The sequence below is a fragment of the Podarcis vaucheri genome (genome assembly GCF_965113315.1).
Source record: "Podarcis vaucheri genome assembly, chromosome: 4".
NCBI lineage: Eukaryota > Metazoa > Chordata > Lepidosauria > Squamata > Lacertidae > Podarcis > Podarcis vaucheri.
The window spans coordinates 87,772,922-87,917,100 of record NC_138762.1 but is presented as its reverse complement, the minus strand read 5'-3'; the positions used below and the strand labels follow the sequence as shown (position 1 = coordinate 87,917,100).

Below are 144,179 nucleotides of genomic sequence, written 5' to 3'. Positions count from 1 at the left end.
AGATAAGCACGAGAGCCAAGACAAGGCAACATCAACAACAGCTACAGCAACATAAGAAAAGAGGCTCGATCTCAGGTATAACCCCTACAGTGACAACAGGACAAGAAAAAGGCACAGCAGTCTCCATGGATGCAGTGTCGCAAGCCCTTCTTAAGATAAACCAATCTCTGGAGAATCTAACAAAGCAGACGGCAGAAAATACCAAGAAATTGACAGAGAATTCACAGAAATTGACAGATTTAACAACAAGACTTGACCTGAATACAGAATCTATAAACAGGCTTACGCAAGAAAATTCTGCCACACGCCAAATTGCGGAGGAAGCTAGAACTATTGCTGAAGAGACCCAAGAAAAATTAGAACCGATTGCCAGGAAGGTCTATGACCACGACGCAACTCTGGCATTGTGGGAACTACAAAGAAAAGAAAGGAATTTGAAATTACGATCAATTCCAGAGGACGAAGGAGACAATCTTACGGACTTCTTAACGAAAGAGTTTGCTGACGCCTGGGAAGACCTAGAGGAAGACGAATTTAAAATCACAACAGCATTTAGACTGGGCAAAAGACAGAACAGAAAGGCACCGAGAGACTGTTTGATTACCTTGAGATCGAAGGAGGAAAGAGACAAAATTTTAAGACTGCATTTTGAAAAGGCCTTACAAATCGGGAACTCACCGATACAGATCTTTAAAGATATTCCTAAACATATTTTGGACTTGAGAGCTTCTTATAAGGATTTGGTCTACCTGTTGAAGAAGAACACCATTCTCTTCAGGTGGGAATTTCCACAGGGATTGTCTTTTGACTACAGGGGGAAGAAGGTGAAAATAAAGACGATACAGGATAAAGACAGGTTCCTGCAAAGAAATCAAGAAGATTTACAGAAAGGAACTGTAGACCCAATTGCTGAGCAAAAGAGTGTAATAGACATCTTGAACCTCTCGTTTGGACAGAACCTTCCACCACCAACAGAGGAGGAACAACAATTGGGAGCTGTTGGAGGAATACCAGAAAAATAACAAGATGGCCCTGCAATTCCTTAGTTGGAATTGTAATGGGATGAACATGCCTTTGAAGAGACGACAAGTATTCCATATTTTGTACAGAGAACAACTGGACTTGATTTGCTTACAGGAAACTCATATAACTAGAGCTCACAGGAGACTGCTTATGAATAAAAGATTGGGACAAGAATTTATTTCGTCGGACAAAGTGAAAAAAAGAGGAGTTGTGATTTATGTAAAAGAGAAGTGGGCCCCAAAAATGATGTTCAAAGATGAACAAGGAAGATATTTAGCGGTGGAGATACAGGTACAAGGAGAAAAATTTCTGATAATTGGGATCTATGCACCAAATGAAGGCAAAGCAGAATTCTTCAAAAAACTTCATGAAACTTTGATGGACTATTTGGAATATAATATGATAATCATGGGAGATATGAATGGTGTAGTTTCTACAAACATGGACAAGACACAAAGACTGACACTTACTAAAGAAGGGAGACTCCCGAAGACTTTCTTCGAAATGACTGAAAATATGGACTTAATAGACATTTGGAGAACAAGGAACCCTCTTGAAAAAGAGGGAACCTTTTTCTCCCAAGCAAAGATGACCTGGACCAGAATCGACCAAATATGGGTCACTAGTGGAATGGCTCCGAAGATTAAGAAGGTAGAAATCTGCCCAAAAACCTGCTCCGACCATAACGCCGTGAAGATGGAAATGAAATTTACAACAACTGGTCAGTTTAGATGGAGAATGAATGACACCCTGTTTCGAGATAGAGAGATCCTCACGAAGGCCCAAAAAACTCTAAAGGACTATTTTGAAATTAATCTAAAGGGCGATGTGGAAAAAAGAGTGATCTGGGACGCAAGTAAAGCTGTGATGCGAGGATTTTTGATTCAACAAAATTCAATAAAGAAGAGAAAGCAGAATGAGAAAAAGGAAAAATTTTTGGAAAAGATAAAAGGAGAGAAAAAATTAAGATTAAAACCAAAGTCCCAGGAGATTTTGAGGGAGATTAAGTTATATCAAACACAATATATGGAATTGATGAACCAAGAGATAGAGTGGAAAATAAAGCAAATGAAACAAAAGACATTTGAGTCGGCAGACAAATGTGGTAAACTTTTGGCATGGCAACTAAAGAAAAGACAGAAATTAAATACAGTTACAAGTTTAGAAGTGGATGGAAAGATTAAATCTAAACCCAACGAGATAAGAAATTGTTTTGTGAGCTATTTCAAAAAACTTTATTCTCAAGGATTACAAAATGAAGAGGACATAGATAAATTCCTTAATAAATTTGGATTACAGAAAATCTCTCATCAAAGCAAGATGGATCTAAACCAGAGAATTACAGAACAAGAGATAGAGGGTGCCATTCAGGACATGCAATTGGGCAAATCTCCAGGGCCAGACGGACTGACTTCCAGATATTACAAATCTTTAAAGGAATGGCTGATACAACCGTTAAAGGACGTCTGCAACGAGATCTTAGAGGGAAAAAGGGCACCCGAATCGTGGAAAGAAGCATATATTTCACTCATACCAAAGACAGAGACTGAAAAGACTCAACTGAAGAACTACCGCCCAATTTCGTTACTCAATGTGGATTACAAAATTTTTGCAGACATTTTAGCAAAAAGATTTAAAAGAGTACTGATGGAGAAGATTCACAGAGACCAAGCAGGCTTTCTCCCAAAGAGACACCTCTCAGACAATGTTAGGAATATAATAGACATTTTGGAAAAGTTAGAGGTGAACATAAATACTAAAGCAGTCTTGATATTTGTGGATGCGGAGAAAGCCTTTGACAACATTTTGTGGAGTTTTATGAAAAAGAATCTTCATGGGATGGGGGTAGGACAAGGATTTGAGAATGGTATGGGTGCAATATACTCCGAACAAAAAGCTAAGTTGATTGTAAACTTAAGATAGAAAAAGGAACACGACAGGGGTGCCCAATTTCCCCATTGCTTTTTATTTCGGTCCTGGAGGTGTTGCTGAACATGATTAGAGAGGACCAGCAAGTTAAAGGTGTAAAGGTCGGAGTCAAACATTATAAGTTGAGAGCGTTTGCAGATGACCTTGTATTGACCTTGCAAGAGCCAAACACTAGTACAAAAAGAGTGTTGGAAATAATCCAACAATTTGGACAGGTAGCTGGATTTAAATTGAATAAACAAAAAACTAAAGTCTTAGGGAAAAACCTAACAGACATGGAGAAGAATAAGTTTCAAGAAGAGACAGGTTTGATGGTGGTTAAGAAGGTGAAATATCTAGGGGTTAATTTAACATCTAAAAACTTGAATTTGTATAAGGACAACTATGAAAAATGTTGGTCAGAAATTAAAAAGGATCTAGAAATATGGTCAAATTTGAGATTGTCAATGTTAGGCCGAATTGCAGTGATTAAGATGAATGTATTGCCTAGAATGTTATTTTTATTTCAAACTTTGCAGATTATTGACAAGATGGACTGTTTCAAGAGGTGGCAGAAAGACATTGCGAAATTTGTCTGGCAGGGCAAAAAGCCCAGAATAAAATATAAAATATTAACAGATGCAAAAGAAAGAGGGGGATTTGCCCTGCCGGACTTAAAATTGTACTATGAAGCAGCAGCATTCTGCTGGCTGAAAGAGTGGATGCTCCTCGAGAATACAGATACCTTGGATTTAGAAGGTTTCAATAATGCATTTGGTTGGCATGCATATCTATGGTATGACAAAATCAAAGTGCATAGTGCCTTTAAAAATCATATTGTAAGGAAAGCGTTGTTTAATGTTTGGATGAGATATAAAGATCTGTTGGAAAACAAAACCCCTAGATGGTTGTCACCCTTAGAGGCTAAGGCCCACAAGAAAGTCAATATGGAGGTCGGATGGCCAAAGTATTGTGAGATTTTAGAACAGGATGGAGAGAAATTGAAATTAAAGAGCCATGAAAAACTAAAACCCAAAGTACAAGATTGGCTCCACTATTATCAAATAATGGAGGTTTTTAAACAAGACAGGAAAACTGGCTTCCAGGTGGAAAAATCAAAACTTGAGACAGAATTGTTAGAACCCAATACTAAGAATTTGTCAAGAATGTATAACCTGCTGTTGAAATGGAATACACAAGATGAAACAGTTAAATCAGCTATGATTAAGTGGGCACAGGACATTGGTCATAATATTATGTCTGCTGACTGGGAAAGGTTGTGGAACACCGGTATTAAATTTACGGCATGTAATGCTTTAAAGGAAAATGTGATGAAAATGATCTATAGGTGGTACATGACCCCAGTTAAGCTAGCAAAAATTTACCATTTGCCTGATAACAAATGTTGGAAATGTAAGGAAACTGAAGGTACTTTTTATCATCTTTGGTGGACATGCCCGAAGATTAAGGCTTTCTGGGAAATGATATATAATGAAATGAAAAAGGTATTTAAATATACCTTCCTTAAGAAACCAGAGGCCTTTCTCTTGGACATTGTCGGCCAATTGGTGCCAAAAAAGGATAGAACTTTTTTCATGTATGCAACAACAGCAGCAAGAATACTGATCGCAAAGTATTGGAAGACACAAGACTTACCCACCTTGGAAGAATGGCAGATGAAAGTGATTGACTATATGACATTGGCGGAAATGACGAGCAGAATTCGTGACCAGGGAAAGGAGACCGCGGAAGAAGACTGGAAGAAATTTAAGATTTATCTTAAGGACTATTATAAACTTGATGAAGCTTAGAATGTCGAGATTTTACAGAGAGAAAGGGTTGCAGTAATATAAGATTAGATTAAGAAAGGACTATGATGAATTAGGACGGGAAAAAACATTTACAAGTTGCTATAAAAATTTGGACATGAGGATGCAGAAAGGGGAGGTATGGGGAAGTCCGAGGAAAGAAGTTTATGAAAGGACATTATGAAATTATATTTGTTTGTTTGTCTGTTTTCTTTATGTTTGTTTGTTATAAAAACTTTTGTAAAACCAATAAAAATTTTATTAAAAAAAAAATTTTTTTTTTGAAAAAATCCCTAAGCCCCGGGGTCACAATTTCAGAAAAAATCTGACTTTTGGCCATTCACTCAAAAATGGTGCCAAACTGTTGCAAATGCTCCGATGAGAGGTTTGGCAGTCGAAACAGAAGGCTTTTTATCACAGGACAAGAAATCAGCCTTCGACAACTTCACCGGCAAAAAATTTTTTTTTGAAAAAATCCCTAAGCCCCGGGGTCACCATTTCATCCAAAATCTGACTTTTGGCAATTCACTCAAAAATGGTGCCAAACGGTAGCAAATGCTCCCCTGAGAGGTTTGGCAATCGAAACAGAAGTCTTTTTATCACAGGACAACTTAACCAGCAAAATTTTTTTTTGAAAAAATCCCTAAGCCCCGGGGTTACAATTTTATTAAAAATCTGACCTTTGGCCCTTCACTCAAAAATGGTGCCAAACTGTTGAAGGTGCTCCCCTGAGAGGTTTGGCAATCGAAACAGAAATCTTTTTATCACAGGACAAGAAATGAGCCCTCGACAACTTAACTGGTAGAAATTTTTTTTTTGAAAAAATCCATAAGACCCGGGGATCACAATTTCATAAAATCTGACTTTTGACCATTCACTCAAAAATGGTGCCAACCTGTTGCAAATGCTCCCCTGAGAGGTTTGGCGATCGAAACAGAAGGCTTTTTATCACAGGACAAGAAATCAGCCCTCAACAACTTCACCGGCAAAAAATTTTTTTTTGAAAAAATCCCTAAGCCCCAGGGTCACAATTTCAGAAAAAAACTGACTTTTGGCAATTCACTCATAAATGGTGCCAACCGGTTGCAAATGCTCCCCTGAGAGGTTTGGCAATCGAAACAGAAATCTTTTTATCACAGGACAAGAAATCAGCCCTCGACAACTTAACTGGTAGAAAAAGATTTTTTTGAAAAAATCCCTAACCCCCGGGGTCACAATTTCATTAAAAATCTGACTTTTGGCAATTCACTCAAAAATGGTGCCAAACGGTTGCAAATGCTCCCCTGAGAGGTTTGGCAATCGAAACAGAAGTCTTTTTATCACAGGACAACTTAACCAGCAAAATTTTTTTTTGAAAAAATCCCTAAGCCCCGGGGTTACAATTTTATTAAAAATCTGACCTTTGGCCCTTCACTCAAAAATGGTGCCAAACTGTTGAAGGTGCTCCCCTGAGAGGTTTGGCAATCGAAACAGAAATCTTTTTATCACAGGACAAGAAATCAGCCCTCGACAACTTAACGGGTAGAAATTTTTTTTTTGAAAAAATCCATAAGACCCGGGGGTCACAATTTCAGAAAAAATCTGACTTTTGACCATTCACTCAAAAATGGTGCCAACCTGTTGCAAATGCTCCCCTGAGAGGTTTGGCGATCGAAACAGAAGGCTTTTTATCACAGGACAAGAAATCAGCCCTCAACAACTTCACCGGCAAAAAATTTTTTTTTGAAAAAATCCCTAAGCCCCAGGGTCACAATTTCAGAAAAAAACTGACTTTTGGCAATTCACTCATAAATGGTGCCAACCGGTTGCAAATGCTCCCCTGAGAGGTTTGGCAATCGAAACAGAAATCTTTTTATCACAGGACAAGAAATCAGCCCTCGACAACTTAACTGGTAGAAAAAGATTTTTTTGAAAAAATCCCTAACCCCCGGGGTCACAATTTCATTAAAAATCTGACTTTTGGCAATTCACTCAAAAATGGTGCCAAACGGTTGCAAATGCTCCCCTGAGAGGTTTGGCAATCGAAACAGAAGTCTTTTTATCACAGGACAACTTAACCAGCAAAATTTTTTTTTGAAAAAATCCCTAAGCCCCGGGGTTACAATTTTATTAAAAATCTGACCTTTGGCCCTTCACTCAAAAATGGTGCCAAACTGTTGAAGGTGCTCCCCTGAGAGGTTTGGCAATCGAAACAGAAATCTTTTTATCACAGGACAAGAAATCAGCCCTCGACAACTTAACGGGTAGAAATTTTTTTTTTGAAAAAATCCATAAGACCCGGGGGTCACAATTTCAGAAAAAATCTGACTTTTGACCATTCACTCAAAAATGGTGCCAACCTGTTGCAAATGCTCCCCTGAGAGGTTTGGCGATCGAAACAGAAGGCTTTTTATCACAGGACAAGAAATCAGCCCTCGACAACTTCACCGGCAAAAAATTTTTTTTGAAAAAATCCCTAAGCCCCGGGGTCACAATTTCAGAAAAATCTGACTTTTGGCAATTCACTCATAAATGGTGCCAACCGGTTGCAAATGATCCCCTGAGAGGTTTGGCAATCGAAACAGAAGTCTTTATATCACAGGACAAGTTAACCGGCAAAAAATTTTTTTAGAAAAAATCCCAAAGCCCCGGGGTCACAATTTTATCAAAAATCTGACCTTTGGCCATTCACTCAAAAATGGTGCCAAACTGTTGAAAATGTTCCCCTTAGAGGTTTGGCGATCGAAACAGAAGTCTTTTTATCACACAACAATAAATCATCCCTCGACAACTTCACCGGCAGAAAAAGATATTTTTGAAAAAATCCCTAAGCCCCGGGGTCACAATTTCGTCAAAAATCTGACTTTTGGCCATTCACTCAAAAATGGTGCCAAACTGTTGCAAATGCTCCCCTGAGAGGTTTGGCAATCGAAACAGAAGTCTTTTTATCACAGGACAAGAAATCAGCCCTCGACAACTTAACTGGTAGAAAAAGATTTTTTTGAAAAAATCCCTAAGCCCCGGGGTCACAATTTCAGAAAAAATCTGACTTTTGGCCATTCACTCAAAAAAGGGGTGCCAAACGGTTGCAAATGCTCCCCTGAGAGGTTTGGCAATCGAAAAAGAAGTCTTTTTGTCACACGACAAGAAATCAGCCCTCGACAACTTCACCGACAGAAACAGATTTCTTTGAAAAAATTCCTAACCCCCGGGGGTCAAAATTTCATTAAAAATCTGACTTTTGGCAATTTACTTATAAATGGTGCCAAACTGTTGCAAATGCTCCCCTGAGAGGTTTGGCAATCGAAACAGAAGTCTTTTTATCACAGGACAAGAAATCAGCCTTCGACAACTTCACCGGCAAAATATTTTTTTTTGAAAAAAATCCCTAAGCCCCGGGGTCACCATTTCATCCAAAATCTGACTTTTGGCCATTCACACAAAAATGGTGCCAAACGGTTGCAAATGCTACCCTGAGAGGTTTGGCAATCGAAACAGAAGTCTTTTTATCACAGGACAACTTAACCAGCAAAATTTTTTTTTGAAAAAATCCCTAAGCCCCGGGGTTACAATTTTATTAAAAATCTGACCTTTGGCCCTTCACTCAAAAATGGTGCCAAACTGTTGAAGGTGCTCCCCTGAGAGGTTTGGCAATCGAAACAGAAATCTTTTTATCACAGGACAAGAAATGAGCCCTCGACAACTTAACTGGTAGAAATTTTTTTTTTGAAAAAATCCATAAGACCCGGGGGTCACAATTTCAGAAAAAATCTGACTTTTGACCATTCACTCAAAAATGGTGCCAACCTGTTGCAAATGCTCCCCTGAGAGGTTTGGCGATCGAAACAGAAGGCTTTTTATCACAGGACAAGAAATCAGTCCTCAACAACTTCACCGGCAAAAAATTTTTTTTAAAAAAAATCCATAAGACCCGGGGGTCACAATTTCAGAAAAAAACTGACTTTTGGCAATTCACTCATAAATGGTGCCAACCGGTTGCAAATGCTCCCCTGAGAGGTTTGGCAATCGAAACAGAAATCTTTTTATCACAGGACAAGAAATCAGCCCTCGACAACTTAACTGGTAGAAAAAGATTTTTTTGAAAAAATCCCTAACCCCCGGGGTCACAATTTCATTAAAAATCTGACTTTTGGCAATTCACTCAAAAATGGTGCCAACCGGTTGCAAATGCTCTCCTGAGAGGTTTGGCAATCGAAACAGAAGTATTTTTGTCACAGGACAACTTAACCGGGAAATTTTTTTTTTGAAAAAATCCCTAAGCCCCGGGGTCACAATTTCAGAAAAAATCTGACTTTTGGCCATTCACTCAAAAATGGTGCCAAACTGTTGCAAATGCTCCGCTGAGAGGTTTGGGGGTCGAAACAGAAGGCTTTTTATCACAGGACAAGAAATCAGCCCTCGACAACTTTACTGGCAGAAAAAGATTTTTTTGAAAAAATCCCTAAATTTCAGAAAAAAATCTGACTTTTGGCAATTCACTCATATATGGTGCCAAACGGTTGCAAATGCTCCCCTGAGAGGTTCGGCTATCGAAACCCAAGTCTTTTTATCACAGGACAACTTAACCGGAAAAAAAAATTTTTTTGAAAAAATCCCTAACCCCCGGGGTCACAATTTCATTAAAAATCTGTCTTTTGGCAATTCACTCAAAAATGGTGCCAAACTGTTGCAAATGCTCCCTTGAGAGGATTGGCAATCGAAAAAGAAGTCTTTTTGTCACACGACAAGAAATCAGCCCTCGACAAATTCACCCGCAGAAACAGATTTTTTTGAAAAAATCCCTAAGCCCCGGGGTCTCAATTTCAGAAAAAATCTGACTTTTAGCAATTCACTCAAAAATGGTGCCAAACGGTTGCAAATGCACCCCTGAGAGGTTGGGCAATTGAAACAGAAGTCTTTTTATCACATGACAAGAAATCAGCCCTCGACAACTTAACTGGTAGAAAATTTTTTTTTGAAAAAATCCCTAACCCCCGGGATCACAATTACAAAAAAAATCTAACTTTCGGCAATTCACTCAAAAATGCTGCCAAACGGTTGCAAATGCTCCCCTGAGAGGTTTGGCGTTCGAAACAGAAGGCTTTTTATCACAGGACAAGAAATCAGCCCTCGACAACTTTACCTGCCGAAAAAGGTTTTTTGGAAAAAATCCCTAACCCCCGGGGTCACAATTTCATCAAAAATCTGACGTTCTCCAATTCACTCAAATATGGTGCCAAACCTTTGAAAATTCTCACCTGGGAGGTTTGGCGGTCGAAGCAGAAGGCTTTTTATCACAGGGTAAGAAATCAGCCCTTGACAACTTAACTGGCAGAAAAAGATTTTTTTGAGAAAACCCCTAATTTCATAATTTTCATAATTTCACAATTTCATAAAAAATCCGACTTTCGGCAATTTGATCAAAAATGTTGCCAAAAGTTTCCAAATGCTCCCCTGAAAGGTTTGGAGGTCGAGACAGAAGGCTTTTTATCACAGGACAAGAAATCAGCCCTCGACAACTTCACCGGCAAAACTTTTTTTTTGAAAAAATCCCTAAGCCCCGGAGTCACAATTTCAGAAAAAAACTGAATTTTGGCAATTCACTCATAAATGGTGTCAAACGGTTGCAAATGCTTCCCTGAGAGATTTGGCAATCGAAACAGAAGTCTTTTTATCACAGGACAAGAAATCAGCCCTCGACAACTTAACTGGCAGAAAAAGATTTTTTTGAAAAAATCCCTAACCCCCAGGGGTCACAATTTCATTAAAAATCTGACTTTTGGCAATTCACTCAAAAATCATGCCAAACTGTTGCAAATGCTCCCCTGAGAGGTTTGGCGGTCGAAACAAAAGGCTTTTTATCACAGGACAAGAAATCAGCTCTCGACAACATCACCGGCAAAATAATTTTTTTTGAAAAAAAATCCCTAAGCCCCAGGGTCACAATTTCATTAAAAATCTGACTTTTGGCAATTCACTCATAAATGGTGCCAAACAATTTCAAATGCTCCCTGAGAGGTTTGGCAATCGAAACAGAAGTCTTTTTATCACAAGACTAGAAATCAGCCCTTGACAACTTCACTGGCAGAAGAAGATTTTTTTGAAAAAATCCCTAACCCCCGGGATCACAATTTCAGAAAAAATCTGACTTTTGACCATTCACTCAAAAATGGTGCCAAACGGTTGCAAATGCTCCCCTGAGAGGTTTGGCAATCGAAACAGAAGTCTTTTTATCACAGGACAAGAAATCAGCCCTCGACAACTTCACCGGCAAAAAATTTTTTTTTGAAAAAATCCCTCAGCCCCGGGGTCACAATTTCAGAAAAAAACTGACATTCTCCAATTCCCTGAAAAATGGTGCCAAACAGTTGCAAATGCTCCCCTGAGAGGTTTGGCGTTTGAAACAGAAGGCTTTTTATCACAGGACAAGAAATCAGCCCTCGACAACTTTACCTGCCGAAAAAGGTTTTTTGGAAAAAATCCCTAACCCCCGGGGTCACAATTTCATCAAAAATCTGACGTTCTCCAATTCACTCAAATATGGTGCCAAACCTTTGAAAATTCTCACCTGGGAGGTTTGGCGTTCGAAGCAGAAGGCTTTTTATCACAGGGTAAGAAATCAGCCCTCGACAACTTAACTGGCAGAAAAAGATTTTTTTGAGAAAACCCCTAATTTCATAATTTTCATAATTTCACAATTTCATAAAAAATCTGACTTTCGGCAATTCAATCAAAAATGTTGCCAAACGTTTCCAAATGCTCCCCTGAAAGGTTTGGCGGACGAGACAGAAGGCTTTTTATCACAGGACAAGAAATCAGCCCTCGACAACTTAACCGGCAGAAAAAGATTTTTTTGAAAAAAATCCCTAACCCCCTGGGTCACAATTTCAGAAAAAAATCTGACTTTTGGTAATTCACTCAAAAAGGGTGCCAAACGGTTTCAAATGCTCCCCTGAGAGGTTTGGCAATTGAGACAGAAGTCTTTTTATCACAGGACAAGAAATCAGCCCTCGACAACTTAACTGGCAGAAAAAGATTTTTTTGAAAAAATTCCTAAGCCCCGGGATCACAATTTCAGAAAAAATCTGACTTTTGGCCATTCATTCAAAAATGGTGCCAAACGTTTCCAAATGCTCCCCTGAAGGTTTTGGCGGTCGAAACAGAAGGCTTTTTATTACAGGAAAAGAAATCAGCCCTCGACAACTTAACCAGTAGAAAAATATTTTTTTGAAAAAATCCCTCAGCCCCGGGGTCACAATTTCATCAAAAATCTGACTTTCGGCAATTCACTCAAAAATGCTGCCAAACGGTTGCAAATGCTGCTTTGAAAGGTTTGGCAGTCAAAAGAGAAGGCTATTTATCACAGGAGAAAAGAACAGCCCTCTACAACTTTACCAGCGGAAAAATATTTCTTTCAAAAAATCCCTAAGCCCCGGGGTCACAATTTCAGAAAAAATCTGACTTTTGGCAATTCACTCATAAATGGTGCCAAACGATTGCAAATGCTCCCCTGAGAGGTTTGGCAATCGAAACAGAAGTCTTTTTATCACAGGACAAGAAATCAGCCCTCGACAACTTAACTGGTAGAAAAAATTTTTTTGAAAAAATCCCTAACCCCCGGGGTCACAATTACAAAAAAAATCTAACTTTCGGCAATTCACTCAAAAATGCTGCCAAACGGTTGCAAATGCTCCCCTGAGAGGTTTGGCGTTCGAAACAGAAGGCTTTTTATCACAGGACAAGAAATCAGCCCTCGACAACTTTACCTGCCGAAAAAGGTTTTTTGGAAAAAATCCCTAACCCACGGGGTCACAATTTCATCAAAAATCTGACGTTCTCGAATTCACTCAAATATGGTGCCAAACCTTTGAAAATTCTCACCTGGGAGGTTTGGCGGTCGAAGCAGAAGGCTTTTTATCACAGGGTAAGAAATCAGCCCTCAACAACTTAACTGGCAGAAAAAGATTTTTTTGAGAAAACCCCTAATTTCATAATTTTCATAATTTCACAATTTCATAAAAAATCTGACTTTCGGCAATTCGATCAAAAATGTTGCCAAAAGTTTCCAAATGCTCCCCTGAAAGGTTTGGCGGTCGAGACAGAAGGCTTTTTATCACAGGACAAGAAATCAGCCCTCAACAACTTCACCGGCAAAACTTTTTTTTTGAAAAAATCCCTAAGCCCCGGAGTCACAATTTCAGAAAAAAACTGAATTTTGGCAATTCACTCATAAATGGTGTCAAACGGTTGCAAATGCTTCCCTGAGAGATTTGGCAATCGAAACAGAAGTCTTTTTATCACAGGACAAGAAATCAGCCCTCGACAACTTAACTGGCAGAAAAAGATTTTTTTGAAAAAATCCCTAACCCCCAGGGGTCACAATTTCATTAAAAATCTGACTTTTGGCAATTCACTCAAAAATCGTGCCAAACTGTTGCAAATGCTCCCCTGAGAGGTTTGGCGGTCGAAACAAAAGGCTTTTTATCACAGGACAAGAAATCAGCTCTCGACAACATCACCGGCAAAATAATTTTTTTTGAAAAAAAATCCCTAAGCCCCGGGGTCACAATTTCATTAAAAATCTCACTTTTGGCAATTCACTCATAAATGGTGCCAAACAATTTCAAATGCTCCCTGAGAGGTTTGGCAATCGAAACAGAAGTCTTTTTATCACAGGACTAGAAATCAGCCCTTGACAACTTCACTGGCAGAAGAAGATTTTTTTGAAAAAATCCCTAACCCCCGGGATCACAATTTCAGAAAAAATCTGACTTTTGGCTATTCACTCAAAAATGGTGCCAAACGGTTGCAAATGCTCCCCTGAGAGGTTTGGCAATCGAAACAGAAGTCTTTTTATCACAGGACAAGAAATCAGCCCTCGACAACTTCACCGGCAAAAAAAAATTTTTTGAAAAAATCCCTCAGCCCCGGGGTCACAATTTCAGAAAAAAACTGACATTCTCCAATTCCCTGAAAAATGGTGCCAAACAGTTGCAAATGCTCCCCTGAGAGGTTTGGCGTTTGAAACAGAAGGCTTTTTATCACAGGACAAGAAATCAGCCCTCGACAACTTTACCTGCCGAAAAAGGTTTTTTGGAAAAAATCCCTAACCCCCGGGGTCACAATTTCATCAAAAATCTGACGTTCTCCAATTCACTCAAATATGGTGCCAAACCTTTGAAAATTCTCACCTGGGAGGTTTGGCGGTCGAAGCAGAAGGCTTTTTATCACAGGGTAAGAAATCAGCCCTCGACAACTTAACCGGCAGAAAAAGATTTTTTTGAAAAAATCCTAAATCCCCGGGGTCACAATTTCATCAAAAGTCTGACTTTCGGCAATTCACTCAAAAATGGTGCCGAACGGTTGCAAATGCTCCCCTGAGAGGTTTTGCGGTCGAAACAGAAGGCCTTTTATCACAGCACAAGAAATCGGCCCTCGACAACTTAATCTGCAGAAAAAGATTTTTTTGAAGAAATCCCTAAGCCACAATTTCATCAAAAATCTGATTTTCGGCAATTCATTCAAAAGTGGTGCCAAACGTTTGCAAATGCTCCCCTGCGAGGTTTTGCGGTCGAAACAGAAGGCTTTTTGTCACAGGAAAAGAAATCAGCCCTCGAGAACTTTACCGGCAGAAAAGGATTTTTTTGAAAAAAATCCCTAACCCCCGGGGTCACAATTTCAGAAAAAAATCTGACTTTCGGCCATTCACTCAAAAATGGTGCCAAACTGTTGCAAATGCTCCCCTGAGAGGTTTGGCGGTCGAAACAAAAGGCTTTTTATCACAGGACAAGAAATCAGCCCTCAACAACTTCACCGGCAGAAACAGATTTTTTTGAAAAAATTCCTAACCCCCGGGATCACAATTTCAGAAAAAATCTGACTTTTGGTAATTCACTCAAAAAGGGTGCCAAACGGTTTCAAATGCTCCCCTGAGAGGTTTGGCAATTGAGACAGAGGTCTTTTTATCACAGGACAAGAAATCAGCCCTCGACAACTTAACTGGCAGAAAAAGATTTTTTTGAAAAAATCCCTAAGCCCCGGGATCACAATTTCAGAAAAAATCTGACTTTTGGCCATTCATTCAAAAATGGTGCCAAACGTTTCCAAATGCTCCCCTGAAGGTTTTGGCGGTCGAAACAGAAGGCTTTTTATTACAGGACAAGAAATCAGCCCTCGACAACTTAACCGGCAGAAAAAGATTTTTGGGAAAACAATCCTAAGCCCCGGAGTCACAATTTCATAAAAAATCTGATTTTCAGCAATTCAAAAATGGTGCCAAAAGATTTTTTTGAAAAAATCCCTAATTTCACAATTTCATCAAAAATATGATTTTCAGCAATTCACTCAAAAATGGTGCCAAACGGTTGCAAATGCTGCTTTAAAAGGTTTGGCAGTCAAAAGAGAAGGCTATTTATCACAGGGGAAAAGAACAGCCCTCTACAACTTTACCAGCGGAAAAATATTTCTTTCAAAAAATCCCTAAGCCCCGGGGTCACAATTTCAGAAAAAATCTGACATTCTCCAATTCCCTGAAAAATGGTGCCAAACAGTTGCAAATGCTCCCCTGAGAGGTTTGGCGTTCGAAACAGAAGGCTTTTTATCACAGGAAAAGAAATCAGCCCTCGACAACTTAACCAGTAGAAAAATATTTTTTTGAAAAAATCCCTCAGCCCCGGGGTCACAATTTCATAAAAAATCTGACTTTCGGCAATTCACTCAAAAATGCTGCCAAACGGTTGCAAATGCTGCTTTGAAAGGTTTGGCAGTCAAAAGAGAAAGCTATTTATCACAGGGGAAAAGAACAGCCCTCTACAACTTTACCAGCGGAAAAATATTTCTTTCAAAAAATCCCTAAGCCCCGGGGTCACAATTTCAGAAAAAATCTGACATTCTCCAATTCCCTGAAAAATGGTGCCAAACAGTTGCAAATGCTCCCCTGAGAGGTTTGGCAATCGAAACAGAAGGCTTTTTATCACAGGACAAGAAATCAGCCCTCGACAACTTAACCAGTAGAAAAATATTTTTTTGAAAAAATCCCTCAGCCCCGGGGTCACAATTTCATCAAAAATCTGACGTTCGGCAATTCACTCAAAAATGCTGCCAAACGGTTGCAAATGCTCCCCTGAGAGGTTTGGCGTTCCAAAGAGAAGTCTTTTTATCACAGGACAAGAAATCAGCCCTCGACAACTTTACCTGCCGAAAAAGGTTTTTTGGAAAAAATCCCTCAGCCCCGGGGTCACAATTTCATCAAAAATCTGACCTTCTCCAATTCACTCAAATATGGTGCCAAAGCTTTGAAACTTCTCACCTGGGAGGTTTGGCGGTCGAAGCAGAAGGCTTTTTATCACAGGGTAAGAAATCAGCCCTCGACAACTTAACTGGCAGAAAAAGATTTTTTTGAGAAAACCCCTAATTTCATAATTTTCATAAGTTCACAATTTCATTAAAAATCTGACTTTCGGCAATTCAATCAAAAATGTTGCCAAACGTTTCCAAATGCTCCCCTGAAAGGTTTGGCGGTCGAGACAGAAGGCTTTTTATCACAGGACAAGAAATCAGCCCTCGACAACTTAACCGGTAGAAAAATATTTTTTTGAAAAAATCCTAAATCCCCGGAGTCACAATTTCATCAAAAGTCTGACTTTCGGCAATTCACTCAAAAATGGTGCCGAACGGTTGCAAATGCTCCCCTGAGAGGTTTTGCGGTTGAAACAGAAGGCCTTTTATCACAGCACAAGAAATCAGCCCTCGACAACTTAACTGGCAGAAAAAGATTTTTTTGAAAAAATCCCTAAGCCCCGGGGTCACAATTTCATCAAAAATCTGATTTTCGGCAATTCATTCAAAAGTGGTGCCAAACGTTTGCAAATGCTCCCCTGCGAGGTTTTGCGGTCGAAACAGAAGGCTTTTTGTCACAGGAAAAAAATCAGCCCCCAATAAGGTTAACCGGCAGGAAAAGATTTTTAAAGACAATTCTCTAAGCCGGGCCCGTGGTCACAATTTCATCAAAAATCTGACTTTCGGCAATTCACTCAAAAATGGTGCCAAACGTTTCCAAATGCTCCCCTGAGAGGTTTGGCGTTCGAAACAGAAGGCTTTTTATCACAGGACAAGAAATCAGCCCTCGAGAACTTTACCGGCAGAAAAAGATTTTTTTGAAAAAAATCCCTAACCCCCGGGGTCACAATTTCAGAAAAAATCTGACTTTTGGTAATTCACTCAAAAATGGTGCCAAACGGTTTCAAATGCTCCCCTGAGAGGTTTGGCAATCGAGACAGAAGTCTTTTTATCACAGGACAAGAAATCAGCCCTCGACAACCTAACTGGCAGAAAGGGATCCAAATTACTCACCAAGGGGAAAGATTTAATGTAGTATCGATATATGCCCCTAATACCAATAAATCTGAGTTTTTTAAAAAACTGGAGCAAATATTACTAGAATTAGAAAATTACAAATTAATTTTACTAGGGGACCTAAATGGAGTCCCGGAACCTAATACTGATAGAAGTGAAAAGAGAAGGAAAGGGAAGCAGGGGAAACTCCCCAAAACCTTTGACGATCTCCAAGAAAATTTAGATCTAATAGATATCTGGAGATATAAAAACCCTACAGGGAAACAGTTCACTCATTTCTCCGGAGTACACCAGAGCTGGGGTAGAATAGACCAGATCTGGGTCTCCAGGGAGCTTTCGCTGAGAGCGGGGAGGTGTATAATAGAACCCAGAACATTATCGGACCATAATTCAATTTTTCTGGAAATAAAGGGCACTCCATCAGGCCCGTATAGATGGAGGATGAACGATTATTTACTGGAACAGGATGAGATCACTGATAAGGCAAAGAACGTGCTGAAAGAGTATTTTGACCATAACCTGCATAAAGAAACTAAAATTAATGTGGTCTGGGATGCTAGTAAAGCAGTCCTTAGAGGCTTTCTGATCCAACAGAACAAATATAGGAAGAATCTGAGAGAAGTAAAGAAGGAAGAGTTAGTTAAGCAATTAAAAGAAGTAGAGGATAAATTAATAACAAACCCTGGGGATGAGAGGTATAACCAGATCTACAAATTATTACAAACCCAATATTCAACTCTGCTGAATCAAGAAGTAGAGTGGGGAATAAAGACGATGAAACAAAGGTATTTTGAATCAGCAAATAAAACTGGTAAGCTGTTAGCGTGGCAACTGAGGAAAAAGAAAAAGCAAAAGGTGATTAATAAAATTAAATTTGAAGATCAAATAATAGAGGACCCCAGTGAGATTAAGGGAAAGTTCCTTCAATACTATGAAAACCTGTATAAAAAGGAAGAGGCAGAAGACACAAACGAGATAGGAAGGTATTTAGAAAGGAATGGGAAAGAAGATCTGTCAGATGAGGAAAAGATAGTGTTAAACGAACCAGTAACTATGGATGAGGTCAGGGATGTAATCAAGAAAATGAAACCTGGGAAAGCCCCTGGCCCAGATGGCCTCTCCCAAAAATATTATAAAACCCTAGAGGAACATTTGACCCCGGTACTCCGTAGTGTAATCAATAACATCCTACAAGGAGGGGAAATACCCGACTCGTGGAGAGAGGCACATATTACATTAATACCCAAAGCAGGCTCGGATACACTTAACATATCAAACTACAGACCAATATCGTTGCTCAACAATGACTACAAGATTTTTGCAGGAATAATGGCAAATAGATTAAAGAAATATCTGAATAGAGCAGTTCATAAAGACCAAGCCGGATTCCTGCCTGGCAGGCAGATAAAGGAGAATGTGAGGCATGTAGTTAATATAATTGAATATCTGGATCTCAGGATTGATATCCCTGCTGCCCTAATCTTTATAGATGCCGAAAAGGCCTTCGATAATGTATCTTGGCAATTCCTCATCCGATGTATGGAGAGGGTAGGAATAAGAGGGCCATTCTTAGAAGGTATTAGAGCAATCTACTCAAATCAAAGAGCGAAACTTATTATTAATGGTAATTTAACAACCTCATTTAAGATTACAAAAGGTACAAGGCAGGGGTGTCCATTATCACCCCTGTTATTCATTATGGTCCTGGAGGTTATACTGAATAAGATCAGAGGAACTTCGGAAATAAGAGGGATTAAGTTAGGCAAAAAAGAATACAAAGTCAAGGCTTATGCTGACGATCTAGTAATATCAATAGAAGAACCTCTAGAGAAGATAAAGATAGTCATTGATATAATGGAGGAATTTGGGAGGCTATCTGGGTTCAAATTGAACAAAATAAAAACAAAAATGCTGGTAAAGAACCTAGACGAGCAATCAAAAAACAAAATTGAATCAGAATCTGGGATAAAGATATCAAAGAAGGTTAAGTATTTGGGTATTTGGCTTTCAACGAAAAATATAAATTTGGTGGAGGACAACTATAATAGAACGTGGAGAGAATGCAAAAGAGATCTAGACAGCTGGAGTAGATTACACCTCTCATGGGAGGGGAGAATGGCTGCCATCAAGATGAATATCCTCCCCAAATTGATATTCCTATTTCAAAACAACTATGTTCAAGAACTGGCAGAGGACCCTTTCCAGATTTATCTGGCAGGGTAAAAGGGCCAGAATTAAATACAAGTTGCTCACTGACAAAAGAGACAGAGGTGGATTTGCGCTCCCGAATTTACAACTATATTATGAGGCCTTGTGTTTATGCTGGGTGAAGGAATGGATAGTGCTGGATAACACCGACTTGCTGGACTTGGAGGGCTTTAATGCGAGGTTTGGGTGGCATGCCTACCTATGGCAAGATAAGGGAAGAGTGCACAAAGGTTTCTCTAATCATGTTATAAGAGGTGCACTGTTGGAAGTGTGGAATAGATGTAAGAACTTGGTTGAAAAAGATACCCCATTATGGCTGTCACCAATAGATATTCTAGTAATTAAAAAAGTGAATATGGAAGGTAGAAGATGGACGTATGCCGAACTCTTGAAAAGATCGGAGAAAGGATGGGAAATTAGACCTTACGAAGAGCTAAAAGATAAACTAGCGGGATGGATACAATTCCACCAAATTAACTCTTTATGGAATGAACATAAAAAAGCTGGAATGAGTAAAAACAAATCCAAATTCCAGTTAGAAATAATAGAAGGGAAGTCTAAGCTCCTAACTAAAATGTATAACCAACTACTAGACTGGGATACTATGGATGAGGAAGTCAAAGAGGTTATGATCAAGTGGGCCATAGACGTAGGACACCCCCTAGAATATGAAAAATGGAAAAAATTATGGACTAAGGATATGAAATTCTCAGCATGTGTCGGCCTCCAAGAAAACATGGAAAAGATGATGTACCGCTGGTACATCACACCAACAAAATTAGCTAAAATGTACAAAACCGGAGATAAGACCTGTTGGAAATGCAAAAAGAAAGAGGGAGATTTCTTCCATATGTGGTGGTCCTGTGATGAAGTAAAGAAGTTCTGGGGATCCGTTTATGACGAACTTAAAAAGATGCTAAAGTATACCTTCCCAAAAAAACCCGAGGCATTCCTCTTGGGTATGGTGGATAGTGAAATCAATAAGGATGACCAAACTCTATTCCAGTATGCAACAGTAGCCGCTAGGGTACTGTTAGCGCAGAATTGGAAAAAACCCAGCACCCCAACAATTACGGATTGGCAAACCAAACTAATTGAATACATTGACTTAGCAATAATGACGCAGAAGATTAGGCATCAGAAAAATACCAAATTTATTAATGACTGGAACAAATTTTTTTCATACATGGAGAAGACATTGGGAAACACCAAAATCACAGTAGGTATAATATAAAAACTGCGAGGTAGAACACGACGATTAGCAAAAGACACTGCTGTATATATTGCTGAGATAGCGGTCACGTCGTGGTGGTGGGAAGTCAAAGAACATAAAGATTGTATACTGATTTTTGTATTATTCTATTGCTCTTGTTTTTTCCGTGATTTGTTTTATTGTTAATAATGTATATGGTTGTTTTTTTAGATGTTGGATTATAATAAAAAAAAAAATTTAAAAGTCAAAAAACAAAAAACAAAAAAAACCCTAACTGGCAGAAAAATATTTTTTTGAAAAAATCCCTAGGCCCCGGGGTCACAATTTCATCAAAAATCTGACTTTTGGCCATTCATTCAAAAATGGTGCCAAACGTTTCCAAATGCTCCCCTGAAAGGTTTGGCGGTCGAAACAAAAGGCTTTTTATTACAGGACAAGAAATCAGCCCTCGAGAACTTAACCGGCAGAAAAAGATTTTTGGGAAAACAATCCTAAGCCCCGGAGTCACAATTTCATAAAAAATCTGACTTCCGGCAATTCAAAAATGGTGCCAAAACATTTTTTTGAAAAAATCCCTAATTTCACAATTTCATCAAAAATATGATTTTCGGCAATTCACTCAAAAATGCTGCCAAACGGTTGCAAATGCTGCTTTGAAAGGTTTGGCAGTCGAAAGAGAAGGCTATTTACCACAGGGGAAAAGAACAGCCCTCTACAACTTTACCAGCGGAAAAATATTTCTTTCAAAAAATCCCTAAGCCCCGGGGTCACAATTTCAGAAAAAAACTGACATTCTCCAATTCCCTGAAAAATGGTGCCAAACAGTTGCAAATGCTCCCCTGAGAGGTTTGGCGTTCGAAACAGAAGGCTTTTTATCACAGGACAAGAAATCAGCCCTCGACAACTTTACCTGCCGAAAAAGGTTTTTTGGAAAAAAATCCCTAACCCCCGGGGTTACAATTTCATAAAAAATCTGACGTTCTCCAATTCACTCAAATATGGTGCCAAACCTTTGAAAATTCTCACCTGGGAGGTTTGGCGGTCGAAGCAGAAGGCTTTTTATCACAGGGTAAGAAATCAGCCCTCGACAACTTAACTGGCAGAAAAAGATTTTTTTGAGAAAACCCCTAATTTCATAATTTTCATAATTTCACAATTTCATAAAAAATCTGACTTTCGGCAATTCAATCAAAAATGTTGCCAAACGTTTCCAAATGCTCCCCTGAAAGGTTTGGCGGTCGAGACAGAAGGCTTTTTATCACAGGACAACAAATCAGCCCTCGACAACTTAACCGGTAGAAAAATATTTTTTTGAAAAAATCCTAAACTCCCGGGGTCACAATTTCATCAAAAGTCTGACTTTCGGCAATTCACTCAAAAATGGTGCCAAACGGTTGCAAATGCTCTCCTGAGAGGTTTTGCGGTCGAAACAGAAGGCCTTTTAACACAGCACAAGAAATCGGCCCTCGACAAGTTAATCTGCAGAAAAAGATTTTTTTGAAAAAATCCCTAAGCCCCGGGGTCACAATTTCATCAAAAGTCTGACTTTCGGCAATTCACTCAAAAATGGTGCCAAACGGTTGCAAATGCTCCCCTGCGAGGTTTTGCGGTCGAAACAGAAGGCTTTTTATCACAGGTCAAGAAATCAGCCCTCGATAACTTAACCGGCAGAAAAAGATTTTTTTGAAAAAATCCCTAAACCCCGGGGTCACAATTTCATCAAAAATTTGATTTTCGGCAATTCATTCAAAAATGGTGCCAAACGGTTGCAAATGCTCCCCTGAGAGGTTTGGCAGTCGAAACAGAAGGCTTTTTATCACAGGAAAAGAAATCAGCCCTCGACAAGTTAACCGGTAGAAAAAGATTTTTTAAAAAAAATCTCTAAGCTGGGCCCATGGTCACAATTTCATGGTCAAATTTTTTTTTTTCAAAAGAATCCTTAAACCCCGGGGTCACAATTTCATCAAAAATCTTCGGCAATTCACTCCAAAATGGTGCCAAACAGTTGCAAATTCTCCCCGGAATTGTTTTTCGGAGGATACAGAAGGGTTTTTATCACAGGACAAACAATTAGCCCTCGACATCTTAACTTGCGGGAAATCATTTTTTTGAAAAAATCCCTAAGCCACTGGGTCAGAATCTCAGCAAAAATCGGATGTTCTGCAATTCACTCAAAAACCATTGCAAAATCTCCCTTGAAAGTTTTTTCTGCAAGTTAAGATGTTGAGGGCTAATTGTTTGTCCGATGATAAAAACCCTTCTGTTTCAGAGGAGCATTTGCAACAGTTTGGCACTATTTGACCAGTTTGACCAAAATGCCTGTAGCAGCAAGATCTATTTCGGGACAGTTAATAAGGGTTGGGGGAAGTTCATTCTCTCTGAGTGAAGAAGCCCCCCAGGGTGGCTCAGACCACCCAATCAGATGGCCGGGGTATATCATTCAATGTATCCCAGTGAAAACCACTGCTGTAAAGGTTTCGACATGTCTTCAAACTGGGTCAACCCAGCAGTGGAGCAAGTCGATCGGGCGCCTGGCGCAGTGCATATGCCCTGAACCCAGCAGCCGGGCCAGCCACCTGTGGGGGCAGGGCCAGCCGGGACAGGATGTTCCAAGGGGCCTCCAAGGAGTCTGCCTGCCTACTCCCCCTCAGCCGCCGTACAGCTGAGGGGGAGGCAGAGGGCAGACCATGTGTGCACCTAAGGCACCGTGTTTCTCGCAGGAGAGACGTCTGGCTCTGGTGTGTTGCAGGCCCCGCGGTGAGTGCTGCCCAGCATTTTGTCATCGTCCCCCCCCCAGTGATGAAACCCAGGGCGGACCTCCACACAGTCACAAAAACGAAACAAAAAAGAGCCGCAAAAACAAACACGCAAAATCAATAACAAAAACAGACACTCAAAATGGAAGTGTGGCACTCAAACTGGAAGCATAACACTCACAACAGAGCATGTTTGGCTTCCGAAAAAAGTTCACAAACCGGAACACTTACTTCTGGGTTTGCAGTGAGTTCCAAGTTGTTTAAGCACCAAGGCATTTGAAAACCAAGGTACCACTGCATTGAGCAGGATGGATTCAGGATTGTTCTGACTCCCTATAAGGCAGCTTTCAAAGTTCCTAATTCTATTGACCGAGAATATACCCTTTCTTGGCTAACTTTTCACTGGGTTATGCAGCTGAACACGATGATATGTTCCCTGAAGTTTCCGCATTACTTTATGAAGTGCAAGATAAGCAACCCAAATTCTTCCCTGTTAAATTAAATTAATATTCTGCTGGGCATTGAACTTTTCCACGAATATTTCCAGAAAGTTTCTGAAGCTTCAAAGAAAAAAAGTTCATGGCTTTGCAGAACATCTACATTCCTAATTCTTGACCACAGCTTCTGTTGGATGACTTAATGAGGAAAAATAGTTTCTTAAGGTTTTTTTAAAGCATTTTTACTAGTCAAAGACTGACCTTTCAACCCAGATTATTACCCTCATGATTTATAACACAGCCAGTGTTATATGTTTGAGCAATGCTTTTGCCCAAGAGAAATAGGTGCCAGAACTCACCATTAAGTCACCGTAAGTAGCTGGGCGACTCAAGGCAACCCTGAACAGATGGCAGTTTGACAACAGTTGCATTCAGCGACGACGGAGGTGCCAAAAACCATGGCAGGCTGTCTCCCTAGATGGTTTTGGGGTTGCCCCTGGTTCTGATGCAGGTCAAATAAATGTTCCCCCGCCTCCCTCGTTCCTGTATCAAGTTGTCCACCCGTCTTGCCATGTAGCATCACACACGCCCATCATGTTGGGCACCCCTCTCTCACCTCCACAGCATGGGTTGCCATTATTTTGTTGGCCCAGAAGTGGAAACAAGAAGAAGTGCCTACGATTGAAGAATGGAGAATGACATTAATGGATTACGCAGAACTGGACAAGTTAACAGGGAGAATCCAGAACCGACGAGACCAGAGATTCACTGAGGACTGGAACAAATTTACAGAATATATTAAAAATATATGTGATAAACAGATAACAGCTTTGAGAAGCTTTGAGAAAATGTTTGGTAGAAATATTGCTTAAATAATAATGATAAGGCAAATAATGATATGGTGCAATATTAAATTGAGAAATGTGAAAAAAAGGGAGAATGCGGAGAATTGTCAGGCATGTTGATGGAAGTCCAAAAAGAAGACGTTGGTGAGAATTGGATGTTTAATTTTGTATAAATTTATAATGGAAATTTAATAAAAAATATTTTAAAAGTGTGGGGGGGGTGCCATTGACAGAGGCAGGAAAGCAGGGAAGGCATTGACATCATAAAATGCAGTACAGTGGAATCTTGGTTCTCAAACCTCTCCATTCCCGAATGTTTTGGCTCCCGAACATCAAAAACCTGAAAGGAAGTGCTCTTGTTTCCTAACATTCCTCAGAACCTGAACATCAAATGCGGCTTCCGATCTGCAAAAGCTGTCAGCCAATCAGAAGCCACGCCTCAGAATTCAAATGTTTCAGAGTCGAATGTCCTTTCGGAATGGATTATATTCGACTTTTGAGGTTGCACTGGAGTATAAAACTGTAAAGGGATCCCTGACAGTTAAGTCCAGTCACAAACAACTCTGGGGTTGCGGCGCTCATCTCGCTTTACAGGCTGAGGGAGTCGGCGTTTGTCTGCTTCCACAAAGAGGTTTATTCCGGGTCATGTGGCCAGCATGACTAAGCCGCTTCTGGCAAAACCAGAGCAGCACACCGGAAACACCATTTACCTTCAGAATGCAGCAGTCTGATCGGTCCACAGGAGCCACCAAATCCAACTCTGGGTGGAAGTGAATCCACAACCTGATTGGCCTACAAGAGAATCCCAGAATTAGCCAATCACATGGGGCCCATTGTGTAAAGAATGTATATAAAGCAGACATTTCAGGGGAACTGCCATTCCTCACTACTCTGAGCTGAATAAAGAGCATGAAATCCACACTCGACTCCGAGTATATTTCACTTCCTGTCAGAGCGGTGCCTATCTATCTGCTTGCACTTTTTGGGCGTGTTTTTGAACTGCTAGGTTGGCAGGAGCTGGGACCGATCAACGGGAGCTTACTCTGTCGCATGAATTCAAACCACTGACCTTCTGATTGGCAAGCCCAAGAGGCACAGTGGTTTAAACCACAGCGCCACCCGCGTCCCTACACTCTATACTGGACTATACTCAAGTGAGATGGCCACAACAGGAGCTACAGTTTAATCAATGAAATGTAGAAGCACGTAGATCATGAAAAAGCACAAAATATCATATAACAATTATGCAACTGCAAATGAAGAAGAAGAGTTTGGATTTGATATCCCGCCTTTCACTCCCCTTCAGGAGTCTCAAAGCGGCTAACATTCTCCTTTCCCTTCCTCCCCCACAACAAACACTCTGTGAGGTGAGTGGGGCTGAGAGACTTCACAGAAGTGTGACTGGCCCAAGGTCACCCAGCAGCTGCATGTGGAGGAGCGGAGACGCGAACCCGGTTCCCCAAATTACGTGACTACCGCTCTTAACCACTACACCACACTGAACCTTATTTACAGCTACATTATATCAGTAAGTGTGAACTTCCTTTACCTTCAAATGGCTGTCGTAATTCCTCACGTGCTTATTTCAAGCCAAAATATTTTTTCTTCTGATGATACAATATCAGAAGCTTGTGGCTGCATACTTATTTAAAACACTTTGATGATCTTAGGAACTAGTTGACTGATATAACACAAGATTCATCTCCTTGCTCTACATTTGCTGCTTCCATTTGCACAAGGACCATTTTACATTTAAACAACATCTCAGCCACCTCTCATTTAACCTCCCACCAACACAATCCAATTGACATGGAATTGTTCTTTGTAGTTCCTTTGTAGACATTTGACATTCTTGCTGAATGCTCTCAGGCTAGTCTATTAAAAATAATATGTACTTCCAGAAGGCATTTTCTTGATTTCCATCAGATCTAGGCAGGTGGGCGCTCTGGCCCCATGCATCTCAGGACCATTAATTACTACTTATTTCTTTACACCACCACTGGGATAATGTTTCAGTGGAAGAATGATGCATCAGGCTAATCACTGCGCACCATTCTGGTTTTGTTCTGCATTACAATACCCCTAGATGCCTTCTAATTTAGAATTCATTTATTTGTCCTGCAGAGAAGATTTTTATTATCCAAAATCAAACCGATTGAATGAATGGCCCAGGCTAAAAGGCTATGCTAATTTGACCTTTCCATCTCAAAGCTTCTACATTGTATATAAGGCACCCTGGACATGTATACTTTATGCTAAACACTTTAGCAATAGGAGTGATTTAACTCTTGAGTGGGTGGTGCTGTGGGTTAAACCACAGAGCCTAGGATTTGCCGATCAGAAGGTCGGTGGTTCGAATCCCCATGACGGGGTGAGCTCCTGTTGCTCGGTCCCAGCTCCTGCCAACCTAGCAGTTCGAAAGCATATCAAAGTGCAAGTAGATAAATAGGTACTGCTCCAGTGGGAAGGTAAACGGCATTTCTGTACACTGCTCTGGTTCGCCAGAAGCGTCTTAGTCATGCTGGCCACATGACCCGGAAGCTGTCTGCGGACAAATGCCGGCTCCCTCGGCCCATAGAGTGAGATGAGCGCGCAACCCAGAGTTGGTCACGACTGAACCTAATGGTCAGGGGTCTCTTTACCTTTACCTAGCTATTGAGATGCTAAGTCAAAGAAGTAACATTGGCAGAAGAGACATGGAAAGACAGTGGTTACTCAGAAGTGATTGGAAAGAGACCTTATTCGCACATGGCTTCTTATTTTGAAAATTGCTTAGTATTAAATACATATAATTAGCGGATAATAATTTAAACTGTAAAAATGGTGGGATATTAAGGGTCTTCTGCAGATCCGTTTTATTCAGCCTTGAAATCTTTGGGTGTGCGTATGAAAAATCAGCAAATCTTCACACTACAACTTGTGCTGTGATCTGAAGGGTGAGGTCTTAAAACTCCATAATAGAAAAAAAAGTTCTGAAATGAAGCATATCAAAGTTACAAATACTGATACTGGACAGAGGAATGTAGCCTTATTAATTTTTGTAGGAATATAGCCTTGCATTAGCAGTGGCTAAATGTAAGTTGTGATTAATAAACTCAAGGAGACATTGCTCTGGGTTAGAAATAGCCACAACTTTACTGATTACAGATATAGGTGGATTATTATTATTATTATTATTATTATTATTATTATTATTATTATTATTATTATTTTGCTTAAGGCATCTGTCCCAGCACCGCCAAACAATTTTTTTAAAAAAAAAAAAAAGGTAAGGGAACTCAGTTCCTCCAAGTTCCTGCTAAAAAAACCCCACCCTGCCAATGAATATAATGGTTGTGAATAACTTTCAATTTCTCTCCTCATGGTGCAAACAGGTTCCAAACACACATGTTTTTCACTTGATCATTATACCATCAAAACAGGAACTTGAATGTGTGAAAAGACTAGAACTATAACAGAGCAAATATCACACAGGCCCCTTTCGATGCCCCTCCCTTCATTTTGTTGTTGTTTAGTTGTTTAGTCGTGTCTTACTCTTCGTGACCCCATGGACCAGAGCATGCCAGGCACTCCTGTCTTCCACTGCCTCCCGCAGTTTGGTCAAACTCATGCTGGTAGCTTCAAGAACACCATCTCGTCCTCTGTCGTCCCCTTCTCCTTGTGCCCTCCATCTTTCCCAACATCAGGGTCTTTTCCAGGGAGTCTTCTCTTCTCATGAGGTGGCCAAAGTATTGGAGCCTCAGCTTCAGGACCTGTCCTTCCAGTGAGCACTCAGGGCTGATTTCCTTCAGAATGGATAGGTTTGATCTTCTTGCAGTCCATAGGACTATCAAGAGTCTCCTCCAGCACCATAATTCAAAAGCATCACTTCTTCGGCGATCAGCCTTCTTTATGGTCCAGCTCTCACTTCCATACGTCACTACTGGGAAAACCATAGCTTTAACTATACGGACCCTTCATTTTAAACACCTCAAATAAGGAGAAATGAAGTAGATGCACGTATATTGTCCAAAGAGTTTTCAGAGCTATATACGTTGCATGAGAAAATAAGGATGCTGATGCCATGGTGCAAGAATCCTCTTTGTCTTGGAAATCAGGGATTTAGCCACATTAGTGTTTTAGATGCATTATAACACTGTGACACCAGATGGCATTGTAGAGTTCGATCCTTCGCAATGTGATTTCCCATTATATGCTTCTAGATCCAGCCCAGGTGTTCAAAGAGCCAGTCACAAGCCCTTGCCTGGTATATAACTTCAAGGCCAGCGGAACTGCAACAATCTGGTCAGTTGGCTGCCATGCCACCTTCCATCCTATTCTGGAGCTGCCCCCAGTTCTCAGGCTGTTTTTCATTGGTTGCTGGTGGCTGCAGAGGGGACAGGAAATTGGCAGAAAGGAAAAAGGAAAAGCCAATGTTTCTGCTGGATCAAAATCGCTTCCATGAGCACAAGGGCATGAGATGGATTTCATTCTTAGAATACAATTAACACAATGAGATTGTCAGAAAATAGCTAATGTCAGCTTATTAAAACCAAATTTGTAAAGATTTCCCCTCCAAACCGAAAGTAACAAATACTGATTTTATTCAGGCAATTGTCTCTTCAGAAATACGTTTGAGTCTCAGGGGATGGAAACTATTTGCCCCATTACTTACCTAAAAGACAGCTATGGGAACTATATTTCTATAAATTTATCTTCCTTTTCTATCCTCTCACAAGCCTGCTTTGCTGCATCAACTTCTAAGGCAGGCACAACATATGAAACAAAATGTGAAAAGGACTATGAATTGAAAGTGGAGAGGCTATACAGTACTTTTATTTATTTGTTTGCTTGTTTGCTACACAAGAAAAGCTTTAATAAAAATTATTTTTTAAAAAAAACAACTTCTAAAGCTTCTGTTTGGCAAAGAGCACTGGTGGGAAAGTTGGAAGCTTGGAAGAGGATGAGAAAAGGAGGCTAAATTACTTCTTATATCCAATTCAAAATTTTAGTAACTTCAAGGCATGTTATGAATAGCATTTTTCAGGAGGTGACATCCATGTTTGTGAGTCATTGAAAATGGAAAAGGAGCTCTAACACAGCATTTGGCTGTATTAACGGTAATTGCACCACATCAGAAACTTCACCCAAGACTCCGATTGAAAAAAATCATCTAGAAACTGGCAACTCTTAGCTTACAGTGGTACCTCGCAAGACGAATGCCTCGCAAGACGAAAAACACGCAAGACGAAAGAGTTTTCCGTTTTTTGAGTCGTTCCACAAGACGAATTTCCCTATGGGCTTGCTTCGCAAGACAAAACGTCTTGCGAGTTCTTGTGAGTTTGTTTCCTTTTTCTTAAAGCCGCTAAGCCGTTAATAGCCGCTAAGCTGCTAATAGCCGCTAAGCCGCTAATAGCCGTGCTTCGCAAGACGAAAAAAATGCAAGACAAAGAGACTCGCAGAACGGATTAATTTCGTCTTGCGAGGCACCACTGTACTTTAATCTAGGTCCTCTAACATATCAGTCTTCAACCTTATCCAACCCAGGAACCACCTTTAACCCAAACCTGCATTTGTGGACCCATTTCTTAATATTTTGCCATATATTTCTTTCTTGGTAGTGCTGCTGTTGAGACTCTTCTTCTTCTTCTTTGGTGATCACTCATAGCCTAGTAAGATTGTCTTCCATAAACATGGTTTTAACAGTGAGCCCGTAAGTGACTGTGGAGCCCAATTCTGGATCCACACGTCCTTCCATAGTGGGGACATTGGTTTCTGGGTGGGAGCTGATCACAGTGAGGGTTTGCAAAGCGTGCCTTCCTCTTAGCACGTTTCTCCCTTTCGTCTTGATTTCATGTGCCTTCACAGTCCATGACATCTTTGGACCAACTGGAGCACTTGCAGGTTGCGGCGCTCATCTCGCTTTGTTGCCCGAGGGAGCCGGTGTACCGCTTCTGGGTCATGTGGTCAGCATGACTAAGCCGCTTCTGGCAAACCAGAGCAGCGCATGGAAACGCCGTTTACCTTCCTGCCGGAGCGGTACCTATTTATCTACTTGCACTTTGACGTGCTTTAGAACTGCTAGATTGGCAGGAGCAGGGACCGAGCAACCGGAGCTCACCCTGTCGTGGGGATTCGAACCGCCGACCTTCTGATCGACAAGTCCTAGGCTCTGTGGTTTAACCCACAGCAATCACCTTAGTTCAGGCTGCAACTTGGTAGTGGGCTCCAACACCACCTCCAGTTCACCATTCACCACCCTTCCTATAGTGTTTGTGTCCAGAGATAATTGTGTCTCCTGATGGCATACTATATAAGCACCTATATAATGCATCTCTCTCTAAATATCTTTGGCAAGAGGCTTTGGCTTCTTTCACCCGGCATCATGTTTCTTTTGATGCCTCGTTCTGACCCTCCCAACAGTAGAAGCAAGAGTAGAAAGCAGCTTGTGTAAATGATACCTTTTTTTTTAATTAAAACAACAACAACAAGGTATCTGGGAAATTATGAACTGGTAAGTTTAGTGTTATGTACTGATGTTTTCACCCTGGGCCAGCAGGGGGATACTATAGATAGTTTTCACTCAGGTCCACATATGCAAATAAGGGATTGAAAGTGACATTCGGTGTTTGGATAGTTACAGAAAGTTGTTACTGTGGCTTTGTAGTTGAGCTCTATATAAACAGGTTGGCTGAACCCTTCAGTTCAGTTCAGTTCTGGCCTGTGAATAAACAAGAGCTGTTTGAAGAATCACTGTGTCGTCTGATATGTTCACCCACAACTTAACATTTAGTGTCTGTTCTGAGAAAACCAGTGGAAAACAAGTATGGCTGCATATACTTTGCCAATCATTCCTCTAAAGGAAGGGATGAGAAAGTGTTTTCACTTTGTTTAGGGTCATTATGAAACTTGTTTCCCATGCACAGAAGAGCTGGCCATATTCATTTCAAGAGATATCAGGAAAGAGTTTAATTACATCTAACAGCAATATTTACACTTATGCGATTCTTCAGATCAGATTCTATGAAGGCATAACATTGGATATGGTTACTTTGGCCAAACGAAGGAGTGCCAGAGCAGTGACGTCCACATCTAATGTGCAAATGGACTTTAACTTAAGTTGTTTATTCTTGCTTTCCTAAGTTATCTCTAAACAAGGTAAGTTCATCTAAGTTCATGGTTCTGTTCTTTGTATTTTTTGGCAAGGTCTGCTCTGTGCAATCTAATGCATGCGGTAATTTATATCCAGAGCACGTTGAACTCTTATTATTCAGCATTAAGCTAAAATAATTTCCTGAAATATCCAAGTACGCCAAGTGCGGCTGATTTCCTTATCTTGTGTTTAAATTGGCATCACTTAAGAAGACATAAAGGACTGTGCAAACCTGCTCCTTGCCTCTCCTTCCTCTACAGTTCCACTTTAATTTCCTTTATTCGGCATATGGTCTGAAAAGCAGTGGAATGAACTAATCTCATTCCGGTGCTCACTGATCTCCCAGCCCTTGGGCAATGGGCAATTTCAATATCTTTAGGAGCAATGCCAAGAGGAAATTTCCTAAGCTCTTCGTTCAGTGCTTGTGCAGTAAAGTGGACATGAAGGAAATGTGGGGAGGAGGGCACCTTTAAAAGAAGCCAAGTGTCTTCCTTCTGTAACCTGTCATGTGAAGCTCTCTTGCTATGGAATACCGGGAGTATAAAATATATGGGAGGAGCACAGAGAGAAGAAGACGCCTTCATTTGCCCCAGCTGTGACAAAACATGTCTCTCCCATATCGGTCTCTACAGCCCAGTGGCGTAGTGTGGGGGGTGCCAGGGGTGCCGGCCGCACCGGGCGCAACATCTGGGGGGGCGCGCTCGCTGCCTCCGGAGTCGCCGAAGAGCCTCGGGCGCAGGCTGTAGCAGAGCCGCATGTCTCGCGGAACCGACGAGCTGTGCGCGAGTCCGGGCTGAAGGCGCCCGGCAGGCAGCGGCTCTCAGCGCTCGCCACGGAGGACGCGCCAGGCAGCCCCTCCTCACAGCCCCGCCTCCGCCGGTGCTGCTGCAGCTGCTGGGCCGTTGCATTTTCCTCGCCTCTCTGCCCCCCTCCTCCTCCGGGCAAGCGGCGTCGTTTGGGCGCCAGCGCCAGCGGCAACTCGCAGGTTAGGGGGTAGGGGGGGCGCAAGTTACTTGTCTTGCCCCGGGTTAGGGGGCGCAAATTACTTGCGTTGCCCCGGGTGCTGACAACTCACGCTACGCCGCTGCTACAGCCACAACAAGCGCTGCAACCTTCTGACAGTTTGACTTCACCACTAAAGGCGCACTCCTCCATTGTTTCCCTTGACGGACGGATGCCAGCAGTATTATTATTATTATTAAAGATTTTCTTGTTTTACAGAAGTATGTGTAATGTCTCTCGTATTTTTCCCATGTAACATTTTTACAAATCAGTTTCATTTGTTGAGACATTAGGAAGAAAAAGGGGTGGGAGGGGGGGAAGATGGGTGAGGTCGGGTGGCGATGTTTCTATTTTGCTGAATGTATGTAGGGTTTGGTGTCAGCGTTACTCGTGCTGGTTCTCTGCTGTTCACTTGTGTTCCTTTGGTGGTGAGAGAGGTTGGAGTTGGCCTAGGGTGTGGTTGTTTGTTTGTGATTGGCTGTGGTGATCAATATGGCTAACCTGATCCAAAACACCCACCCACCCCACTCACACACAAAACAAGGATGCCAGCAGTATTCTACCATGTGTTGCAGACAGGCAGATAGCTGGCATGTAATTTCTATTATTATTCCAATTATACCTCACTTTTCTTCCATGGAACTCAAGATCGCATGCATGACCTCATTGTTTCATCCTCATAGCAACCCTGTGAGGTAGGTTAGGCTGAGAGACAGTGGCAGACGCCAGGTCATCCACTGGGTTTCATGTCTGAGCGGATTTTTGAACCTACTTCTCTCTCACAGATCCTCGTCTAACGTTCTAACCCCTACAGAACACTGACTCTCCATGAGACGGAGTCCCCCAGTAAGGGATACAGTGGTACCTTGGGTTACATATGCTTCAGGTTACATACACTTCAGGTTACAGACTCCGCTAACCCAGAAATAGTGCTTCAGGTTAAGAACTTTGCTTCAGGATGCAAACAGAAATCGTGCTCCGGCGGCACGGCAGCAGCAGGAGGCCCCATTAGCTAAAGCGGTGCTTTAAGGTTAAGAACAGTTTCAGGTTAAGAACGGATCTCTGGAACGAATTAAGTACTTAACCCGAGGTACCACTGTATTTGGATAGTGTGTGTGTGTGTGTGTGTGTGTGTGTGTGTGTGTGTGTGTGTGTTAAAGGCACACTCTTCCTCAAAAAAACCCACGAAAACAAATGACCCAAATGATATGTCACCAGGAAAAGAAAACAGCACACAGCTCTTGCTGCTCATTCTCCAGGCCATGGGTAGGCAACCTAAGACCCAGGGCCCGGATCCAGCCCAATCACCTTCTAAATCTGGCCCACGGACGGTCCAGGAATCAGCGTGTTTTTACATGAGTAGAATGTGTCCTTTTGTTTAAAATGCATCTCTGAGTTATTTGTGGGGCATAGGAATTCGTTCATCCCCCCAAAAAAAATATAGTCCACCCCCCCCACAAGGTCTGATGGACAGTGGACCGGCCCCTTGCTGAAAAAGTTTGCTGACCCCTGCTCTAGGCTTTCCAGGTTGGCATTTCAGAAGTCCCATTTCTGTGGTCTCTAGGTGACATATACTCGGAGTCGAGAGTGGATTTCATGCTCTTTATTCAGCTCATAGTGGTGAGGAGGAAAGGAAGTTCCCCCACAATATCTGCTTTATATACATTATTTACACACTGGGCTGCACGTGATTGGCTAATTCCGGGATTCTCCTGTAGGCCAATCAGGTTGTGGATTCACTTCCACCTGGAGCTGGATTGGGTGGCTGCTGCGGACCAATCATACTGCTGCATTGTTCTCGGAGCAATCAGACTGCTGCATTCTAATCCTATTGTTCTAGGACCAGTCAGACTGCTGCATTTTGGATCCTATTCAACTCAGTACATAACACTAGGAATAAAAAATATTGATTGGCCCACGCCCTGATTCCCAGCGGTTTCCTCCTCACTAAAAGGTAGAAGTCTACTGTCACGGTAAATTTGTTAGTTCATTCAGATATTTTGAATGAACACCATGCGCTCAGGGTCAGTGGAAGCTGAGTGTGTGCTCCTACCCCTTGGAAAGAGACAACCCTGTTACTGGTACAAGCCTGAACCTTACTCTCATGGGGCAGAACTTCTGAGAAATATTATGTTATGTTTTTTATTCCAAATGATCTGATTTCTTAAAAACAAACCTATTACATTGTATTGTCTATTGCCTCTGGATCTGATACATCTAAGTCTCTTTAGTGCATCACAAAAGACTTCCAGCAATGCTTATTTAGAAGAAAATCTCACTGTATCCAGTGAAGTTTAATTATTCACCATAAGTCATAGCTGTCAACTTTTCCCTTTTCTTGCAAGGAATCCTATTCAGAATAAGGGAATTTCCCTTTTAAAAAGGGAAATGTTGACAGCTATGCCATAAGTAGGTTTAGGATTGCAGCCTTAAGGGTCTATACTACTGATATATGGTCATTTTGATTTCATTGGAGAAACTGAGGCAAGAAAAACTACTCAGTTTTATTTACTAACTGCAATCTTTGTGACTTTTACATTTTATCAGGAAGTCTGAGGGCCTGGTCAAATTCCCTTCTGCCTCTTCTTGAACTGTTTGCACCCAACGTAGTGCAAATTAGTGCATTCATTAATCCAAAATGAAAACGTTTATTTTCTCTCAGCAACACATTCTAAAAACATTTGTGAGGAAGAAAATATTTTGGGTACCTCTGACAGATAGTAAGCAAGCTCTGTGCTCACAATAAAAGCTTTGATATAGTTCTGGAGCTTTCACGTTTTGAGATATTCCTAGAGTGTCTGGGAGGAGGTTTTTGAAATTTTTGCCATTTTCAAATCTGACCATGGTTGGGGCACTCAGTCCTTGAAATGTTTCATCGCCCTCTGCCCCAAGTAATGAAATCAAACCAGTTTGAAACCTAAAAGTACTGGCCTGCTTTTGATATTTAGGACTTGGTAGCAGAGTGATATAAGTTAAAATAAACCTGCTCCTTTTCCCTTATGGGGTACCTAAGAGCCCATATAGAGTCCATGTAGGTTCTCTATCGGTAGATGAAAATAACAGAGGCCAACCAGAGAATAGCTAGTAAGCCTGATCCTCACACACAGGAGAGAGGAGGAGGACCCAGAGCCATACATATAAGTCCATATATAAACATTTTAATTTGCCCACCCTGGAGTCCAAGGTGGAGCCCCCCTGATACATCATACCTACATCACAGAAAAAGCGGTCTACAACAGAAATCTGAGTGCGTTGTTTATCTCCTGTCTGGCAAGTTACCTGATTGCATTATCTGGGTTTTGGCTACTCTTTTGTTATTATAACTACTTAATTCCTGAATCTAGGTCACAGGTCACAGGCTCACACCCTGTTCATATCTTGAATGTGCCCTTAAGACAGGATTTGTGAGGATAGGATTTATGAGGAAAGAGACAATGAGGAGGTTTCCCACTTTGACCTTGTAGAGAAATATATGAGGTCAGTTTGTTCAGGACCTAATCTGTGGGGTTTCAGACATGTGGTTTATATATACAGTTATGAACATTTAAATTTTTTATATATGACCTTAAAATTCTTATAACACAGAGGATATAAGCCATTGTACCTGCTCATCTCATTGCTAAACTGCCACAATCTTCAGCAATGACTGTGCAACCAAAGCAGATGCTTAAAAGGTCACTGAGATTATATTGCAAGATATAAATGATTGCTTGGTTTATTGGGCATCAGCCTTAGAAGGACTTCATGCACTAATGCATATCCAGCACAAGTGACTGTTTATTCCAGTTAGTAACAAACATCTATGTATTTTGCAACAGTCTGACATCATCCTATGAGTTGCTGGAAGCTGTTGCTGAACATCTGCATGAGACACAGTTCCCATAACTTCGGCCGCCAATGCTATCTGAATAAATTAGAATAACTTTCCAGTTTTTAGTTTGAGAGTACAGTTTGCATTCGTCTAAATAAGAATATATTGAAGAACAAAAGCATGGACCTGGAGACAGCCTATTGATTTGAGGGGTACAAACTGAGTGGAGTGGAGGTTTTAGAACAGGGTTTCCTCAACTTGGGTCTCCAGTTGCTTTTGGACTACAATTCCCATCATCCCTGGCCACTGGTCCTGCTCACTAGGGATGATGGGAGTTGTAGTCCAAAAACAGCTGGAGACCAAAGTTAGGGGAACCTGTGGCCATCTATATATCAATGGACTCCAATTTCCATCAGCCCCAGAAAGCATGGCAAGCGGTCAGGGGTGATGGGATAATAGGAGTTGGAGTCCGTCAACATCTGGCAGGTCATGGCTTCGTCATCCTTCCTTTAGAATCACACAGTGTTGGTTTCTTTCATGTGAGGCCAAGGAAACTGCAGCTCTTGGATAATTGATAGACAGATCAATCTAGTAGTGGTTCTGGGTAAAAGGTAAAGGGACCCCTGACCATTAGGTCCAGTCATGGCCAACTCTGAGGTTGCGGCGCTCATCTCACTTTATTGGCCGAGGGAGCCAGCGTACAGCTTCCGGGTCATGTGGCCAGCATGACTAAGCCGCTTCTGGCAAACCAGAGCAGCGCACGGAAACGCCTTTTACCTTCCCACTGGAGCGGTACCTATTTATCTACTTGCACTTTGAAGTGCTTTCGAACTGCTAGGTTGGCAGGAGCAGGGACCGAGCAATGGGAGCTCACCCCGTCTCAGGGATTTGAACTGCCAACCTTCTGATCGGCAAGTCCTACAGTGGTTCTGGGTAGTGGCATGCTATTATTAATACTAGGAAATATTTAAAGCACTACTTTTTAAAAACAAAAAACACCTTATCCACATTTCAATGTGTAAACCATACCTACACAATCAAGCATTTCAATAGATGTTGATAACCCTGTTTTCTTACAAGACTGCTTGCACCAAGCCACCAAGCTTTTATTTAGGATGCAGTTCTTGATTTGATACAGCATCTCTTTCTGTCCCTCAAAGCCACTTCAGGAGAGCAAATATTTTGACATGAAGAGTAGAAAAGATAAGCATGAGTATGTCCTGGGGTTTTGAGGACAAAGAAACTTGCAATATCAGCATTTTAAATGTAAGGTGTTGTTTGGCCATTAGGAAGCTGAATTCCCCAACCACATGATGGGTGTGTTTTCATGTGTTGAAGCTGCAAAAGATCACCACATATATACAGTCTAGTGAGAAGCATTCCACCAACTGATATCAAGAGAAAGTTAAAAATCAGTGAAAATATTACTGCATGCCACTGCACATAGTAATGTGTGTTAGGTCCAAGTTTAGAAGAAATACTATTCCACCACAAAAAACAAGTATGTTTGGAATACTGTCTCTGTTTTTATGTAGTAAGGAAAGAATCTGGTCACCTTATTCCTATAAAAGCAACCACACTGTTTATTACAAGTTCCTCATACACAGTTAATACACTAGTGATTTGAAGCAAAAGGGGGAAACATTTCATGATAACCTTCTGCCTTTGACATAGCGCTGTTTCCCCCGGTCGTGACAATGGAGCAGAGGCCTCTCCTATATCTTTGGGGCATTTATTGGCTGGCCAGCTGTATTGTTTTCTAATAATAGCCAGAGAGATTTATCTGAGGAAGAAGGACTGAACCCACACTTACCCGTGGTTAGAGCCTGAGAACCATGACCTGAAGTTATATATAACTCTAACCATACGTCATAGATAACTACTTTGATGACAAGTTTAGAACACACAATGCATTGGTAAAGTTGGGGCCAAGACGTTAGATTGCTGAAAATTAAGGCTATCTCGTGGCTTTTCTTGATAAGGAAACCTAAAATAGTTATTTTCTTGAATTGCCTTTACAGTGGTACCTCGCAAGACGAATGCCTCGGAAGACGAAAAACTCGCAAGACGAAAGAATTTTTCGTTTTTTGAGTTGCTTCGCAAGACAAATTTCCCTTTGGGCTTGCTTCGCAAGACTTCGCAAGCCCAAAAAATTCGCAAGACGAAAATTCGCAAGACGAAAAAAGTCGCAGAATGAATTAATTTCGTCTTGCGAGGCACCACTGTAATGTGTTTTTAGAACAAGGTAATTTTAAGTTAATTGTCCTAATATTGAGGACTTTGCAGTAGCCAGCTAAAATATATTGTTGCAGTTGGACAAAAGAGCAACTTGAAAGCCTTTTTTTGAAATAGTAGCTCATTAAATACCATATAAAATTAATGTTAACTTGTATATCTGTCTGTCTGTCTACCTTGGGCAGGCATAGGCAAACTCAGCCCTCCAGATGTTTTGGGACTACAACTCCCATCATCCCTTAACACTGGTCCTGTTAGCTAGGGATGATGGGAGTTGTAGTCCCAAAACATCTGGATGGCCAAGTTTTCCTATACCTGACCTTGGGGGTCTTAAATTTCCTTAAAATGTATGGTGTCAGGGTGCTGTCAGAGGCTCCTGGCTGGTTGCCCAGGAAAGTATAAAGACAAGGAAAAGTTTATTACAGTCCTTTTTTATTTCAAACTGCATAGAGAGAGGGGCCATAGAACCCAGCCTCTTGGATAATAGCATTGTCCCAAGTGAATCTCCACACACACCCCTTCTCTCCCACTTCCTCATTCGTCATCATCATCATTACCTCCTCTACAGGTGCTGCTAAGTGCCCTCTGTCTTCAAGCTCTTTGCTCTCCTACTTTTAAGGCTTGCCGGGTTCTAGAAGATGGTCTTCTGGAATGCTTTCTAGTAACAACGTGTCAGCCAGATGCTGCTCCAGCTCTGCCTGTTCCTCCTCTCCCATTATTTCCCAACATTCCTCCTCATCTGCCTCTGAGCTGTGACCTCCCGCAAACCACTGTTGTAAATCTGTACAGTCTTCCTCTTCCTCCTCCCTGGAAGGTCATGGTGGGGAGGTGGTCTTCACCACTCCTCTTCCTCTGTCCAGCCCCTGATAAAATGTAGCCTGCCTCTCAGTTCCCTGTTTCAGTAGACATTGTGTCTCATCGGTCATAGGAGCATCACAAGGGCAGCCAAGGCCTTGTATCCATCAATGGGTGGATCAGATTCCTTCTTTCCCTGCCCGACTGCTAGCAACCATGAGTGGAAACTGGTCCCGTCTACGTAACCAGTTGTGAGCAGTCCCACAGTGTATTGCCATCAACTCTGGATTTTCATAACAGTTCTGACTGTAAAAGGAATAAATAAAAGCATGTTGTTGTCGTTGTTTAGTCGTTTAGTCGTGTCCGACTCTTCGTGACCCCATGAACCAGAGCACGCCAGGCACTCCTGTCTTCCACTGCCTCCCGCAGTTTGGTCAAACTCATGCTGGTAGCTTCGAGAACACTGTCCAACCATCTCCTCTGTCATCCCCTTCTCCTTGTGCCCTCCATCTTTCCCAGCATCAGGGTCTTTTCCAGGGAGTCTTCTCTTCTCATGAGGTGGCCAAAGTATTGGAGCCTCAGCTTCACGATCTGTCCTTCCAGTGAGCACTCAGAGCTGATTTTCTTCAGAATGGATAGGTTTGATCTTCTTGCAGTCCATGGGACTCTCAAGAGTCTCCTCCAGCACCATAATTCAAAAGCATCAATTCTTCGGCGATCAGCCTTCTTTATGGTCCAGCTCTCACTTCCATACATCACTACTGGGAAAACCATAGCTTTAACTATATGGGCCTTTGTTGGCAAGGTGATGTCTCTGCTTTTTAAGATGCTGTCTAGGTTTGTCATTGCTTTTCTCCCAAGAAGCAGGCATCTTTCATAAACTATAAATTAAAAAGAGATACATCTCACTGTACAGTGGTGCCTCGCAAGACGAAAATAATTCGTTCCGCGAGTCTTTTCGTCTTGCGATGTTTTTCATCTTGCAAAGCACGGTCCATCGCAACTACGCCTCTTCAAGCGGCTTTAAGAAAAAAACGCAATACGTTTTCGTCTTGCGAAGCAAGCCCATAGGGAAATTCGTCTAGCGAAGCAACGCAAAACCGAAAAACCCTTTCGTCTAGCGAGTTTTTTGTCTTGCGAGGCATTCGTCTTGCGGGGCACCACTGTAGTGGGGGAAACTGTAATCAGTTGAACTGCCTGCCTGCTCAGTCTGATGGTCAGATGTTAAGGGTTGAGGGACAATTTCAAGGCCCCTGCCTTCCCCTTGTTATGGTTATTTATCTTGGAGCAAGGCTCGGACCAGACACTCCTTCAAATAGAGGGCTCCTCCAAAAAGAGAACTGTAAAACAAGGGGCCAGCCATACTAGATAAATAAGATTTTCCGTGAGGCTTCACTGACCTGCAATAGTCACCATGTCCTTCCTTTCGGCTAGCAGAACAAAAACAAATTATGCAAATCAGGAAAGATGTAGAGCAAATCATTCAAATTCAGAGGAACCGTGCCCATAAGCTGAAGTTTCATAAGAAGATATAGATCATGTGATTTACAGATCACTGAATTTCCCTTTCTCTGGAAGTCAGCCTGCATTGCTTTAGTGAAGAATTTTACTCTCTCTCTCTCTCTCTCTCTCTCTCTCTCTCTCTTTCCATTGGAGAGTACATACAGCCTTGGCTATGAATCCCAGCACTTAACAGAAAAAAGCAATGATTTTAAAAGACAGAAATGGTAACATGGAAGAATTCCTGGGCAGCATTCTAGGGCACTGGGGACCCTCTTACAACAGTTATATGCCAATACTGCTGCGAAAAATTGATTGTACTTCTCTCTTTAGAATGAGTCTGCGGCTGTTTCCATTGCCTCTTTCAAGCTTTTCCTCATTCTGTAAATGGTTATTATAAGAACTCAGATTAATGCACCTGCCTTTTAAATTGTTCTCAATATAAACAAAGCGGACTGTAAAGGGTACAATGTTTTCCAGCATAAAGACTCCATTTGCCATTTGCTGACATAACAGGAAAACTTTATGGGCTATATTCCTTTTTTTATGTGTCTGATCTAATGGTTCATTTGTTTATATTAGATGTTGGGGGGGTTTCCCTTCAGAGAACCATAAATGTGAATTTAAAACATATAATAGCTTATCTCAAAGAGATTTCGAAATAAATGACACACCCTTAGCTGGCCACTGGAAGATACACAAATTATGCCAAGGTGGAAGAAAGGAAAAGGAAACCAAATTTTCAGAAACTTCTCTGCTTAGTACAGTGGTACCTCGAGTTAAGTACTTAATTCGTTCCGGAGGTCCGTTCTTAAGCTGAAACTGTTCTTAACCTGAAGCACCACTTTAGCTAATGGGGCCTCCTGCTGCTGCCACACCGCCGGAGCACGATTTCTGTTCTCATCCTGAAGCAAAGTTTTTAACCCGAGGTAATATTTCTGGGTTAGCGAAGTCTGTAACCTGAAGCGTATGTAACCCGAGGTACCACTGTATTTTTTTGGGGGGGGGATGAATGAATTCCTATGCCCCAGAAATAACCCAGAGATGCATTTTAAATAAAAGGACACATAATAAATTAATTTTTGCCTGTGTGTTCGCAAAGAGTACTCTGACTTCAGATAAATGTCTCAGATGGTTTTTGGATTCTTGCATGGAAAATTGACATCACAGTGGGAAACACTTGTTTGGCCTGGGACACCTGCAGCCTGCCCATAATGACTGTTCAAAACATCACATTGTTTCTTCAAGGATGCAGAGTTGGTGGGAATCAAAACACAGTATGCTTCATTACAAGTAAACTCAAGCGTGCCACAATCTTAGCAGATCCTTTTGGATCAGTGCCGGGCTTGGAATCCCAAATGAGCCAGGGAATCGGTGGTTTTCCTCAAACAAGTCAGCTCTCCAAAGAAAGCATAACAGACAGCCTCTTTTAAAGTTTTCTTGGCAGGGGGAATACACCAAGCAAATTGCTTCTGATTACCAACCTATCTGTGCATCTGAACCCAAATGGGATACTAAACACCAGTGAATTTCGTCCCAATTGCAGATGCCACATTAAAGTGAGCTGAACGCCTCAACAGAGCCTCTTTCATGCAATGTTTTTCTGCGGGATAACTATGTTAACAGTTTCCTTTCTGGACATGTGACATGGTATGTTTGCCGCTTATGATGGAAGGCACCAATGATTATTTATTTATTTATTTATTTATTTATTTATTTATTTATTATGTTGCAGTCCATATATAAAATCTTTACATAATGATACATATACATTATATTCGTAAATTCACGTTTTCACATTTCATTATGTACCAACATTTATCCATTTCTTGTTTCTTGCTCAGTGTCTTCCCTCCACCCGTGCGTGACTTCCTTGTTATTATTTTATAACTTTATTATTGAGATTGTATTCTTGTATCTTAATTATTAAACATTCAGTCTTATATATCTGCTTAGCTGAACTTAACTTTGTGAAATCAGTCTATACATATCAATAAATTCTTGTCGGAGCATGTTTTGGTCATGTGTTCTTCTACACGTTTCCATTCCTGTTTGAGATTTTGATTAGATTGCATTCTAATTGGTGCCATCATTTTTGCTAATTCAGTCATTTCAAAAAATTCATATTGCCAATCTTTCAATGTTGGTGCTTCTTCTGATTTCCAATTTTTTGCAATCAATAACCTTGAGGCGGCTGTTGCATATAAAAAGATTCTCTTCATGTCTTTGGACACCAATGATTATGTGATTGACACCAGTGGGTGTTTTTCCCCATTGATAATGGCAGCTTGGGAGGGTAATTTAAGTTGAGTTGACCCTATCTTACCCCATGGAGGCATGTTTTTAGAGCAGTGTGTTTTTTTCAGCTGGAACACGTTCCGGCACCTCTCAGGTGGGATACATTGTGGGCTCCTCCCACCTGCTTCTCACTTTTACGTACTTCTGAGAAGCCCCAAACGAACATTTCAAGTCAAAACTGGATGATGGCCAGTGTGTGTGAGTCTACACTTTTTTAAATATCTAGGACTCCTCCTAGCCCAGGGGTCTGCAACCTTTAAGACAAAAAGAGCCACTTGGACCCATTTCCGAAGGAAAAAAAAACTGGGAGCCGCAAAACCATTGCGACATTTAAAGCATCCGCGCCGCTGCCCTCCGATCTGACAGCGGGCGGGAAGGTGACGTCGGGACGGTGCGTGACTAACGCACGCACCGCCCCCATGCGGCGTCACAGCCAGTACAGCGCCCGCCACAGTGGGGAGTGTCGGGGCACACAATGCGCCTCTTCCCCTCGCTAGTATCCACCCCGGAGCCCCGGCAAAGGTGTAAAAGAGCCACATGCGGCTCCGGAGCCGCGGGTTGCAGACCCCTGTCCTAGCCTGTCCTAGCTGCAGGGCCAATTCATATTTCCTTTTCTTCAGTCTATCTCCTGTGTAACAGATGTGGGCTTAAAGCTTTCCAGCCAAGCCTCTACCATTGCGCGCGCGCACACACACACACACAAACTTGCACGAGGCCCCTTCTGAGCTGCCCTAGCCATCCGCCTGAATCTAAGAGAATGAGGGAGGTACATTTTATTGATCTGCACCAGTCCCAGGTGCACCAGCATCTGTTCAGGGCTGTCTTGAGTCACCCCACAACTTACTGTGACAACTTCATGGTACATTCCGACACCTATTTTTCTTGAGGGGAAAAAACACTGTTTAAACCTGTCTTACCCCATGGAGGGGGACACGGGTGGTGCTGTGGGTTAAACCACAGAGCCTAGGACTTGCCGATCAGAAGGTCGGCGGTTCAAATCCCTGCGACGGGGTGAGCTCCCGTTGCTCGGTCCCTGCTCCTGCCAACCTAGCAGTTCGAAAGCATGTCAAAGTGCAAGTAGATAAATAGGTACCACTCCGGCGGGAAGGTAAACGGCTTCTGGTTTGCCAGAAGCGGCTTAGTCATGCTGGCCACATGACCCAGAAGCTGTACGCCGGCTCCCTCAGCCAATAAAGCAAGATGAGTACTGCAACCCCAGAGTCGGTCACGAGTGGACCTAATGGTCAGGGGTCCCTTTACCTTTACCCCTTGGAGGCAAGTCTTCAGAACAAGGGAGACACTCCCCCACCAAGTTCAGTCTGTCCTCAGCCAGCCCCCATCCACTTACTTCCTTGCAACCAGTCCATGGAGAGTGCCACTGACTGTCAGCCTCCTCCTTGTCATCTTAGTGTTGCCCTTATAGAGACCTCTGTCTGAAATCTTGAATGCTGCTGCCACTCAACGTACACTGAGCTAGATGGACTGACATAAGGTTGCCTCCTATCGTCCTATGATGGATTGACAGCCAAAGATACTGGTAATAAGGCAGCATGCTCTGTCTTCCAGCACCTTGCCAGTGTGGTACACCTCATATTATGGAACAAAGCTAGCAAGTATTATAAGGTAATGAACATTATATTGTGATTTAATACAAGAGAGGTCTATCTTGGTTAACCTTGGTAGCCTGTTCTGCCTCACTTCCTCTCCGTAGCAGGCTACATCCTTTAATCCCTCACGTCTTTCATTCCATCTCATAAAATAACTTTCCCCTCACAGCTGCCATTCTCCAGCCCCAAACACTTGCCGCCTGAGGTGGTTGGCTGCCTCACTTTGCCTAGTGATAGGGCTGGCGCTGGAATCAGGTATACTTCCTGGTGAGAATTTGAGGTCAGCGCTGCCTTTTCCTCTTTGTCAGTGTAAGAATTAGTCACTTAAAAAAAAGAATAGAAATTAAAATGGTAGCTGAACATTCAGGAAGATGGCTTGGAAGGACTGGTTAGGGCCACAACCAATGATGTCAATAAACATTTATCGACAACCTAGAGATTGATTCTGTCCCCACTCCTTTCCTTAAGACTGGAAGGAGGGAAAGTAGGCAAGGGGTGGAGGGAAAAAATTGCTTGATTTATCTTCACTGTTCAAATCACTAAGCTTCAAACTCTTAGAGAGAGCAGAAAACACTTCCTGTATTTTAGGAGACATGCTGTGTTTCAAAATTCAATGTCTTTCATGCTGTCATAGCAATTTGTTGCAAATTAATGGTCATCACAGGAGACTTCCCCTTCCAAAATTAAACAGTTACTCACTACAAATCATACAAATGTGTTACTTTGATCCCAAACACACAAGTTATTCTCATGCTCCCCACCCCCAGAGTTGGTCCTCCATGTTTTTCAACTTGAATATATATCTTGATTTTACCAGCAACCATGTTACCAACCGTACCAACAGGATAATTAACTCAGTTTAGAGCCATAAACATGTTCCCTGAATTTTACATAGCTATGGTATGTCATATGGCCATGACACCACACAACTGTCTTTTTGCTAGGCCCCTGGACAACCATTTTTAAGTGGGGAGAAGACAATGAAATCATAGCTGAAGCTGGCTTTCAGATCTTGCACTAACCATGGTTTCTCATTACACCCAAACCCATTGTCTTACAAAAGTACCACGCAAAAGTGATTAGAAAACAAAACCAACATAAGTCAGGCAAAACAAGCCACAGTTCCTTTGTCAGGCTTACCCTGGTTTGTTTAGCAAGTTAAGGGTAAAGCAAACCATAGATAAACATTAAGGGCAAGCACAGCCACAGTGAAGTTTATTTGGGTCTCAGCTTTCAAGAAGCATTTCACTACTGCCGTTTTTTCTTAGGAATGCAGGTTTCAGGCTATTCATACCTCTTTCTCACCAGTTGTCTGAGGATGCTATTTGATAGCCCTTTGCTAGATTCTCAACACACGGGAGAGAGAAAGCCTGATGAAAGTTTGTTTACCTTTTCTCACCACAGGCTAAGGGGAAGGTTTTAAAGGAAGCAGCTGTACAAGCTTAGATAATAACATAGCATGGCCCATCTCTCTCTATGAAGTGCTTTAATCCTCTGTATTTACTCAGCAAGGAAAACAGTACTTTCTACAATGGAGTTTCGTTCCTCACCTTTGACAGAGGAAATGAACTACCTCAACTGCAGAACGTTTCCCCTGCTATTGGCTTCATTTCAGTTGTGTCCCTTCTCTAAGTCCCTGGGAAAGTCAGCAACAGCTGACCAACCTAGTGACTTCAAGGGATTTTGTCCCACAGTCTTTTGTGTGTCTTCTGCTTAAGGGAAGCTTTTTGGACTCACAGCTGTCCATGGAGGCACAGGTCAAATCTGTGTCCAGGGCAGCTGTTTACCAGCTCCATCTGGTACGTTGGCTGAGACCCTATCTGCCTGCGGACTGTCTCACCAGAGTGGTGCATGCTCTGGTTATCTCCCGCTTGGACTACTGCAATGCACTCTACGTGGGGCTACCTTTGAAGGTGACTCGGAAACTACAACTAATCCAGAATGTGGCAGCTAGACTGGTGACTGGGGGCGGCCGCCGAGACCATATAACACCAGTCTTGAAAGACCTACATTGGCTCCCAGTACGTTTCCGAGCACAATTCAAAGTGTTGGTGCTGACCTTTAAAGCCCTAAACGGCCTCGGTCCAGTATACCTGAAGGAGCATCTCCACCCCCATCATTCTGCCCGGACGCTGAGGTCCAGCGCCGAGGGCCTTCTGGCGGTTCCCTCATTGCGAGAAGCAAAGCTACAGGGAACCAGGCAGAGGGCCTTCTCGGTAGTGGCGCCCGCCCTGTGGAACGCCCTTCCAGCAGATGTCAAAGCGATTAACAACTACCTGACATTCAGGAGACATCTTAAGGCAGCCCTGTTCAGGGAAGTTTTTAACGTGTGATATATTACTGTATTTTTGGTTTTTTTGGAAGCCGCACAGAGTGGCTGGGGAGGCCCAGCCAGATGGGCGGGGTATAAATAATAAATTATTATTATTATTATTATTATTATTATTATTATTATTATTAACAAGAACAACTTTTAGATGTTTCAAGAATAGCGGTTTGGGCAGGAGAGCATTAATAGTACTGCTGCAGGCTGCCTTCCTTGTCTTGATAAAGTTGCCATATATCTCCATTGTCATGGAAATTAAAGGTAATTGGCCCACAATGGTGAAGAACAGGGGCCCTCCTCCATTCTGCAGCCAAGGATGTCCTTTCTAGGTACCGGTACCTGTGAAGGACAGAAGGCAGTTTTGAGTTGAAGAGAGGCTAAATACATAGGGCTTGTCCACATTGGAGTTTATTGTGTATTGACAGCTGTTTGTATTAGGGCTGCCATTCGTCCGGAATTTCCCAGAAATAGCCAGGATTCATCCATTGGAAGCTGGTTAAAATGTCCAGGAAAACTGGGGTGTAGGGTAGCCTATATCAAAAGTGTTGGATTTTTGGCAGCTTTCTGTAACAAATACCTTTAACGTTCATCTCACTTTCAGGCTGAGGGATCCAGTGTTTGTTCACAGACAGCTTTCCGGGTCATGTGGCCAGCATGACTGAACCGTTTCTGGTGCAATGGAACACCGTGACAGAAACCAGAGTGCAGAGAAATGCATTTACCTTCCCGCTGCAGCGGTACCTATTTATCTACTTGCACTGGTATGCTTTCGAACTGCTAGGTTGACAGAAGCTGGGACAGAGCAACGGGAGCTGACCCTGTCACAGGGATTCTAACCGCCGACCTTCTGATTAGCAAGCCCAAGAGGCTCAGTGGTTTAGACCATTTGCCAAGTGGTAAATTGCAACAATGTGTGTGCAACCACTTGGTAAGCTAGTCCTCTGTAATGTTCTGCCAGCTGGTGAGAAGGTTACTAACACTCCACTGACATACTGGTTCAGGCATGAGCTAACAGGCCCCTCTCTGCTTAGCAGGATGTCAGCTGCGGACACATCATTTTGCCATTGGTCATCTGCATTTTTCCTGAAATGGTTGTTAAGATGCACATTACTGTGAGTCTGGCTCAAACCGACCTAACTGGAAGGACCACAAAATAGCAACTGAATAAACCCCACTCTTTATAGCTGAGATAAGCTGAGTACAATGAACAGACTTTGACATCGTTGACCCTCCATTGGCGAAAGTGGATTAGACAACTGTGTGTAGCTTTCTGGACTCCTAACAAAGAGGTAGCTTCATTCCCTGTGAAATTATTAGATGGTTGCTTAAGGGTAAATTCTCCCATCACATGATATACAGTGTCCCCTGTCTATTGACAAAGATTTCGTCTCTCCCGAGTCCAGTAGTATAACATTGAGCCATGAATGATAGTTTTCTGATTCTCCTCACCACTACAGGCTGTGTACACACCAGGCATTTTGACCACATTTGAGGTATATGGCTTCCCCCAGAGCATCCTGGGAACTTGCATGTCTTCCAACATTTCTCCGATGAAACTAAGGACGTCCTATTCTACTACTACTATTATTATTATTATTATTATTATTATTATTATTATTATTATTATTTACCCCACCCATTGGACCGGGTTGCCCCAGCAGCTCTGGGCAGCTTCCAAAATATATAAAAACATAGTAAAACAGTTTTTTAAAAGAAAACTTCCCTATACAGGGCTGCCTTCAGATTTCTTCTAAAGGTTGTGTAGTTACTAATCTCCTTGGCTAGGGGGTTGCTAACTCCATACCCTCCAATAGTAATAGTAATTTATTATTTGTACCCCTCCCATCTGGCTGGGTTTCCCCAGCCACTCTGGGCAGCTTCCAACAAAGATTAAAAATACATTAAAATGTCACACATTAAAAACTTCCCTGAACATTCCCTCCAACATTTCTCCAGTGAAAATGGGGATGTCCTATGGAAGACCGAGACATTCCTGGTTCAAATGAGAAACCAGGATGGTTTCTGTAAATCCAGAACTGTCCCTATGAAATAGGGACACTTGGAGGGTCTGAACTTAATACAGTAGTTTGTTAAGGGTGCTGCGAATTGCAGATCCCAGTAGGCCACAGTGACCCACCTGGTGGGATGCTAGAATAGCATCTCTTCCCCACTTTGTACCACATACACTGTGGTCCTACAGTAGTTCCAGAAGACAGATGTGAGCACCAACTTTATGGAGCATCATATCTGACCAGAGCCAAATTTAGGGTGGTGCAGGCAGTTAGTTCCCCTTCACAGGATGTCAAGCTGAGGGAACGCAAAATTATTGTTATTATTGTTGTTGTGAGAATAAGAAGCATTTAGGGGGAAACACCAAATTTTGTCCTCGCTCAGGTGCCATATTACCAAAGTCCACCTCTGTATCTGACAGTTAAAACTGGCATAAATGCATAAGAACAGCCCTGCCCTGCTGAATCAAACCAAAGATTCATCTAACCAGAGTTCCCAAACTGTTTTCCCCACAGACCACTTGAATACTGCTGAGAGTCTTGGCAGACCACTTAATGATTTCTCTGCCTGTTTCAGTGATGTGCTGTTGTGCTAGGTCCTGTGTGATTTTTGACTGCATTTTTATCCCTTCTCTGATGTCTCAGAGTCAATTTTATGGTATTACAATTTGAATTCCGCAGAATGCAATATGAAATTTCAGAATAATAAAATGCAACATAAGAAAGCAAAGAAGCAATAGAACACATGTAAAAAATCAGTGTAGCTACTTAATGCACGGCGACTGCCATTCACAGCTGCTGCTCCCGGACACACAGAGACACACTGCGGACCACGTGAATGAAGCTTGCAGAGCAATGATGGTCTGTGGACCACAGTTTGGGATTCCTGATCTAGTCCATTATCCTGTTCTCACAGTAGCCAGTCAGATGCCTGCAGGAAATCCGCAAGCAGGGCGTGAATGCAACAGTTGCAATTCCCAACAACTTGTATTCAGATGCATATCGCCTCCGATACTGGAGGGAGCATATAACCATCATGACTAAGTAGCCTTTGATAGCCTTATTCTCCATGAACTTCTCCAATCCTCTTTTAAAGACATCCAAGTTGGTGTTTAACCAGACAACTTAGGAATAAGTACTTCGTTTTGCCTATCTTGAATCAACTTCAGTGGACTCTAGTATTATGAGAGAGGGAGCAAAGCTTCTCTCTGTCCACTTTTTCCACACCATGACAAGACAGTGTTCAGGAACCCATCTTTAAACCCCCATTCCATGTTGATTGGACGTGGGTGGCGCTGTGGGTTAAACCACTGAACCTAGGACTTGCCGATCAGAAGGTCAGCAGTTCGAATCCCCGCGACGGGGTGAGCTCCCTTTGCTCGGTCCCTGCTCCTGCCAACCTAGCAGTTCGAAAGCACATCAAAAGTGCAAGTAGATAAATAGGTACCGCTCCGGCGGGAAGGTAAACAGCGTTTCCGTGCGCTGCTCTGGTTCGCCAGAAGCAGCTTAGTCATGCTGGCCACATGATCCGGAAGCTGTACGCCGGCTCCCTCGGCCAATAAAGCGAGATGAGCGCCGCAACCCCAGAGTCGGCCACGACTGGACCTAATGGTCAGGGGTCCCTTTACCTTTATTCCTAGGATCTCTTTCCTTAACAGGCATACCATTCTTCAACAACAGCCTTTATGTTTTCATTCTGACAGTCCAGCTTTTCACAGAGGTCGCCATGATGTAATCGCAAAACTTCTGTGATTTATCCCCAAGCATAGCTGTCAACTTACAGATTTGAAAATAAGGGACCAGCAGCCAAAATAAGGGACCTGCAGCCTCACCTGTTCCAGGCACTCCAGTCTTCCTGCAGTCTGGTCAAACTCATGCTGGGTAGCTTCGAGAACACTGTCCAACCAACTTTGTAACCAGAGGTTCAACTGAATAGAATCTGAATCACATGCACCACAAGGCCTATGCAGCCTCAACTTAAGATGGCTCCCTGGCCTGGCTTTGCACTGCAAAGTTTGCAGCAGCACGTGCAACAAAATGGCGTCCAGCATTCAAAAACCTCCTCAGCTTGCATTAACTAGCCACACACAAGGCATGCAAGCTCCACCCGCCAGGCGTTCTTAGACTTCTTATTGGGTGAGCAACACAGCCAAGCAACACAGTTGGAGCCTCCCTCCTCCCTGGCCGGCAGGGAGGGAGAGAGAGGAGCTGCTTCCTTTGAAATTTAAGGGACATCATTTAAGGGACATCCATCAATAAGGGACAGCAGCGGGACATGGCGCTGGAATAAGGGACTGTCCCTTCAAATAAGGGACACTTGACAGCTATGTCCCCAAGTGAGCAAAACCGTTTTGCATTCTGTTTTATTTGACAGGATTTTCTTGGCACACCCTCTTGTAGTATTAAATATTCTCAACAGCACGGAAGGAAGGAAGGAAGGAAGGAGTTTACAATATAATTGCTTTGCTGGCATTGGTATTTTAACAGGCAAGATAAGACAAGAGAGTAACATGTGACGCAGGCCAAATTCTAACTCCCAGTGTAGGAAAAAATGCCCAAGCTCTGATGGCAGAATGAGATCATTGTAATAACTTGAGTTATTTAGTAGGGTTGCAAGCTTTAATCTGCTTAAATTAGTAGATACAACTAAAGCTGTGCAGCCATCACCTTTATTCATGAGTCTGCATCTTTGCATCAATTCCTAGTTCATAGAATCACCTCCATTATCTAGCTCAGGGGTCCCCAAAATATGAGCCACCAGTGGTCCCTGATCTTTATTCAGATGGTCTGTGGTGTGTCTATGGATTTGAGGTTGAAGATGGTGCATCCATTGCATTAAATATTCATATATATTTTTATTATAAATTTATCACTTCTTTAATTTATTATATTGTGTTTTATTGTGCTACAATTTGAATTATATGCAATTCAAATTGTGATACAGCAAAATACAATATGTATGGAATTCAAACTGCAATATAGGGAGAGTGTGCCAGTGTGTTCCCACTATCAAACAGTATATACCGTCAGAAAGTCTTTCCTGATGTTTATTCCTGATGGAACCCTGTTTATTATAATTTGAACCTATTGATTAAGATCCTACACTTTGGTGCAACAGAAAACAAACTTGCTCCATCATCTATGTAACATCTCTTCAAATATTTTGAAATGATCATCTTATCACCTCTTAAATGTCTACACATTCTCTGCAGCACTGCAAAACAACTAGGGCTAAACCTACTCACCGTATTTTTCGCTCCATAAGACGCACCTGGCCATAAGACGCACCTAGTTTTTAGAGGAGGAAAACAAGAAAAAACATTCTGAATGAAACAGTGGATGTATGGTTTTTGTGGTTCATGCTGTGGCCACAGACATGATATGTGATTTGACGGTGAGTTTGGGATAGAGAATCCATGTGGATCCGTGCTTTGTAACCACATTTTCGCACCATTGCGGCCCCACAAAACAGTGGATGTGTGCTTTTTTTTTTTTTGGTGCAGGCTGTAGCCATGGACATGCTATGTGATCTGATGGAGAATTTGGGGTGACCCAGTGCAAAAATCCTGAGGATCCATGTGCTTTTACCTCCCCACTCCCAGGCAGCCTCCTTTATCACTAGAGTCCCTTATCTCCCTCCCGATCGCTTGCTGATCAGCTGCTCAGCGGCTTTGTTTCAACACCCCCTTCCCTCTTTCTAAAAAAAAAGAGCATGATCTGCTTTTTTCCCCTGGGCGATTCGGCTCCAGGGACCATGCATTTGCTCCATAAGACGCACAGACATTTCCTCTTACTTTTTAGGAGGAAAAAAGTGTGTATTATGGAGCGAAAAATACGGTAGATCACAGAATACAGCTTCTTGTAGAACAAAGATGATTGCATCCAATATTAGTCATACTCAGAGCAGACCCACTCAAATTAACAGACCATACTAGCTGAGGTCCATCAATTTCAATGGGTCAACGGTGAGTAGAACTTGGCTGGATGCCACCGAAACTGTCTCAGGTCAGTCTGTGATGGGCTCAGAAATATCCCTGAGAGAAAAGCAGATTCCTTTCCCCAGAATATTCTTGCAGTCAAGGTCTCAGCGTCTGAGAAGGAAGCTGGGAAGATGGTCTCTGATCATGTCCCCAAAATTATTACACTATAGTTTTGAGTGAGAACTGGAGTCAAGGAAATTGGAGTTGGCGAAATTTTCACCAACATGCAAGATTGTGCTTGAATAGAGACTTCAGCAGCTGCATCCAGTCTGGGTTCTTGACAGACTTTTGACCTCATAAATCACGAAGTTGGGCCCTCCATGCTGTGGATCAATCGCTGAACTTTGTCTCACGACCCCCAGTCTCCGAACAGCCAGTCTTCTTGTCCTACTGCTGAACAAGGAGTAAAATTGGACTTTGTTCAGAGAACAGTAAGCAATTAAACATCTCAGTCATAGGATGTGATGCTGGGGGAGGATCAGAGTTGTCAAGCCGTCTTTTTTATTAATTTTGAAGGCAACTCTGCACCAAAACAGAACAAAGAAGAACTTTTATAAAGGGGTGTGCATTGTCCAAAATATTGAGAGCACTTTCAGCAACACATCAGTGTAAAGCATATAAAGCATAAGGTTTTGGTTCAAAAGCACTATTGGTAGTTAGAACAAGGAAACATCATCTCCAAGTTCATATCATTGGAGGGTGTTCTGAATGTAGTGCTAAAATTGTGAGCTGTAATGGCAGGAAAGGTATTTTTCAGCATGTGTGTACTAATGTCATCCAAAACTCATTAAATTCCTTTTAGGACCATATTGGCTGTGAGTCCTTGAAGTCCTGTTCCCTGCTTTGCAGGTTCCCCCCCCCCCCTGGCCTGGGAATACGGACCTGGACTGACTCCAGCTACAAAAGCTGAGACTGCTGAAAAGACTCTTGGGTAGTGGCATTGTTTAGAGGGTCAATACAGAGTTTACCAACAAGCCAGTGAACAGCAAGTCTTGTAATACAACAATCTGTGGCCAACTGTGTTTATAATTCAGTGCCAGCTTACACATTCCCCAAGAAATGGGGAAATCAGAGGCTGCGAATCCAGTCTCCATCACACAATAAGCTTGCACACATAGGCAAGCACATGAAATGATTTATGGGACTCATCACATTTCTGGAAAGGTAACATGAGACTCACTCCTAAATCCCAGAGATTCAGACATTTAGGGGATTAGTCTGCTTTCCCTCTCAGCAAAATCTATTATACAATCATCTAATTACATGGGTTTAACATACTTAATTTATTGTAGCAGTTTGGCACTCTAAACTGCAGGAGTTCAGTCTGGCAGAAGACGGAATGTGGGTTTCCAACCCCCACCTTCACCCATCCCCGGTATTCCTTCTAAATAACAAAATTAGTTTTTTGTGTTGCAGCCAAATGGGCCATCGGTGGCTCAGATGGGGTAGATAATGCTGGTTCTTTGAGTGTTTATGCAGCAGTGTGCATAAGATGGGTTCTGTGGCATTGTGGCATTGCTTTCATCTATGTGAAAAGTCATGATCAATGGGTGGCAGCAGACTTGTTGGCCATGCTGAGAGCCTGGCTGTCAGTGTCACGACACTATTTCTTGTTTCTACTGGTTGTTGGCATCCGTGTGTGTCTTGACAGCGTTCTCCCCACTTGTGATCCTTGGCAAGGGGTATTCAGAGGCAGAGTCGACACAGGCAGGGTAATGGCCATCATGACAAGACTGATGGTCTCATCTTGCATGAAAGACGATGCAAAACTTTGGTATGGGGCAATTGATCCTTCACATACCCTCCATCATTCCTCAGATGAAAATAGGGACATTTCTCACTCTCCCGCAACTGACCCTCCTCAATGCCCTCCTTTTTTTGTCCCCCAACAGCCTGTGGAGCATTTCCTATCAGAAAAAGAGTGAGTGCCACAGACTAGTAAATTTTAGAAATATTTTAGAAATATTTTAGAAATTTTAGAAAGGAGCAAGATTAGACACGGACACACAAAGCATTTTTAAAAAAATATCAAGACTCCTGGTGCTCCGCTCCCCCATTTCTTCCTGCCCAGGGCAGTCCTTCCCTCTGCCTGCCCTTCAGAGCCAACACATCACATGTGGCTGGGCCTCCTACTCCTCCTCGCCCGTAGCTGCCCAAGGGAGGAGTACAGTAGCAGAGGTCATGGAGAGGCAACAGAATGCTCCCTCGCCGCCATCGTTACTCAGGGCAAGCATTACTCAGGGCATCCTTATCCCTGAGCTTAGTGGTGGGATCAAATCTGAAGCTGGGATGGCTGTCATCATTCCGGGACTGTCCCTGGAAAATTGGGACACTTGGAGGATATGCCTTCACGATTGATGGGTTCCCTCACTACGAGACTTGAAGCTACAGGGAACCAGGCAGAGGGCCTTCTTGGCAGTGGCACCCACCCTGTGGAACACTCTCCTATCAGGTGTCCAACAGATAAACAACTATTTGACTTTTAGAAGACATCTGAAGGCAGTCCTGTTCAGGTTTTTGTTGTTTGATGTTTTGCTGTGTTTTTAATATTTTGTTGGGAGCCACCCAGAGTGGCTGGGGCAACCCATTCAGATAGGTGACATATAAATAATAAGATTATGGTGATGATGACGTTAAGGATGATGATGATGATGATGGGTTCTGTTGGTGTGCCTATACAGCCCCAGCTTCACTGATACCCAGCCCCAGCCAGGACCAGTGCTGCAGCAACTCGGGCATCAAGAGGGCAACCTCTATTCCATGCATGTATGAAGTAGCCAAAATTGTCCTCCACAGGCAGTTTCCACAGTGATTTCCACTATTGTGCTGTCTTTTCAGGAAGCTCCCTTCCAGAGGCCACAGCTTCGCTATAGCAAGCGTATTTATCTTTGGTTTCTGCATAAACGGCTCTGCAAAGCACGGGATTAAGCTAAAGCACACATCTGCCTTAAACTTTTCCATACCAATGAAGTAATATAAACAGAGTAATGTAAAGCAAAAAAACCCAGACAATGGCCTTTGCCTCGCAGACTGAAAAGCAGCCACAGAACTACCCCTATTTGGTTATGGAATTGGTTCCCTTTCAGTGCGCGAACCCAAACTACTGCAGTGCTAATCTTCTGCTTGGCAAGACTCTGCTAAAAATGGAGAATTTCAGTCTGACATTCAAAGGTACATAAAGGGTCAGCTTCTAGCAATTCGGGAGGGGGGGAATACCTTGTATAGTAGTTTGCTCAGTGTGATTACCATAAGCAATGGGGGAAAATCACATTCCTGCGCATCACAAGCCATAGCGGCTGTGTCTGTACTTTGCAGGTTTGTGTATTGTTGTGTAGTATGAATAGGAAGAATAAGAGACAGACATCTGTGCCATCTTGTCTGCTTGGATTTCATGGTCTGTCAGACTCAAAGAACTTAATTGTATATCATTTGTTCCCCGTGCCTGCCAGCCCCAGGGTTTGAGATCAGAGTGTACGATTTATTTCATATACTTTCAAAATAAGTAAACGTTAATGTTGTCCCAGGTGCTGTAGAGATTTTGCTTTATTCTTTTCTGGCAAATTAGGATCAGGTCCCTTTTACCCATCACTGCAGTCCTTCAAAAGCAAACAGAGTTTGCGGCATATAAAATACAACTTTTCCAATATTTATTATGGTCTTTGATTCCTGAATAGGTTTCTTGTGTGTATGTTTTTCAATAGGCAAAGCAGATATTTGCTTTCTAACTGCATAGAAAGTCAAGTGTGACTGATGGAGGGTGAAACAAAGGACTTGATTGCGACTTGTCGTATCATGGCTGAACCAATTTGGGGAATACCAACCAGGGCATGTTGGACGATCATTGGACGTGTCACAGCCTTTCATAGAACAAACTAGATGTGCCAGAGTGAAATGAAAGTGAACTCTTGTTGAAATCATCATGTTATGGTGGTGTAAATCACCTCTCAGTGTTTGTTGGCAGAAGCCTCAGGTTTCAAGGTTTGAGGTCTTTTCAGGAGTTACCTAGAGTAGACATTTTCTAACAGGCATTGTCAAGGCACTGCAAGCTCACAGGTCTGCCACCCTTAGTCGTGAAAGGCAAAGCCTTGTGAATGTTATATGTTTATAATCTTTTGCAAAACAACTATAATGTAGAATGGAAACATTAACAGATAATCAATATATTCAGGTGAAACACTTCAGAATAAGTGGTTTGTTTGGATGATTACCCACATCAAAAATCCTTGTGCTTATACCCTCCAATTCTAACATGTATCAATGCGGGTCCTTTGCTGTGCAGGAGTCAACTCACCTTTTGGACTGTGACCTTTAATAGTTCTTGCCTTTTTGGAAAAAATACTTAATCTGCTTCAGGATCTTCTTTTGCGCTATAGCAGTGGTTCTTAAACTATCCACCGCCTCCCAACCACTTGAAAATGGGGAGGGTCTTGGCAGACCACTTAATGGTTTTTCTGCCTGTTGTAGCGATTGTACAGTGGTACCTCGGGTTAAGAACTTAATTCGTTCTGGAGGTCCGTTCTTAACTTGAAACTGTTCTTAACCTGAGGTACGACTTTAGCTAATGGGGCCTCCCGTTGCCACCGCACCACCACAACACGATTTCTGTTCTCATCCTGAAGCAAAGTTCTTAACCCGAGGTACTATTTCTGGGTTAGCAGAGTCTGTAACCTGAAGCGTCTGTAACAAGAGGTACCACTGTACTGCACTGTGCTAAATGCTACATTATTTCTAATTGCATTTAATCAGTTCTTTGAGCTCTTAGATTGTATTTTATTGTGTTACAATTTGCATTCCATTGTATTCAAATCAAAAATGATAAAATACAAGAAACGAAAGCAATAAAATACAGTATAAAGGCATTATGTATATAAATTATAATAATGTTTTGTAATAATAATAATAATAATTTAATAATTATTTGCATTCCATTGTATTCAAATCATAAAATCATAGAAAACAATGTAAGAAATAAAAGTAATACAATAAAGTTTAAAATTCATTAGGTATATAATTTATTATGATAATGTTATTATTTATACCCTATCTGGCTGACATGTGGAGCATCTGAATAAAGCTTGTGGACTACTGGTGGTCCACAGACCACAATTTGAGAACACCTGTTTTATAGAACTGCTTTATATAGCTCCCAACAAAGTTATTAGTGCTCTGTTGGAAGCCGCCCAGAGGGGCTGGGGAAACCCAGTCAGATGGGAGGCATACAAATAGAATGATAATAATGATGCTGATGTTGTTGATGATGATGATGTGTACCCATCTCCTTTGCAGTTGTCTCTCTCTCTCTCTCTCTCTCTCTCACACACACACACACACACACACACACACACTTGAGAACTTGGATGAGTTCAGATTCTCAAAAGAGCTGAGGAATGTTTCTCAGAAGGTTTTGGATCAATAATTGGGGGGGGGGTGTTTCTAAGAAGTTCAAGCACATCATATATTTGTTCTGAAGAAACCCAAAAGATTTTACCCTGGTGCTCTCAACAGAAAATGTCATTGCTCCTGCTCCGGGGGGGGGCGGGGGGGAGTCACAGAGCTGTGTTGCCCTGCAGTTCACCTCCACTAAAGTGTGGGTGCCACAAAATACTCTGAGGTACTCATCAGTTCCATTGCGAAAGGGAGATTGAAGCATTCTGGTCAATGCCAACTAGTAACTGCTACATCTGTGGTCCTCGGGACCAGGGAGAAGGCCAAGCACATGATAGCTGAGCGTAGGAAAAGAGGGCAGTTGCCACCTAGGTGACTTCTTTTCTGCCCTAAGAAGTCCAAAAGTCCCTGCTGCAGCGTCTTGAATTCCAGCTGCAGGACTATCAAGAAACAACGGGCAATTGTTGCTTCTTTTCTTAGAGTCGCCCCAGAATTCAGAGCTACCACACAGAACAAGTAACCTTTAGTTCCAGAGGGTCAGGAGGAGGTAACTAACTAATTGATGGAACCATTCATTTGACAAGCGCTGACTGCACCGTATTGGTCCTGGGGTGAAATAAAGCTTTCCTGTGTTGTCTCTCTCTATGGCCTCAATTGTGTTCAGAAGGCATTGCCCTGCTTTGGGGTTGGATGATATAGAGCTTTACTATCATATCAGTGCTGCCTGAGGGCTGCTTCGTGCCTCTTCCTTGCTCCCCCATCCTCATCTTCTTGGGTCATAAGGGGGAAGCTTCTGTGTTTCCTGCTACGCACCAAGGGTTTTGAGTGTATCAGAATGACAGTTTCAGCAATCCACTTACAGCATCCTTGAAGACCTCTCTGCAACCCTACTGGTAGGTCAAGATGCAGACTTGGGGAATCACACAGATCCAGTGTCAATGAAGGAACCCGTGCCTAAGCATAAAGGAGCGTCCAAAGGTAGCCATCTCTTTTCCAACCTGTGCCCAATGCGGCGCCCTCCAGATATTATGGACTACAATTCCTATTAACCTTGACCATTGCTGTTTCAGGATGATGGGAACTGTAGTTCTAAACATCACCATATTGCTTAGGTCAAAATTTGTTGGATTCAGCAGCCTTAAACACACAAAGTGGTGGTCCAACCACTAGACAAGAATGCCCCAAATATCTCAAACATGAAACACACTTTCCAAGATGTGCTTGGCTATCCCTGTGGATACACTCTGGAAGTATCTAGATCAGTGATTTGCAGGTGTTTGTTTTCTGTCTCTCCACAGCCCACCTGATAACTGCTGGGGGTATTTGTGGACCACTTAAAAAAAAAAGTTATACAAATCAAAGAAAATGAGGGCAAAAAGACATTTTGCTTTCAGTGAAGATAAATCGCTGACTTTGGAGATTTGCCTAGCACAAGGGATGCTTTTAGATTGTCATCTGTGCCACCTGCATACAACTCCTGTTTTGGCATGTATGCCGCAGGGGCTCACTCCGGTTAGTATGGAGAAGAGAGGCTCTAAACTGATTAGAGTTAAACTTTTGTAAACACCAGGTTTCGCTGGGATTACTTCCTCAAAGAGTTGCAGGCTCAGACTCATTCACAGATCTTGAATGTGGTTCAGAACTCCAATTTCATGCTCACATCTGCCATCCATCATTTCCTATAGCTGATTCATTGAGGGGCTGTCAAGGCCCCCCCAAACCCACTCCGATCAGTCATCTATAATGTGTTCCCTGCAGCAACCCAGCACAGGAGCACAAAAATAAATGCAGGTACTAGGTAAAAGGTAAAGGACCCCTGACAGTTAAGTCTAGTCACGAAAGACTCTGGGGTTGCGGCACTCATCTCGCTTTACGGGTCGAGGGCGCTCACGTTTGTCCACAGACAGTTTTTCCAGGTCATGTGGCCAGCATGACTAAGCCGTTTCTGGCGAAACCAGAGCAGCACACAGAAACACCGTTTACCTTCCCACCGGAGTGGTACCTATTTATCTACTTGCACTTTGATGTGCTTTTGAACTGCTAGGTTGGCAGGAGCAAGTACTAAGAGGGCCTTCAAATTAGCTGATCTTAGCCATAGTCACATACCCTCCAACATTTCTCCGACGCAAATAGGGACGTCTTTAATTGTTGTTGTTGTTGTTGTTGTTGTTGTTAATATTATTGTTGTTATTATATTTATACCCCACCCATCTGACTGGGTTGTCTCAGCCTCTTGGGGGGGCTTCCAACATTTATTAAAATATAATAAAACATTAAACATTTAAAAACTTCCCTATACAGGGCAGCCTTCAGGTTTCTTAAAAAGGTCGTATAGTTACTTATCTCCTTGGCTTGGGGGTCGCATAACTCCATACTCTCCAATATTGCTCCAATGAAAATAGGGACATCCTACCATACTTTTCAACAGTTCTCCAATGTTTTCTCCAATACGTATGTCCTAAGGAAAAGTGGGACATTCCCAGATCAAATTAGAAACCAAGACGGCTTCTGTAAATCCAGGACTGTCCCTGGAAAATAGAGACACTAGGGGGGGGGGTCTGCAGTCAAAATTATCCAGCCTGCACCATACATACAAAGTCCCTTAGACTTACGCATAGCTTGAGGAGTATTTTATGTGAAAAATCTTCTTGCTATTAACTCAGTAAAATGCACGGGATTACCATGTTCCTCAGAGCCGTATGTGGGGCACAGGGGTGTCCCATTCCGTTTCACTGCCTAAGGAGAGATCTCACTCTGACAGGGGTGGGCAGAGTGTCCACTGAGGCACTGCCCCCCAAAATTCTGCCACCGGAGGCAGCTGCTTCAGCCTGCCTCATGGGTGGGCCAGCCCTGTGGAGGATATACAGGAACCAAGTGCCTGCACTATTCCGCATCAAGAAAAGCTGCATTCTGCAACCTGGATGTGAGATACAAATTATTCACGTGCGCATTGTTTCTCTCTTTAGATGAATGTGTTCAGTTTTTGCTACTGTTGACGCTCTGCAGGCAGTTGTGTAGAGAGAAAGACTCCTCCCTTTATTGTCAATGTGTTTTGAGAGTAACTCTTTCTTCAAGGGATGAAACTTTCTCAATAAATCAAAGCCGTTGGAAACTCATCTCCAAGATCACACTCATGAATCCATCAGTTGCCCTGGTTTGCAAAAACATATTTATGCATGAAAGTCTCTGCCAATTTGACTCACACAGCTTTTAGCCGTAATCTCTGAATTGATGTTACACAGAGCAGTTGCCAACTGCCTTAAATTATTTGTATTAAGTTTTATCCCTAGAGCGTTAACCTCAAGCATGATAGAAATAAAGGGCATAAACTCTTTTCTTCAAAGCTGCTTTCCAGAGTGGGGGTTGGGCACTTCCTGAGGTTGTTTGATCCTTCTTGAGCCGTAATCTTACAAGGAAAGCTGGGTGGGATCCCTAAAAATCTTATTCAACACAAAGGTTGAGCTTTTGGCACAATCCTAAGCGCACTCGGTAAAGAGCAAGCCTCACTGAGCTCTTGGGGGGCTTACTAACTGCACAAACATGCTTAGGAGTTCACTGTTGTGTATCGCTCTAACCTGTGCAATTTTTACTTGGAAGCAAGTTGCACTTTGTTCATTGGAGCTTGCTCCCTAATAAGTAAATTTAGGACTGAAATGTGCATTTGCAAATATGAGAACTAGAAATGTGCTTAGGGGAAAAACAAAAATGCGGATTTGCATCTGTATCCTCTGTGACCCCCCCCAACACACATACACACTGTGAATGCTCAGAATCACAGTAATCCAAATACAGTGGTGCCCCGCAAGACGAATGCCTCGCAAGACGCAAAACCCGCTAGATGAAAGGGTTTTCCGTTTTGGAGGTGCTTCGCAAAACAAATTTCCTATGGGCTTGCTTTGCAAGATGAAAATGTCTTGCGAGTTCCTGCGTTTTTTCCCCTCCCCCCCCTTTTCCCAAGCTGCTAAGTCGCTTATCAGCTGATCCTAAGCCGCCAAGCCACTTAACAGCTGATCCGCTAAGCCGCTTATCAGCTGATCCGCTAAGCCGCTAAACCGCTTATCAGCTGATCCGCTAAGCCCGCTAAGCCGCTAATAGCGTTAATCCGCTAAGCCACTAATGGGCTTTCTTCGCAAGACGAAAAAACCGCAAGATGAAGAGAGTCGCGGAACGGATTCTTTTCATCTTGCGAGGCACCACTGTATGGGGAACCTTTGAGAGCCAGTGGTGTAGTGGTTAGGAGCGGTAGACTCGTAATCTGGGGAACCAGGTTCGCGTCTCCGCTCCTCCACATGCAGCTGCTGGGTGACCTTGGGCCAGTCACACTTCTCTGAAGCCTCTCAGCCCCACTCACCTCACAGAGTGTTTGTTGTGGGGGAGGAAGGGAAAGGAGAATGTTAGCTGCTTTGAGACTCCTTCGGGTAGTGATAAAGCGGGATATCAAATCCAAACTCTTCTTCTTCTTCAACAGGTGTTACTGAACTAAAACTCCCATTTCTTCTTCTTTCTTCTTTGGTGAATTATTATAATAATAATTTATTATTTATACCTCGCCCATCTGGCTGGGTTTCCCAAGCCACTCTGGCCAGCTCCCAACAGAATATTAAAAACACGATAAAACATCAAATATTAAAAACTTCCCTAAACAGGGCTGCCTTCAGATGTCTTATAAAAGACAGATAGTTATTTCTTTCCCGGGAGGGCATTCTACAGTGTGGGCCCCACCACCCAGAAGGCCCTCTGCCTGGTTCCCCATAACCTCACTTCTCACAGTGAGGGAACTGCCAGAAGGTCCTTAGAGCTGGACCTCAGTGTCCGGGCTGGATGATGGAGGTGGAGATGCTCATTCAGGTATACTGGGCCGAGGCCGTTTAGGGCTTTAAAGGTCAGTTACATGGTCCCAGCGGCCGCCCCCAGTCACCAGTCAAGCTGCCACATTCTGGATTAGTTGTAGTTTCCAGGTCACCTTCAAAAGTAGCCCCACATAGTGTGTGTTGCTGTAGTCCAAGCCGGAGATAACTAGAGCATGCACCACTCTGGCGAGACAGTCTGTGGGCAGGTAGGGTCTCAGCTGGTGTACTGGATGGAGCTGGTAGGCAGCTGCCCTGGACACAATTGTTGATTAAGAAAGCAAAGTGAAATTTCCTTTGCACATAGCTAACAGACAGCAATCCAAATCTTTGCTATCCTTTTAACAAATGAATTTTAAGCAGGCTCCTGTGGGAAGGGGGTATTCTCTACCAAACAGGAAGATAAAGGATATACTGATGCCTACCAGCTCACAGATTTCCCTCCCAGATAAAAGTACTCCCAACTCAAGTGGGTTGTGTAAAATGGCTAATCTCTGTTCCCCAGATACACTGGGTGGAGTAGTGTAGAGGTTTGCATAAACAGTACAAAAGTGCCGGTGTGAACTTGCTTTGCAGCCATCAGGACATTAGTAAATCAAGCACTCTGCCCTTTGACTTTCTTTTCCTATCGGAAACAGAATATACAGGATATAAGTCCTGGTGGCTGCTTTGTTCTTAATCCTGCCATGCCAACAATATCTCCTGCATCTCCTGGCACCCCAGCATGACGAAGGAGGAAAGAAATTGCATTCAAAAATTATCAAAGGGAAATTGTGAAATTGTCATGAGTGGGGTGGAGCGTTTTTCATTGGGTTTATCTCAATTTGGTGAAGGATGTGTGTCCTCTCTTTCATGCTACAGTCGTACCTTGGAAGTCAAATGGAATCCGTTCCAGAAGTCTGTTCGACTTCCAAGATGTTTGAAAACCAAATTGTGGCTTCTGATTGGCTGCAGGAAGCTTCTGCAGCCAATTGGAAGCTGCGGAAGCCCTGTCGGACGTTTGGGTTCCAAAAGAACGTTCGCAAACTGGAACAATTGCTTGGCGGGAGCCAAAACATCTGAGTTCCAGTGCGTTCGGGATCCAAGGTATGACTGTATAAGCCATCCCACTAGTAGTCTGCATTGTGCAGCCTTCCTGGGTGCCTCCACAAGGACCAGCCTGCTCAGGAGGCATGGTGAGGCAGTCTCCTCAGGCAGCAGGCTGCGGGGGCAGCTGGGGGTTGGCAGATCAGGGCCTCAAGAGGCATGCCTCTCTTCTCCTTCTGCCTTTGTAGCCCTCCCCACTTCACATTTTTGTATAGTGCGTTTTTAAATATAAAATATAAATTTTATTTTTCAGTTTTTCAAAGAAATTGCAGACATGCAGATCACAAACACGCAAATCACATTTCCAATACACATATATGTTTGAAACCCCCCCCCGCCCCTTTTTGTGGTTTCTTTTAAATTTTAATTTTTTATGCTGCATTTTCCACATAAATCCATTTTAAAGTTATTCTTTAGTTTCTCTTGATAATACGTTTAACTGCTTGTTTTATGTTAACCCTGCTAAGGAACTTATTTGCATACAAGAATTTTTCAGATATTCCACAAATTTTCCCCAATCTTTAATAATTTCTTCTTCTTCTTGGTTTCTTATTACACCTGTTATCCTTGCCATTTCGGCATAATCCATTAATTTTATTGGCCACTCTTCCTTGGTTGGTACTACAACTTCTTTCCATCTCTGGGCAAAAACCATTCTAGCTGCAATTGTAGCATACAGAAACAAAATTTTTTAAATCTTTTGGTATCTCTGTATCTACTATCCCTAAAAGAAAAGCTTCTGGTGTTTTTTACTAAAAGTTATCTTAAACATTTTCTTCAATTCATTATAAATCATTTCCCAGTGTATTTTAAGTGTGCTACATCCACTCTTACAACCAATGCTTCTTTTTCAGCTGGAACTCGCCAGAACTCAGTTCGGCAGCTCTCAGGTGGGCTCCATTGCCATTATAATAAATAAAGGAAGATATTCATTTTGAGTTCCAGTACCTCTTTTTATAGAAAAATAGCACCGCTTACAATGGACCTGGCCACAGTTATTTTCGCTATCCTCATATTGTAGAGAATAGACTGATGTTGATATAAGAGTGTCTTATTTATTCATTTAGTTGTTTTGCGTATTTATTATTGTCATCACAAGCATTATTGAAGGAGGAAGATGTGGAAGCAATATGTGGATGAAGGCAAATCAGGAAAGAGGCAAGCAGCATTTCTCAGCCTTGCATAACCCCCATCATTCAGCCCAGACACTGAGGTCCAGCTCCGAGGGCCTTCTGGAAGTTCACTCACTGCGAGAAGTTACAGGGAACCAGATAGAGGGCCTTCTCGGCAGTGGCACCCTCCCTGTGGAACGCCCTCCCATCAGATGTCAAGGAGATAAAGAACCACACAACTTTTAGAAAACATCTGAAGGCAGCCCTGTATCAGGAAGTTTTTAATGTTAGACGTTTTATTACGTTTTTATATGTGCTGGAAGCAGCTCGGAGTGGCTGCAGCAACCCAGCCAGATGGGTGGAGTATAAATAATAAAGTAGTACCGTGGTACCTTGGGTTAAGTACTTAATTCATTTTGGAGGTCTGTTCTTAACCTGAAACTGTTCTTAATCTGAAGCACCACTTTAGCTAATGGGGCCTCCTGCTGCTGCCGCGCTGCCGGAGCACGATTTCTGTTCTCATCCTGAAGCAAAGTTCTTAACCCGAGGTACTATTTCTGGGCTAGAGGAGTCTGTAACCTGAAGTGTCTATAACATGAAGCATATGTAACCTGAGGTACCACTGTAGTTGTTGATGTTGTTGTTGTTATGTGCAGCAATGTGTAATCAAGTAATTGGTTTGATCAACTGATTAACACTCTGCATATTGATTAAAAAGCCCAGGTGATTAACTGTTTTTAATACAAGTGCTTACAAAAATTAACCTCTCCTAACCCAGCTGTTAAATTAGATGAATTCCCTGCCTCTACAGTGGTACCTCGGGTTAACTAATGGGGCCTCCCGCTGCTGCCGCACCGCCAGAGCACGATTTCTGTTCTCATCCTGAAGCAAAATTCTTAACCCGAGGTCCTATTTCTGGGTTAGCGGAGTCTGTAACCTGAAGCGTATGTCACCTGAAGCATATGTAACCAGAGGTACCACTGAATTAATTTGGTCACTCTAGAGAGCAGAAAGATGGATAGACATATAAAGTCAACATTAAAAAGGGATTTCATGTTGCAGGCTGGAGATAAAGATGAATGTCCTTCCACCTGAAAAGGCTGGAGTTTAAACCCACCTCTTCTTCTTCCTCTCAAAGGACACAGTCATGCAAATACCATTTTGAACACTGTCTGCTGTGAATTGGCTGGGAACCCATGAAGCGAATGCAGCCCATTTCAGCCTTGAGAGAGCATCCTTTAAAAGTCCATTCATGAGAAGCTATGCTTTGACCTGAGAGCCAAAATTTAATAGGCTCCTGCATGCTCATTAATGGCATCTGATAAAGATTGTTGCTATAGGCTTGATTCCCTTAATATCTTTCCCAAAGAAACAACATGATACGGCAGTGCACTTCTGGTTCACAAATCATATTTAACAACTCCTGGTCCATAAACAATCCTTGAGAAAGATCGTAATTTTCCTGTGTTCAAGCAGTGTCTTCCTCTTGCAATAAAAGCACACAAGGACAAACACTCCACTCCTAAGTAACAGTTTAGATTCCCCTCCTCAAGGCAACATTTCATGTCATTTTTAATTTGTTTACCGCCTTTCTAAATTACTATACAGAAGGTGGTTTGCAGCAACAAAATATACAACAAAGAACACACACCTTATAATGATCTGATCCAATACAGAAAGTCATAATAAGACTTATATCAAATAAAGTAATGTTTAATAATCCGTTAGAATATAATAGTACACAATAAAATTAACTCTCAAAACACCAGCAAATAATTAAACAGAAATTCACTCTTAACAATTACAATATAGGGAAATTTAAAATCTTTGACGTTTTATTCAGTTTTTATATGTGCTGGGGCAACCCAGCCAGATGTGTGGGATATAAATAAAATTATTATTAATAATAATATGATTATTACAATAAATAATTACTAAACTATGATCAATAAAATTAACTGCAAGTCACAATGCATAAAATACCACAATACATACAGAACCATGTGAAACGATCAAACTGAGAAACAAAGACGCACAACTTTTTAAAAAAATCCTTCCACAAGTGAACAACATTCAGCTTTCTGCTGAATTTTGTAGGTCAGTTGCATTTAGATACAGTGTAGCTCTCAAAGATTGCACAGAACAGTAACTAATATTGTCACACTAGGGCAAGGTAGCTAATGTGGTTGCTGGACTACAACTTCCATCATCCCTAACAATTAGCCATGCTGGCTCAGGCTGATGGGAGTTGTGGTCCAAGAACATCTGGGGGGTCCCATGTTGGCCACTAGGGAAGCTGGGATTCAAATTCCTGTTAAGCCAAGTGCATCAAGGCTCCAGATATTTGCCCAACTACAACTCCCATCATCCCTGGCAATTGGCCAGCTTCGTTAAAGCTGATGGGAGCTGTAGTTCAGCAGCACATGGAGGAGCCAAACATTCCCCACCACCACCTCTGTTGAGCCATGAAGACAAAGGAGCAAGTCACTATCTCGGACCCTAACCTCTCTCACAAAGCTATTTTAGAAACAAGAACATAGGACGGTGCCTTATCCTTGGTCAGATCCTTGGTCCAACTATCTTGGTATTGTCTACCCTGACTGGCAGTGCCGTTTCAGGCAGAGGTTTCTCCCAGCCCTACCTGGCAGGGATTGAACCTGCGACCTTCTGCAGCCAAAGCAGATGTTCTTCCATTGAGCTACGGTCCTTCAGCACCACAAAGGGGTGTTTATAAATGCTAAGTAAATGATGGGACCCCTTAACATGATTACATAAACTGCTGGGTTCAGAAGTTCAATGGTATCTCATCACTTTCCATTTCCCAACCGAAGCTCCTTTAATTATCCATTTGTTGCATTTTTAGACTTCCCTTCATTTGCAGCTCTCAGAGTGGCTTAGAAAGAAGGAGGTAAAATACAATAGAATTGCCAACAAATTCCAGCAGGCAGGAAATAATAATAATAATAATAATAATAATAATAATAATAATAATAATTTATTATTTATACCCAACCCATCTGGCTGGGTTTCCCCAGCCACTCTGGGCGGCTTCCACAAAGACCAAAAATACACTAAGATGTCACACATTAAAAACTTCCCTGAACAGGGCTGCCTTAAGATGTCTTCTGAATGTCAGGTAGTTGTTTATCTCTTTGACATCTGATGGGAGGGTGTTCCACAGGGCAGGTGCCACTACCGAGAAGGCCTTCTGCCTGGTTCCCTGTAGCTTTGCTTCTCACAATGAGGGGACCGTCAGAAGGCCCTCGGCGCTGGACCTCCGCGTCCAGGCAGAACGATGGGGGTGGAGACGCTCCTTCAGGTATACTGGGCCGAGGCCCTTTAGGGCTTTAAAGGTCAACACCAACACTTTGAATTGTGCTCGGAAACATACAGGGAGCCAATGTAGGTCTTTCAAGACCGGTGTTATGTGGTCTCGGTGGCCGCCCCAAGTCACCAGTCTAGCTGCCACATTCTGGATTAGTTGTAGTTGCCGGGTCACCTTCAAAGGTAGGCCCACGTAGAGCGCATTGCAGTAGTCCAAGCAGGAGATAACTAGAGCATGCACCATTCTGGTGAGGCAGTCCGTGGGCAGGTAGGGTCTCAGCCTGTGTACCAGGTGGAGCTGGTAGACAGCTGCCCTGGATACAGAATTGACCTGCGCCTCCATGGACAGCTGTGAGTCCAAAATGACTCCCAGGCTGTGCACCTGGTCCTTCAGGGGCACAGTTACCCCATTCAGGACCACGGAGTCCTCCACACCAGCCCGCCCCTTGTCCCCCCAAAACAGTACTTCTGTCTTGTCAGGATTCAACCTCAACCCATTAGCTACCATCCATCCTCCAACCGCCTCCAGGCACTCACACAGGACCTTCACCGCCTTCACTGGTTCTGTCATTTTTTTAAAAGGGCATGGAAAGGTTAAAACAAAAATTTTGCAGGTAAAATTCTATTTGAAGATTTGTTAGCTGTGCTGGCAGGACATTCAGCTGTGCTGCCATGACAGATGGGAGCGATAACCAGGAGATAACTTCAGACCTCAGATAACAATGGAGTTTGGACCGAGGGCTCCTCAGATAGCCTCCATTCATGGGAAGGGTCACCCAAATGCAAATACGTCCAAAGTGCTCCTGCCGTGTTCTAGGGATGAGAGAGAAATTCATTTCAGTTCACATTTAAGGCAAATCTACCTAAATCGCATTCTCTGAAACAATGTGCGAACTGAGACGAGGACATCCTTCGAAATGGGGACTTCCCTGAATTTGGCAAGGCCAACCCAACCAAGTACAGTGGTACCTCGGGTTAAGTACTTAATTTGTTCTGGAGCTCCATTCTTAACCTGAAACTGTTCTTAACCTCAAGCACCACTTTAGCTAATGGGGCCTCCCACTGCTGCCGTGCCACCGGAGCATGATTTCTGTTCTCATCCTGAAGCAAAGTTCTTAACCTGAAGCACTATTTCTGGGTTAGCGGAGTCTGTAATCTGAAGTGTATGTAACCTGAAGCGTATGTAACCTGAGGTACCACTGTAATGCATGCCAAAAAAAAATGAATATACATAAGCAAAGGGTGCACAACAATGTATTTATTAGTGAAAACAATATATAAAAATGCATTAGGGGAAATACCAATATTGTGGGAAATCTGCTTTGCAAAAATGTGCGTATTGCGTGCAAGCACGTGTACATTCACACTAAAATGCTGGTGAATGTTCATGAGACCTTTACAAAATGTTTTGTTGGAGAACTGAAAAATGGAGGGGGGAGGACTTTTCGCTGCTGAGTGAAGATGCACATTGCAGCTGGGACTGCACAGCTTCATCCTCTGTCTCAGGGATTCAGTTGTGAACTGTCTGGGTGACTATAAGCAAGTCATTTCTCCTCACTCCAGATAAACACATGAAGAAGAGGAAGAGGAAGAGGAAGAGGAAGAGGAAGAAGAAGAAGAAGAAGAAGAAGAAGAAGAAGAAGAAGAAGAAGAACAGCAGCAGCAGCAGCAACAACAACAACAACAACAACAACAACAACAACAACAACAACAGCAACAGCAACATCAACAGCAACAGCAAAAGCAACAACATTGTGTGTGTCAGACTCAGGTATGAACCGGCTTCTGTGACATCATCATGATGTCCCAGCCCTCACTATGCTACTTGTTGGCCTTCCATGCATGGCTAAAGACTAAAATGGGGCTGTTGTCATTACGCATCATTGTGAGCAATGGTGAAGTTGCCAGACTGTTGTCGCTGCTTTGCTGGTATTTACTTTTACTGGAACTACTGACTGCTTTGCTGCTGGGAGCGCAGGTGATTGTTGTGACGGCACCAAGCCAGCACAGGTGCTTACACAGGTTTTTTCTAAGATAGCAGGATGATCGCATGAGCTATGTCCCTCTTACACCTCTCTGTGGTATTTTTAGGAATCTTTTTAATGCTATTTTTTTCTTTGTAAACTGTTTTTATGTGGTTTATTGCAGTATTAGCAAACTGCCTTGACAACCAGGGTTGGGAAAGAAATTCTAAAATACCGTAAATAAATTAGAAGCATGGAAACAAGAAGAGGTCCTGACTTCTACCAGACATGTAGCCGTCATTCACACACTGAGTAGAAATAAAAAAAAATCCTTCCAGTAGCACCTTAAAGACCAACTAAGTTAGTTCTTGGTATGAGCTTTCGTGTGCATGCACACTTCTTCAGATACACAAGAAGTGTGCATGCACACAAAAGCTCATACCAAGAACTAACTTAGTTGGTCTTTAAGGTGCTACTGGAAGGAATTTTTTTATTTTGACTATGGCAGACCAACACGGCTACCTATCTGAACACTGAGTAGAAGCAGCGATGAACGCACTTCATATATCTTGGAGGATGAGCCTTTTCATATACAGTGGTACCTCAGGTTACATACGCTTCAGGTTACAGACTCCGCTAACCCAAAAATAGTGCTTCAGGTTAAGAACTTTGCTTCAGGATGAGAACAGAACTTGTGCTCTGGCGGCGCAGTGGCAGCAGGAGGCCCCATTAGCTAAAGTGGTGCTTCAGGTTAAGAACAGTTTCAGGTTAAGTACGGACCTCTGGAACGGATTAAGTACTTAACCCGAGGTACCACTGTATATATGTATAAATGACTGTTCAGAAGTGCCTCCAAATCCACACAGGATTCCCATTGTGTGTGTCTGAAACCTGCCCCAGAACCAATATTTGAGTAACAGCTTCAGAGGAACTTGCAGAGTGCAGCCACACTAATATCTTTTCCTTTTCACAAATGCAAGTCTTGGAGAGGATGTGAAGGGATCCCCAACAAAGCTCTCAGCATCATCACATAGAAGCAATAAATGCCAACCCACAGTAGGGGTTTGGGTTTGGGGGGGTTGCAGAAGAAGAGGTACAGTGTCTCAGATTCTCCTGCATCCTGCCGCTTAGTCCAAGCAGATGCACCCTAAAGGACTGTGCTAAAAATGAGTGCTGTTTGTTCCGCTCACATTCAGAGAAAGCAAACTGGGGGTGGGGTGGGGAATGTCTCTGTTTGGCTCATTATTTCACTTCTGGAAGACACACACGTTTTGACTGCTTGGTAGCCGCAACGGTATTTAGCATAGAAGAAGAGCCATAATCCAGTCCACCTATTGGCCAAAGAAAAACAACCCAGTTTAGCTCGCTCAATGTATAAAGTGAGATATCTGGCAACACAGCTTGCCAAATACAACACACCAAGTTAGTCAATCTTGTGAGGTCTGTGATTGTTGGCACAGGAGATGGCTCAGGCCTCGGGGCTTGGCCATGAAGGTACTAATTGGCTCAAGCTCGTTAAAATCAACAAGAGGTGTGAGTTCAGATGCTGTGAAGCCAAGGGGTTATTCATGCTGTGAAGATATATTCAGAAAAGCCATCTTTTGGCACCTTAGAGTATAAAGCATTTTATTATAGCATATGCTTTCATAGACAACTGTTCGTGTCATCCAATGCAGTAAGTGTCTATTATCATTTTATTAATAATAATTATTTCATTTATTAATTGCTTACTGCAAGAAATCTCTTTAAGTGACATACAAAAAAGAGCCAAAAAGACTAAGCATAAAAACAAAGCAATGTGTTTTATTTATTTTATATATATATAAGTTTTATTAAATTTTCTCTTTTACAATTTAAAATACTCATTTTACATCCTTAAGATATCAGTGACTTTCCTTCTTCTCTTTCCATGGTCCAATTTACATATCATAAATCCCTGCATATTTTACAGAAACTATACCATTCAGTATTCCATTATTGCATCCATCATAACTTATTTACACTGTTGAATTTATCTTAATGCTGCCAGCATTTTCAGCTGTTCACAATTATTTCCCATATATTCAATAAACTTTTCCCAGTCTTCTTTAAACGTATGTTCTTCTTGTTCTCTTATTCTGCAAGCTGTGCATATTCTGTCAAATTAAGTTGCCATTCTTCATTAGTTGGGACCTCGCTCGTTTTCCATTTGGGGGCTAACAAAACACGGGCCGCAGTAGTAATGTATTTTAATAATAACCATTTCAATAACCGATAAAGAGACCCTGTAGAAAGGAGCAAATAATAATAATAGTAATAGTAATAATAATCCTGCAGAAATGGCTTTTAATCAAACAGACCATCAGTCAACTAGCCATTAAGGGTCATAGCTGACTGACTCTTACTCACAGATGATGGGGAATAGACTGGCTAAGGGCAACAGAAGAAGAAGAAGAAGAAGAAGAAGAAGAAGAAGAAGAAGAAGAAGAAGAAGAAGAAGAAGAAGAAGAAGAAAGTCATGGGTTCTGGAAGAAGCCAGGGCATTCAGAGAGGCACTGCTCTAATCTGTCGTCCTTCCTTTTCCTTTTGAGAGAGTGACTGGGAAGCAGGACATAATTCAGAGAAGGGATAAATGAGCACGCCTGACCCAGCAAATTAAAGCCATGCCAATGGACCTATCATGCATGTCATATGACCCACTGCAGGGCGGCTGCAGCAGGCCCCAGCCCCCCCAAAGTCTGCTGCTCTTCCCAATGCCTGCATTGTTCCAGGACCTTTGAAGGAGGACGCTGACATGGGGAAGAGCCATTGTGAGCTCCTCTCCCACAGCTGGGGTTTCTTACCCTCTCAGCATCTTCACTCACATGCAACATTTTGGGCTCTCTTGTGTGTCAGACTGGACTCTGATCCAGGCAGCTCATAACTTAAAAAGCCTGACTGTGATTTTCAGCTGATCTGTTGTGCCTGGTGACATTTGTTAATTTCATTTATTGTCAATGGAAACTGCTTTTAAATACAGTGCTACCTCGGGTTACGTTGCCTTTGGGTAACGTAATTTCGAGTTATGAACATGGCAACCCCAGAAGTGTATACTTCCGGGTTCTGCCATACGCGCATGCGCAGAAGCACTCTATCGCACCATGTGCATCCCAGAAGCGGCACCTCAGGACATAGACTTTTCAGGGTAAGTACGGACCCCCAGGACAAATTAAGTTCATATCCAGAGGGCCCACTATAACTATGATGATGATGGTGATGCTGCCCATCTGAGTGGGCTTCCCCAGTCACTCGGGGTGGCTCCCAACAGAACATTAAAAACACAATAAAAGATCAAACATTAAAAACTTCCCTAAGCAGGGCTGCCTTCAGATGCCTTCCAAAAGTCTGGTAGTTGTTGTTCTATTTGACATCTGGTGGGAGGGTGTTCCACAGGGCGGGTGCCACTACCGAGAAGGCCCTCTGCCTGGTTCCCTGTAACCTCACTTCTTGCAAGGAGGGAACCGCCAAAAGGCTTGCACCACCTTGGCAAGACAATGCACAGGCCGGTAGGCTCTCAGCCTGCGTACCAGAAGGAGCTGGTAAACAGCTGCCCTGAACACAGAATTGACCTGCGCCTCCATGGACAGCTGTGAGTCCAAAATGACTCTCAGGCTGCGCACCTGGTCCTTTAAACAGTTACCCCATTCAGGACCAGGGAGTCCCACACACACACACACACACACACACCCGTCTCCCAGAAACAGTACTTCTATCCTATATGATTTCTCCACCCAGCATTCTTAGTATGGAGGGCATCTGCTATAAATACTTTAAATAAATAAAGTAAAATAGAATGAGCGGTTTGACAATTATGCCGTATCTCTTCTATACAGTACCTTTTTGGATCTTTCCCCCATATGCAACTGAAAAAAGGTTGTGACGTTAATATGCTGCTCAAGACACACCTCAAAGGAGCTACCCTGTAGCAGGATCAGCCCAAACAGATGGGGTGAGGCTCTAACAGATCTCCAGCTGATCCAGCAGGAGGTTCCCAATGCAACTGGGATACATTGGCTTAACTCCCTCAGACTTGGCTCAGTCGGATATTACACTGGTATGTCTCCTCCATCTGGCTGAGCTGGACTCAGAGAATCTTAAACCGGCATAAGTCCTGAAAAGGGGGCATTGAGGGAGCAGGACCTGAGGAGGGGCCTAATTAGGATGGATCCTAAACTCAGTTACATGACCTGGCAACCCAATGTAATGGGTTATACAACTTAAATCATGAGTAGGTAAACTAAGGCCTGAGGGCTGGATCTGGCCCAATCGCCTTCTAAATCCGGCCCGCAGACGGCCTGGGAATCAGAGCTTGCACCACCATGGCAAGACAATGTGCAGGCAGGTAGGGTCTCAGACTGCGTACCAGATGGAGCTGGTAGACACATGAGTAGAATGTGTCCTTTTATTTAAAATGCATCTCTGGGTTATGTGTGGGCCATAGGAAATACAGTGGTACCTCGGGTTACATACGCTTCAGGTTACATACGCTTCAGGTTACAGACTCTGTTAACCCAGAAATAGTACCTCGGGTTAAGAAATTTGCTTCAGGATGAGAACAGAAATCGTGCAGCGGCAGCGCGGCAGCAGCAGGAGGCCCCATTAGCTAAAGTGGTGCTTCAGGTTAAAAACAGTTTCAGGTTAAGAACAGACCCCCAGAATGAATTAAGTTCTTAACCCGAGGTACCACTATATAGTCCGGCCCCCCCACAAGGTCTGTGGGACAATGGACCGGTCCCCTGCTGAAAAAGTTTGCTGACCCCTGACTTAAAGACTATTTTGATGGCTTGTTTCCCCTCTGCCGAGCGAATGGAGGTTGGATCTGGCTTCCTTTATACCAGGCTTGCTTTACTCCACCTTCTTTTGTACAGGATTGATCCCTAATATAGTGGTACCTCGGGTTAAGTACTTAATTTGTTCCAGAGGTCCGTTCTTAACCTGAAACTGTTCTTAACCTGAAGCACCACTTTAGCTAATGGGGCCTCCTGCTGCCGACGCGCAACCAGAGTATGATTTCTGTTCTCATCCTGAAGCAAAATTCTTAACCTGAAGCACTATTTCTGGGTTAGCGGAGTCTGTAACCTAAAGCGTATGTATCCTGAAGCGTATGTAACCTGAGGTACCACTGTACTTCGCATATCACATATGCCCTGTCCTCTAAAAATCTAAACCCATTAGCCCAAATAAATTGGCACAAATGAGGGTGGGACTTTATTTTCATAGATCCCCAAACTGGTCATTCACACCCACCCACCCACCGATTTTAGGATGTATTTAAGGTGGGTTTTTGAATCGTAAAAGAGTAACAGCGCTTCAAACAATGCAGTTGAGGGTGGGACTCCCAGCAGTTATAAATACATCACGGAGAACGTCACTGCGCTTCCCATGATATTCCCATGTGTATCTCTGGGGAAATAAAAGGCTCTGTTCTTTACTAGCTTAATTCCTGTCATTGTACTTTGGGGCTGTATCGCTGCAGCTTGCAATCTATGAGACAAGCCCGAGGTTATCATCTTTGGGGTCATTCACAAGCCCTGAAATTACAGGCATTTATTTTTACAGGGCGAAACCGCTCATAAATCAGGGCGGACAAGCTCAGCGGCTGGCAGGAACACGGTGAGAACGCGAGCCGTTTTTCACCGGAAGATGGATTGGATATGAAGCCCTTACTGTACTTTGATAAATGCCATTGTTTCCCGACAGTTCTCGTCTCACTCGACGTGATGACAGGCCAGGATTTGCCAGGAGGCAAACTGCATTCCCGTCCCCCAGCCTGTTATGACACACCAACTCTTTGTTTTCGAAATACCGGCCTTCTGTCTTTCTTTCTTTCTTTCTTTCTTTCTTTTTTAATATTTTTATTCAATTTCCAATACAAGATTTAAACATACATTTTCAATATTATCACAGATACGTAATTTTGACTTCCTTCAGCTCATCTGCGAATCTTCCGTTTTCTAATCTTCTATCCGCAATTCTAAATTTAGCATTGCCTTTTATTTTAAATAAACCTATTCCCTTATTCCCTTTTTTACAGTGTTTCTAATATTGTTTCTTCACAAAGCTTCCTGTAAACCCACAAACGTTATATTTGCGTACCACAAATGCTTTTCATATCGTCCACAAATTTGCTCCAGTCCTTGGTAAACTTGTGATCTCGGCGGTTTCAGATCCTTCCTGTTAATTTATCTAATTCTGCGTAGTCCATTAATTTCATTCTCCATTCTTCTATCGATGGTAATTCTTCCTGCTTCCATTTTTGGGCCAGTAATATTCTTGCTGCTGATACTGCATATAAAAATAATTTATGGTCCTTTCTATTTATTTCATTTCCAACCATTCCTAACAAAAAAGCTTCTGGTTTTTTAACAAATGTATATTTCAACATTTTTAAAAATTCATTATATATCAGTTCCCAGAAGACTCTCACCTTTTTACACTCCCACCACATCGGCCTCCTGTCTTTCTTGGGACTCAGGGAGCAGAGCCACAACAGGGTTTTTGCCAGACCCTCCCTATTTTGCAGGAGTGATTCAGCCACATAGTCGAAAATCCTCCCAGTTTACTGCCCTTAGTGACACAAGACCCCCATAAAGGTGCATGGTCCAAAACTGTGCACCAAAAATTCCTCTCCTGCAGACTCCACCCACATCAGCTTCTCACGATGGGCTTTATTAAAGCAAAAAGGCTAACTGAACAGCGTCTGAAGGACTTAGAGCAACAGAACATTCTGGCCATTATAAAGAAACTCTGTCCTTGGTATGCCTTTCCCCGCTCCCTCTCAGTTTGATTTTCTGGCACCATATTTGTATAAATTAACTATCCCAAAATACAGACATGCCTTCACACTGGCCAGATTGGATGTGATGCCCTCTGCCGTACTTGAGGGCAGATACCAAAAGATTCCAACTGAGAAACGACTCTGCCCCTGTGGAGATGGCAATCTGGAAACAGTGGCTCATGTTCTCCTGTCCTGTCCCCTTTATAAAGACCTGAGGAATGAGATCATCACCCCACTCCTACTCACCATCTCAGGCCGTCCATCTGCGGCCACATTGTTCTTTCTGTTATCAGATCAAAATGATCAGGCAACAGCAAAGGTTGCTAGGTTTATCAAGGGTGCAATGAGATTAAGGGCCACTATCTGAATGATAGTCTTGATCATTTGATTGTCCTTTTTTATCCATTGTATATATTGCATGTTTTATGTTGTTATGGCCGTTGGCTAATGCAAATAAAGTTTATCTATCTATCTAGTCGAAAATTATGGTTGTGCAATGTAAAGTGCATGGGAGTGCTCTGACACAACAAACCCACTTAAAAAAAAAATTAAAAGACTTTCTGCAATACCACACTCCCCCAAGTGCCCCAAATTTTCAGGGACAGTCCTGGAATTATGAAGGCCATCCCAGTTGTGATCTGATCCTGGAATGTCTCTATTTCTCTTACCAGTGCTGTTACCTCTGAGCTCAGGGAAGGAAGAGCCCTAGATTGTCCCAAGCAATGGTGATGGAGGCAGTGGCCACTGTGAGGGAGCATCTCATTACTTTTCCATGGCCACTGCTGCTGGACTCTTCCCTTTGGGCAACTCGTAGTGGCTGCTATGAGTGAGGATGAGGAGAGGCTGCCCTTGCTGCTGAGACCCACCTCCATGCGACACTGGGTCTGGGGGGCAGGCAGAGCATAGGGCTGCCATGGGCAGGAAGAAAGGGAGAGCGGAGTAGAGCTCAAGGGGTCTTTTACAGTAGTACCTCAGGTTAAGAACTTAATTCGTTCTGGAGGTCTGTTCTTAACCTGAAACTGTTCTTAACCTGAAGTACCTCGTCAATACTTAATAGCCTTAGTTTGATTGGTTGACCAGGAATGTGCTGGCTGGCTGGCAACCGTATGCACCAATCTTCCTGCCTGCCTTACTCAATATATAGGATTTACCTTTTGTTCTTGAGAAGTTCCTTCCTATGCAAACAAACATGTGGTTGATCTCATCCTGATCCTTTCTGATCCAGCTACAACCTGCCCTTTGTTTTAAAATTGCCTGTTTTTGTTTAGGCAAAGCTACGTCAATCTAATTGTCGGACTACGTGAAACAAATATTTGTGACTTTATGGATGTGAGCAGGCCTTTGTCGCTTGGGAAAATCCGCGTCTGAGAGAACTGCTGGGAGATGAGAGTGCCAAAGGCAAACAAGGGATGGGCAGTTCTGTTCAGAAAAAATAAGGGCACAGAAAACAGCCAGTCTATATTTAGGAGTTCTCTTAGGACAGACGGACTATCTTTAGGAGTAACGTCAAGCAAAGTCGTTTCCGTTAAAATTGTCACCGAAATCAGTTTTGGGGGCAATGTAAACAAGTGAGCAAACGTGTTCAAGGACAAGTACACAAGTTCAAAGGGACAAGGTTATTTATTTCCCATTGCTTTCCTGAGAAAATCTTGAGGTGCTCTGTTAGTAGCTGGTTTGATGGCAAATGTCCAACTCCTTGAAGGACATTAACTTCTCATATTGTCTCACTAACCATTCTAGAAGCAGTGCCACAGAGGAGGGTCAGGAGGGAGTTACCACCACCAGTCTCCTTTTTACCTCTTCTTCTTCTATCATTTTGTTGAAGTGTGTTCCTGACAAACTTTTAAATATTCAGATCCTTTAGGTCAGGTGCCACCATGGACTTCAGCTCCTTTATCAATCATTCCCTCTCCCTAGGATAAGTCTGCCATATTTCAAAAAGTAAAAACCAGGACATCCCGAGCTTTTTTTTTTTTTAGGAAGACCCCAGAAAGTGTGTGTGTGTGTCTCAATAGCACTTGGCCAGTCCACACTGGAAAGATTTTGCATGGCCGTCACATTTATATTAAAAACAAAAATTATTAAGAGTTGTCATATGTGGATGACCGCTCATGGGGAAGGAATTCAGTATTTTGACAATGGCATCTTCTGTATGCTTCACACACAGAGAAAGTAAGTGTACAAAAGATGGCAATTGAAGACCAAAAGGGGTGAGGGGGAACCACTGGACTGGAAGCAACCACCGTTATGTTGAATCAATGTTTCTTTCTGAAATCATTTGGATACATCAATTTCATGCCTGTATATCTCTCCCAATAACTACTAGCCACAGTGGCTATGTTCCAGATCCACTCTTAAAGGCAGCATGGCTTTGAATACCAGTTGCTGACCATTGCAGGTGGGAAAAGTGCTTTAGGTTCTGTTTGTGACCTTCCCAGAGCCATCTGGTTGGCCACTGTGAAAAGAAGATGGTGGACTGGATGAGGCTTTGGCCTGATCCAGTAGAACTGCTCTTATGTCCTTATCTTCATATATATCTACATAGGACTCTAAAGGTGTTAGAAGCTGACTTCAGGTTGGAGTCTAACACTTTGAAAAGTCTGCCATGCATGGGCTTTGTCCAGGGACAAATTTTGTCCTGGAAAAAGGAGAAAACTATTAGACTATGAACCAAACATAGGTTCCAACACCAGCCCTGGAAAGTATCCTTCATGAGCCAGATGCCATAAGCTCCTTCAACACAGCTGTGGTGCTGTTGTTTACATTCCCGGTTTTCTAAATCTCGCACAACTCCCCAGTTTGAGTTAAAACGTGCATACTTTGATCCACAGACCAGCAGACATTCCAGACAGCTTGAAATGCCATGGAGGTTGCCAATTCTCAGGCAAGATGCCTGTACTGGGATGGGATTAATCCTTTTGGCAGTTTGAAAGACAGCAGCCAATAAACCTGGATACGCTCGACACATTTTCGCTTGTTAGGAATTCTTTCATCAGATTGATTTTTAAAAAGTGAAGGGGCTTAAAAGGGAGCCGATTCTACTTGGAATCCATTCTGCATAAAATAGTAAGTAAAAAAGTAAGTAAAGGACCCCATGGCAGTTAAGTCCAATCAAACTTGACTAAGGGGTATGGCGCTCATCTCCGCTTTCAGGCTGAGTGAGCCGGCGTTTGTCCACAGACAGCTTTCTGGCCAGCATGACTAAACCGCTTCTGGCACAATAGGACACCATGACGGAAGCCAGAGTGCACAAAAATGCTGTTTACCTTCCCGCCACTGTGGTACCTATTTATCTACTTGCGCTGATGTGTTTTCAGACTGCTAGATTGGGAGAAGCTGGGACAGAGCAAAAGGAGCTCACCCCCATCACGGGGCTTTGAACCACCAACCTTCTGATCGGCAAGCCCAAGAAGCTCAGTGGTTTAGAGCCCAGCGCCACCCGCATCCCTATAAAATAGTAAAGATGGTCTTGTTGGCTTGATTAGTTCCACCACTACCTGTTCTCGCAGCCTTCTCGCACTTGGCTTCAACAAGTCTCTGCCGCAAGCACCAGGGTGCAAAAGTTGAGTCCTAGGCTCACCCGGACTGAAGCCTATACATGCATCTATCTGTAGCACCCTAAAGACTCACACAGTTATTATGGCATACACTGTCAGAAAGAGGCTCCAGCAGGAAACCGCTGAATTGGAACTTAATCAAGAAGTTCTATTCTACTCTATCAGGTATGAATAGAGACTCTCCTTTCCTGTCCCGTTACAGGTATTAATTTACTCTTCGCTGCTGTTTGCATTATCATCTCTCACTGATGTTGTGGAGCGTCAGAGTGCTTGTTTTGCAGACAATCAAGTTCTAATTGAAGACTGGGTTTTTTGTTCTTTGTTTTTTGCATGCTGTTGTCATTTAACTCCAGCTTCTATCTTTCCCCCCTTCACACCCAGAACTCACACCCAGAGCTGAGAATTGCATCTAGTCTGAAGGGGAAAGACAGTTTGAGGACCTCTGTAAGGGGGAAAGGCTGTGAGAAGAGAGGGGTGAGCCCAGGTGAGAGATGGGAAGCCACACCTTCCTCTAGGAACGAGAGAGGATTTTGTAGCTTCTTTTCCTCTTTCTTCTTTCTTTAGTTTCTTTGTTTCCTATTTATTTCTTGCAGATCAGTTTGTTCTTTTAATTGTATCGTGCAAACTTCACAAGGCAGTGTGAGGGCTGGTGGGGGGCATCAAACATCGCCAAAAAGGGTCTTGGGGGTAGCGTGTGATTCTCTGGCCGCATATTGGACCACCCTGGCAGACATGTTATTTCCCAAAAAAACAAGGTCTGTATCACTGAACCTCAGAAATATTCCAAACATTTGATCCTTCATCATTCTGGTGTCCAAGCTTATCTTCTTCAGCTCAGTTCTCGTGCCTTTAGCCGCCTCTGTTTTTCTGCATTTTTAAATTCCATCATGGGAAGCATAAGAGATGCTTATTTGGGGCCATGGAACCCTGACAGGGGGCACACAAAAGTGAAAGCTGCAAAGATCATAGTCTGTGTATTCCTTTCTTGGATAATTCAATTAGCTGGGACATTCCCCTCGAAATGAAACATCTGGATGGATAGGAATGAGGAAGCAAAGCATGATGCACACTCAAATCCCACATGAGCATCTCTGAGTCCATGTATTAGCAGAGGTGAGGAACATATGTCCCTCCAGATGTTGCTGGATTCCAACTCACATCAGCCCTGGCTATGATCAGGGATGATGGGAATTGCAGTCTGGTAACATCTGGAGCAGGGGCGTGGGTGGCGCTGTGGGTTAAACCACAGAGCCTAGGACTTGCCGATCAGAAGGTCGGTGGTTGTCCCAGGTGAATCTCCACCCCTTCCCCGTGTCTCCCACTTCCTCATTCATCACTTCCTCATCCGCCCAGACCATATAACACCAGCCCTGAAAGGCCTACATTGGCTCCCAGTACGTTTCCGAGCACAATTCAAAGTGTTGATGCTGACCTTTAAAGCCCTAAATGGCCTCAGCCCAGTATACTTGAAGGAGCATCTCCACCCCCATCGTTCACTGAGGTCCAGCTCTGAGGGCCTTCTGGCAGTTCCCTCACTGCAAGAAGTCAGGTTCTATAGCCTCTCTCTGTAAAGATTGAAATTAAAAAGGACGGTAAGAATCTTTTCCTTGTCTTTATGCTTTCCTGGGCAACCAGCCGGGAGCCGCTGACAACAGGGTTCTGCAGTAATGGCATTTTAGCCATTAATCCCACTACAACAGGCATTTTTGCTGTCTCCTACTGAAGCATACCTAATGATATTTCCCATGGTTTTTTCCTTGTTGACTTGTAAACTGCCTTTGAAGTCTAACAACGTAAGCCTTATCTAGTCCAGAATCCTGTTTCTGGCAGTGGTCTTGTCCTATGGGAAACTTGTATATAGGACATGGGAGCTGTTGCCTTCTCCAAATCTTGTACCGTAGCCTCTGGTACCACTGATACCAGAGTAGCCATTGATAACTTTATTGTCCATGAATCTGTCTGATCCCCTTATAAGCTATGTAAGTTGTTGGTCATTTCTGCCTCTTGTGGAAGGTAGAAATACCTTCAAGCATATAAATAAACAGCATCACTTTTAAAAAAACAAAATCCAGAAAAGTCCAAAGTTCCAGAAGTTCAAATCTGAAATTTTGCTAAGTTTTGAAATTAAGCAAAATTAGTTTTTCCAGTGAATAATTCCATAAGGAAAAAAATAACTTTATTATTTATATGTCACCCATCTTGACTGGGTTGCCCCAGCCACTCTGGGCGGCTCCCAACAAAATATTTAAAACACAGTAAAAAATCATCCATTAAACACTTCCTTGACAGCCTTCAGATGTCTTCTAAAAGTCAGATAGTTGTTTATCTGCTTGACACCTGATGGCAGGACGTTCCACGGGGTGGGCGCCACTACCGAGAAGCCCCTTCTAGTTTCTCGATAAATTTGTTTTCTAGATTCCCCCAACCCCTCTTTTTTAAACAACAAAGTCAGCGCTTACATGAAAAGTACTTTGCATGTGTATCTTGTGTGTGTTTTTTTTTTAAAGGAAACTATACATGATGTAAAGAGACTCTTTAAATGAGATTCTCTGCATATTTATTATTTCCCACAGCAGAGAGGTTGAAGGCATGGCTATGTAGGGCTGTTGGCATCAAAGGAGTTTCTAACACAATCTAGTTTCCACCGAGAAAGCAAACACGATAATGGTGTTACACCTCCTTGTCCCCTTGTATGGTAAAGGCTCAAGCTGCAAGTGTGTGCATTGCACACACACACACACACATCTATATTTAGTACAAAAGGGATAACACTTTCTGAGCCAAATTGGAACAGGAATTCTGTCTCCGGGTGATGTTTTTGCATAGAATGATCCCCGAAAGCAAGCTCTAAACCTGCAAGGGAAACGTTTTGTTTTCAATACTGCTCTTTTGCGCGAATGGATCTCTGTGCAAAAGAGATGTATTAATGGTAAAAATGGAAACACCATAAATGTGCCTTCAGCAGCCGGCTGTGGGGAAAGGCAGACTGCAGCCTTTCCTTTGGGCTGATGGAAACAAAATGGAAGTAGGGGACATGGAGGAAGGGAGAGCACCCAGCAAATCATCACCACCTCAGGGGCTCCTGCTGCCTGAGGCAGCCACTTCATGCCAGTTCATGGGCGGGCTGGCCTTGCTTGAGGTCATTATGGACATGCCCACTGGTACTTGTTTACCTGTAAGCACACACCCAGGGGCGGAGGAAGGGGAGTGCGGTGGGGGCGGACCGCCCCGGGTGTTGCCACTGAGGAGGGTGTGTGACAAAATGCCGGGCGGCACTCACTACGGGCCTGCAGTGCACTGGAGCCACAAGTCTCTCTGGGAATGACGAGGTGGCTTGGGCGCCCGCAGACTCTGCACTGCCCCAAATGGTCTGCCTGCCACCTCCCCCTCAGCTGTAGGGCGGCTGAGTGGGAAGAGGCAGGCAGACTCCTCGGAGGCCCCGCGGAGCGTCCTGCCCTGGCTGGCCCCACCCCACGGGTGACTGGCCCCGCCCCTGGGCGCAGCGTATGCGCGCCACCCCAGGCACCCAATCGACTTGCTCTGCCGCTGCACACACCTTTATTTATTTATTTTTAAATACAAGTTTCTCAATCTACCAGATTTGCACAAAACAGCAGCCGTCTGTGTGTGTGTTTGTGTGTGTGTATTGCTCCAAGCCAGGAAACCTGAGATTCATGGGTATTTGTTCACGTGAGAGACATGATACTTAAATCATATATAGGTGATCCTATGTGGCGCTGTGGGTTAAACCACAGAGCCTAGGACTTGCTGATCAGAAGGTCGGCGGTTCGAATGCCCGCGACGGGGTGAGCTCCCGTTGCTCAGTCCCTGCTCCTGCCAACCTAGCAGTTCGAAAGCACGTCAAAGTGCAAGTAGATAAATAGGTACTGCCCAGGCGGGAAGGTAAACGGTGTTTCCGTGCGCTGCTCTGGTTCGCCAGAAGCGGCTTAGTCATGCTGGCCACATGACCTGGAAGCTGTACGCTGGCACCCTTGGCCAATAAAGCGAGATGAGCACCGCAGCCCCAGAGTCGGCCACAACTGGACCTAATGCTCAGTGGTCCCTTTAGCTTTATATGTTGCATTGAGCATATAAGCATTACCTTCAACCAGACCACTAGTCCACCCAGCTTATTATTGTCTACTCTGACAGGCAGTGGCTTTCCAGGGTTTCGGACAACATCCGCTGGGGACTGAACTGTGGATCTTTTTCATGCAAAACACAAAAAGCACTAGCACTGAGCTAGCCTTCCCCCCACGTGCTTTCTTCCCAGCACTTACAGAAGGGCAGATCTTCTGCTTTGCTGTTGACATCTGATGGTTTGCTACACAGATATCATTTCCACGGGCATCTCGTTTCACATGTAAGAGAAGCACATACATCTCTCAGCTTCCGCTTGTGTCTGTCATACATATTGCTGTACAGGCAGCGTGCTGATTGTTTTCCTACATGGACGGGATAAATTCCTGCATGCAAAGCAGTGCTGTCAAGAAAAACGGAAGCAGATAAGCCACCCTACATCATCCTGCCAGACCGGCAGAAATTGTGACCCACAAAGCCGTCCGTAGCCTGCCAGCCGAATGAGGTAGCCCACCAGGGGATTAAAAAGCATCCGGAGATGGCTACATCCCTGAAGCTATGAAAAGAAAAGCATTGTGATGCATTTGGCAGGCATTATCAAAGCCGATGGGCTGCATGTAGCTTTGTTGCACAGACTGTGGTCCTATTCAGGCGCTGGGAAGGTCACAAACAGAACCTAAAGCACTCTTCCCACCTGCAATGGTCAGCAACTGGTATTCAAAGCCAGGCTCCCTTTGAGAGCAGAGCTGGAATATAGCCATTGTGGCTAGTAGTTATTGGGAGAGATTTCCCCACATTTATACACCACCCATTCAACCAAGTCCTGTGTGGATAAATCGAGAGCATAGGTACAGGTGTTCTCTGAGTACAATAGCATACCCTCCAAGTGTCCCTATTTTCCAAGGACAGTCCTGGAATTACAAAAGCCACCCTGGCTTCTGATTTGATCCTGGAATGCCCCTATTTCCCCAGCCAGTGCTGGCGCCGCCAAGCTCAAGGAGGAGAGTGAGCCGGCGCTTGTCCTGAGTGAGGTTACAGAGAACCAGGCAGAGGGCCTTTTCGGTATGGCGCCCGCCCTGTGGAACACTCTCCCATCAGATGTCAAGGAAATAAACAACTATCTGACTTTTAGAAGACATCTGAAGGCAGCCCTGTTTAGGGAAGCTTTTAATGTTTAACAGACCACTGTATTTTAATACTTTGTTGAAAGCCGCCCAGAGGGGCTAGGGAGGCCCGGCCAGATGGGCGGGGTATAAATATATTATTATTATTATTATTATTATTATTATTATTATTACTATTATTATTACTTCTATAGGTGGTGCTAGGTGCCCTCTGTCTTTGAGCTCTTTGCTCTCCTACTTTTAAGGCTCGCCAGGTTCTGGGAGATGGAGGGTCTGGGGTGCTTTCTAGTGACAACGTGTCAGCTGGGTGTTGTCCCGGCTCTCTCAGCACTTCCCAGCTTTTCCCCTCATCTGCCTCCGAGCTGTGACCTTCCTCAAACCCCTGTTGTAAATCTATATTATCTTCCTCTTCCTCCTCCCTGGAAGGGTCAGGATGGGGAAGCAGTCTCCCCCATTCCTCCTCTGCCCAGTCCCTGACCCCTGTTCATAGAACCTGCCTTATACATAAGCATTCTGGTGCATTTAGTTCAGTATTGTCTGCACACAGAATGGCAGCGACTCTCTGGGGTTTCCTAGCCATACCTGGAAGGATTGAACCTGGAACCTCTTGCATATGCTCTACCACTGAACCATGGATAGAGATAGGGCAGAAATTGGATTCCGTTTGCATTTAAAGGTGGATCTAGCAAATCTGCACTTTCTGAAGCCATATGGGAACAGATACACAACTAGCCTTCAAAATTCACATAGGATTATGCCGCAGCTCTTCTCACTTTCTTAATAAAATCTGGTGAAGGGAGGGCAATGGTAAGAATTGTCGCTGAAGCAATTTGTCAAAACAAATTGTTGTTTCACCAGAAAACTGTTCATCTCCCCCGCCCGCCCCCCGCTCTTTCACATCCTAGGCTGTTTTGATGCTTTAAATCAGGGTTTCTCAACAGCTGGGTCTTCAGCTGTTTTTGGACTACAATTCCCATCATCCCTGACCACTGGTCCTGCTAGCTAGGAATGATGGGAGTTGTAGTCCAACAATGGTGGGAGACCCAAGTTTGGGAAACCCTGCTTTAGATGGTTTCAGATGGTTAGATTGCAAACCTAAAATGTACAACACCAAGCTTATTTGGGTTGCTTTTCTAGCCTAATCCTCTACATTTTTTTACCTGACCTTACTTCCAAGTAAGGGACGCGGGTGGCGCTGTGGGTTAAACCACAGAGCCTAGGACTTGCTGATCAAAAGGTCGGTGGTTCGAATCCCTGCAACGGGGTGAGCTCCCGTTGTTCAGTCCCTGCTCCTGCCACCCTAGCAGTTTGAAAGCACGTCAAAGTGCTAGTAGATAAATAGGTACCGTTCCGGTGGGAAGGTAAACGGTGTTTCCGTGCACTGCTCTGGTTCGCCAGAAGCAGCTTAGTTATGCTAGCCACATGACCCGGAAGCTGTACGCTGGCTTCCTCGGCCAATAAAGCGAGATGAGCGCCGCAACCCCAGAGTCGTCCGCAACTGGACCTAATGGTCAGGGGTCCCTTTACCTTTACCTTACTTCCAAGTAAGACTGCATCCTCAAGAAATCATACATGACAATAATTACACCGAAATACCTAGGAATGTTTAGGCCTCCCACCAGTGATGGCCAACCCTCCCAATTAGTCAGCAGCAAATCGTTAAGAAAAGCAGCACTATCTTCCCCTTTGACACATGAAGAAGTTCAAGTATTTGTAATGGTTTTTGTAGACATCTTTGTATATGCAATTAGTGCCGAAGTGGAATAACAAAAGGCTTCCCACCGCCCCAGTTAAGTTTCTATGCCTGTGCCAGAACAGCTTTGAATCACATTATACATAGCACACAGGTCTCTTCTGCAGCCTTTATAAATCACATATGCTTGGCTCTCGGTCACCGCTCTGCCCAGGTTTTCAAACCAGAGCTTATAATATTTCTTTGTTGGCTAAAACAAAATAGTAGCATGCTCAAGATCAAATGAAGAGTGACACTTTAAGCACAGAATGCTGCCAAAGCCCCCAAAGAGCAAAGCCCACACAGGTTGGGGTGGTAATTCACAGATTTCCCACAACCTCACAATACACAGGTTCGATATAACCAGGAAAAAATGAATCATTTATTCAAATTACTTTGTCCACACATCTTTCCTGTACTACGGGAACTCTCAAAATGATATGCCCCTAATGATGTTCAAAATGGGAATTTTTCAGCTGAGTCCCTGTATGCCTAAACAGGAAATTCTTTGCTGCTCTGACTTTTGAAAAGACACCCGCAGCAGTCTGAACACTTCTGATTTTTTTTAGGAAGTCGTTTCGTGACTGGAATCAGTAAGGAAGGGCACATTTGCTATGCTGTTAGGTGCGACGTTAGCACAGAGCCTCACCAACCTAGTGCCCTCTGGGAGAGTGGGACTACAGTTTCCATCAGTCCCAGACAACAGAGTCATGTTCACTGGGGGCAGATGAGAACTGCAATCCAAAACAGCTGGAGCACACAAGGTTGGCAATTGCTGCTTTAGCATAATAATGATGATGATGATGATGATGATGATGATGATGATAATAATAATAATAATAATAATAATAATAATAATTTATTATTTATACCCCGCCCATCTTGCTGAGTTTCCCCAGCCACTCTGGGTGGCTCCCAATCAGTGTTAAAAACAGTACAGCGTTACATATTAAAAACTTCCCTGAACAGTGCTGCCTTAAGATGTCTTCTGAATGTCAGGTAATTATTTATCTCTTTGACATCTGCTGGGAGGGCGTTCCACAGGGCAGGTGCCACTACCGAGAAGGCCCTCTGCCTGGTTCCCTGTAGCCTCACTTCTCGCAATGAGGGAACCGCCAGAAGGCCCTCAGCACTGGATCTCAGTGTCCGGGCTGAACAATGGGGGTGGAGACGCTCCTTCAGGTATACAGGACCGAGGCCGTTTAGGGCTTTAAAGGTCAGCACCAACACCAGCACAACAGCGTCCTCCTCCTCTTTTGCAAAGCAAGAAGTGCTCTCTAGATGAGGCTATTTCCAGCAAGGAAGTGAGTTGTTCACCAGCTGATTTTCTCCTGAAATTCACCTCCACCCTCCCTGCAAAGTGATCTTTCTCTCTGTGGGGTTTGGAACCACCAGAACAAGGGAAGAGAGGTCAGTGGAAATTCAACCACTTAGCAGACAAGTGTTTCAGTACAGTGCTGCTACTCTCCTGAACGGCTATATTTGTAAGGACGTTGTATTATGATAATGGTCCCAATATGCCCAATAAAGGGACGCGGGTGGTTCAGTGGGTTAAACCACAGAGCCTAGAGTTTGCCGAGCAGAAGGTTGGCAGTTCGAATCCCCATGACGGGGTGAGCTCCCGTTGCTGGGTCCCAGCTCCTGCCAACCTAGCAGTTCAAAAGCACACCAGAGTGCAAGTAACTAAATAGGTACCCCTCCAGCAGAAAGGTAAACAGCGTTTCCGTGCGCTGCTCTGGTTTGCCAGAAGCGGATTAGTCATGCTGGCCACATGCTGGCCGGCTCCCTCGGCCAATAAAGCGAGATGAGCGCCGCAACCCCAGAGTCGGTCACGACTGAACCTAATGGTCAGGGGTCCCTTTACCTTTATGCCCAATAAACCGTAAGATTCCTTTAATCCTGATCTTCTTAATGACAATGTGGCATATGAGCAAGGCCAAAGATTTAAGAGCATGGAAGACTTTTACGGATCTCCTAGAAAGACAACACACAAACTTAAAACTGTGGACATTTCTGTGGTGGGAATGTAGAGAAGTTAAAAAATTCTGGGAAATGATATATAATGAATTGAAAAAAATGTTCAGAATGACATTTGTAAAACAAAAACCAGAAGCATTTTTGTTAGGGATTTTAGGACAAGACCTGCCAAGAAAAACAAAGAACTTATTTATGTAAGCTACAACAGTGGCAAGAGTCTTGTTAGCACAAGGATGGAAGAATGAGGAAATCCCAACGAAAGAACAATGGCAAGAAAAATTGATGAGCTATGCGGAATTGGCTAAATTGACATACAAACTGTGTGATAAGGACAATCGTGACTTCAAGGAAGAATGGGAACTTTTTACAAATTACCTAAAAAGACAACAAAATGATTTGGACTCCTTGGCAGGTTTTGAATAAACACCCACAAATTTATTGGTTGAAAATATGATAGATAAGGCAAAGATAATGTACAATTTTATAACAAGCAACAAATAATATGTGAAAAGAAATCAGAGGGGGGAGCTGAGGGAAATCTGTGGGGGGGAGTGGGAGGGATGGGGGGAAAGGGGGGAAATAATGTAATTTATTATTTGGATTGATAACTTGTTATGTTGAAATTGTTTAATAAAAATATTTTAAAAACAACAACTGTGCACATTTCTTATCATCAGCTGTACAGGTGAAACACACAGATAGGAAAACAGATCTTGAAAATATATGCAAATATATACGTGATCATTAAATCTGATACCATGGGATATCCGTTTTCCACATTCTGCTGGGAAACTTGACTACAGTGCTACCTCAGGTTAAGTACTTAATTTGTTCCAGAGGTCTGTACTTAACCTGAAACTGTTCTTAACCTGAAGCACCACTTTACCTAATGGGGCCTCCTGCTGCCGCCGCGCCGCCGGGGCACGATTTCTGTTCTCATCCTGAAGCAAAGTTCTTAACCTGAAGCACTATTTCTGGGTTAGCGCAGTCTGTAAGCTGAAGCGTATGTAACCCGAGGTACCACTGTATGCTAATATGATTTATAGCAGGAATTGACAACTAGAGACCTCAGGACCAAAACCCCAGTTGCCAACTGAGAGGAAGCGGGGTGTACAGTCTAACCCACTCACCACCTATGAGAGGCAGTGTGGTGTACTGATCCAAGGAGGCCTGGGTTCAAATCCCCATTTAGCTACAAAACTCACTGGATGACCTTGAGCCAGGCATGTTTCTGGGAGTTGCAGTCCAAAAGCATGAGGAGGGCAACACCTTGGCTGCCCCCATTTTAACCTCACAAGAAGTCTATGAAGAGGAAATGGATGCTTTAGCTGAGATTCCTGCCTTGCCGGGGGTTGGACTAGATGACCGTTGGGTCCCTTCCAACTCTGTGATTCTCCCAAGATCACTCAGTGAGCTTCATGGCTAAATTGGGATTTGAACCTTCATCTCCCTAATCCTAGTCTGAGGATATTCTCATCACAACACCATCCTGGCTCTCAAATTTTTTATTATTTGCATAAGGATGTATAATCCTACAGCCAGAAGATTCTCTCTGTCTCTCGCCTTCCCCTTCCCATGTTTCAGATTTCCACGGAGGAGCATTGTGACATGTCTCAGCTAACAGGAAACTTTGGGCTGATGTTCTCCAGGCCTTTAGAACTGACAAGCGGGAAAGGCTGCTGTTCTGGTGGAAGGAGGGGGTGGAGTTTAGCAGTGACTGATGGGAAAGACACAAGTGGGTTTTAAAAAATAAATAAACCAGGGAGACTGCCTTCAGAATGCTCCATTATCAAAACCCTGTACAGTGTAGACACCAGACAAGCAGTGGGCAGACAAACTATCTCAAGCAAGAAAGGGCTTTCTACCAGCAGTTGGAACTAAATCAAGGACTCTTCTGCTTGGACAATTTACAAGGTAAAGATCTATTTCAAGTCGGTTTAGAATAAACACAAGCTTTTACTAGAAAACCAGAGGGTGTCTCTTTTTAATTGATTCTTATTAAAAACATATGTTTTTTAGAAGTCCCTTTGACTTAAATGAAATCTTCCTTGGAATTTATTTCCCTGAATGAAATAGGACTTGATTTGATTCTGCACATAATGTGTTTCAAGTCAAGGTGAAGTAATTCAGGAACATCCCTGTAAACATGTTTTAAATAGTGCAGTCAAGGGTCTTGCCCCATACTAAAAAACAGTTCTGATTTATTTTTACTTTGGGTTTTCATACTTTTACTGATTTGTTTATGGGATCCTTTTTGTGAGCCATCTTGAGCATCTCATAAATTTGCCCAAGAAAGAGCAGCAGTTAGAGATACCCACATGCAATCAGTATACCTTAACAGGTATTGGGATGTGACTATGTGATGGGAAAAGAGGAGGAATTTACCATAAATGCAAGTCACTCCTGAGCGGACATATGTTAACAAATAACCCATCACACACTGCTTTCCATGAGTGGGCCGCAATTCTATATGCACATTTGCCAAGGAATGAGTCCTGTTGAGTGCAGTGGGACTTATTTCTGAATAGGCATGTTAATAGGATCACGTGCTGTGAATCAACCCACTACCTATACCTTAACCAAAATATAATGTTTGGGTGGTTTGTGATATTTCCCTTTAACAAATATTGTTGGGAGAGATGTCCCAGAAACTGCGCCCGTCGTGTATGGGTATAGCCAGGGGTCATTCAAGTAAATAAATAAAAATACTTAACTAAAAGTAGAAATTGTATAAAGATTTTGACAGATGTTTCTGAGCATGGGGGGGGGAGCAAAAGAAAGTAATTTTAAACAACTCCTGTTGAGACATTTCATTTGGAATCTGCTAGCCAGAGCCAGGCAGAGGATGACGACAGGTGGGTGTTCTGCCCGCCACCAACATAAATCCTGGCTATGCCCATGACGTCGTGGTTCACTCTTGAGTTTAGAATCCCCCCCCCCCGCTTTGATATTAAAATTGGAGCGATTAGTTCAGTGGGAGCAGCAGAGACCCTCGCTTTTCCGCAGCTCGCTGTTTTCTTTTGCACCTAACCTGGCTGTGCGCCCGGGAAAAGATCAAAGCGGAGCGTAAAGATATAGTAAAGAGGCTTGGCAGGGTTTTTACCCCGCAAATCACGCTGGCTTGGCTCGAGGACGTGTGTGTGTGTGTTTTCCTCTTCTCCTTTTCCCCACCCACTTCTCCCTGGGTTTCCCGACGGCGCACAGCGCTGCGCTCAGCAGACGGCCGGGCTGCTTCGCCGCCTGGTGCGCTCAGGGTGGGCGCACGTGTTTGGGGCTGCCTGGGATTGGCCGCGACGGGGATCCGGCGGGCGCTGCCACCTGGCGGGCTTGCTGATCCCGTATCCGGAGGCTTTCTCTCTCTCTCTCCCGTCCTTTTAGACCCAAGGCGGCGGCGTGCGCACCAGTCTCCTCGGGCAGCGGTCATGGGTAGGCGCAGCGCCTGGGAGCTGTGGGTGCTGGCGCTCTTCTTGCTCCGCTACGGCGCAGCGCTGGAGCCCAGCAGCGCCTCTCCGGCGCGCCTCGAGGGGGAGGCCGGGCGCAGCAGCCCCGCCGCTGGCGCTGGGAAGAGCAGCGTCGTCCCGATCGCCGCCGGAGAGCAGCTGGAGGAAGAGGACACCGGCAGCTCCAACCTCTCCAAGGCGGTGGCGCCCGGGAAGGGCGACCGAGGGTCGTACCCGCCGTGCGCCAGGAAGACGGACATCGCTGAGGCGTTCAAGTATGTCAACACGGTGGTGGCTTGCGCCGTCTTCGTGCTGGGCATCATCGGCAACTCCACGCTGCTGCGGATCATCTACAAGAACAAATGCATGAGGAACGGCCCCAACATCCTCATCGCCAGCCTGGCGCTGGGAGACCTGCTGCTCATCATCATCGACATCCCCATCAATTTGTACAAGGTAAGCGGCGGCAGACAGCAAGGCGCGCGGTTGGGGGCGTGGGAACAGCAAAGCGGCAGACCTAAGCAGGGGGACTCGGGCGACGTCTTCTTGTTTCCTTTCTCTCTCCCCCCGCCCCCCGAAATTTTTATTAAAGTTTTAAGGAGACAATAGAATTATATCTAGAACCAGTGCTTTACCCCCCCTAAAAATGTTTAGGGGTACTCTCATTTTAACTCAAGAAAACCACCATTTTATAGTTCAAACTGGGGAAAATAAATACAGTGGTACCTCGGGTTACATACGCTTCTGGTTACATACGCTTCAGGTTACAGACTCCGCTAACCTAGAAATAGTGCTTCAGGTTAAGAACTTTGCTTCAGGTTGAGAACAGAAATCATGCTCCGGCAGCACGGCGGCAGCAGGAGGCCCCATTAGCTAAAATGGTGCTTCAGGTTAAGAACAGTTTCAGGTTAAGAACGGACCTCCGGAATGAATTAAGTACTTAACCTGAGGTACCACTGTACAGTAAATGGACAAAAGTACAAAGTTTCACAAAATGTTTAGGGGTATGCGTACCCCTGCATGCCCCCAGAAAAAAGCACTGTCTGGAACAAATGAAGTCAGAAAAAGAAAGAAATAGAAAGAGGAGGAAAGCAAAGAAAAAAAGAAAAAATATCGTTCCAGTAGCACCTTAGAGACCAACTATGTTTGTTATTGGTATGAGCTTTCATGTGCATGCACACTTCTCTAAGGTGCTACTATAAAGAAAAAAAGAAAAGAGAGGAAAAAGACGATAGATAGATCTATCTCCCTCTATTTATACTCTAATCTTCAATCCATATACAAAAAAGTGAGTCTGCCTGGCCCAACCAGGGACGTTTTCCTCTTAGCCTCACATCCTCAGAAAAGCCCACTCTTGCCTGGCTCCCACACAGGCTTCTCTCTTCTAACCATCACCCCTCTCTCTGTATGTAGCTTCATTTATGCAAAGGACATTAATAAGAGCGCTTCCAGAAATTAGCAATCATAAAAAAAGTTCTTGATTCCTTTTGAGGATGCTGGGCTTTAAATTGAAATCTCTCTGTAATCTAAGTTTGAGGGACTCGGGTGGTAATAAAGGGGTGGCCTCTGAGCATGTGCAGAGTGCATTACAGGCCTTACTCATTAATGGTGGCCGACTCACACGTTTGCCGTTGAAAGGGCAGAGCTTCTCGGAAGGAGAATTGCCGAATTTACGCACAGGATCCTTGCATCCATTAAAACAGAGGAGCGGTTTAAGTAGAATTAACAGTGCAGTCCTACATGGCTGCTAAGGGTTGCAAGTGGCTCAAAATTAAAATGAGTAAACAGCCATTTGTGGGGGGGTTTTGAACAATTGATTTGTCAAAATTTATCTTCTGTGCCATGAAAATAAATAAAAATAGTATTAATTTTTTAAAAAAATGAGTAGGAAAAAGTGTTTTTACAGTGAGAGGTGCTATTCAAGAGCACTCAAAAGGTTATACACTCTGCCCTGGAAACTCTTTTGTCTAATAACAGATATGTTGGGGTTGACAGTACTTAGTAGTGAGAGAAAGGAACTCTGCACATGGTCAGACACATTATCTACTTTATCATCTCTTCAGCGGTTCTAGGTCTGAACCCTTCTGTTGAAACCTGGTTTCTGAGTCTTGTCAACAACTGCTTGTCTTGGGCTTCAATTCCTGTGCACACTTTCTTTGGTGTAAGTCCCATTATACTCAGTAGGGCTTACCTCGGAGTAAATGGGCACTGGTATGAATTGTCATGAGAACTGGGGTGCGCTTCATGAGGTGTGCAGAAACATTCACTTTTCATGCCCCCTTTGACTTTTCTATGAGAAACTCAGCCTGGAGATAGATGAGAGTATAATTCTTTGTAATCACTGGGTCTTAAAGAGTGCTTAACTCTGGTTGGATTTCATTCACATTGTCCTGTATTTCACACTATGCAAAACAGAACTGAGGAACTTTCTGCTGTGATATTAAATAACACGAATATTCATATTGAGGATATTGAGGATCATATTGAGGATTTATTACAGGGCAGAGAATAATGTTAAGAGCCTTAAATTTAAAAAAGTAGACAAATTCATGAAAGACAGAAATATCACTGAATATTGTCTCAAAAACTTAAATTCCCCTGGACTTTAGACGGCAGTCCTAATCCCATTTATTCTAGAGTGAGCCCCATTGCATTCTGTTAAACTTACTCCTGAGTAGATATGGTTAGGATTACACTGTTAGAGATATGCATAGTTTTATCTGATACCCCAGGCAATGAAGGTGATCTGCTGAGACTGGACTGCCCTTGGTAAAGGTAAAGGGACCCCTGACCATTAGGTCCAGTCGTGGCCGACTCTGGGGTTGCGGCGCTCATCTCGCTTTATTGGCCGAGGGAGCCGGCGTACAGCTTCCGGGTCATGTGGCCCGCATGACTAAGCCGCTTCTGGCGAACCAGAGCAGCACACAGAAACGCCGTTTACCTTCCCGCCAGAGGTACCTATTTATCTACTTGCACTTTGAGGTGCTTTCGAACTGCTAGGTTGACAGGAGCAGGGACTGAGCAACGGGAGCTCACCCCGTCATGGGGATTCAAACTGCCGACCTTCTGATCGGCAAATCCTAGGCTCTGTGGTTTAACCCACAGCACCACCCATGCCCTTGTTAATACCAAGTATTTGAAGATATTTGAATATGAATAATTGGGCAGGGGTTGGCTTCATGCTAGGGTCCCTGGGCTGGGGTCTTGGTGAGAGGCAGCAAGCCTTGAGGCATGTGGCTTGGCTCACTCGCTTGAGTCAGTCATGGCCCCCGCAATTTTGACTCATTTGTCAAGGGAGAGAGCTAAATTTGGGCAATTCTGGTATTGTGTTTAATCCATCTTTTATGAGGTCCCATTGAGGTTCCGTTTGGCTGATGGTAGGATATATGATGCTGATGCACTGACTATTGGCCTGGCCCATCATTGCCCCACAGCATTTGGAATCAACTGAGCCACCATGATACTAATCACGTTCCTTGACCAACAACTCTTTGGCCATTTCCTTCCGAAGTCCATCCCATTCTCAGCTGGTGCCATTGGACAGTTTGGTTGACTCATGTCTTGCTGGGATAGAACAGATCCTCAGTATGTGTGCAAAGGAAGTGTCGCTGACCACAGTGACCATCCCAGCCACAATTCAAAGCTTGCCAGTTTTGTTCCCGTTCCCAGCCCTTCCCACATTTGACAGAGGTTTAATGCACACCCAAAAAAGCCTTAATGGGGGCTTCCTGTACAACAGCATCCTATTTCCTAAACCAATCCTGAAACTATTTCAGTAGTTGCCCTTGTAGTTTCTTTCGCAGTTGTTGAATTCCCAGAAATAAAGTCTGTTTCGTTTGCTAGCTGATGCTTAGTGTTGTTTGTCAAATAAAAACGAACGCTCCCATTGTCACAGATATATGCAGATCTGTTTGACTCCGCATGTTGAATTTCCTGTACAAAAGCAGCAAGAGCTCAGGATTGCTTCGCTCATGAATTCCACCCCCCTTGGCTTCCATCACTGCAAAGCTCATTCAGAGCTCTCAGAAAAGCAGCGTCATCATTCGTTCATGCACTTTTCTAGGGCAGTGACTAAGGAGAGGGGGACCTGCCATGTGGAGAGAGCAAGGAAGAACTTCTCATAGAACAGAGTCGTGGGGTTGAAAGGGACCTCGAGGATCATCTAGTCCAACCCCCTGCTGGTGCAGAAAATCTGCTGCCACATCATCCGTCTCTAGTAACTTAGCATCCTTTGACCTCTGGGGTGTCAGCAACACTTCACACTGACTAGGGTGCTCCACATTCCATTCAGTGTAACGTTTTTACAGTCGTACCCATTCTGGAAGTCTGTTCCAACTTCCAGAACATTCGGAAGCCAAAGCATGGCTTCTGATTGGCTGTAGGAATCTCCTGAAGCCAATCAGAAGCTGTGGAAGCCCCATCGGATATTCGGCTTCCAAAAAATAGTTAGAAGACTGGAACACTAACTTCTAGGTTTCGATTGTTCAGGAGCCAAAATGTACGAGTACCAAAGCGTTCGACAACCAAGGTATGACTGTATTATATTAGACGCACCGGCCCATAGGACGCACCTAGATTTGGCGGGGGGGAATAAAGGGGGGGATTATTATTTTTTTCCCAGGCACGGGGCTGGGGCGGGGGAAGCCCGAGCTTACCCCTCCCCCAGAACGTGTCCCAGAGCGATGCAGAAGCTGCGCGCAGCTTTGGCATCGCTCTGGCAGTGTGCGCGGCTGGGGGAGGGGGAAGCCCGAGCTTCCCCCAGCCCCCAGAATGGGTCCCCGCCGCCAGCCTCCAAACCAGGTCGGGGGACAGCGGGATGGTGGCGTTCCGCCTCCCCGCTGTCCCCCGAGCTTGTGGGGCTGGTGGTGGGGCTCTCCTGAAGCCTGGAGAGTGAGAGGGGTCAGTGCGCACCGACCCCTCTCGCTCTCCAGGCTTCAACGAAAGCCTGCATTCGCCCCATAGGACGCGCACACATTTCCCATTCATTTTTGGAGGGGAAAAGTGCGTCCTATAGGGCGAAAAATACGGTAAGTGTATAGTCAGACATTGGCAGAATTGGAGGAAAGTGCCACAAAATGCTTTTGTGTTTCTCCTGAATGACATTTTAGAGAAGTAGAGATCAAATACAGATTACCATTTCTACCACGCTGCAACTTACCGGTAAACCCATTTGCGGTATTATTGCAAAATGGTGATAATTTTTAACATATTTCTACACCGGAAATGGGAATTCCTTTTTTTTTTTTTATTATTATTATTATTATTATTATTATTATTATTATTTAAGCCCAGGGGTTCCCTTATAGACAAATTCCCAAGGGCCACATATTAGTGTTGGGCAGGGAGAGACAGAGACTGAAGTGGACAGACGGAACAAACATTACAAGAAAGGAGATTCCAACTAAACATCAGGAAGAACTTTCTGCTGGTATAAGCTGCTAGTCAGTGGAACTTACTTCCTTGGAAGGTGATGGACTCTCCATTGGAGGGTTTTAAGCACAGGTTGGATGGCCATCATTTAACTCAGGCAGAGCAGAGCCAATGAGAGACATGGCCTTGGAGAAGGAGCAGAGACTGGGAAGAATCCCAGGCTGGATAGAGGGGGGGCGCTGAGGTTTACATTCCCTCTTCTGCAGCATACAATAGGAATGGAGAACAAGTGACCCTTCAGGGGTTGTTCGACTACGACTCCCATCATCCCTTCTATTGGCGAAAGCTAAGTGAATTTCCATGAGTTTTTATGAGTCTGCTTCTTTTTGATGTTGCCCTCCAGTCTTCATTCACAGACCGATCCGCATCTGAGATTATCATGAGTGCTTTCAGCTGAGACCTCTGTATTAATTTAATCAGTTATCTTGGGGAGACTTGGAATAGATTCACACACACCCCTTTCTTTTTACAGTGGTACCTCGGGTTACATACGCTTCAGGTTACATACTCTGCTAACCCAGGAATAGTGCTTCAGGTGAAGAACTTTGCTTCAGGATGAGAGCAGAAATTGTGCTACGGCAGCACGGCAGCAGCAGGAGGCCCCATTAGCTAAAGTGGTGCTTCAGGTTAAGAACAGTTTCAGGTTAAGAGCGGACCTTCGGAACAAATTAAGTACTTAACCTGAGGTTCCACTGTACTCATTATAATAACTTCTGGGCATCCCTATTTCAGAATATGTTAAGAGTATTCCAGTGCTTTCAGACCATTCCTGTTATCCTCTCTGACCAGTTTTGAACCAATTTGCTAAATTTAACCTTTTATTCATGATATACATCAAACCTCAGCAATATCTCTTTAAATGAGGACTTCACAGCTTTGAAAGGTATACACACAAAATGAATTCAAACAGGATAGTTAGAAGCCTATGCTTTTCAAAGCACATCTATCAGGAATGGAAATTTATTCCAGGCTGGATTTCTTAGGGCTCCCTGTTAGGTTGGAAATCATGTGTTTGCAGCTACATAAAGTGTGAAGCTATGCTTGTTTGCAGTGGCTTCATGGTTATTACCCAGTGCTCTTAAATCTTTCTGTATCCCTTATCTGCATATCACTCCACACAAGCTTATCTTTTATCAGCCCCTTCTGTCTCCTACTCCTTCTCCCACTCCTCTCTCCATGCTTTTTGCCCTTTGCCTTTTACCAGCTTCCCACTTCTCAGTGTCCATCAAAATCCTTCCTTCTTCTTCCCAAGTTCCGTATCTTCAGCACAGTATTTCTAACACTGCCTTAGCCTCGTCCTTTTTTCTGTTTTACTGCTGCCAAGCTTCTTCCCTATCCCATCCTCTCTAGGATTTGCCAAGTTTCAGTGCCTGGCTCCTTTTCCAGCTTGAAATAATTTTCTTTAAAAATAAAAAAAAAATAGATTTTCCACAATAATAACATAAACCACAAAGCAGAATAACACACAAAAACAGAAAAAAGAAAAGAAAAATACATCAGTGAACGAAAGAAAAAAAGGAACAATAAACAGATAAACAATAACAACTAACTTAATTCTTTACAAATCCAACCTTTTAAACATCTTGGTTGATTTCCTCTAGTCCCTCCCTTCTGAGTTTCCTTGTAGTTGAAAGTAACAGCTTTCCAATATCTTTATTGAACTAAAACAATTTCCAATTATAGTCCATCTTATTCACATTCCTTAATATTCTAAATCCCATTTATTTAATTATAACTTAGTTTAAACCTAGGCCTATTTGTTTCTTTCAAGTAATTTCTAATTTTTTATATTACAGTATTTATTCAAATAGTCCTTAAATTTCCTCCAGTCCTCTTGAAACTCCTCTTCTTTCTGGTCGCGGATTCTTCCAGTCAGATCAGCTAGCTCCAAAAAGTCAATCATCTTCATCTGCCAATCTTCCACTGTTGGTAATTCTTGGGTTTTCCAATTTTTAGCAAGTAATATTTGGGCTGCCATTGTGGCATACAAAAATCATTTAACATCTTTCTTGGGCTTGAAATAATTTTCATCATTCCTCTCTTAACATTGATTTTAACATAACCAAACGGTTGCCGTGCATTTCAGATTATAGTGTAAGGCAGTTTTTCCTAGGAAGGTGCAGTTGTTCCCAGCAAATGTGACTGTGAATAATCAGATCTTTTTCCCCCTCCAGGACAAGTTCTATGAAACAATTCTAGGCTAACTGGTTTTATTGTTGCAGTAACCGAGAATCTTAATAAAGTGGTTGCGTTATGTAATTAGTTATGTAATTTTTTCTTCTTCTCTGGATTTGATTTGCATAAATCATAGTATTCCAAGTTTTGCAGCGGCAGCTCCCATGCTGCAAGAGCTAGGTCTAAGTACCTGTTATCAACCATCTGTCTTCATGAGATGATGGACTTGTAAGCTCCTTGGATGGCTTGGAGTCATGTGGTTACATTTCTTCGGGCGGATGAAGGGTGCCAAACAGGAGGAGCCAGACCCACTGCAAGGTGTCACATTTGTAGATTAAATGAGGTTTTGGCTGGCATCCAAATTACATTTGGAAATGTGTCTGCCTGCCTTTACATAGACTTGGGCAACGTGGCTGCAGCCTTCTGTACGATTGTTCCCATGTCACTCCCAGACACGTACAAAACATTACAGTGGTATCTTAATTCGTTCAGAAGGTCCGTTCTTAACCTGAAACTGTTCTTAACCTGAAGCATCACTTTAGCTAATGGGGCCTCCCGCTGCCGCCGCACCGCCGGAGCACGATTTCTGTTCTCATCCTGAAACAAAGTTCTTAACCTGTGGTACTATTTCTGGGTTAGCGGAGTCTGTAACCTGAAGTGTCTGTAACCTGAAGCGTCTGTAACCCGAGGTACCACTGTATAGCCACGCGCTCGAACTCCCTTGCATCCTTGTAAAGAGTGCACAGAATAGGCTTTCCAAAGGCTATCGTGTAAGCGTGCGACAAAGCTCAACCACATGGCTATAAGGTTTTTAGACATTACTGAAAGCCTGGCTACGTAGCCAGAATATTTTTTTACATTCCTGGGAGCAATATAAGAGAAGCTGCCGGTCTGTTGAAAAGGGAGCCTTCTATCAAAATTCTGAGTGACCTCTAGGATTATTGGCATTGACGATATCACCATATCGAGAGTAAATCCCTCTTGCAGTTTGTATACATACCCAAATCACTGCAGCCATCTCTCTTTGGGGGAAAACCAAGGCACTTGGTGGGTCTGCACATTCCATACTGCTGATATTATCTTGCCAGGAAATGCCAAGATGATAAACTGTGAAGATCCATCCATTTTGCTCTTCCATCCTGTACAGTGGTACCTCGGGTTAAGCACTTAATTTGTTCCAGAGGTCCGTACTTAGCCTGAAACTGTTCTTAACCTGAAGCACCACTTTAGCTAATGGGGCCTCCTGCTGCTGCCGCACCGCCGGAGTACAATTTCTGTTCTCATCCTGAAGCAAAGTTCTTAACCTGAGGCACTATTTCTGGGTTAGCGGAGTCTGTAACCTGAAGCGCATGTAACCCGAAGCGCATGTAACCTGAGGTACCACTGTAATGTTCAACTGGTTCTAGTTGCTGTTGCTGCCCACACCCTACTCTCTCTCCCCAACAATTTGACTCGGGTTTGAGAGATCCAGGTTGTTAGTACGCTTTGGGGAGTATCTGTGACAGTATCCACAAGCCGAGTCCTAAAAGTTGTGATTTCTGTTTTAAAGTCATGGCAACGAAATAAATATGGACAAATCTCTAACTTGTTTAACTTGCTTGGCTCACTCAAACCATGAAATTTGAGTCTGGAGGATCTGCAAACCCCTCTGAGCTCCAGAGCATTCATGAATCATGTCTCTATCTTATCACCCAGGCAGATAAAGCCATAGTCCTCTTTCTGTGGACTGATTCAGTTCCTAGTTATGCTATGTGGGTGGGAAGATCATATCTTGTCTTCATATCAGACTATACAGTATTTGTCTTGCCGCTTCAGTTTTTCCTGCGCCCCACTGCATGAAACAAATTCTTGCTTTTGAATACCTCCATCGCATCTTCTCATCAGATTAAATATGCATTCATCTACATTTTTTTCCTTTTAAATCCAGGCTGCAAGCTTTATTTGACTTAATCAGTGCATTAATCAACTAAAGTTTTAATGAAGTCATCAAGCAGTGAGGGCCAGTTTTAATAAGGGAGCTGAGCTTTAAAACCACTTGTTGCATTTTTCAAATTTTTCGTCCTGGCATGAGCCTGACGTGAATTACGACGTGGAAATCAAAATATCAAAGGCAGCCTTTCCGCCCAACAATGAGTGGTGGTCTTTGTTTAATAACTTTTAAGGTGTCTCACATTTGCATCAACATCTCGAAAAGATAGTCCTTTTTAATATTGCTTCCCCTTGCTTAGGCCAGGCATACATGATTGGAATGAACCAATCACGGGAGTAAATCATAGTTAAGCTACATTAAAAATCAGTGGAATAGGGCAGTACAGTGGCGCCTCGGGTTAAGTACTTAATTCGTTCCAGAGGTCTGTTCTTAACCTAAAACTGTTCTTAACCTGAAGCACCACTTTAGCTAATGGGGCCTCCCGCTGCTGCTGTGCCGCCGGAGCACGATTTCTGGTCTCATCCTGAAGCAAAGTTCTTAACCCGAGGTATTATTTCTGGGTTAGCGAACCTGAAGCGTATGTAACCTGAAGCATATGTAACCCGAGGTACCGCTGTACATGTTTACTCAGTCAGATAAGGACCTCATATGTATGGTGGAAAAAATAATGCATTAGGATTGCATCGACAACTTAACTTACTACAAACGTGAAACTTTTAGATTTAATACATGTCTTTCAAAAAGGATCAGTTCCCACTTACCCACCACACATATAATATCTCTGGCCAATTGAAGTTATACAAGCCAGACTTTATTCATTACTAGCTTAAGTTCTGTTATTTCCATGTGATTAATTTTTCCTGGATTAGGCCCGATCCGTGCATTCGATTTTTCATTTCAATTTTCCTGAGCATGTTCTAACAGCTTTATTATTTGGTCTGGTTTCCAGGGGCCAGAGTTTAGCTTTCTGCAGTCTTATACCTGCTTACTTGACTATAGTAATAGTTCATTATTCACTTGTGCTTTAAGGACATATTTCCATTTGATTCTCTTAACATATGTTCTACTCTTAAGGTCCTAAATCGCTGGTGGGGGGTTGCAGATATAGCTGCATAGAGGCACAAACTGTGATCGATATAGAATTGTTAACCCTTAGCTGTTTGTTCACTCTTCACAGCTCCATGCGGAAAACTGGCCTTTTGGGGCTGCCGTGTGTAAACTGGTCCCCTTCATTCAAAAGACATCGTTGGGCATCACTGTGTTAAGTTTATGTGCTCTCAGTATTGATAGGTGAGAAATCAAGATCTTCATTCTATTTTTACCCAGTGTGCACATTTGGTATAAATAATCTTTTAAATAGTAAGGTAAAGGTAAAGGGACCCCTGATCATTAGGTCCAGTCGTGGCCGACTCTGGGGTTGCAGCGCTCATCTCGCTTTATTGGCCAGGGGAGCCGGCGTACAGCTTCCGGGTCATGTGGCCAGCATGACTAAGCCGTTTCTGGCGAACCAGAGCAGCGCACAAAAACGCCGTTTACCTTCCCGCCAGAGTGGTACCTATTTATCTACTTGCACTTTGACGTGCTTTCGAACTGCTAGGTTGGCAGGAGCAGGGACCGAGCAACGGGAGCTCACCCGTTGCAGGGATTCGAACCGCCGACCTTCTGATCGGCAAGTCCTGGGCTCTGTGGTTTAACCCACAGCGCCACCCCTGTCCCTTTTTAAATAGTAGATCCAGGGAAAAAATAATTCTGATGCATGTTAGAGAAGAGATACCTAAAGGAACAGATGGGTATGGGCAACATTTTTTTTTTCTAGAGAAAAGTGTGCTGGAACATACCTCCCTCAGAAGACCCACCACAGAGCCCAAAGTCGATCTCTTCAGACTTGTGGGGTGGGGAGTGACTCCTCGCCAGCCAAAGGCCTATTGAGGTTGCTCCGCTGAGGTGCAGAGAAGCTACCTAGATGCGGCTGAGCAGCTTAACAAAATCACACACACACCCCATCACTGCCTCTCCGGTTCCTGTGAGCTGGAGTAGTGTAGGGGCTTGCTCAGCTGTTAGCTGGGAGGCTGAAAAGCCTCAGCAAACCCCCACTTGCCCCTCTGGCTTGCAAAGAGAACCTCTCTGGAGCCCGTAGAGAAGTGGTTCCCAACCTTTTTTGGGCCATGCACCACCTAAACATCTCTAAAATCCTGATGCCCATGACATATAATTCTTATTATTCCAAAAGTGAACTCTTATTCACGTGGAGAAAGCCTAAAAGGCCATTCACTGTTAATAACTCATTCTCAAATTTCCCCCCTTAAAAATTAAATGGCCCCCCTATAGGGTGTGTGCCCCACGTCAGGAACCATGGCTGTTATGTACTGAGTTGAATAGGATCCAAAAGGCAGCAGGCTGATTGGTCCTAGAACAATAGGATTCAGAATGCAGCAGTCTGGTTGGTCCTAGAACAATGCAGCAGTATGATTGGTCCGCAGGAGCCACCCAATCCAGCTCCAGATGGAAGTGAATCCGCAACCTGATTGGCCTACAGGAGAATCCCAGAATTAGCCAATCACGTGCAGCCCATTGTGTAAATAATGTGTAAAGGTAAAGGTACCCCTGCCCGTACGGGCCAGTCGTGACCGACTCTGGGGTTGCGTGCTCATCTCACTTAAGAGGCCAGGAGCCAGCGCTGTCTGAAGACACTTCCGGGTCACGTGGCCAGCGTGACGAAGCAGCTCTGGCGAGCCAGCGCAGCGCACAGAAACGCCTTTACCTTCCCGCTATAAAGCGGTACCTATTTATCTACTTGCACTTAGGGGTGCTTTCGAACTGCTAGGTGGGCAAGAGCTGGGACTGAACAGCGGGAGCTCACCCCGCCGCGGGGATTCGAACCGCCAACCATATGATCGGCAAGTCCTAGGCACTGAGGTTTTACCCACAGCGCCACCCGCATCCCCAAATAATGTATATAAAGCAGATATTTTGGGGGAACTTTCATTCCTCACTACTATGAGCTGAATAAAGAGCATGAAATCCACACTCGATTCTGAGTATATTTCAACAGCCATGGAAGATATCCTCTTCCGACTCTGGAGAAGGTCTCCTCGTGAGCTATCTGCTGACCAGATTCAGATGGATGCAGGAGCTGCTGTTATTGCTCACTTCCCAAACATGTCATGCTTTCTGCTTCCGTGCTGCAGGCGTTTCTGCAGTGCTGTACTTGGGACAGAAATAGGGCCTAAATGTCATCACTTATGCTTACGTTCACATCAGCAGGACTGGGGGGGGGAGACACGGGCTTTTAGTCCCAGCATAGTGTATGATCTGATCTAATCAGCACCTCTTTCTTCCATTTAGGTATCGGGCAGTCGCTTCGTGGAGCCGTATCAAGGGAATTGGAGTCCCAATGTGGACGGCGGTTGAAATCGTCCTGATCTGGGCCGTGTCTCTTGTTTTAGCTGTCCCCGAGGCTTTAGGCTTTGATTTGATTACCCTCCCATACCACGGCCAGAAACTTAAAGTGTGTCTACTTAATCCCCGCCAGGAAACTTCTTTCATGCAGGTACGGTGTTCTCTCGTGAGCCAGCTGCTTCCGTGTTAAGGGATGTGTTTATTTAATAAAGCCATACCCTGCCTGTCTCAGAAATACACATCTGAGGAGGGTACAAATGATGCGCCTGTCTGTGTACTTGCAGACAAAGAGCAACGATAAACACAAGACACACAAAAAACCTGTTTTACAAGTTATTTTCCCTTTCAGTGGTCAGGAAGAGCTATATCACACTTAGGACTCAGCTAGAAAAGCGTTCTATATGCATTCTATATGCGATATAACACTGTGACACCAGGTGGCGCTGTGGAGTCTCGTCTTTCCCAACTGGATTTCCCTGTATGAGTTTACAATGTGTTTAACTAAAACGCTTCTTTGATGCATCTAGATCCAGCCTTAGTCTGGTCCCCTTGATACGTGGACCCAGCTGGTATGAGCGTCAAGTGCTCGCTAACTAACCTTGACCTTTTTATTTTATTTTATTATTAAATTTACATACCGTCCTTCATCAAAAGATCTTTTTTTGAAATATTTTTTATTAACAGGCCAATCACATCACATTATCCATATCACATTAATTCCAAATTATACAGCCAAATTTTAAATTTTAAATACATCAAGCTCCGCACGAGTCCAAAACAGCAGCACTTATCTTACTGCTTTAATTAGACAGTTCTGTCCAGTTTAATCCGGATAGTCCTTTATTACTTCCTTTCTCTTCTTGTTGTTATCATAAATTCCTTTCTTTGCGATCTCTGATAATTTTCACAAGCAGGTTAAAAGCTGGCATTCTATGTGGGTTTTGTACTCTTCCAAAAATCATATCGGTCAGGGACAGCCTCTGTACAACGCTTCCATAGACAAAATTAATCTCCGATCTGTCCTTTATTTTTCCAGGCTTACCAAATAAATCAAATGAGTCTGGGGGCTCTGTCAGGCCAAACTTGCATTCCAACATTCCTTCTCATTCGAACAATCCTGATTCTCCTCCCCCAGTCCTTCTTCCTCCGGCAAGCCTGTCTTGGCGAGACGCCATTTTTAAACTACGTCATAAAAAATTTCCTCTTTTCTCACCGTTCTCCAGTCTTCTTTCCTGTTATAATCCATCCCACATAGTTCTTAAAGTCCTGCCTATGATTTCATCAAAAGATCTCAGAGCAGTTCACAGAATAAAATACACGATAAAACACAGTAAATAATTGAAAACAAACAAGAACCAAACCTTCCTACAGACACATTTAAAAGGCTGTGGGATGTTAATCAGCCCAAGGCTTGGGTGAAGAGCAACATTTTTGCCTGGCACCTTAAAGTGAAGGCACCAGGCGAACCTCCCTGGGGGGAGAGCATTCCACAAGCGAGGAGCCACCACAGAAAAGGCCCTGTTCTTGTATTGCCACCCTCTGGATCTCACATGGAGGAGGCACATGAAGAAGGGCCTCAGAGGATGAACACAGAGTCCGGGGTGGTTTATATGGGGAGAGGCGGTCCTTGAGGTATTGCAGTCCTGAGCCGATAAAGGCTTTATAGGTCAAAACCAGCACTTTGAATTGGGCCCGGAAGCTGATTTGGCAGCCAGTGCAGTCTCCTTTCCCATCATATTCGTCCCTTCTAGAGAAGAAAGAGCTCCTTTCCCCCTCCCCTCCATTGTTTATCTCTCACACAGCTAATCTCCCCTCGCAGTTGGCAAGAAAAGCAGGCGAGATTAGCCAAGGAAGGAAGGTTACTGGCTCCTCCTTCTTTGTGAGTATAGTTCAGCTGGGGCTCCCACGTCCCTCAGAGCAGAGAGGAAGGCATGGGGCAAGTGAGTGCATTGAGTCCCTTCATTTTTCCTCACCTGTACGGCGAGGATGGAGAACTTGCGGTCCTCCAAGTGGTGATGGAGTAGGACTCCCATGTCAGGTGGGGTGCTGCTTTTCTCCTGGGCACCAGTTCTTCCGGCCAACCTGCCTGCTGTGGGAGTCCGAGGCAGCCTCTCCCACAAGGGCATATTCTTATGAGACTCCAGTGGGCCGATTTCTTAATGAAGGTACTCTGAACATGCCAGTCTGTTAGGTTTGGCGTGTGATACTCTGTACATCGTGGACATGCATGTGTCCTTGACTGCCATTATAAAGCAAAGTTATTGTAAGTAATGGCAACTTAAATTGATGGAATATGCGCAGCTTGCAGATTTAACATAAAGAATAAGAAAACAAGAAGAGCATGCGTTTAAGGGATATTGGAAAATGTTTATTGAATATATGGTGGAAATTGTGTACACTTGAAAACGATGGCAGCATTAAGATAAATTCAACAGTGTAAATAAGTTTTAATGGGGTGTAATAATGGAATACTGGATGGTTTGGTTTATGTAAAATATTCAGGGATTTACAGTATGCAGAATGAACCATGGAAAGAGAAGAAGGGAAGTCATTGATATTTTAAGGTTGTTTAAATGAATATTCTAAAATGTAAAGCAGAAAAGAAATAATTAAAAAATATAAAGCAAACTGATTTAATGGTTCTGGGTGTGTTTTTTTCATTCCCTCCTTCTCCTCTTAGCTTTACAAGGACGCTAAAGACTGGTGGCTCTTCAGCTTTTATTTCTGCTTGCCACTGGCAACCACGGGCCTTTTCTACACTTTGATGACCTGTGAGATGCTCAGGAAGAAGAGTGGGATGCAGATCGCTTTAAACGACCACTTAAAACAGGTAAAGATCATACAGATTCATATAATTGTAGAGTTGGAAGGGCCACCAAGGGGCATCTAGTCCAACCCCTCTGCGATGCAAGAATCCTACCTACAGCCGTCGCTGGGTGGCCTCGAACCAGCAACCGTCTGGTTAACAGCCAGACACACTGGCCTATCTCCCTGATATTGTGTACATCCTATTTTGACGAAAATTTCTTTCCCAGGAAATTTTTCTCTAGATGCCGTCGCTGGGTGGCCTCGAACCAGCAACCTTCTGGTTAACAGCCAGACACACTGGCCTATCTCCCTGACATTGTGTACATCCTATTTTGACGAAAATTTCTTTCCCAGGAAAGTTTTCTCTCGATGCTTTTTGTAGCACTCAAGCAGGCTAAAGTGCGGTCTTCATCTGCCTCGATGAATGATAACAAGCAGGTTGATAGGAGCAAACAGGCTTTGTTTCCAGGGTTTCGGTAAAGATGCAGATGGTGGACAGTGTGGGGAAATGGGACAGGAGAAGCTATGGCTTTGGCATCTTCACTGGGACATTTTTAAAGTATAGCATCAACCACCAGGTTTCACCCAGGGTATCCATAACCTTTGCTACATACAGTGATAGCTTTTGCATCCTCTGTCTAGCCTTTCCACTGGTTGCACCTTAAAAGTGGAGGGTGGCATTCAACGAAATAATTGCATGTGTGGAATGGCTTTCAGTTGTGCAATAGGATTCCCGCCCCCTGCGCACACCTGGCACTATCCCCAAATCTGCTCTTGGGGGGCTGGAGAATTCCACAGGATAGATTTATGGGGTGTGTGGCAGGAGGAGAGGGGTGTGGGGAGTTCGGTTGCACAAGCAGTTGTTGTTCTGCTCCTGCCATTATTTAGATGAATGCTGCCTGGACACCACTGGACTAGGCCAAATCAATATGGGCCTTGGATGGCTGAATTAGAGGTTTGGCATTTGCGTTTCCTGGGGCTCTCGCACTACCACACATAGAGTCGTGCCTTCTGCTTGATATACTCCATAGGCAAAATGGTGATTTCTAGGGCCGGCGAGGCTGAGCTCCTGAGATAATAGCATGCAACCAAGTAATGCCAGGCATGCGTCAGGAACTGGCAGGGCGCTGAGAAGCTGGCACCAGAGGAAGGGAGGCTGGAGTCTTTGACTCAGGAGAGGGCTCCAGTGATTTGTGGGGACCTGTATCAGCCAGGAGGCAAGAGTCAGAGGCAGGGAAGCTTCAGAGCTGAAGCACGGAGCACAGGAGGGGTCGGAGGAAGACGCAGGTCAGGTCAAGGCCAAATGCCACCACTGTCTCCTAGAACCAGAGGAAAGAGCAGAGGTGGCTTCCACACAGGTTCACAGCCCATCGGAAAGTACAGTCGTACCTTGGATCTCGAACGCCTTGGTACTTGGACATTTTGGCTCCCAAATGCCACAAACCCAGAAGTGAGTGTTCTGGTTTGCAAACGTTCTTTGGAACCCAAACGTCCGCCGGAGCTTCCTGCAGCCAATCAGAAGCCACGCCTTGGTTTCTGAACGGACTTCTGGAACGGATTCTGTTCGACTTCCAAGGTACAACTGTATATGAAATGGAGGAAGGGAGGGCCATTGCTGCAACTACTCCATAGAGCGCACATCACACTATTTATTTATTTATTTATATTTATTGAATAGACTGGTGTGGGGCTATTTGGAGCCATAGAAACTACTTTAAGTGTCCACTTTTGACAAATAATAATAATAATATTTTTTTTAAAAAAATTATTTATACCCCGTCCTCCCCGGCTCAGGGTGGCTAACAACCAACAACCAATAATAAAAACAAGTTGAATGAATACAACTTAAAAACAAGATTAAAATACAACATTAAAACATTTAAAATGCAGCCTCATCACAGGAGGAGAAAGGAAAAAGAAACGGGGAGGGAATCAAATGGACTCCAAGTGTTAACACTCTGCCGTGTGCATTTTTTTTTGCTGGGGAGCATCCACAACAGCGTGTCTCGTTTCATTGGTGCTATTTTGGTTATGTAGGTGAGCCCTTGAACTACAGAAGGTCTGTCTAAATCACAGCTTTCCAAACCGCGTGGCGCAACACTTTAGTGTGTCGGCTGCAGTGCGTAGGCGTGACTTGCAACCGTTCCCTGCGCTCCTCCCGGGGCTGGGAAGGGGTTGGTTTAACCTCCGGTTTTCTAGTGAAGCTGAATTACTGTGCATTAATGAATTAATTGAATGAATGAATTACTGTGAATTAATGATGCATGTCTAAAAAGCGTGTCACCAACGTGAAAAGTTTCGGAAGTAGCAGTTGCTGTTCTTTGGCTGGTTTGTTTGTTGGAAGAATTCAAAGTAGATCAAAGAGCAATGGTCAAAAAACCCCAAAAGCAAAATGCGCAGACTTTTCTTTTGAAGTATCATGCAATATTTTGCCCAGTGCCCTTGTTTTTTTCATAGCCAGAAGCCAGAAGTGTGCCAGTGTGTGTAGGAGAAACATAATGCAGAGATTGGTCAGGGATCATGTTCCAATTGAAATGTTCAGCTTCATTAAGTATGACCCGTTTTCCCATTTTCAATTGTGTTTCTTTGCTTTCAGAGACGCGAAGTGGCCAGAACCGTGTTCTTCTTAGTGCTCGTCTTCGCTGTGTGTTGGCTTCCTCTCCACCTTGGTAGGATACTGAAGTTTGCCCTTTACGATGCGAGTGACCCAAACAGATGCGAACTTCTGAGGTAGGGCTCCTCTGATGAAATGCTTCCCAAGATAGCGCTGCCATTTTGATTTACTCCCCCAAAGGTGGTATTTATGCAGAGCCAATTTATACAGCAAGTGGCCCTCTGAGATCATTGTGAGGAGCGTATATGGCAGCCAGTAGACATGCAGGGGTGCAAGTCTGTCTATTCTAGTGCCCAGTCTAATCACAAATGATTATGGCTGTTTGTAAAACCCCTATGTGGTTCCTATATACGTGTTGCATCTGCACTACAGTGGTACCTCAGGTTACATACACTTCAGGTTACATATGCTTCAGGTTACAGACTCCGCTAACCCAGAAATAGTGCTTCAGGTTAAGAACTTTGCTTCAGGATGAGAACAGAAATCGTGCGACGGCAGCGCGGCAGCAGCAGGAGGCCCCATTAGCTAAAGTGGTGCTTCAGGTTAAGAACAGTTTCAGGTTAAGAACGGACCTCCGGAACGAATTAAGTACGTAACCAGAGGTACCACTGTACTCAGATTCAGCCATGTACAGGTGGTGCAAAAGTAGGTATACAGTTGAATCAATGAAATAATAATAATAATAATAATAATAATAATAATAATAATAATAATAATAATAATTTATTTATACCTTGCCCATCTGGCTGGGTTTCCCCAGCCACTCTGGGAGGCTTCCAACAAAAGATTAAAAATACATTAAAACATCAGTCATTAAAAACTTCCCTAAACAGGGCTGCCTTCAGATGTCTTCTAAATGTCAGATAGTTGCTTATTTCTTTGACATCTGGTGGGAGGGCGTTCCACAGGGCAGGCGCCACTACCAAGAAGGCCCTCTGCTTTGTTCCCTGCAACCTCGCTTCTCGCAGGAAGGGAACCGCCAGAAGGCCCTCGGCGCTGGACCTCAGTGTCCGGGTTGAACGATGGGGGTGGAAATTTCACAACACATTATATGGGTACGCATAACTGACACGCAACCAAGTGGCAGTTAAACTTGGTTTAACTGCCGTTGGAGAGAATAGTGCGGCAGTTGGCGGGGGAAATAGTGGAGTCAGATAAAAGGATTATTTTTCTTTACTGATATTGTGAACGAGAACAGCGAACCTGAGTCAAAAAGAAAGAAAGTGGATTCTAAAGCAGTATATCTAATTTTGGGCCGCCCTGTATGCTTGATCTTCAGCCTCTGAGAGCTTCCATGTGCTGCTTTTCCCAATAAAATACGCAGAATATTTCGCTGATAAAGTGTGCCTAAGGTGTGGAGCCAGAGAGAAATCCTACAGGTCAAAAAGTGATGGCAAGGAAAGCAGTGTAGTCCCCTCTGAAAGCATGGGAAGACAATATCCTCCTTTCCACTGTCTTTATTCACCACCACCAAATGAATTCATCCTTTTCCCCCCTGTCTTTCATCCATCCTACCAGACTTACTTCTTTGTGACCTACTTCCTATTTATGATCTTGATTTCCCCGCCAAAACAACCCCAAGAAGTCCAGCAGTTCTACCTGAAATCTTTTCCTAATCTGACTACCTTAAAGCAGTCATGGGGAGGAACCAACGGTCCTCCAAGTGTTGTCTCCCGCATGAAAGCCCTAAATTCCCAACGAGACACACCCAACCTGTAGAACTATTTGCTCACTCTTAATGGGAAGCTCCCATTGCACACTGGAGCAAAATAGCTAGTTTCTTCTGGAAAGACTAAAGCAGTCCCCCCCCCTGCTTTCAGAAGATAGTGTGATTAGCAGCCTGCTTTGAGAGCCAGTGTGGTGTAGTGGTTAAGAGCGGTAGTCACGTAATCTGGGTAACCGGGTTCGCGTCTCCGTTCCTCCACATGCAGCTGCTGGGTGACCTTGGGCCAGTCACACTTCTGTGAAGTCTCTCAGCCTCACTCACCTCACAGAGTGTTTGTTGTGGGGGAGGAAGGGAAAGGAGAATGTTAGCCGCTTTGAGACTCCTGAAGGGGAGTGAAAGGCGGGATATCAAATCCAAACTCTTCTTCTTCTTCTTCTGCTTTCACAAATGGGAAATTCCTTATTCCTTATTCCTTCAAAACATTTACAGGGGAAATGTTCTAGGATCACCCGGCTAGCTTCATGGGTGAGTGAGGAATTGAACCTATTTCTCCCTGCTCCTAGTCCAGCATTATTTACCTCTATATCACACAGGCTCCCTAGTTGCAGTAGACTGCCTAACACGTCCTGATGCTTAACTATCTTTAAAGAATTTCAACTATTTTTCATATCTTTTTCCCCCATGCAGCTTTTTGCTCATATGGAACTACATCGCTATGAACATGGCATCCCTGAATTCCTGCATTAATCCAATTGCTCTCTATTGGGTGAGCAAAAGATTCAAAAACTGCTTTAAGGTAAGAAGTCTTTGTTGAAATGTGCTTTTATAGAAATGAGGCTAGGCAGTATCAGGTTAAGAGAAGAAACCAAACCCAAGACCTGCTGGGATGAGACCTTGAGGTGTGTCTGGGATAAGGAACTGGACAGGTTTTGTTTCTGCTTAAAGGCGCTGGCAAACGAAATTATCAAGGTGTCTAGTGCAAATTCACTATATAAAAGTGTTCCTTCTTTCCACATGAATCAGCTGCTCTCTAGGGGCATCCCTAAGGACTACAACTGTGGTTGTCCCATTGATTCCTTAGCACTGTCAACTTACAGCCTAGGAGGAGGGGACTCCTGACTCAATAGGGAGCGCACATTTCCAAAACCTGGGATAAGAAAATTCAGGGAGAAAGAAGAGCCACAGAAGCAATTGGCTCTAGTTCTCCAGCACGTCCACCTCCTACTTTGAGGACCAGTGAGGTAGACCATGGACTGGAGAGACCATGGACTGAAGTGGTGTAGTGGTTTAAGGGTGTTGGATGAGAACCTGCGAGATCTGAGTTCAGGTTCTCACAGCTTGGCCTTGGCCCAGTATACCTGAAGGAGCGTCTCCACCCCCATCATTCTGCCCGGACACTGAGGTCCAGTGCTGAGGGTCTTCTGGTGGTTCCCTCACTGTGAGAAGCCAAGTTACAGGGAACCAGGCAGAGGGTCATCTCTGTAGTGGCACCCGCCCTGTGGAACGCACTCCCACCAGATGTCAAAGAGAACAACAACTACCAGACTTTTAGAAGACATCTGAAGGCAGCCCTGTTTAGGGAAGCTTTTAATATTTGATGCATTACAGTACAGTGGTGCCTTGCAAGACGAAAAGAATCCGTTCTGTGATTCTCTTCGTCTAGCGGTTTTTTTCGTCTTGCGAAGCAAGCCCATTGAAGGATTAGCAGATTAGCGCTTTTAGAGGCTTTTAGAGGCTTATCTGCTGATCGGATCAGCTGATAAGCGGCTTAGCGCTATTAGCGCTATTAGTGGCTTATCTGCTGATCGGATCAGCTGATAAGCAGATTAGCGCTATTAGCTGCTTTTAGCAGCTTATCTGCTGATCGGATCAGCTGATAAGCGGCTTAGCGGCTTAGAAAAAGGGGGGAAGGGGGGGAAACCAGCAGGAACTCGCAAGACATTGTCGTCTTGCGAAGCAAGCCCATAGGAGATTCGTTTTGCGAAGCACCTCCAAAACGGAAAACTCTTTCGTCTAGCGAGTTTTCCGTCTTGCGAGGCATTTGTCTTGCGGGGCACCACTGTATTTTAATATTTTGCTGGAAGCCGCCCAGAGTGGCTGGGGAAGCCCAGCCAGATGGGCAGGGTATAAATAAATTATTATTATTATTATTATTATTATTATTATTGACCTTGGGTCCTGAGCCTAACTCTCCCTCACTGGGTGGATGCAATAAAATGGAGAAGGGGAGAACCATGCAACTTTAGATTGATTAGCTTCAACCAGAGCCAGGGCCTTTTCAGCACTGGCTCTGGCCTGGTGGAACACTCTGCCTCGTGAGACCAGGGCCCTGCAGGATCTGATTTCTTTCCGCAGGGCCTGTAAGACAGAGTTGTTCTGCCTGGCCTTTGGCTTGGAGCCAATTTGATTCCCTCCCCCTCTTTCTTTTTCCTTTTTCATTTCTCCTCCTGTGATGAGGCTGCATTTTAATATTTTAATGTTGTATTTTAATTGTAATCATTCAACTTGTTTTTATTATTGCTTGTAAGCTGCCCTGAGCCTGGCCTTGGCTGGGGAGGGCGGGGTATAAAGTATTATTATTATTATTATTATTATTATTATTATTATTATTAACTTGGAGAAAAGGTAGGATAGAAATGTAAACATAAATAAACTGTAACCCCAAAAAATAGTTCTGAGTTTTTGGCCAGAAACAGGTAGTAGGCATTCTCTCTGTTGAAGTGTTGCACCAAGCCTTCTAATAAGGGATTCTGCTCTCTTTCAAGTCATGTCTGTGTTGCTGGTGCCATTCGAAAGATATGCTGTCCCTGGAAGAGAAACAGTCCTGCTTAAAGTTCAGAGCCAATGATCATGGGTATGACAATTTCCGCTCCAGCAACAAGTACAGCTCGTCTTAAGGAAGGGAAATGTACCCTCAGCTCCTGCGACAAAAGACTGCGGTAAAAACAGCAGATTTCTGGGGAGAAACGAGTTTGAGTTTGCTCGGAAAACCCAATTGTAAAACTTTGCTTACAGTCTGTACCAGTTGTGATTACGCACGGCGCCCGTAGCTATTTGAACACATGAAAATCACCAGGAGACGCAAAAGAAAAAGAAAACCCCTTGTTGAAAGCACTTAAACTCTTCGGAATGAGCACTTCCAGATCATCCTCAAATCCTGTGAACGAAACAACTCTGTATTCATTGAGCTAGCCCTGGGAGCCTGAGTAATAATTCTTTGTATATAGTATACCATGGCTGTTGTTTGGGACAAAGCCAGCTTTGTCTATAAATTACTGTAATCTATCTTTCTTTCTTTCTTTCTTTCTTTCTTTCTTTCTTTCTTTCTTTGGTGGGAGAGATTAAAAGATACAGGCATGTCCAAAACATAATCCCTTATCAAATGTACAAATTGCATCTTGCTGCATTAAGCATGTCGCATTGTGTCGTGGAGCAAAAACCAAACCAAACACTACTGCAGCTTTAAAAATATATCAATATTTTACCCACATAGCTAGAAACAAAATTCAAAGAGCATAATCAGGCTCAAAACAATCTGCTGTTAAGTAAGAAAAATGCAAGCGTGTCCATGTAGGGAGGATCAGCAGCAGGGAAAAGCAACGCAACTTAATTTCTTTAAACGCCAGCAGAGTCCTGAAGCCATGAGCATGTCAGCAGGAACTCAGCTGCATTCCACTGGTGGAAATGGCAAGTAAAACCAATTTCTCATCAGAGGATCCGATCAGGCCTGCACAGCCTCATGATCTACAAAGCTGCATTCATCCCACCAGGCAGGCAGCAAACCCAAGAAGGCTGAGGCTCCTGGCGAGTCCGTTTACATAAGCAGAGATCTGTGTTTGGCCTAGCGAGCCACAAGCTGTAGAATGATTGAGGTAAGGACGATAGAGGAATTTGCAGGAGCAGAGTGGCATGCGTCTTTGGAGACTGATCTTCTTCCCATGGGGAAAATGTATATTCAACAGCTCTGCCTGAGAACAAACAGTAGGAGTGGCTAACTTCTGGTCAGCATCTGGTACTCCATTTTCTGAACCTTAAGCATTTCAGGGATCAGAGCGGCACTCTTTGGGCCCATATGGAAGATGCAATTTCTTCTCTTTGCCATAACAACCCCTGTCTGATGCTGGGTTAACCAGTCATCACTGGTTACGACTCTGGAGCTCTTAAAAAGACGTTACCATAATTTCTCCCTCACCAAGTACAGTCGTACCTTGGATCTCAAACGCCTTGCGACTCAAACGTTTTGACTCCCGAACGCCACAAACCTGGAAGCGAGTGTTCCGGTTTGCGGACGTTCTTTGGAAGCTGAACGTTCAGCATGGCTTCCAGTTGAGTGCAGGAAACTCCTCAGCCAATCAGAAGTCGCACCTTGGTTGTCAAACGTTTTTGGAAGTCGAACGGACTCTCGGAATGGATTCCGTTCAACAACCAAGGTACGACTGTATCAGTGTTTCTCAAACTTGGGTCTCCAGCTGTTGTTGGACTACAGCTCCCATCACTCCTAGCTAGCAGGAACAATGGTCATGGATGATGGGCATTGTAGTCCAACAAACAGCTGGAGACGCAAGTTTAAGAAATACCGGTATATGAACAAACTGCCCCAAGCATGCAGACGTTATGTTCTGTGTTCTGCAACTGCAACTGCACACGGAAAAGGTACAGAATGTGGTAGCGGCCACAGAATTCATTGTCTTCAGAATGTCAACTTTCTTCTGAAGATTTGGAGGGTTGGTGTGGGGTTTCAGTGCCCTGCTTACCACTTTGCTCCCTCACCCAGGACTGGCCAGCCTAAATGGTGCAAAGTAGTAAACATTACAGAATAAATTAAAGAAAATAAGGCTATGCAAATTAGCAAATCTGGTTTCGCCAGAAGCAGCTTAGTCATGCTGGCCACATGACCTGGAAGCTGTCTGTGGACAAACGCCAGCTCCCTCGGCCAATAAAGCGAGATGAGTGCGCAACCCCATAGTCGTCCGCGACTGGACCTAATGGTCAGGGGTACCTTTACTTTACCTTTACCTTTACCTTTACTCCCAGCCCTGACTCTATACCATCTCAGTTTTAGGTGTTTGTCATCTCTGTTATAGAGAAGAGTACAGCTTAACTTGCAAATGACTTCCTGCATTTGAGAGCTCACTCTTACTATTTCCATGGCAAAAGAAACTACCCACATATTCACAGAGGTCTAGAACCTATCAGTGTCGAAAATGGTGGATCCCTATCTTTACCTATGTTTATGTAAAGAGCACACAGCTAGCATTTTATAAATCTCAGACATAACCAAACTTAGAATAGTAAATAATAAAACATGGGCGGGTCCCATTAATGCCTGTACGAATAGGGCACGTGCGAGAGAAAATGTGTTTGTAATAAACATGTTGTGCATTGTCAGCAGCAGATCACGTTTTTTTGTGCATTGAAAGATAATACTGCTAGTTAAAATAGGTTTAAAGCTTACTACAAGGATGAACCTCTACTTACAACCGCCTCTACTTGGGCCTGATCCAAGTCGCGACCGCAGCAAACCTGAAAGTAGATTCGCACACGCGCAGAAGCGGCTTCTGCTGCTTGCACATGCGCAGAAGCAGCTGCCGCCATCTGCACATGCGCACAATGGCGCTTCTACCAGCGACCCGTTTCGCCTAAAGGATGGGCCACCGGAACGGATTATGGTGGTAAGTAGAGGTTCCACTGTGTTGTTGTTGTTTAGTTGTGTCCGACCTTTCGTGACCCCATGGACCAGAGCATGCCAGGCCCTCCTGTCTTTCACTGCCTCCCACAGTTTAGTCAAACTCATGCTGGTAGCTTCGAGAACACTGTCCAACCATCTCCTCCTCTGTCATCCCCTTCTCTTTGTGCTTTCCCAACATCAGGGTCTTTTCCAGGGAGTCTTCTCTTCTCATGAGGTGGCCAAAGTATTGGAGCCTCAGCTTCAGGATCTGTCCTTCCAGTGAGCACTCAGGGCCGATTTCCTTAAGAATGGAGAGGTTTGATCTTCTTGCAGTCCATGGGACTCTCAAGAGTCTCCTCCAGTACCATAATTCAAAAGCATCAATTCTTCGGCGATCAGCCTTCTTTATGGTCCAGCTCTCACTTCCATATATCACTACTGGGAAAACCATAATAGAAATTAATAAAATTCTTCTGGGTTATATATAATCTGAGCTAGAAAAGCAGCCACTGCCAATATGATGCCCTCGAGTACCTTTCATGGTGCCTGCAAAGGATCTCAGTAAATATCCCCTCAAAAACCCACATCCTCAATGCCATTCTTGCTTCCACTGACTTAGCCTGCCCTACACCAGCCCCCATAAACACGTAACAATTGAACACCCACCCATTCCAAACAGAGGAGAGGGGCAATGAGCTTCTTTCTATGAGCAAGTGCAGGCACTGACTGGGGGGGCATGTACACCTTTTCCACATTTCTGTCTCTTTTTTTCTGCTTCTCTAGATATGGCAACCATTTTTTTTTGTTATGCCCTTCACCCTGTGGTAGCTATTTTGTGACTGGTATCCTCCACCCATGGCACTTTTCCCAAATTCCAAACATGACCACAGGCCCGTAAAGGCTGGCAGCTTCAAGGCTAGTCAGATCCTTGGCCCTGTGATGAGATCCACTGTTGTTACAGAATCCCTGGCTGGCCTTACTGGAAGGTAGAGAGAGACGTTCACCCCAGTTAGGAGATTTGAGGCAAGGTTAAAAAGGATGGCAAATTCCTAGAATATGTATAATCTTTTTTGCCACAGGTGAGTTCAGAACATGGCGTGTTGTTTCTCAGTCACTAAATGTGCCCCTCCCTCTTGGGGAACATCATTTAGGCAGCAGTTCCTAAACTGTTGAAATAAAAGTAGAGAATAAGCCTCATTGATGGTAGCAGGCAGTAAATATGAATGGACAACTAAAGGACATTCCACCAGGAAGTTTCTCTGCACAAGCACCTACCAAAATGAATGAAAGCTGCAAAAAGAATTGTGCACGATGTTGCCAATGTGTTTTGTCCTCATGGTGCGTCACCATAGTTGGGGTTTTTATAAAACTGCCCTCATCACTTTGAGCTCATGACAAACTATATTGGAACGTTAAACAGAACTATAATGAAACAATTGTGGGTTGTTTTCTATCATCCTCTGAGGCTGTGTACATTTAAAGTTCATGGCTTCCGCCAAAGAATCCTGAGAACTGGTTTACCCTTCGCAGAGCTACAACTCCCAGCACCCTTAACAAACACTACAATTCCCATGATTCTTTGGCAATTAGGATGAAAGCAGATGCATGAGAAATCAAAGGTCTTGTGTCCTAGGTCTTAAGAGATCGAATAATTCAACTGTAGTGAATATGCTGTACACACTCTTATTTCTGGTGAAAAATACCATAGAAAAAGTAAAATGCATGGGTGAATGTCCTAGATATGAAATGTATTCATGTGCTTTAGTATTAGCCATAAACTCTGTGCGCATGTGTCTGTGTGTGCGCACACACACACACAAACACACACTCACTGCTTTCATCTTGCCATGCTCTTTAGCAGTTATTTTGAGAGAGGCGAAAGTATTAATGTTGGCATGGTCAATCCAACATTGGTTCTGATCGACTATTTACCACTGAAAGTCGACTAGCACTTTTAACCTCTGAAGTCAATGGGAAACCAAATAAATTGTCTATTTGAATCTGCTCAGTATTATTGCTACTGTTTCTAGTATTTCAGTACTGTACGTATATGATATTTGTAATTCTATTTAAAATGTAGTCTTCATTGTATGATGTATGGGGGTATTTTTCCCTTGATGAGTTTATTTTAATGTGTCTTCAAGCTGTTACACTCGATCCTAAATTCCTCTGTGGAAAGCACCTTGGGCAGATCCTGGCATGCAACAAAATCCACGTGTGGGTTTTTAACAAATTGCCTTCCGTGCAGGAATTTGGTCACCTGTGGAACATGCGTTGGCCATCTATTACGGATGCAGAGCATAAATGCTCTCTAATCTTTAGACAATTGCGTATTCTAAATATATTATCCTCACATTTCATTTTATCCAGTATTTTTGAGAACAGTAACCTTCCAGAAATGGTGGTTTTCCGTACACTGATTGGGGTTGCTAACTTTATATATATATATACAGTGGTACCTCTAGTTGCAGACGTGATCCGTTCTGGGGTGCTGTTTGCACCCTGAAAAGTCCGCAACTAGAGCGGCGCTTCTGCGCATGCGCGGAACACACAGAACGCTTCTGCACGTTCGGTGAAACCTGGAAGTATACACTTCTGGGTTTGCCACGTTCGCAAGCTAAAAAGATGCAACATGAACCTAACGCAACATGAGGTCTGACTGTACTGATTCCTGATGCTGTGCCTTTAAGAGCAGATTATGCTGCAGACACTAGCAAGTGATAATGGTTACTTCCATGCTGCCAAAAACGTCACATGTGAATTTCTGCAGATCGAACTGCTAACATCTGACCAGGATGTTGTTGTTCTTCTGATCAGCTGGCAACCTTCAGGCAGATATGGAAGAGACGAGCAAGGCAAGCCTAACAGATCTAGCTATAAGCTCTTTTAAAAAATGTAGCCATAATAAGGAACTACCTCTACTATACAAATATTTTCTGAAGCAATACAAACGTAAGATAATTAAACAGACAGGAAAAGGTCCGACTGTTTTTAAAGTTCCCCTATTTAGACATCCCAATTGGATACAGAGTTCTTCCCCAACCCCTTGGTCTCTTCCTCTCTCTTTGCATCCTTTAACTGAATTTTTCATGCATTCCATTGCCGCTTGATCCCATGTAGAATATAAACCTGCCAGCTTATAGAAACAACCCTTCATTTATCTGACAAAGTGGACTCTAGCCAACAAAATCTTGATGCCTTAATCAACCGGTTAAGTCTTTAAGGTGACATAGAACCATTTGCTGGTTTTGTCGCAACAGATTAACACAAGTAGATCTCTGGAAACTGTGAAGATCCTGTGAATTTCTCTGTGCTGGATCATGGCCTACATGTGTAAGACGATAAACGCTGGTCATTTAAATAGTGTGGAGTGCATTGGGTTGTGGCTCTTAATTAAAAGTACAAGGAAGCAATATTTCGGCTCTCCAATGAATGATTGACACAAAAGAGGTTTATGTATACGGAGAGATCTGTACCGCTTTTCCATAGAGTTTTATCTTCCCCTCGCTGCTCATACCAGGGCAGGTGGATTAGGAGAGGTAAATTAGGCTGCTTGTTGCAGCTAATATTCTTTGTTATAATATAGTTTTATGAACATGTAAAATATTTGTGTATTTTGCTTTTTATGGATACTTAAAAATCAGCTGTTACGGTTACTACAATGTAAGCAAACTGAATTATCAATAAAGATATTTGTACATTGTTTCGTTAGATGAAGTGTTCTTTCTGCCCTCACCTTTCATTGATTTAGCTGAACTTACCCTTACTTCAGTATCTCAAAAGATAAACTATAGATCGGTTTACAGCCACTGTTTAAAGCTGTTTTTTTTTTATTAAATAACTAAAGAATGGGCTTCATATACCTGACAAATGTATATAATTGAAAGAGAGTTTTTCATTAAAATGATCACTTGCCATCCCTGGCTGCACTTCAAGAGACTCGTTTAACAACCTTATATTTTTCATAAAAGCACCAATTCATAAAATTTGTGGACTAATACACAGTAATAAGTTTTCAGATACGGATGCATGTTGCAACATCACATACGCCATGTAGGAAAAGGTTTATCATATATTAGTCTACAAATTGGGTACATCAGGGTTGTGGATTCGAGTCCCATGTTAGTTTTAAGATACCTTCTTTGCAAGGGTTGCACTAGATGATCCTTGTAGTCCCTTCCAACTCTACAATTCTATGATTTGTTTTACTGTGATATTATTGTTATAAGGGGGGGAAACTGCTCCTTTTTCTTTATGGGGTATTCCAGAGCCCATATAGAGTCCTTAAGTGGGTTCCCTGTCAGTAGCAGAAAATAACAGAGGCCAACCAGAGTAAATTGAGAAGCAAAGTGCCTAGTAAGCCTGATTTTTATTAAAGGAACAGTTGCAACAGGGTCCCCACTCACCACACACAGGAGGGAGGAGAACCCTGAACAATGGTGCACAAGCCCTTATATAGACTTTTGAAATTGCCCACCCTGTAGCCCAAGACCACCACCCCTAAAACATACATACATCACAGAAAGAGGTGGTCTACAGCAGAAATCCTGTCTGTCAGGATACCTGCTAATGGTCACTGATTGCATTACATGGGCAGCCTGGCCATACTTTAAATACTTTAGTTCCTGAATCCAGGTCACCCTATTCATACACAAATGCGCCCTTAAGACATGATTTGCAAGCAAAAAGACAATGGGAAGGCTTTCCCCATTTGCCTCCCTTATTGCAGAGGAATATTTGAGGTCATTGGGAGAGTCAAAATGGCTTCAGGATTGCTCTCCCATACTATTTCAGACACATAGTTCATATATTTAGATATGTGTGCATTTATGAACATTTATTCTGTATCTAAGACCTTAAAATTCTCATAACATAAACGAACCCACCCCGCTTCTTCTATCATTTCATAATTACTGTAGCACACACCCCAGTGCTCTTCCTATTACCTAAGGGAAATAGCCTTTGCTTTTTGCTCTGTGCCCAAACATCCTCTCTGCCTTTACTTGAGCAGGACATTGAAAGAGCCACACCTAGTGGCTGGGTCCAAACATTTAGAAGTTATCAGGACATCCTCAGTGATGCTTTTCCTTCCGCCCAACTCTCCGTTCAATTGCTACTGCCACATATACACTGGTTTCCTTTGATGGCAGATGGTGCCCTGGAATTACCAGGTTGATGAGAGACCAGTGTATAGTTTACTTAAAAGGGGGGTGGAGAGAATAAAGCTGTAGCGACAACAACATTCAAGCGATACCTTTACTTTTCGGCACTTTTGGTCTACTTCTGAATGAACACGTTGGTCTCAGGTTTGGTCCATGTTGGCAGCAGGCATTGGGGACGGAAATCAATTCAGCTCAAACCTGTTGGAGCGACAGTCTCTGAAACGAGAACTCAAAACACAGCTCTCCTTAAAAATTGGTACTTTTCCGAATTTTGCAATACAGTCCTCCAACCAAACGTATATACAAATGCATCTGTTAGGTGGAAGTTTGCATCAAAGCGCACGCGCGCACACGCACGCACACACACACACACACATCATATGCAAATATATCCTAATCCAGAGAAACTGGTTGCAAAAATGCGTAGTGGAAGCTACGTCATAAAGTGTTTATTAGGAGAAATATGCACTAAAATGCTGAAGTTTTCATTATGGGTTTGGGGTTTTTTTCGGGGGGGAGGGAATCACAAATTACTGTAGAATGTAGAAAACAGAATTTTAAGACTAGAAAAATTGGAAATTGAAAGAACCAAAATTCATAGATCATAGCATTAGTTTGGCCATACTTTATAGTATGATCTCCTTGTGTGGAAAAATCAAGAAATTTAAGAGGAAATGCTTAATTTCTGACAGAAGAGATTTGAGGTGCAATTATTCTGAAGAGTTTGTCACTGATGCTTTTATTTGCTGTTTTTATTCTTCTTCTAAATTGCTGCACATTTTATTGCAGTCTTTAGAAAACAAACTTTGGTGCATCACTTAGCACTAGAACCTGTTTTCAGTCGAAGGATTGTGTCTTAACACAATAATCAGTGCCTCTGAGCACACACAGAATAATCACAAAGAAACTACGATAGCATCTGCGCATCTGGCACTAAGGACAGGCCTACATGGCCTCAGGATATGGTTTCCAGACAGCCTTGAGCTCAGACTCTTCTTCTAGAAATGTAAACATTTACACTGAATGTCATAAACCTAATCTACGTTTAAGAGCCTGTTATTGGGCACTTAAAGTTATTCCAAGTCAGGAAATAATGTTTGAAGAGATGTTGAAAGAGGGCAATTAGGATTACAGCATCATGTTTCTGCTTTTGTAATATTTCCAGGACAGACGTGACCATTATAGAGGACGCTGTTTATTTTATGCCCTTCAAGAATACCCTAAACACTTCTTAAAATATGTACCAATCCTTGTTCCCATTTCCTCAGGAGCTGTAGTTCTGTGGATAAGGATGAGAATTCCTTTCCCGAATTCTCAGACACCTTGCAAGTGGTCTGAAATGCAAATATAGTAGACTACGTAGCTGAGCTCTGAATCAAATGTCCTTGCTTTTAATCTTACCTGTGCTCGGAACTCACTAGCTGGCCTTAGGCAAGGAGCTAGTCCTCATCCTCAATCTCAGCCTTCTCCCCACCAGCAATCTGGGATTTACTAATACTGCTGATTTCAACTGCTTAAACAATCAAAAGCATTGATTGTATTCTAAAGCAGGTGTAATGCTTGTATTACTGCAGAGGCAGTAATAATAATAACTTCTTCTCTTTGTTCTGAATATTGCAGAATATACAGAGTGCAACTCCCATCTCCTAGATAACTGGTCCCTAAAATTATCCAACCTCATTTTTACAGCTGAAGTTGCACAGTATTCTCCAGCATGGTGAGACATTTACTGTATTTACAGTAATTACTTCTAAATTTGCATCTATCAGGTCTAAAGCAGCGTTTTCCAAACTTGGATCTCCAGCTGTTTTTGGATTACAACTCTCATTATATATGAGACCGCCTCTCCTGGTATGCTCCACGGAGGACCTTAAGGTCCATATATAGCGACACCCTAGAGGTTCCGGGCCCTAAGGAAGTTAGATTAGCCTCAACCAGAGCCAGGGCCTTCTCAACACTGGCTCCAGCCTGGTAGAATGCTCTGTCTCATGAGACCAGGGCCCTGCAGGATCTGATTTCTTTCCGCAGGGCCTGTAAGACAGAGTTGTTCCACCTGGCCTTTGGCTTAGAATCAGTTTGATTCCCTCCCCCCTCTTTCTTTTTCCTTTCTCCTCCTATGAAGACATTGTATCCTAATATTTTGATGTTGTATCTTAATCTTTTAAATTGTATTTTAATCACCTTATTTTTATTATTGGTTGTAAGCCGCCCTGAGCCCGCTCTTGGCTGGGGAGGGCAGGGTATAAATAAAATTTTATTATTATTATTATCCCTAGGTAGCACGAACGGTCAGGGATTATGGGAATTGCAGTCCCAAAACAGCAGGCGACGCAAGTTTGGGAAACACTGGTCTAAAGTAACATATGCAAAATTTATGTAAATCAGTGTTCTTTTTTTGTCCTCTAATTCCGCTGATGCTTTTCCCCTTTTTAAAAAATCTGTAAGTGGCCATCCAAATTCAATGGCATAACCACACTTCAGCTGACTATTCATATAAACAAGTGCCAAACGACTGAGGATTTGCTTTTCCCGTAATGTGGATTAGCCCAGCAGACGATGTGGAGAATGCTAAATCCCCTTTCCAATGAAACCCCACTAATTTAATTATTCAAGGATCATAACACAGCATTATTGAGATGCGCTTGGAAAGAGACACGGGTTACCTCCTAAAGTCATGTATGAGGAATTTCTCGCGCAGCTTCCAGCAATGGAACAATCCAGTGAAATAATGTAATAAATTGATTGCGTGTCACATAAAACCCAAAATTCATTCAGGTTTAAATAATTTCATTAGCTTTGCTTTGAGGGAATAATGCAAATTTACTGCTGAAGGAAAATTAGAAGTGGGGGCTGGGGAGATACTGGAGCAATTAACACAAGAACCTGGAGCAAATCTCTTCTAGTAGTGTGTTCACATTACTGCCTCAGAGTGCAGTAAAGTTGTTCACCTACCATCCAGATTTTATAGCACTATCCCCCACCCCCACCAGTTGCTCACATCAACTGTCACAAAACCAGCCAGTCCAGCAAATCACAGTTTGAAGTTGGAGTTAACTCTTTATTAGCAAAACCACTATCTCCACAGACTTGGTGGAGTGTCAGGACTAATGAGCACAGCAGCTCATTCCCCATAGGTCTTACTCCATGAAATCAGTTGCCACACTGAAGGTTCCTGCCTCCCCACAGCAGTCTCTGTCTCCTCCTCCCCAGAGCTTTTTCTAAGCAATCGGAGACTACGCCTGTTTATCTGTCTTTGCTCCTCTCGCTTCACGCTGTCAGGATCCAGAGTCAGGTGGAGGTCCGCAAGGGAAAAACCTGGTGTCAGTAAAGTTAACTCTTTATTCAAAGAAACCAAAACAGTGCAGGCCTAGTGATTCCAGCAACTCTTCCCAGTAGGTCTTGACCCCAATGAGGCAGCTGTGAGGGCAGAAGGTCCTCTCCTCTTCAGGGTTCTTTCCAAGCAGGCAGAGGCTGTGCCTGAACACAACAAATCTCTCCTCTGCTCTTTTCATTTCACTGTGTGTTCTGGGAGACCACAGGGAAAGGAGCTGGCCGCAACAGGAGGGGGAGACTCCCTGGACTCTTCAGCAGCCAGCCTCATCTCTGTCTCCTGGCCCTCCTCTGAATCAGGACTGCTCTCTGCCCCAGCATCTGCGTGCTCACTAAAGTCTGTTGTCTCTTCAGCTTCTGACACTGCCTCTTCCCCATCTTCTCTCTCTGACCACTCATCGTTGTCCCACCACCACTCCCTGGGCTCTGAGCCTTCTTCCTTTGGCAGTTCCCCAGATGGCTCCTCCCACTGTTCCATTGTGTCCAACCAGTCGATGACAACAACACAGCTTAATCACTGTCAAGATTCCTTTCTGTTTGTGCACACACCAGGGGCTGCTGACAGGTGGCAATGTCTTTACCCCATGTGAAAGTGTTCATACCTTGGCTAGAGGTGAATTAGGAATGGCTTATGGGTGTGAAACTGCTTAGAGAAGCTGCTTAGAAAAGCAACGCATCACCCAGTAGGGATTTGCAAGTACAGGACACATATGCATTTGGATAACGTTTTGTGAACACAGATTAAAAACCCAGCACTGGAAATGCAGCGGGTGCACAGTAAGCATGAGGATATTATTATTACTATTATTAATAATACCCCATCCATCTGGCTGGGTTTCCTCAGCCACTCTGGGCGGCTCCCAACAAATAATAATAATAATACAGTGGTACCTCGGGTTACAAACACTTTGGGTTACAGACCCCGCTAACCCGGATGTAGTACCTTGGGTTAAGAACTTTACCTCAGGATGAGAACAGAAATCGAGCACCGGTGGCAGCAGGAGGCCCCATTAGCTAAAGTGGTACCTCAAGTTAAGAATGGTTTCAGGTTAAGAATGAACCTCTGGAACGAATTAAGTTTATAACCAGAGGTACCACTGTAATAATTATAAACTGATAAAACATCAAACATTAAAAACTTCCCTAAGCAGGGCTGCCTTCAGATATCTTCTAAAAATCAGATAGTTGTTTATATCCTTGACATCTGATGGGAGGGCGTTCCACAGGGAGGGCGCCACTACCAAGAAGGCCCTCTGCCTGGTTCCCTGTAACCTCACTTCTCGCTGTGAGGGAACCGCCAGAAGGCCCTTGGAGCTGGACCTCAGTGAACAATGGGGGTGGAGATGCTTCTTCAGGTATACTGGGCTGAGGCCGTTTAGGTTAGGTTGCCCACAGGCCTCATACAAGGAGGCTTTTCATAGGTCACAACAGAGCCCTGTTTCCCACCTTCACAGCATGTGTGCACGAGAAGATAGTAGAAATTGGCACACACTTTCCACATCCACATCTTGCCCTTCCTTTGGGATCAGGTGAGAGGGAGAGCTGGATGAAGATTTATTTATTAAAAATATTAATAGCCAGCCCTTCATCTGCCCATAGCAAACCGCGGAGAAGCATGCACAGGGTATGGGAAGTGTGCACGGACTTCCTGGTTTCTGAAAAGGCCCATCACACTGCATGTGTGTACGCCAAGCAGTGGGAGACGGGAAATCAGGCTCCAATGAGCCCTACTGTAATCACTCTATGCTGAGGTGCTACTTGTACGCTTGCACAGGTCACATGCCAAGTTAATGCTGGTCCCAGTAAAAAAATATTCACTCAGGTTCTTCTAACTTGACCGTGAATCTACCTTTCAAGAACAAAATGGGTCCTGGCTCCACACAGGAGGAGTCTCATTGTGTCGTATTTGCAATGCTACACAGATGCACATTCATCATTCAACAAGTGCTGACAAACACTATGTATTGCTATGTTTCCTGTTTGGACACAGCATGGCAAGTTTTGCCGCCAAGCACAAAATATTAATTAATTTTAACACTTGGTCGTCTTCTAAAAAAAGTTTTTTTGACACATTCTGAAAAAGCACAGCAGCGGCACCGTTGAAAAGCTTCCCTCGCTCACAAAGCAAGGTACGCGCATTGAGATTTTTGAAGAAATGCTTCGTATGTTGTCATTACAATGCTTCCTTTTGTGCGATGCCCATAAATCTCTGAAAGTCACTGGAAAGTCATCCAAGAAAAGACTTCCTCTCCGCCTCGTGGTCGCTTAGCACGGGGCTCCCTCACTAATTGAGTATGTATTAAGGAAAGAATGGCTCCTTTCAAGAAGCGTCCCTCCAGGCTCTTTGACAAAAGAACACTGGAGCCTTTTTCGTTGTTAGCTCTTCACACATTATTAAGCAAGGGTTAATAAAGGGAAAGGGTCCCCATAAGCCCTTGCCATATCTCTCCTCCTCACCCACTCCACACACGCACACACTCAATTCATTCAGAGATTTGTCAAGATCAGATGACCAGGCAGATGAATCAAAATGCTGGAGCCAGAAACAAGAGTTTAAAAGGTAAAGGTACCCCTGCCCGAACGGGCCAGTCTTGACAGACTCTGGGGTTTGTGCGCCCATCTCACTCAAGAGGCCGGGGGCCAGCGCTGTCCGGAGACACTTCCGGGTCACGTGGCCAGCGTGACAAAGCTGCATCTGGCGAGCCAGCGCAGCACACGGAACGCCGTTTACCTTCCCGCTGGTAAGCGGTACCTATTTATCTACTTGCACCCGGGGGTGCTTTCGAACTGCTAGGTTGGCTCTTCACACATTATTAAGCAAGGGTTAATAAAGGGAAAGGGTCCCCATAAGCCCTTGCCATATCTCTCCTCCTCACCCACTCCACACACGCACACACTCAATTCATTCAGAGATTTGTCAAGATCAGATGACCAGGCAGATGAATCAAAATGCTGGAGCCAGAAACAAGAGTTTGGAGAGCAGTTAATTCCAGGAAGGATAAATGCAAACTGTTCCTCACAATAAACCAACTCATGCTATCTTACCAAGATGGATCCTCAGGATTTGGTGCAGCAAACCTCCCTGTGACTGGCAAAGATATAACTGGAGAAAGTGTCCCCAGAATTATGTTTTGTTGGAGCAACAACAAAACTCTCTTAGGTAAAGTTTTCCTCAAGCAAGATCAAAGTGAAATGGAAGGAGACGGGAAGAAGAGTCCATGAAACCATCTCAATTAAAGGCTTCAAGAAAATGCCTGGGAAACAGAACTGGGTTGTCCAAAAGGCAAAATGAAGCACATGTTTAGGGCAAACTAGGGACACGATAAAAGAGATATTCTGACTTTGATCTTTTTTTAAAAGATCATGATTTCATCATGGGGGAAATCAAAACTTAGTAAGACTTCCCTACAGTCCACAACACATTCTTCCAACATTTTCTGTTCTTTTTTATTACCTATTTATCCCCACGTCAACCAGAGGACATCCTACTAAAGTGGATTAAAATGAGGAAAGCAAATCATATCCTGTCATTCAACATAATAAATCTTTGCTTTGTTTTACTGTTGTATTTTAAATTTAAATTTTACATTTTGCTATTGTTTTTATTTTGAACTACGTATAGGGGGCACCGTAGTCTTTTCAGTGCTTAGGAGCTCTAAAGGTCTTATTGCATCCCTCTCAACTGCCCCATTAAATGGGAACACCCCGAGAGATCTCAGCATAGCACCCCAAAATGCAAGAGATTGAGGAGCCCCAAAACACACATTTGGGGGCAAAATACACAAGATCATGACCTCGCACGAGATCATGGAGCTCTGTGACCTTGCACAGATCACGGGACTCACGCAAGAGTGTGGCTAGGGAGCCATGCATCTCACTTTGGTTTCAACACGTTGGAGGGTGTGCTGTTGGCAAACATACAAAATTGATGCCAAATCTCTCTACCACTGCATGGTGGCTGGCGAGATGTGGAGGCCTTGTTCACATTTACCACCCTCTTTTGGATTGTGAATTAATCACTTCATGCGGAATCCAGTCTTCAACCTCCTCCATCTCTGTCTCTTCCCTTGGGCTGGGGGGGGGGGAGAGAGAGAGAGAGATGCTACTGCAGGCCAGCATAAAAACTCTGCCAAAGAACTGCATAGAACCTTTTAATAAACCAGTTAAGTCTGCTAGAGCAGAGGAGCCTGAATTCAAAATAATAATAATAATAATAATAATAATAATAATAATAATAATTTATTTATACCCCACCCATCTGGCTGGGTTTCCCCTGCACTCTGGGCAGCTCCCAACAGAACAAAAAGCACAATAAAACATCAAACATTAAAAACTTCCCTAAACAGGGCTGCCTTCAGATGTCTTCTAAAAGTCAGATAGTTGTTTATTTCCTTGACATCTGATGAGAGGGCGTTCCACAGGGTGGGTGCCACTACCGAGAAGGCCCTCTGCTCAATGAGGATTCAACAGTCAACTCCAATTTTCCAAATGCAGCAGCCATACGGGCAAGGCCAATTGCACAACTTCCTCTCTTTCCTTCCAGGTTAAAAAAAAAGCAAGAAATGCGTACAGTGCCTTTTCTGATGCTGTAAATAAATACTATGAGTGACTTTTATTGGTTGAAGGAGGACCACAGGCAGAGGGAAGGAGCATGTGGCTTGCGTCCCCTGCTGTGCAAATGTGCAGCGGTAAATGATGACAAATTTAACAATTGCAAATGAAAATTTTAATTGTGCAGGGAGTTAATACCGGAAACGTGCTGAATTTGGCAAACCAAGGACAAACGTCTTGTTAGTGTTTAATTAGTGTGATCGGTGGATCCCTAGTTCCCCCACAGGCCTCATCCACGAGTTCTGAATTTCAGAGGTGATCTGAATATCTACATTGCTGCTACCTTTACTTCTGTTTCCCCCATATAACTTAATTACAATATCTCAGGGTGAAAACTTTGACTCTGCTAGAAGTTTAAGTACCCACATGGGAATTAATTGTGTGGCTAAAACAGAAAGCTCACGGACAAGCTGCAACTGAGCAGCCGGACACTGCACACAAAGATTCATCTTCTTAGCATATTTTTCCGTGTATAACATAACCCAGTGTATAAGACGACCCCTCTTTTTGGGAGCCCTCAACAGTTGTTGAGCTTCTTCCGTAAGTTTGCTGAGCTGTTGAGCAGTTTTTCGACAATCCCCCGCTTTGGCTGACGGAACTGTTGCCGTAATACACCATATAATGGCACTCACCAATACTTCCTAAGCCGGGAAGGGCAGGTAAGCAGCCTCCTCTCCGATATTTCCCTGGTACCGCCACAGCAGCAGCCCTCGCTTACTTAGCAGGACCCTCAATTTATCACAAAAATAAATTCCGGAAAAAAGGTCGTCTTATAGATGGGAAAATACGGTATATGTTTTTAAGGCATTAAAATTATTTTTTCTTGCAGATACTGCAAGCATATCTTCCAGGCACTTCTTCAGTACTAACCTTGTCAAAGTGAAGGGGATCATTTCCGTCGATGGAAAAACCTGAACTACGGGGTTGGGATGTAGCTCAGTGATCGAGCATCAGTTTTGGAAGCAAAAGATCCCAGATGCAATCGCTGGCGTTTTCATATAGGACTGGTATCAGAGGGGTATATCGGATTCCTCCTGTCGCCCTTGGGAATACGCCTTGTACAGTCTCCCACGCCGAACCTCTAAAGTGGTACCTCAGGTTACATATGCTTCAGGTTACATAGGCTTCAGGTTACAGACTCCGCTAACCCAGAAATAGTACCTCGAGTTAAGAACTTTGCTTCAGAATGAGAACAGAAATCGTGCTCCGGCGGCGCAGCAGCAGCGGGAGGCCCCATTAGCTAAAGTGGTGCTTCAGGTTAAGAACAGTTTCAGGTTAAGAACGGACCTCTGGGACGAATTAAGTACTTAACCCGAGGTACCACTGTATAAATTACTCATAGACAAGGTGCAAGAACATTTAAAGGACAAGATAAAAGGGTAAAGGGACCCCTGACCATTAGGTCCAGTCGCAGATGACTCTGGGGTTGCGGCGCTCATCTCTCTTTATTGACCGAGGGAGCCAGCCTACAGCTTCCGGGTCATGTGGCCAGCATGACTAAGCCGCTTCTGGCGAACCGGAGCAGTGCACGGAGACACCGTTTACCTTTCCGCCGGAGCAGTACCTATTTATCTACTTGCACTTTGACGTGCTTTCGAACTGCTAGGTTGGCAGGAGTTAAAGGACAAAGGAAGCTGCTTATCATGGCACTGACTGGCAAGGTATGTCCTGAGTAAGGAATCAACCCTTTGTTGTCAGATTTTTCTGTGCTGTGTTCGAAAAACAGAGGACAATATTAAGAACCAACAAACACATGCACATCCGAACAAGAATACAATCTAACTAGCAGCCATACGGTCTCAACAGCACTGAGAACAACACAAACTCAACTAAGCGTCATCGTACTCAGAGGCTAAAACCCTGCTTAACCAGTAATATCTTAATAACTCATGCAGCCGAAAAAAGTTCTTAGATCCTGCAGATCTCAATAAGTAATGAACTCCATAATGTGGAGCTGCAACAGGGAATGTTATTATCAAGGCCAATCTAGTCCCACAGAGGCAACACACTCTCTGACATTGAATGACTAGCAAGTCACAGATACCACTGCCACCCACATGTCAAATGCTTTATGACATTCAATTAGCATTTAATATCCCTGTGTACGTTTTGCTTGAGGCAGCAGCCCCCTTTTAAAATTTATTCAACCAAATCTGTACAGCGTTCAGCTGTAAATAAAACCTCTCAGTATGATTTACACTTTACCCTGCTTATAGTACAGAATCAATCTGCTTGAATATTCCCCACAGGCACTAAACTGGCCAGTATCAGGGAAGTTTCAGGGAAGTTTTTAATGTTTGATATTTTAGTGTTTTTTTGGTTTCTATGGAACCCGCCCAGAGTGGCTGGGGAAACTCAGCCAGATGGGTGGGGTACAAATAATAAATTATTATTATTATTATTATTATTATTATTATTATTATTATTATTATTATCAGAACAAGATGCTTAGTTAGATGACCGGCTGGGATGATCCAACTGGCTGCTATGTTCTTACATCCTTCTAGGCATTGACTCTGGGCTGACTTGTTCGATTCAGGAAAGAATGTGTTATAGCCATGCATTCCTTCACACACCCCAGTAAAGTTAATGGACAACAAACATCACTTGTAATGGGTGACTGTACCGCTAAACATAAATCTGAAAACACTCTATTCAGGTTTTAGGGCTGTGCATTTTTTGCAATAAAACAACAAAATGTTATAACCCTTTGAAAAGCACTAAGATTTCCTTTGCAGAAATGGGAACATTTCAGGATTCGCATACGGTTCTTTAGGCGTTCGGAATTGTTTTTGCCGGTTTCTCTTTGCGGTTCTTATTTTTGTGGCACGAGAACTACATTTCAAAACGATTAGAGAAGTTCCGATTAGGGCAGAACATCTCCACCGGTGACTCAAAGTAAAAGCCGAAACGGCACTCAGAATACATCTTGAATAAATGTTCAAAAACCATCTCCTCGGGGTAATTTCCTGTTTGACTAGCGAAGGTATTTTGTTAGCATCTGATAAAGCTGTTTGAACTCTGGAAGCATAACACTGGGAAAGCGTGTCTGATGAACTCTTTGGACATACTGTTTGAAGCACTGGGAGAAATCCACTTTACTAGCTGAGCAGTTCCTGCGCTCTGAAAAATTCCCTTTCCCGCTGTGTTCTTCCAGCCTGTTAGTGACACGTACAAGGTGCAAGGATAAGTCAGACGCAATAGCACAAGCTTATGCATGTCCACTCTGAAGGGTGTCCAGCTGAATTTATTCCCACGTAACTGTTCATAGGATTACAGCCTTAAACTGGTTTCAGTGTCAAGGGAAGCGTAGGAATTGCATTTCGGTTAAGAGGGACTACCAGGAACCCCTAATTCTTCCCAGTATCCCCATCAGACTGAAGTTCTCAGAGTTTGTGGTGGAAGCCATGTTGGCAGTTATACAAAACTAGTCGGATGCGTGGTGTAGTGGTTGAGAGTGGTGGACTCGTAATCTGGTGAACCAGGTTCGCTTCCCCGCTCCACATGCAGCTGCTGGGTGACCTTGGGCCAGTCACACTTCTCTGAAGTCTCTCAGCCTCACTCACCTCACAGAGTGTTTGTTGTGGGGGAGGAAGGGAAAGGAGAATGTTAGCCGCTTTGAGACTCCTTCAGGTAGTAATAGCGGGATATCAAATCCAAGCTCTTCTTCTCTTCTTCAGTGCTAGCCTATGCATGCCAACTCAGAAGTAAGTCCTGTTGAGGTCACTGGGACTTAATCCCAGGTTGTTGTGTACACATAGGAATGCAGCCTCGGTCAGCAGAACTTTTCCTGTTGAACGGTTGAAAAGTTAGTCATGCCAAAGAAAAAGCACCAATGAAATCAATGTGAGCTGAGTTCAGCTGACTAAATCCAAACCTATGAATTGCAGCAGCAGAGCTCGACAGAGCTGCCAAGGTGGTACAACCCCCACTATGAATGGCAGCCAAGGCAGGAGGTGGGGAGAAAAACATGAGACTCTAAATCTCAGGGTTGTGTGGCTCGAGCCCCATGTTGAGCAAAAGATTCCTGCAGCTATTAAGAGGTCAAACAAATCAAAATTTAACAAAAGAATGGGGTTGCGTGAATGAATATACGAAAAAACACTACTCCGGTACAGAAATATTGATATGTAAAGACAAAGTTTGTAAGGGGGAAAGGTTACAAATGCAAGTAAAATCTGAATATTTGTCAAATACAATATAACAACACAACTGTAAAGATAAGTTATAGAATTAAGGTCAAGCGATGATGGAAGGAAGTCAGATACAATGGATTCGGGGCTTGGATTGCCACTGACGTGTATACTCAGTTGATATACAAGGCTGCAGTGAATTCCATTGCCCCAGAACTATGTTTTTCGTACCATGTTCTAAGGAGCCTTGTTTCAACTGGGCATCTTCACTGAGAAGGTCAGTAAGAGTTGACAGCCTACCCTGAAATTCCAATTTCCTCCTGCACTGCACAGCTACTGGATGTGCCAGACGCGTGATCAGTTCAGATGCGGCAGCAGTGAAGCCCGACAGGTGTGACTGCACAGGAAGATGCAGTCTTACGCATCTTTTACTCTGAAACCACATTCCACGTGAACAGGGCAGAAGTTCCATGGCAAACATGTCGGTGTGGAAAAGCTTCTCTAAAGATTGGAAAATGGACAGCCGTGGCTCTAGAATACACCCCCATATACTTTGCAATGTGCAAAGATTCAGTAAAGGATACACAAAGGTTTCTCAGCAGGGGAAAAAATTGATACAGAGAGAAAGGGTTCTCTGAAGGCAGAAAGTTTTGAAAATGACTGATGCAGACAAAGATCAGAAACTGCTTGTCTCTGCAAATGTTAAATTTAGGCACCATAGGATATTTTGTTATTTCTTTGGCATGTTTGGTACAAATAGATACGCTTTTCACTTGAAAAAAAACCCATACGGTTTCTCTCCATAGAATTTGAGTGAAGTATCAATTTAAACACACACAGAGTGCCATCTAGTGTTCTAAAACCGCATCAAACTATTTTATTTTTTTAAAAGTGTGCCTCTTTTTTCCTAGTAACGTGGAAGTTGTTGCTGGGAGGGGAGTAGTCATATTGAAACTGCTTTATGTTCATTTATACAATTCAATTGTCTCACTGTGAAGCTGCGATAAAGTGCAATCAAGATCCACAGAGACGCGTCATGAATGGTTTGATTTATGTTAAATAAATAAAAAAAGAGGCAAAGGCAAAGCCTTCAACTGGAGCTTTTAGTTGTAATGATAAATTACTATTTTGGAGCATCACCTTGAAACCTTAAGTTATTGTTGCTGTTATTTTCTCCTGCCTTGATGTGTGCTCTGACATCAGGCTTCGTCTTCAAAGAAATAGTATGGGAGAGCAATCCTGAAGCCATTTTGACTCTCTCAATGACCTCAAATATTCCTCTGCAGTAAGGGAGGCAAATGGGGAAAGCCTTCCCATTGCCTTTTCCATTTACAAATCCTGTCTTACGGGCGTATTTGTGTATGAATAGGGTGAGCCTGTGGCCTGGGTTCAGGAACTAAAGTATTTACCATCACGAAAGAATGGCCAGGCTGCCCAGGTGATGCAATCAGCGGCCGTCATAAGGTATCCTAACAGACAGAATTTCTGCTGTAGACCTCCTCTTTCTGTGATGTATGTATGATTATTTGGGGGGGGGGTTGGGCTACAGGGTGGGCAATTTCAAAAGTGTACATAAGGGCTTGTGCACCATTGTTCAGGGTTCTCCTCCCTCCTGCGTGTGGTGAGTTCCCTTAATAAAAATCAGGCTTACTAGCCACTTTGCTTCTCAATATACTCTGGTTGGCCTCTGTTATTTTCTCCTACCGATAGGGAACCTACTTAAGGACTCTAACAGGCTCCGGAAAGGGAAAGGGAGCAGTTTTTCTTACAACATCTTCTATGAGATGTCACAGCAGCACATCCAACATGATGCTTCATTTGAGTAGAAGACACTATAAAGTGTGATGCCTTCATGCCAGTATGTGCAATGTATGTAGAAATGAGCATAAGCTGCCTTATACTGAGTCAGACTATTGGTCCATCTAGCTCAGTACAGTCTACAACAGGCTTCCTCAACCTCGGCCCTCCAGATGTTTTGAGACTACAATTCCCATCATCCCTGACCACTGGTTCTGCTAGCTAGGGATCATGGGAGTTGTAGGCCAAAATCGTCTGGAGGGCAGAGGTTGAGGAAGCCTGGTCTACAATGACTGGCTGCAGTTCTCCAGGGTTCCAGACCTGAACCAGCAACACCCAAGCTTTGCCCTGCAGCTGGCTGGAGTTAGTGATGCGCTCTCTGTTGCAGCCCCACAGATTTCCTTCTTACACACCTAGACGGCACACGGATGCTGGACTCAAAGCAGCATGTCACCCCTCAATCAAGCCAGCACAGCCACTTTCTCTTAAATCCTGGGAACCACTCTTTGCTTCTTTGGGTTTTCAGCTGTTGATGTGTATGCTCCAACATTTCCCAAGAGGAATTCAGGGCATCCCGCAACACCATCCCACCCCCTGCCATCTCTTGCCTGCTCACCGCCCCCCAACATTGCCACCGCTTGTCCCCAGCACCTTACTTTGGGCACCTCTCTCTCTCTCTCCACCACCCTCTGTGGTCTGCAGCTGCAGGCGGAGGCTGTGGCACAGCAGAGGAGGCAAAGACTTCAGCGCCCTGGAGGTGCATCATCGGAAAAGCCAGCAGCCTCAGCCCTGGGCTGCGCCACCACCTGCAGGGAGGCCATAGCGCAGCAGTGATGGTGTTGGCCAAAACACGACATCTAGGATAACTTTCAGAAGCCAGGGCGGCTTCTGTAAACCCAGGATGTCCCGGTAAAATCAGGAACGTTAGATGGCATGGTTGTTGATGACACTTTGGGGCAATTTTGCAGTCTGCAACTTTCTCCAGCATCATCCAATCACTCTCCAACCTCTTCTGATGACTCTCCAAAACTCCTCCACGGCTTTCTCCATCTCCTCCGCAAATCCCTCCAATCTCTTCCAATGACTCTTCAACCTCCTCCGCAACTCTTCCTGGGCTCCCCTGCATTTCTCCAAACTCTCTCCGAACACCTCTGATATCTCTGCAATCTCCTCCGCACTCTCTCCTCATTCCATCAACTCTCCAACCACACCTAAACACTCGCCCAATGGCTGATGGGAATGCAGGATGCTTTTTCTTCTTCTCCCACTCTCGACATTTATTTATTTTATGGCAATCTGCACAACGCTGCGACCACATAAGTGAAACTGAGATTCGACTGCTTCTTCCACGGAGTGAAGCCGCACAGCCGTTATCGGAGAGCGCTGACTTTTTCCTGGGACAATTTGACTTCAAAAGCAACTACCCGTGAGTAGGATAAAATTGGATTTAGAGGGAGAAATTAATTAATTCGGCACCAAAGCGGGAAGGCATAAACAGAAAGTCCACCTTCCGTTTCTTGTAAACAGATCAAAGCAAAGAGACTGTAAGCGGAAACTTTGAAAGACGTTTGAAAAAAGACTTAAATCTTAACATCAGAAAAGCGATCTCCCCTCCGGATTGCAGGAGAGGAGGGGAGAAAGTTTGAACTGTATTTACCTGCAAAAAAAGAGAGGAAAAGAAGCTAAAATCTACCGCTTAGAACCTGGGAACGGACTGCCTAGAGACAGGGAATGCCGATTTGCGAAAGCATTATTGGCAAACAGAATACTGGTGACAGCTAACTCTGCAAGAGGGATACAGTGTTTCTGGACTTCCCCTGGTTTCAAAGTAATTGGAATTAAGTGCAATTGAAACTGTTGCCTTGTTGTGAATTGGGGGATTTATAAAGGATTTTTTTTTCAAAGTTACAAGTTCTGACTGTCACTGTGTCCCCCTAGAGGAGGTTTGACATTGTTACAATAACAACTGGACCAGGGGAATTTTCCATTTCAAAACAAATCCTAGCCATGGGACTGACCTTGGATTTTAATTAGAGTGTTATGGCAGATGGAAGAGGAAAGTCAGAGTTGATTCAGGAAAAAACTACCAGGTCTGGCAGATCCTTTCGTTCAGATCCTTTCGTTCAGATACTGGGGCGCAGCGAAGAGCTTCAACATCTGGTCCTTCTGGACCATCTGGATTATCAGGGTCTGCACCTCTACAAGTTAAACCAAAAGGAATGTCGTCTGAAGACGTTTTAGCTCTGGCACTAGGGAAAATCAATGAAACTTTGGAAAACTTAAGTAAACAAGTAGCTGAAACAAATAAACAAGTAGCTGAAGCATCAGTTAAGATTGACCAAAATACTACAAGTATTAATAATTTGGGACAGAAGGTGAACACCAATACAGAGACCATTGAGAAATTGTTACAGGAATCTACTTTGACCCGAAAGACAGCTGAAGAAGCAAAAGACATAGCAATTGCTACTGAAGAGAAGATACCACCGATACAGAGGCAACTCGAGGATCATAGATTGACGTTGTCTATGATTGAACTGAAGGAAAAACAAACAAATTTGAGAATCAGGGCTGTACCTGAACTTGAGAACGATAATTTGATTGACTTTCTTACGCAGGAATTTGCAGATTTCTGGCAACAGGATTTGGGGAAGGAAGAATTCAAGATAGTGAGCGCATTTAGGCTCGGAAGAGGAAGAAGGAGGAACAAGGTGAGAGACTGTTTGATTACCCTTCGAACAAAAGAGGAGAGAGACAAAATCTTGAATCTGCATTTCCAAAAGACTTTGGAAATACATGACTCAAGTGTGGAGATATTTAAGGACATTCCAAAACATCTTTTGGACTTAAGGCTTAATTACGGAGATCTGGTTGCCCTGCTGAGAAGCAATAGAATCATCTTTAGGTGGGAATTTCCCCAAGGCCTGTCCTTTAAATATAAAGGAAGAAAGATAAAAATAAGATCAGTTAATGATAAAGATAGATTCTTGAAAGACCACTTCCTGATTGGAGCCAAGCACACGGTGCAGGTCTGCACGGACCACAAGAATCTGGAGCACTGGCGCACGGCACAGTTCCTGAACCAGAGGCAGATACGTTGGGCTGAGTTCTTTGCGAATTTCGACTTCCGAATAGAGTATGTCCCGGGGGACACCAACATCATGGCGGACGCGCTATCCCGTAAGCCACAGTATCTGGAGGACGCCACGCCAGCGGCCGCCATGCACATCTTCGCGCCAACAGTGTGGGCGTGCGCTGCGGCGACAGTGGACCTGGAGGCGGTGCGACAAGCGTTGCAGAATGACTCTTTCGCGCAAGCAAAGATGGCTGAGATGCGAAGGGGCACGGCAGCGACCAACGGGTTCCAGCTGAGAGATGGATTGCTCATCCGCAAAGGGGCCATCTACGTGCCGGGAGACGAACTTCGCGCCAAGGTACTGCATCAGCTGCACGACGCGCCCACTGCCGGGCACTTTGGCAAGGAGAAGACGGTGGAATTAGTCGCCAGGGATTTCTGGTGGCCCGGAATGAGAGGGGAGGTCGCGGACTACGTGGTGAGGTGCGACACCTGCCAGAGGGCCAAACCAGTGCACAGACCGCCGGCCGGACTGTTGGAACCGCTGCAAACTCCGGTCGAGCCATGGGAGAGAGTCGCCCTGGACTTCGTCACGGATCTGCCCAGCTCGAGGGGCAAGACGGCCGTGCTGGGGGTGGTGGACTTGTTCTCCAAGATGGCGCATTTCATCCCGTGTGAGAAGGTGGCCACGGCGGAACAAACCGCCAAACTGTTCATAGACCACGTGTTCAAGGTTCACGGTCTGCCACGGTCTATTCTGTCCGACCGCGGGCGGCAGTTCATCTCGAACTTCTGGCAGAAGCTGATGGGCTTCCTAAACGTCAAGATCAACCTGGCGTCGGCGAGACACCCGCAGACCAACGGGCAGGCGGAGCGGGTCAATGCCATCATGCAGCAGTACCTGAGATGCTATGCGAATCAACAGCCTGCGACGTGGGTGGATTACCTGCCGCTCGCCGAGTTCGCCTACAACAACACGAAGCACGTGTCCACGGGGGTCACGCCGTTCTTCGCCAACAACGGGAGGCACCCCAGAACCTTCCCGGGACTGGAAAGACTGGTGGAGGGGGAGCCGCAGACAGCAGATGCGTTCGCGTCGGAGTTGCAAGAGGTTCACGATCAGCTGCGGCGGCACCTGGAGCTGGCCAAACACGCATACAAGGTGCAGGCAGACAAACACAGAAGGGTTGGCGAAGAGATCCAGGTGGGAGACTGGGTCTGGTTAGCAGCCCACGCAGTGCCGGCCAGGTCGTTGGCCAAGAAGAAACTAGGGCATAAGCAACTGGGGCCCTACCAAGTCGAAGAGCAGGTCAACCCGGTGGCTTTCAGGCTGGCGCTTCCGGAGGGTTCCAGAATGCATCCGGTGTTCCACAGATCGGTGCTCACTCCCTACAAGGCACCGCACAGGTTTCAGGAACCCGGCACGGCGCCGAGTCCGCTCCGAGAGGGAACCAGGCAACGGGGAGTGGCACAGGAGGTGCGCCTCAACGAAGTCACGGAGATTTTGGACTCCAGATGGGGGGAAGAGGGGGTAGAATACCTTCTCGCTAAGGAGGGCACCCCGGCCAATGCCAACAGCTGGGTGCCGGGCTACGCTCTAGATGAACCTCTGCTCAAGGAAGAGTTTCATGCCCTCTTTCCCCATAGGCCAATGCCGGCGGACTTTTTCGACGACTGGCTTTTCACGCCCACGCTTTCAGCCAGCACGTTCCGGGGGTTCGACTCGGATGAGGAACCGACACGAGACGCCCGTTCCCCGGAGGGGTCACCCTCGGGATCTGCCTCAGAACCCTCATATTGGTGGGATGATCGACCAGAGGAGCAGTGGCGCAGGAAGTGGCTGGAGGGTCCAGGACGAGCTACGCCTACAGAAGGAAGCGAGGGAGAGACCGACATGGACTTTTTCGGGGACAACCAGGGTCTCGAGCACGGCGGCACGGAGATGGAAGCAGAGGTGACCGTTGTTGACGAGAGCAGGGAGGAAGAACCGGGAGTCTGCGGATGGAGGCCGGCCACGGGAAGCGAACTGTACCCGACATTCGTCCCTTTGACACTGCAGCACCCAGTTCCCGCACCGGAGGGAGGGGAGGGGGGAAGGGGGGGCTTTGAGGGGGGGATGGATGTCAGGGGTTCAGGAGCAGAGGCGAGGGCAAGGGAGGAAACAGAGAGCGAGGGGGAGGAGGCAGAAGAAAGGATGAGTGACGACGACGACCCGAGATCTCCGAGTCTGTCCAGTGAATCAGAAGATTCACAAAGAGGAGCACCAGTGGCAAGGGCAAGGGGGGAGACTAGGGGGACACCCCAGGAAGAAAGAGCCAGAGGGGACTCAGAGGGGAGCAGTTGGAGATCGGGACCTACGTCACCGCCAGAGAGTAGGGAAGAGGAAGAGCGCCTGGGAACTAGCGCTGGCAGCTCACAACAGGAGGGAGGGCACGAGTCAGGAGTGGCCACACCTTCATCGGGGAGCGAAGTGACGGTTAGACGGAAAGTGGAAGGTTGGGCGCGCGCGCCAAGTTCAAATGCACAGGAAGGTGGCGCAGTAGGCAGCCCGGAAAGAGAGCCAGGTCCTAAAGCCCGGCGCAAGGAGACAGGGGAGTCAGGGGGGTCAGCGTCAGAAGAATCCCGGAAGGGAGAGACCCAGGGGGGCAGAGGGACCCAGAGGAGAACTGTCAGGCGGAAAAGGTGGAGCAGGGCTAGGATATTAAGTTGGTGCGCAAGGGGCGGAGACTC

At 43.8% G+C, this 144,179-nt stretch overlaps 1 protein-coding gene and 1 long non-coding RNA gene across 2 annotated transcripts; both read left to right on the top strand.

Moving 5' to 3' along the window:
• The first annotated feature begins 39,844 nt into the window (after window positions 1–39,844).
• LOC309530250 lies at window positions 39,845–123,043 on the top strand. Its single transcript, XR_014218727.1, has 2 exons — window positions 39,845–40,046; window positions 119,559–123,043. It is a non-coding gene; the product is annotated as an uncharacterized lncRNA (long non-coding RNA).
• Window positions 91,984–116,959, top strand: EDNRB (endothelin receptor type B). Its single transcript, XM_082218733.1, has 8 exons — window positions 91,984–92,124; window positions 93,589–94,106; window positions 104,363–104,475; window positions 106,531–106,735; window positions 109,265–109,414; window positions 111,989–112,122; window positions 114,360–114,468; window positions 116,438–116,959. Exons 1-8 carry the CDS (start codon window positions 91,989–91,991, stop codon window positions 116,567–116,569), a joined length of 1,497 nt encoding a protein of 498 aa, XP_082074859.1. The 5' UTR covers window positions 91,984–91,988; the 3' UTR covers window positions 116,570–116,959.
• Window positions 123,044–144,179: the final 21,136 nt, after the last annotated feature.

What these genes read in the sequence shown, in the direction of transcription:
- EDNRB (XM_082218733.1), top strand. Translation starts at nt 91,989, where the DNA reads ATGCTCCATTATCAAAACCCTGTACAGTGTAGACACCAGACAAGCAGT. An exon ending in AGGAAACTTCTTTCATGCAG is followed by an intron (nt 106,736 to 109,264) that starts GTACGGTGTTCT and finishes TTCTCCTCTTAG; the next exon opens with CTTTACAAGGACGCTAAAGA. An exon ending in AACAGATGCGAACTTCTGAG is followed by an intron (nt 112,123 to 114,359) that starts GTAGGGCTCCTC and finishes TCCCCCATGCAG; the next exon opens with CTTTTTGCTCATATGGAACT.